A 126,150-nucleotide genomic window follows, 5' to 3' on the forward strand; every position below is an offset into this window, starting at 1 on the left:
CAAAGTGTAACTTTCACCACAAAAATACCCGGTACAGGTCAAAAGACAACTTCCTCTGGTAAATTGACAAGTGCTTTATAACAGAACTCTCAGAACTTTGACTTGTGCAAATAGTTTCAGGGGTTAAGAGTATAAGACAACATTATTATTACAATTCTTGAAATCAGGCCACACTGTTCAACAACAAACTGTGACATAATTAACAATTGCTATTGTTTCTGCTTTGACCTGATGAAGCACAAGTGTGTTAAAGCTTGTCAACATTAAAATAAAATTTGTAATTAAACAATGCCATATGATTTTTAAAGGTAGAAATAGACAAATACGGCCATCAACAATGATCACACAACGTCCTGCTTAGCCTACATTTATACAAATCATCTGTTTTGACTTTTAATATTAAATGTCAATCCTTAACTCTTTACTTTAAGATGTGGGTGCAAAGCAGGAAAACATATTTAAAATTTTATAAAGTTTTCATAAATGTCTGTTAAATTATCAATAAATTAGGTTTTTTATTTTGATTTTACTGAGAACAAATAACTTACTATTTCAGAAGGCCAAACCGGTGTAATTGTCGGATCAATCGGTTCTGCAATCCTTATCCTGTTGCTTGTTTCTGCTGTGATCTTTCTTTATAGAAGGTAGGCAACTTAAATACAAGCACAGAGTGTAACAAACTAACATAAAACTTACTACAAATGAGCATGGTCAGTTAGGGATGCCTTGAGAGCTACTTATGTGCTTGTGATTTATTCAATACATAGGAATATAACTTTTATCTTAACTAGCAACTACATTGAAGCCTTATAAAATGAAACTTAAGTTTATTCAATTAAAACATAGCAATTTTGAAATGTTGATTTGCTTGGGTCGTTTAAAATATACGGCCTACTGTATGGCCTGTAAAATGTAAAATAACTACATTTTTAAGATTATTGGTAGCATTACTTATAAACAATATTTAATATCTGCCCTGGATTACAGATTATGTTTATAATTTTTTATCGAAAAATATAGTATGGCGTTATGTAAGGATTTCTTAGCCATTAAACAGTTAACTTATCAGCCCTATAAACCAATGCGATGCATCATATTACAGGAAGCGGCGTAGTGCCAAGAATTCTGTTCTCACAGGACTTAATCTTGCAGGTTTGCTACTAAGTGTAAAAGTTGGAAGTGTTGATTTAACAATCTTATAATGCTTTAGCTTTAAAGTTTGCTTTTTATATACCTAATATACTCATATAAATGTATAGCAAAGCAAATTTACAGTTTAAAGTATCAATTTTTGGTTTTAAAACTTGGCTTATTTCTTGTAACTTCTGAAGCAATGTAGGCTAAAATTTGTGGCAAAAGCTTTAGAGAGTTTATAACATTTTTATCCATAATTGTTTTTTTTGGGGAGGATGCCTATTCCTTCATTATGTTTGTAATGTTGTCAATAGAAAATATCACAAAATCTTGAAAGATTTGTATTAAGTTATTATTCGGTGACCACAGATTGAACGAAGGTGCTTGTTTAACCTTTTTTGCTTATACAAACTATAAATAGATAGTGGTTATCCATAGTCTATTTTATTGCAGCTGTTAATACATCAGCAGCAAATGAACCTGATCTATTAAGTATACAAGGTTGGTATAATAACTGTTTTTTCAAAAAATACCTAATTCCTAGGGTTTAATAGGAAATATGAAAAAAGTTTTTACAATTTTATATTTTGAAAATTTATTTTTTTAAAATGCTTTGGCTTTTGTATTTTCTTGAATTTTGAAATTTTGAAAATACTAATAAAGAATAAAAAGTAACTTGATGATGCAAATAGTTAAAAAGTTGAGTTATAGAATAAAAAATTTAGAGTGGTGAGATTTTTTTGTTTGATATTCTATTTGGTGGTAATGATAGGGTTTAAACGTTGCTTTTTATTGCAGATGATAATCTACCGATGCAAAGTGCACCACAGCCTTACATTGCACCAGGTCAGAACTTAACAGCATTTTTTTAGTTTTACTTGATTTTAATTAACGATACATGCATGGAATATTTGCCAGTGTAAAATTGACCAAAGACAATGAAATACATCCAAGTCACTGTTTTCATAAGAGATATATAATATGTATTCTGTTTTCCCTAAATAATATTTTGTAAACTCAGATTAATGACCTCATGTTTAGCGTGCACCGAAGGTTTCTTATCATAAATTATTGTATTCAGTTGTTTCCAGTGCTGTAATGACTTAAGTCAATGAATTGCCTTAGGTGCACTTAAGTCACTGTTTTGTCTGTTGCGAAATTAGTTGAAATGAACAGTTACTTTAAGCATTTTTTCATGTAATTATCTTATTTTTTAATTTTGCACATAAAACAATTTTGCTTTTACTTTTTTCTTGAGTTATGTGACTTGAGCAAAATGACTTGACATTGACCTTTACATTGGTATTTTCATTGACATTGGTATTTTTATGAAAACAATATTTTGTAAACTCAGAAAACAATTTGCTTGCTATATGTTGCGTATAGGTTACTTATTTCTGAGTTATTGCTCATAATAATCTGATGTTTACAAGGTTTAACGTTTTATTTTATAACAAAGATTTGACTTGGAACTGAATTGCTCTAATTATAAGTTATTTTACGAATGACTTGGCTGGGACTTCAGTCATTTCAAAATGAGTTGTTTACAACACTGGGTGTTTGATTGTCGAAATATTTTTCAAGATTTAACAAGTTTTTCAATTTTAATAGCTTAATGTTTTAGTTTGATGATTATAACTTGGAATGGGACTTGAACCTAAATTTATTTTTTTTCATAAATGTCATAAATTGATTTAAGTTATTTTACAAGTAACTTAACAGGGGCTTGTTTCCAACACTTGTTTACAGCTAGCCGCAATGCAATCTCACCAAACAGAAATCCTACTTTTGTAGAAAACATTACAAACCAAAGCAGACTGCAACCAACTGTAAGTGCCAACATATTTCTACATGTAAACTTTTTTCTTAATTTCTATATATTTTTTGCAGAATGCAGATGCTGCATATGAGAACTTTAACAGAGATGTAGTCTTCATCCAAAAGCCACAAAGTGAGTTGATTTTATTTTCAACACAATACAGTTTATTGGCAATCTTTTAAATGTTTAGCAATAACATACTATAGATAGACTGGTGATACCATGAGTTATTGCTATAATGTTTGGAAACCAAAAATATATATTAATTTTATTGAATAAAATAAATGTAAACCACGTCCATTTTTTAGAACAATGGAAATTCAAAACTGCATACGAACGTAAAGCAGCAAACAACATGAAGTTATTTAATGAAGAATTTCAAGTAAATATTGTGTTTATAAAAGAAATAGTTGTAGATATTACAGTAATAATTATATATTATGGTTCCTATCAGAATGCAAATTAAAACAAATTAACAGGAAAAAATATACTTAAAAAAATCAGGAAAAACATTATTGCTTGATTATCTTTTCCAAATATTCACTACAATGCATAAAAACCTCAGTGTCACATAACAGAACTCGGCAACCAATGTAAATCATCAAGCCTACCTTACAAAAGAGGCAATGCTCCATTAGCGTTTTTAACCGGGGTCGGCAACCTTTTTCTAGGCGCGGGACAGTCTCTACGGGCCGCACAAAATGACTTTTACGTAGCCAATGGTAAGAATATTTTTTAATTGCATAACAACCTTATATCAACCCCCAAAGACACACGTTGTTATAACAAATAATGTTGTCAACCCTATTGTTGAGGTTCTTGTAACATTAATGTTATAAACCCTAATTAGTTTTTCTAAGCGATATAGTCATTTTTATTGTTGAAAACATTTTGTACAGTTTTAACTTCTGCATTAAACTATGTCTGGAGACCAATGTTATGTTATTTTCCATTATATAATGCCGACTTATTGTTACAGGAAATAGTTAAAACTAGCCAAAGCAACATAAAAAAAAATCATTTCTCCCAACTGCTGCAAAATGCTGAAAAGAACAGATATAAGAACATACATTCTTGTAAGTTTCACATTATAATTGTTAATTTATGGGTTACTTCACTTAACTTTGAAACTCTAATTCTTTTGGGTTGCCATTCTTATTCTTTTAACTTGTGAATGTAATTGTTGTTGTAATTCTATTAAACAGCTTTACCTTTGCACTCTACAATAACTTTACACATAACATTTAGTGGTAATGTTTTTTTAAATAGAAGTGTAAGTGCTACAGAGCTAGAAATGACATACTTTTGTTATTATCACAGTTGACCATGCAAGAGTTGTACTCGGAGGGCAAGAACAGGACGATTACATAAACGCTTCTTTTATCGAGGTAAAGTTTGTCACTTTAAGTTAATTGTGGCAATTGTCGGACACCACAAAATTTATATTATAGTTGTTGCTATCATTTAATGTGAAAAATCCAGCAAACTACGATTGAAAATAATCGATTGCAGGACTTAAAAAACAATTTTTCTGCATAGTTTTTAAAATTCTTTATAAAAACAGCATTAAATATGTTTAACAATTTAAAGGAAACCACATTTCAACATTATAGAGCAGTATACAAACTACCAAAAAATTGTAATATATTATTTTTAATCAGGGATATTCAGAGAAGAATAAGTTCATAGCATCTCAAGGCCCCAAGCCAAACACTATGGGTGATTTCTGGCTGATGGTTTGGCAACAAAATGCTTCAATCATCGTAATGCTGACTGGAATAAAAGAAAGGAACAAGGTTTGGTGAAAACAACTTTGCTTTATTGATTTCATAGCTTTGTATATAAACATTTTATGTTATACTAGAACTAGATTGTGTTTTACAAAGAAGGCTACTTTGCTTTTCATAGAAGTGTGTGTTTAGGATTTTTCAAGGCGTCTTAGGGGATATAAACTAATTTGCAAAAAATGTATTCTTGTCTAACTAATAACAAACACCAAGAGATATTATAAACTTTTGGCATTCTTATAAATTTGCAGTTTTATAACTTATAGAAGGCTGTTTTTATTACTATGGCAATATATACCAAATGAAATGAATGTTAGACTTCCCATAGACCTTTAGAACAAAGTCAGACAATTAAAATACATATTTTGAAATGCCTCAAAATATAAGCTACTTGTATAACTACAGCAGTTTCAACTAGGGCTATTTTTAAATTGTTACAGTCTTTTGAAATTTCTTAAGAGGTCACTGAACAAAACTTTTACAATGAGCTTTAAAATTGTGTTTCAACAAACAGTGCTAAATAGAGCTAAAAATCAACAACATTACTTCAGTGGTTAATGCTTGGTAATAAATTCATATGAATTATAAAAAAATAAATAACAAAATATAACATTTCGGGTTAATAGCTGCCTAATTTATGTGTTTTTAGGCAAAATGTGCCAAATACTGGCCGGATCCTGGAACTAGTGTCCAACATGGAAAGATTAAAGTTACTTGTGATGAGGAAATTATTTTGGGAGGAATCATGAAAAGAAAACTAAGCATCAGCAATGACAAGGTTTTGACAAATTGAATATTGACTTAACTTATAAAAAAGTTAAAAAAAAATTGTTAAATGAAAATTTCAAGACACCAAAATTTTTCTTTTACCTCAGGACTTTCATTATATATAAAGTATGTACAAATTATTTGTTTTTTCAGAATGTTTATTTTTAATAACCTAAATGTTTGTTAGTAGTGTTTTTTATATATTTTGTTTTAATCTATGTAAAAAAACATATGAATCAGGTTGATTTTATTGATTTGTGTTTTTTTTATAAAATAGAGTAACCTATAGTCTTAAAACTAATATCTAAATTGTGTAGTTTATTGTTTTAATGGCAGGTATATATAAAAAGAAGTACTAAAAATATTTTGTTTACAAAAAAAAACTTATGCAAAAATTGTGTTATTCAAATTACTGCACCATGGCCAAACGAAACCACCTTAAAATATCATGTATTTTTAAATGAACCTAAATTGTTTTATACCAATGTAATGTTTATTATTGCAGAAAACACAAAAGGTTACTCAGTTTCTGCAAACAACATTGTGTGTTCTTAAATCAGTAATACCCTGCAATTTCATTCCCTGCTTAAGCCACAGTGTCTTATTACTTTCAGGAAACGCGTAACGTGACTCAGTTCCAATACACAACCTGGCCCGACCATGGAATTCCAACTACAACTTCAAACATGGTTTACTTGAGGAGAATGGTGGAAGAAAAACACGACAAACAAGCTTCTATTGTGGTCCATTGCAGGTAAAAATGTTTGAGATTTATTTAGAGAAATCTTGAAGGATTTCAATGAAAAAAATTAATTTCCTAAATATATAATAAAGTTTTCTTGGTTATTATAAATTTGTCCTAGCAAAACTTGTACAACCTTAAATTAATCATGTACAAAAAACTTAATATTTTGCCAAGGAAAGCTACTATAGTTCCAATATAATGTTCCTAGACTTTAACACTGTGTTTAGACAGCAAAGAAATAATATTATGAAGGTTTGACTAAGCTTGAAATAACAGAAGTGTTTTTTAAGCTTGCGTACAAAAACAACAAAGATTTCTATATTGGTTTGCGTTGCACCAAATATGTATCTCTAACCTTTTAAAGAAATCTTTTTTTAATCCACTCAACAGTATGATATTACCACTAGACATACCCTTTTTGCGTCGTGTTTCATTTACCATTCGTCCTGGAGTTTATATATTTGTAATACTCAAGGGTGCCAAAATATATGTGAGAATATTTAGGAATCTGATTTTTGCTCAACTCTTACATATTTTTTTTATAACGATTGGAGTAAAATAAATCCGAATATAACTTCTTATTCGTTGTGTAGAGTTGTTGTGTGTTGTTCCAGTTCCGTTTATATTTTCATTGCAGGTGAAAATGTTTCTGTGAATTATTTAGAGAAATCTGTAAAAATCTTAATGGTAAAACTGTAAGATGTCAAAAATAGTGCATTTTTGGGGCTTTGATGAAATTCAGTCCTAGTTAAACCTGTTCAAACTTAAATTAATCATGCACAGAGAAAACTTAATATTTTGCCAAAGAAAGAATATTTAGCATAACATTTTCCAATTATAACCTTTTCCAACAGCATTTTCTCTTGCAAATAATAATAATGCTACCTGCCGGTAAAGTGTGATAAGGGTAAATTGGGTCAGGCCTTATAACGGCAATGAAATGCCCACCGGCTTGTTTTATTTTTGCAGAGTTGGAGATCAAACAGTTTTAACAGTTTCCATATTTTTCATTTTCGACTTGTTAATTTTCAGTAATTGACTTTAAGAATTAAAAATAATGATCCTAATTTAATGGAAAATATTTTAGTATGACACATTTATTGCAATTTTAGGAATTAAAAAAACAATTGTTTCATTTATTAGCTGATTTTTAATAAATATTCCTTAAAGCTTAACAAACCAACCCTCTGACACTCATTGCACCAACCCTTATACGTGCACTTACACTTTGCTGGATTGTATTAGGTCAATTTTTCAAATCCTAAATTTGTACAATATTTACGATCACGGATACAAAGAAGTTGTATATAAAAAATAAATCTTTTTATGATTTGCAGAAAATATCAATGACAAAAATTACTTTAAATGTTATTTTTGACAATTATAGAAAATGTTTAAACTGATTCCAATATATTTTTAGCAGGCTTTTCAAAAATGATCCTAATTTAATGTTTCATTGAATTTCAAAAGTTAAGTTTGAAACAAACTTGTTTAAAACCCTAAAACAAGACACAGGTCCCAAAACTTTTTTGTTAAATGTTGGACTTCGCGTGAACCCTCACTTAATATTTTTAAACTACACAAAACAAAACATGTGTGATCTTTCAAACACCGTGCATAACATGTTCACAAACTCTGTCAAAACATTTACAATGCAAAGAATAATATGTAATTCCTAAAATAACATTATGAAAGTTTGGCCAAGCTTAGACACATAACTAGTTTGCACTTTGGTTTGTGTTGTGCAAAAAATATATATTTGCCATTTTTAATAAATCTGCTTTCTTAATTCACTAATCAGTGTTATAATGCAGCTAGTCTTGCTTATCAGTTTTTTGTTCTGTGGTGTAATTAGTGCTAGTGCCGGGTTTGGCTGTACAGGAATTATCACATTTCATTGTTTGTTTATTGTCATTAATTAATATTTAATGTTTTTCTACTGGCATTAGTATTGGTACTAATGTTAAAACACCGCTAGTGATAGAGCCGGTTATATTATCTAGGTATTTATCACATTTTATTGATTTGTTTTCTTAATATTTTTAACTGTTTTGTGCTATAATTAATAATAGTAAACATTGTTACATACCTCTAGTTCTGTAGTTGGTTGTATTTATAGGTATTTATCACATTTTAATGTTTTTTGGTATAATTCATATCGTTTAACTTTGTCAAATACCATTGTTGGTTGTAACTGTCACAGTACTTTCAATATTCTGTTTTAATTATTATTGTTCAACATTGTCATATACGTCTAGTGCTGGAGTGAGTTATGTAATAGTATATACAAATTTATCACATTTTATTGTTTTTTACTGTTATTAACATTGCCATATACCTCTAGTGCTGGAGTGGGTCGTACTGGAACTTACATCGCGATGGACGTTTCATTTGATCAACTCGACGCAGAAGAAAATGTTGAAATTGCCCGAACTGTAATCAAGATGAGGGAAAACAGGACGGAAATGGTTCAGACTCTGGTAAGATTATACTTTTTGTGGCACTAACAGAACATATAGAGACAAAGGATGTGCGATACTTGACACTTTTTCGACACTAGTACCAGATAATTTAGATAAAACAGGGCAAGGAAACAGGCAAAAGTTTCAATTTTTCTATTAGAGACAATTATTATTTTTCTATTACACAACTTTATGCATTAAATCTTAAACACTGTTATCATTTTTTTTTATTGTTTGGCTTCAATCATTTGGCTACTAAAAATATTCTTATTTTAGTATAGCAATAAAATATATAGATTGGTTCAAAATTATTTAAGGTTTTTAATTTTTCTTCAAAATTTTTTCAATTTAAATCAGCACTTAGATAAAAAGTTGCAATCCCTTGGATTTCGAAGTGGAAAATCAAAGCAAAAACTTCCTTTTTTTATTATTCCAGCAACAATATGTCTTCATCCACAAGCTTATAATGGAACATGAAATGTTTCCGGCAAGTGATCGGACAACAACCGAACTATCGGATCTCACTGAAGATGATTTGTAAGTGATTCATATAATAACTCCAATGCGTTAATAGCAGTTTTGCCAGCAAGGCAATTTGAAATGAGTTAAGTCTCAGTCGAGTCATTTGAAAAATGACTTAAGTCCAAGTCAAGTGATACATCTAATAACTCCTAAGTGTGTACTTAGGTAGTTGTTTCTACACAAATATCTGTTCAATGGTTAGACAACAACCAAATTATCAGATCTCACTAAAAGCTGTGTTGTAAATTAAGCTTCCATTTTAAATACAGAATTTAAAGCTGGTTTAAAATGCAACATTTAAAAGTAACTAATCCATGACGTTTAAACATATTTTTGCTGCCAGGCTTTGTATGAGGGTTTTTTAGACAAAAACTATAGATCGATGGTCAAAATGTAGTTAAATATCACTGGAATAAAAAAAGTAATTTATTTTATATTTCAGACCCAAAATTAGCATTGAAGAGTTTAACTTACTTCAACAGATTCAGTCACAATCAAAAGGTAATTATTGTAGTTAGTAAATACCAGTTGTTAAATTGGCAAATTTAAAATTTATCTTACAGTAATTTCTCATTTATGCTTCTAGATAAAGCAACAAACTTGCCTGAAAGGAGCACAATGATACAGGTAAGGTACAAATGTATTCCTTATAACTACAGTGCATTTATGCTGAATATTAACCCAGCTACTACTAGGCTGGTGTCAGTGGCAATTACGTACCAAATTAAGTATGACAATAACTTCATAGGATATTTTTAGACTGTTTTACTTTTTTGTATTTTTTACCTGTGTTTCTATTACAAATAACAACATTATTGCCTGTAGTTATTATTAATATGGTGTATTTTTGCTGAATATTAACCTAGGCAATGCTAGGCTGGTTTTAGTGCTAATTCAAAACCAAAATGACTATGATAATGTTGTCATTCGGTATGGTATTAGACTGTTATACTTTTTGTAATTATTTTTGTTAATTAAAGTGGTATTGTTCTTTAGTTTCTATCCAACTACAAACTGCTGTACTCTAAATCGTCCATTTTTGCTAAAAACTACCAATAATGGACTAGTGTAATGCTGCGTATGTCTATTAAAAAAATTAACATACAGATGCCAAGTGGTGGTATCGTTAACGTCCAAAACTAGGGTGGTATTGGTGCCGGTCTGATATAATTGACTATTATAATGACGTCATTCGGTATTGCTACAGGTGTTTATACTTTTTGCTAAAAATATTAGGTACCGGTATGTATATAGAAGTATAATATTAAGCCTGTTTTGTCACAATAAAAATGCTTTAGTTTTAAGCAAATAAGCATTAAGTTAGAATATTCCCAGCCTACATTTTTTTAGCTTAGATTACATGCAAGTGGGTATAAACTTAAAAATTTAATTATAACTATTTTTGGCTGGGTAATTAACAAGGGTTGTTTATATTGATTTATGATAATGAAAGTATATGATGTTAGGTTTCTGAAGTTTTTGATGTTAGGTTTCTGAATTTCCAGAGCTTGTTTATTTTAGTTTTTTTACTTATATCACCATGGGTATACCCTTTAAATCTTACCTATCAGTGTTTTAGACTTGTGTTTCAATTATCAGCTGTTGTTGATGTTGATATATACATTTCTTATGGTAAAAGTGTATGATGTTAGGTTTCTGAATTTTAAAGTATCATTAACAAATTACATGAAGTAATATCAGTGACAAAATGCTTTATGGCTTTAAAATTTTGTGTTTTTTTTGTATTTTAATTCCCAGGGCGACAGCTGTTCTACAACCTTTATTGCATCACAATCACCTTCTAGTGACAGACAAGCAGAGTTCTGGAAGTCAATGATTTATCAGCGAGTCAACACTGTTGTGTGTTTGGAGGTTAGTTGTTGTGGGTAAAAATAAAGACAAAGTTGTTTTTATAATATAATGTACAAAGCGAATGGTAAAATATTTTTATTTCTTATTTTTTTACATATTTATTTTGTCAAGTTCTTACAATTTTGTTTAATGTCCTTGGTAATCAAGCTTGAAGGTATAAGTACAAAAAATAGTTTATTCTATTTTTTTTTTCTTTATGAATTTGGTGCTAAGAAATGTTATTTTGCATGGACTTGGTGTTTGTTTTAATTGCAATAAATTATTAGTCAATAAAACTTGGCTTTCAAACAAATAGTTTGGTTATGGAATGTTTTGTATTTTTTAATTTTGACACTTTTGTTTACATTTTGTTTTTCTCACAACTTTACTTCATGCTTTTGGTAATCAAGGATTTATTTAATTGCAAAAGATTGGTCAATGAACCACGCCTTAAATAATTGGTTTGTTGATTGACAGTTTAATATAATATTAAAAAAGAATTGCTTGGTGGCTTGTAGAGCATGGGTTAATTTTGAAAGGTAAGAATTCATAACTTAAGAAATGATTAGCGGAAAAACATTAAATTATCTAACACATAGTTTCACATGCATTCAAACTAATATAGACAAACCACTGACTCATAAATTCAATGGCATTAAGTTTTCCTTTTATATCTTACCATGCGGTTGTGAATAATGGTCTTGGGTCAAACCCTGGGTATCAATCGTTCACTATTTCACTTTCCAATGAAACTTTCAGAGATACAAATAACTATTATGGCATAAAGTATTTCCGAATCGTTTTAAAAATAGATAAATATCTTGAATTAATCAACTGTTATAGCTTTGATACTTTCATTGAAATGACAAATCAATGATTGTAAAATATTTTATATAACAATACATATTTGTGTGATTTTTTAAGACAATAAAGAAAAGTATTTGTTGTCTTTTTTACTTGATAAAGTTTAATCTGCAAAGTTGTTAAAATTTCTGTAAAAAATCTTTCTCTCTGTACAGCTTTACCCAGCTGACCTAATTCTGACGGGAGAAATATTCTGTCTAACCATAATTTATTGTGCAACTTTTTTGAGCCAATAAGGCAAAGTTTTTATTGACTTGTTATACTTTAATAATCCAAATGTTTTAAATATTTATTTCTGTACAGCCTTATGAAGCTGACATTATTACTACAAGTGGAGGTGAAATGGTGGATTTTGGAGATGTGAAACTCACAATTAATTCAACGAATGATCGAGGAAGTTTTGTTGAGAGAACTGTGAAAGTGGAGATGACGTCACCACTTAAGGTGGAGCTTTGCGACAATCTAAATATAACAATAAAATCCATGGAGTTGTTATTCAAGCTTTAACATTGGTCATATAACCTAAACCATGCTGAATATAATTGAATGAATACTGAGAAACATTTTCAGCATTTTTAAACAATGTTGCTTTAAAACCTTGTTTTTTAAAACTTGATTTAAATTTTTATAGTTCAAAATTACCACAGCATGTAATGTTGTCTGCCTATAGTTCCGCATGCTTTAAAACATGATTTTTTCAAACTTAAATTAAACTTTCATAGTTAATAATTGTATAGTCCATTATGCCTTAAAATTGGAAACTATTGTTCATGTTTCTGTAATTTCTTTGATTGCAAATTCTGTCTTTTTTTCTCTGGAATTAGTTACTTCTTTGCAACACAATACACCGTTTTTTTTAGTAATTTTAATAAAAATATTAAAGCCATAATATTGGATAGTTACTTCTGTTTTAAAGTGTTTTATGTGATAATGTGTACTTAAACTATTGAACAACCATAACATCCAAAATGCTGCTATTTAAATCACATGTTATTTTAGCCGGTGTGTTTTCACCAACAGGACAAAATTGATGTGAAGTACCTGGTTCTGAACACCTGGAAAAATGTCAACGTCCCTCCAAGGTCAAAGTTGATGTTGGAGCTGATGGATGAGGTTCAAAGGTCGCAAGGGGGTCCACAAGGTGGCAGTAAAGTGATGGTTCAATGCAGGTAAATACACAAGGTGGCAGTAAAGTGATGGTTCAATGCAGGTAAATACACAAGGTGGCAGTATAGTCGGGTTCTGGACTCAACAAAGCTAATTTTAATTTTATTTGACCTGAGTCGGACTCTGAACTTGTGGAATAAGTTGTAAAGGTTGAATAACATATTGTGGAAAATTTTTCAACCAAGTATTGCTGTGGATGAATTATATGACACCTCTTTGAGGAGGGGATTGCTGTACACTTTGATTAAGTAAATGCTAGGAATGTAGGCTGCAGATTCATAACCCGACTCAGGACTTAAAATTGTACATTTACCGGAGCCGGTCTCTGTTTGTTATTACCCGACTCGCCGATTTAAACAAAGGCCAGTTGTTGGTAAATCTCTACATTTAAATACGACTCTAAACAGCGACAAAAACCAGGATGCTGTATATGCCTGACACACAGTATTGCAAACAAGTCATTTTGAAATGACTCAAGTCCCAGTCAAGTCATTTCCAAAAACGTAATTTGCAAAATTTAAAAAAATAGAACCTGCCAATTTAAAAAAACTGCTTACATGAAATAAACTAGAAATTGTAGTCCCTCAATGCCTTAAAACTACAATGTTATTTGTTTACTTCACCTGTTGTTCAAAATATCAATGTTTTCAGCGATGGACCGGCACCTTCATTGCTCTGATAAACATTCTGGAAAGATTGAAATCTCAGAATAAAGTCGATGTTTTAAGAACCGTGAAAGATCTGAGGGACCTGAGACCAAACATGGCGGACAACCTGGTTAGTTAGACAATTGGTAATCCAGTGTTTCTCAACCTTTTTCACGGCAGCCCAAGTTTTAAACGTTAAGCACAAAAGTCTTGAAGATCTGATTCTTTCCACTAAACTCTTAAGCGAAAAAAACATAAGACGTAATGAAGTTAAAATTTAATTAAAATAAACACTTCTTCATGTTGTTTATGTAATTTATTTCAAATTTGGAAAAATCTTTTTTAGAACCAAACTTAATAAATCTGAGAAACCTTGGATTAACACCTTGGAACAGTTTATTGTCACTTAAATATGTTTCCTTGTTGTACGATACCATTCCAAAGAGCCATTTGAACTTATGTTAGTTGCTATATTATTATAGATAACCTGTTAAGATAAATAAAATAGCATGCATATATTTATCGTTATTTAAAAAAATTGTTCAACAAAAAAGTTCAATCTGGTTTATACCTTTAAACCTAGTTTATTCTGATATAGCAACAACAAATATTTTGTGTGAATATGCCTAAGACCCAATAACTTGTGTTTTTCACCAGGAATGCTACAAGTTCATATACTTGGTGATCATGGAGTATCTTTCTTCGTTCAACACTTATGCAAACTACAAATAGGAACCAGAACAATTGCACTTCAAACTATTACTTTTAATTTTTTATCCTTGTTTTTTCACTGAACTTTTTATATTTCTTATTTATCAACTGAGCTTTTGGTTGCTTTGGTTTTTATTTTTTGATGAAGAGATGAATTAACAGAACACACAGTGCTTAATATTTTTGCAGGGTCTTTAACGGGCTGAATATTTATTACGACTTCTCAGCAATATGTTGAAATTAATGTAAAATCACTATGCACATAAACAGGTTAAAAAATTAAAAACAAGGTTTTTCTAAAACTACCAGTTTACAGTTTTTGTTTAAAAGAATTTAAGAAAATGACAAAATTATGTAAGCGCAACATTGCCACCAAACGTCACAGTCACAAAAAACAAATAGAAAGATATGTTTGGTTTGCGCATGCACAGAACATCACCAACAATAACAACGGCAAAATTTAAATCTCCGAAAAAACTCAATGGTTATTATCTCGGCTGGGTTGGTCAGTGTTTTGTTTTCGTTTATTGTATGCATTGTTGCCCAAAGATTTTTTCCCACTCCATAATGTAATAAGTAACAACAAGAAGGCATATTCATTAAACAAACAAAAAATACAATGAACAGCCAACTGTTTTTCATTTCAGAAAAATACAGTTTAGGTTTAAGATAAGTTGGTTATGTTTCCTATGATATACAATATAATGGTAATACTCTTATCCAAAGAAAATTTCTGCCCTAAATAAACCTAAATAAAAGCCTTTTAAAACTGCAGTGTTTTTTGATTGTTTTAAAAGTCATCCAATTGAATGCCTTTTCCTGAATAAACACTAATCTAGAAAGTTTTGATTTAAAATTTCAACCAAATTTTGTTTCACGGACAAAATTATTTTATTTAAAAGAAATAAAATGTTGAATAAAGAGTCTTTATAATTTAAAAATCATTCCTGCTAAAACTTTATTTATCATTTGCTTTGGGCCCCCCAATGGCATAAATTAGGAAGCATATAATATGAAATAATACAGCATTTAAAATACACTAATAAACTTTAAAAACATAATGTTGAAAATCCACATTAGCTTTTAACATTCCAAAATACCCTGATATTTTTGCAATTACAGCAAAAAAATTAAAAACTTAGGAGACGTTGTTTTTGTTTAGAACTTTGCAGTAAAACTTTTTGTTAAATACTTTTGATTTCTATGCATTCATGTATGGATCCTCCATTTCCAATGCATTCGGTTTAGCTCTTTGTGGAAACTCTGCAAATATAAAGAAACATGCATTTGATAACAAACAATATTTTAATGGCTGTTTTACTTGTAAGTAAATAGTTGCGCAACTTTTATTGTTTTGTAATAAAAACAACAGCTACATCAGGGGTTCTTAACCTTTTTAACACGGACCCCTAAAGAAATTTCCGCTGTGTCAAAAACAAATTTTTAGAGTTGACGTCATAAATTTAAGCCACAATGCAAATAGACAGAAATCTTCTGTTTTCGAAAAGTGTGAAACGAACCTTAACTATATAGATTACTTTTTAAATAAAGCATTAAAACTTTAATTAGGCTTTCATGGACCCCTAAAGCTATTTCACGGACCCCAAAGGGATCTATGGACCCCAGTTTATGAATCCTTAGACTACAGCAACTGACAATAAAGTCATTATTACCAAGATGTTTTGTCTAATGTTGGATGTTATTGCCAGTTCATGGTAGTTGTATGATTTAGGTGATACTTTTAAACTCAATTTGCATTTCTTTAATCTGAAACATTCACAAATAATTTGTGATTCAACCTAAAAAAGGCCATTTTTAAAAAGCTTGCCAATTTTATCAATAAATTTTGAATGGCGCTTTATACCAGGGTTGTGTAGTCGGTTAAAAATAATCAGAGTCCGACTCTGGCCAAATGTCCTGAGTCCGGCTGCGAGCCTGTATTTCTCCCATTTACGTAACTAAAATAAGGTGGATATTCGGCAATCCTCTCATACGGTTGTCATATAGCACATTCCCCCATAATATGTGGTTGGAAAAGATTCCACCATATGCTGTTTCACCTTTGCAATTTACAGTTGGCGGCAATATCAGCTTTGTAGTATGGTACTGACATGCACAATCTGGGTCAATTTAAAGAGCTTTTACATCTTATCATATTGTTTAGCATTTTGTAATAAGATGTGTAATCCCCATGATGCTGCCATTTCTGTTTGTAACATACTTTATTGTAGACAATTTGTGTTTAGGTTGTGTCAGGTATGAAGTTATTTACCATTTCTTTGGACGTTAACAGATGGTGAAGATGATGCCATGGAAACCGTTTTCCTGTGAATTAAAGGTTTGTAGCTTTCAGTACTTTGAAACTTCTATTGACCAAACATTATAAAGTCAACACACACTAGTTGGTAACATTTTAATATTATAGCGCAACTTACTTTTTTAAAGAATATATGATTCCTAGAAGTGCAATAATGATTGCCACGGAAATGGCAGATATACTTCCAACAGCTGCATATAATGAGTCGGAATCTGTGTTTGGATAATAAAGTACAATATTAACTATGCTACACTGAATGTATTTGAAATCACCTTGCCAGAGGTGGGCAATGGTTCGCTAGTCAGATCCCACCAACGCAAATCATCCGTCCCTCGACCTATTTTACTCAGAACGAGGCCATTTCTCATATTTTTTGGGTTATTTTAACTATATAAAAGCAATTTTTTTTCGTTTTACGCAAATCTTGTTCTTGTAGAATGTGTTAACTCAGATATACTGACAATGTCTATATTTCTTTTTAACATGTTTATAAAGTGTCTGGCCTAAACACTAGCAGTGGTGATCCATTTTGCAGTTACAATTCTAACAATTGGTATTTGTTTTTACTATATATTGCAGTAATTATGTCAAGACTGAGTAGGAAAATGGTTCCAAAACAGTGTTACATTAAAGATTGTTAAGTGTTGCACGAAACTTTATAACTTAAAAATATTGTGTTACATTAAAGATTGTTAAGTGTTGCAAAAAAAAATATTTCTATAACAAACAAATCAGGCCAGTATGTGAAACTTGATATTACAAGCATCAAACTTAAGTAGATATAGTACTGAGAATAAAACACAGTAAAAAAAATCAAAAAGTACTTTACACAGTTGATGAAACCCTTAGTTATGTGTGTTTTATTATTAGATTTCACTTGACAACTTGTTAAAAGGAAAATATTTATTGTAATTTTTTATATATATTGCTACATACTCTAGTGACATAAACAATTTTTCTAAAAATAGATGTATAAAGTATCTTAAAATATATTCATACTGTTAACAAAAAAATTTTTCGATTTACTTTTGTCATCTTATTTTTGCTGTTTGTTTCTTTTCCAAAAATAAAATACATCTTAATTCTTACTTTTCACGCAGATGCTTTTGTTTGTGTAGCTTGGCGCAAGGCAGGATCCATTCACAGAAACAAACTCATTCTTGTCGTTGCATGAAACATCAGTTAAATCTTTGATCTACAATACAAGGAACAATATCAACCAGGTATGTCTGATACATTTTATTCCAAAATCAATTCCTAATATTCTGGACAAAAAGTGTCACAATCTTATTGGATGCCCTATGAAGTTATTACTATGCCCTAACAAGCAAAATAGATAATATTAAATGATTAAAGGGCAATTTTATCCAGTTTATTGAGCCAAATGTACATTTTAGTCTGATCCCAATGCCTGTTATTTTTGACAAAAAGTGTCACAATCTTATTACACCAAATTACCTTATTACTATGCTTAATTTAAATATTTATTTATTGAGCCAAATGTCGCTTTTAAGAAGTTTAGTTTCATGGGTGTTCTAGTATTTTTGTATAAATTTACCTTTTAAGGTAAAAATCGTTGCCGTAAATTATTATATTAAATTTGACACTGATACCACCATAATCTCAGACAGGTATCGATACTAATACTTGTTATCGGGAATTGGCTCCGATCCGATATTGTTGAAAATACTTAGTGGTAACACAAATTAAGATGAATCAAGGAAACATAACGTTTTTCAATTAAAAAGTAATTTTACATATATTCTTACTGTAAAAACAACTTTTCCTCCACCCATATGATCTTTAAGGTCAATTGTAATCTTTCCATCCACTTTTGTTGCTTGGATATGAGTTGTACGGTTCACGGAGCTTTGTCCGACAATCTAAGTTCAATTATAAAATATATTTGCTGTATTATTGTTGAAAGTTAAGAAAATACAAAGTAAAACAGATCGCTGTTTTTGTCTGTCAACTTGCTTTAGGCGAGAATAACAAAAACAAACTAGATATGAGGTTTGAACCCACAACCTTATACCTGCTCTACCAACTGAACTAGGAAGGCTAAGAGGGGAGAAAAGCCCATATAAACGTAGGTCTTATTTTAAACGTTTCGGATAAATTTTATCTATTTTACCCGAAATGTTTAAAATGATGCCTACTTCAGTGTGGGCTTTGATGTTTTTACTAATTCTAAACCGTAGCTTTTTTGCTTGCCGTTTCTTGACAAACTCACAACCTCAGTTATACGGGATTGTCAATATACCAGCTTTACAGTGGCTTCAAAAAACAGTTTCAGCTCCTTATCTCTTATAACAGTAACCAAAAACCCCACTGAGTTATGTTATTGAAGTGTTGGTAAATACCATAAGCCTTACACATATGTTTATACAGTTCAGGTCATTATACTGTTTAGTTTAAGTTTTTATTGTGACTAAAAAACAAGTAGAGTAAAATAATAATGCTTACAATGTATGAAGTATTTTCACTGCTGTTGTTATTGTAATGAACTTGTATAACACAATGCATTGGCGTAACAACTTTTGCTCCAACTACTCTTGTTGATATTTTTGTGGCTGTTGTAAACTCCAAAGTTGATTCAATTGTAAAGTTTGAACATCCAGTAAATATTGCCGAGGCCTGTTTAAAGTTTATAAAAAGTGAATGCTTTAAGTATAGGACTTTTGTTTCTTACTCTACCTTAATTCAGTAATCAGCTGCGTTTTGAAGTAAATTGAAATTGATTTGTAAATTATATGGATGACGTTGGCTCACAGATTCCCAATTTTTGGTCTTGATTTTAGTCTGGAAATAAAAACACGGGGTTGATGATTGTAGTAAGAAAGATTAATGTGGTGGGCAAGAGTTTATAGAAAACGATGCTGGTCTAGAATCTTACCACATTCCCAGGGTTTAGATTGCTAACATTATTTGGGTTTGGGTGCAATATAGCGTTTGGGTTTGCGTGGGTCAAGTATTAATTATATTTATTCTCTCATATTTATTTATTTCTTGCGATTTCCATTATAACAGCTCGTTTTGTTACTTTAAATAAGTGGTAGGATTCTAGACCAGCGCCCAGAAAACCTTTGCCATATTAAACTCTAATCTGTGTAAATAAACTTTATGGCCTTTGGTTCTTTATATAGCAGAAAAGGTAATGTAATAATACAAAATTTTAAATTTATTTTTGATAACTTAAATTGTGAATGAAAATAATCTCTCCTACCTCAATTTCAACTTTGTAGCCCTCAGTTTGTGCTAAGTTGGCAAAAGTCTGTGGCCATTTGATTGTTCCAGATGTCATGTTGCATTTTGGTTTGTGGACTTCTGGTTTAACTTTCCACAAAGCAAAAAAGTTTTGAATATACCGTTGCTGCCAGGCATTGTATCAATTATAAAGGGGGTTCTTCTGACAAATATGTATTGAGTGCCGAAGTTTTGATTAGGTAATCTTCTTTAGGGAAATAAACTTGTAACTTTATTTTGTTCAGAAGCGGCAATTAGAAAGCTGCAGTTGGTTATCGCGTTCTCCCTTTATTCATGCCTTGTTTCTTTTTTTCGCCTCGTTTTGCCACCTTGGTTTTTCGTTTTTTGGCTCATTGTATATATACTCTTCTGTAAAGTTACAAGTTTATTTCCCTGAAGAAGATTACCCAAATCCCCCTTTATAATTAAAAAAAATGGTATGTTTTTCAACAACAGAATCTTGCCCACGAAATAGAACACATAATGCCGATGATAAAAAACTGATGGTGACATTTAACCGGCGAAATGCATATTTTATATTTTAAATTTGTAATACCTTGTTGGCTGATTTTTATTCAAAGCAATTTTAAAACTTGTTGTTGTTAAAATTATGTTTTTTCACTTGACTAGCCAATCTAAATATTTGTTGTGGTACAAGTTTACTTACAAGTGATTTGACAAGCGTAATATGCTTTTGTTGTACATTCAACGTTAACTGTTTTCCATCCATTAACCTCATATGACAAAACTTTTTGTTGGCAAGAGTTAAGAGGTTTAAAATTAGCAATTGTTCCATCACTCCAAAGCCATTGATTGGAATTCCATTTGGCTCCAAGTAACACCTTGATGTCTGAGATTGTTTATGTTATTGTGAAGTAACTTAATGATATCAATTTGATTTGATAAACATGCAACTCAATTTTTCCTAGATAGATACGGTTTTGTAGATCCCCGTCAATGTAAAGTTGCTTGTTTTAACAAAATATGGCAAGCATTGGCTTATGATTGTTTCTCGGCTCGCTTCTCTCTAAGCTTGTGTAGCTCAGTTGGTAGAGCGACTGTGCCAGTGTATTGACGATGTTGTGAGTTTGAACCTCACCACAGGCTTGTTTTACGAACAGGATGCAAGAGGCAACAGTGCTATGGTTGTTTCTTGACTTGCTCCACTCTGAATCTGTGTAGCTCAGTTGGTAGAGCAACGGTGCCATGGCCTAGGTCATGAGTTTAAATCTCACTCAAGGCTAGTTGTTTTTCTAGTCTGCCCTGCTTGCATCATAGATCAACAGATTCAGTGAGTCTGCCATGGCTTTCAGTGTACAAATAAAAAAATTAATCAAAAAACAGCTCATTTAGTTATTAAATTTATTGTTATGGTGACCTTTTTAAGTTACCTTTATTAGGGTGAATGAAATATACATTTAAAACGTCAACTTTCTGGTCTTACTCAACATTTCACACAAAGTAAACTGTTATTTCTATGAATTTTAATAATTTACCTTGACATCATTCCTTTCTACAGCTTTAGAAGATGTTTATTAGGGTGAATTAAATATAATTTAAAAAAAAATTTAAATATTATTTTTATATATATTATATATTACAATTCAAGTATATTTTTTGGTGGTCTAAAAGTTTTATTCTGTTGGTTGTAAATTCAGCAACTCAAATAAATAAACAAAATAATTGTGAGAAATATTATTTTACCTGGTGCATAAAAGGTTCCATTTTGCTCAGTGTGGTTCTTGAATGTACCAATGGTGTCTGTCAGTCGGTATGAATACATGTGAAGAATTTTTCGCGCATAAATATAAATAAGCTTATGTCCAGGGTTTGCAAGTTCACTTCCGTACAATTTAAAGTCAAGATCCCAACCTAAATTTATTTAAATTGTGAAACTTAAATGTTTTGTTTAACTTTTATTCAATACTAGTTATTCAAGATTACAGTAAATCTTTGAAGTATAATGGCTGGAGATTGTAGTTAGGCAAAGAATGATATCAATGCCCATACAGAAGTAGGTAGCATTTTGTAAATGTTTTCAATAAATCTTAAGATAATATCTGGAGGTTGTATTCAGACATACAGAAGTATGATTTCCACAGTAAACATCATTTAATATATGCTTTTTATTACCCATGAAAGAGTAGTCTGTTTCATAATATCCTATATTTTTCTTACCCTCTCCAGCACATGTTCTATCGGTTGTTACTGCCCATTTATATATCATACCTTTAAGGGCATAACAAAAGTATATTGCCATCCGACCGGGGGCCATTCTAAAAAACAGGACAACATTAACCTTGATCATAATTTTAAATATAGCATTTGAAGACCTGAGTTTTAAAACTACTTAAAGTTATTTTATTATTTGTTGCTATAATTCAAAACTAAGTTTTATAGCCAAATTTTATGACATGACTCAATGACCATAAAACATTGACCGTGTTAAGTAACACGGAGATGTTGTTTACCTCCCGTTAACGCACCTCTGATAAATGATTCTATGGCCAAGCGAGGTGTACAAAAAGATTGAACCTGAACTGGGAAATAAGTGAGCAAAAGGAAGATTACAAATATATCAGCGCAGTTTGCAGTACTCAAGTCAACAATAAAGAAGTTTACTTTTCAAGTGGATTGCTTATCTTAACCACACGAGCCCAAGCACTCACAACAGAGGAAATGGCATGCAACGCTCGCCTGATATTAACATTGCTTCGACATAGTGTGCGAATAACAAATTAATCTGGCACAGCACGCCACTTGCAAAATAACACAGACATCTTAGCACGTAAGTGCAAAATCAATTTGGCTAGTTGGTAATACACAGCACTCTACAACTTGTATGTTTGGTAGAAGTGTTTTTTTATAATCAATTTTTAGCTGTGTAATAGCGAGTTCCCTTTAGTACATCGATATTAACAAGCAAAGAAATTATCAAACCCTTCTCGTTACAAACATAATTTGGAGCAGATTAACAAGTTTTAAACAGCGAATTAACTAAAGTATTGTATTTTGGAACTTCAGTGGTTTTTTAACATGTCTTTAATTACTTTATAATTCATATTTTGTTGAACTTAAACAAAGTTTGCACATTCTTTAAAATATACTGACACTGCTTTTACTAGCGAAATTTATATATATATAGTATATTCAACATTTATACAGGGTCGCGTTTACACCACTGAGCTTGTATCACTAAGTTGGTGCGAGTTAGTAATCGCTGTTTATATGTTTGGTTGGTTGAAATTAGTCGCTTTATAAGGAATCTGTCTTGCATGATATGACATTATCCTGATGAAGGCGTCTAAACATTGATTGTTTATATAAAACTGCTGGATGAGCAACACTCGGTTATATTGATTAATAGTGCCTGAATTTCTAGCTTTACCTCATTATTCTGCTGTTAATGACTGCTTTAACTTACTTTGAGTAAAGGTCTATGTAAGACAGATGCCCCAATTCACTTGCACTTTTCCAACTATCATTCAAAAGTGGTGAAGTTGAGTATTTGTAATACATTCCATAAAGCGTTGGATGGAATGGATGACTAACATTTAATTTGTAGAAAATGTAAACTCTTGTGAGACCTTAACATATTTGTTTTTAATTAAATAATACTCAAAAAAATATCAAAATAACAACCCCAATAATCAGAGGCTTGAGAGTTGTTTTTTGAAACACACAAATCTAAAATAACAATATGAGGCAAGATTTGATGTCCACAGTGCCAGAAATTAAGGAATTAAACATTTTGCTATAATAGGGGTAGCTGACTTATTTCACATAGTTTCATTACATGCTATAACCATAATGTTTCAGATAAAATGTCACCAGTGTGTGGAGTTGTTGGATATTAGTCTATTAGAAATATTATCTAATTTGCCCGATAGCTATTAGTAGTTATCGCATAACATTTAGTTTAATTTTGATAAAAAGGCATTTTATTGTTTAGATCCTGCATTGTCGGTTATAATATACTGTTTTTTCACAATAATAATGCAATATATTGGTGGTGTGGAATTATTGTTTTTTTCCTTTTTAATTTATTTTTGTAATTATTTCAACCTGTTCTTAATGTGTCCGCCAAATTTATTAAACTTTTATTGACTTTTCCATTATTGTTCACCACTAGATGTCCTCCCAACAATGAACAATTGTTCTCGGCTTCATTTGCGTCTTGAAGATCTTCTGATAATTTCAACACTTTGTCTCCAATGCCAATTAATGACGAACTGCAATTTTCTGTTTACATAAACTCAATTTTACATCACTTTGTTTACAGCCCCTTTTTATATAATATATTGATTTAACTTAATAATAAATTGCAAAGACAAAAAGGTCGAGTAGATCGACATCATCTTGATTAAGACGTTTCAATACGAGCTTCTATCATCTTCAGTTAGTGTGACTGAGAAGCAATTCAAGCATCACTTATAAGAGATGGGATGCAATTGTTAGCAATCTGAGTTTCGAGAGTTGGGGCATAATTCAGCACCTTCAGTTGTTGAACAGGTACAGCGGTGTTGATAAGGTGTCATTTACTCAACCTTTTTGGCTTTGAAATTTATTATCAAGCCACATTACAGATCCGTGCATAGTGTACCCAACCAAGTATATTGATTTAATCTTAACTATATTACAATTTATTGAAATTATTCTATTATAAGCCAAAATTATGGTTTGGCCTTGTTATTGTTGTTATAATTTTAGTGATATTAGAATTATTTAAGTTGCCTACCTGAGCTTGAAATAACAAACAGAACTGAACCTACAGCCAACAATCCCAGAATATTCATGTTTCTTTTATTTGACATTGAACCGTTTTAGAGACTTGATTTTTTTAAAAGCAATACATCAACCAGACCCCAACACAGTGACTGTTAAACTGTGCTCGTGTGGTTTAAAAAGAGGAAGGAGTTGTTATGTGTTTTTGTTTTAACTGAAGCCATAATAAGGAACTGTGTAAACTTTATGTGTGGGTCTACATAAATATCTTCACCTCCTAATACAGCTTGTTTAAAAAACAACACATGTTAAGTAAACAATGAACTAAATCAACTTATTACTATGGGGCAAAAATCAAAACTATTTCATGAAAAGCCAAGCATGAAATTTTATGGGCATATTATTTCTTAACAGCTTTCTGGTCTAAGACCTGTTTAAAGTTTATAAAAAGTGAATGCTTTAAGTATATGACTTTTGTTTCTTACTCTACCTTAATTGAGTAATCAGCTGCGTTTTGAAGTAAATTGAAATTGATTTGTAAATTATATGGGTGACATTGGATCACAGATTCCCAATTTTCGGTCTTAATTTTTACCTGGAAAAAAAACAACACGGTGTTGATGATAAATGTGGTGGGCAAGAGTTTATAGAAAACGGCGCTAGTTTAGAATCCTACCACATTCCCAGGGCTTATATTGCTAACATTATTTGGGTTTGGGTGCAATATAGTATTTGGGGTTTTTGGGGTTAAGCATGAAATTTTATGGGCATATTATTTCTTAACAGCTTTCTGGTCTAAAACTAGCATACAGTCCATGACAGTGGCATAATCATGCTCACATGGGCGGCATTTGTTTCGAGTAGGGTGCAGCGATTAGCACAAACCTTGCAATCCACTTATTCTTGTCTGACATACTGAGTATCTAATAATATTTTTACCACACAAGACTATGCTGCAAACATCGCACCTAATAACAACTGAACAAAAAACTAAAAAGTTGATAAAAAAAAAACACCTTTAAAAAAAATAAAAGCAAAATAAGCTTAATTACAAAAAAAAAATCAATATTCTGGAAAAAAATACTTCGATAGTTCAGAAGTTAAGTATATATTCGCAGTTTGTCCTAACATTTATTATTATAAGTTTTAGGAAAATATGTAAAAAAAAAATGAAAAGGCCAATCAAATTGTGTCTTTCAACCTATTATTGTTTTATATTGTTGTTAAAATGTAACTTGTACATCTATTTTCACTCCCTGGAAACCTCAAAGTTTGCTTTGTTTAAAATAAGGAAAGGAGTCTTTGTGTTTTAGTTGAAGCCTTAAATAAATCTGATCTTATGTTAATTTCTCCACCTCTTAACACTGCTTGTTTTCTATCTGGCATGAACTGTAGCTTGGTTTTGTTTTCAACTAAACCTAGGTCTACAAATATCCATACCAGTGCTTCATAATTGTTTATTAACATGATTTCAGTTTCATTTGTAGGCTGCGAATAACCCATTACAAAAATTTAAACACAAATTAATTCCAAAAAGATATTCAATTTAACTAGAAAAACAAATTAGATAATGTTCTTCTCCACACAAAATAAAACTGTTTATTTCTGATATATAAATCAGGGAGTCGAACCGGAACTTTATTAACCAGTTTTGGGTTAATTTTATCTGAACCGGAACTAAACCCGAACCATCTTTTGTAAGATTTTTAGGAGCCAAACCGCAACTGAACTGAATAATTTGAAAGAACCTGAACCTTAACTGAACCCGAACCTGTAAACAAAAGCGGTTTACTCCAGCATGGCGTCACAACTTCTAATTTAAAAAACAAAAACAAAAAAAAAACTTTTTTTACAGATTTAAGTTTCCACATGTTCGAAATTTTATGACAAAATTTATAAATATTGATTAAAACAACGTTGATATTTTTATTTTTCAGATATTTCAATAATGAGTTGCTATTTTTTAAGATGTCACGTAACTTACAATTCAAAAGATTAGTCTCTACATTTATTGACCCACATTTTATAGATTTAACGCAACTTATATTTTATCCAAACCGGAACTTTTTGAACCGTTTTTGAAATAACGATGGTCGGACTGGAGCTGAACCGGAACTTTTAAATTGCTCTAAACCGAAACCGGAACTGAACCGGATTTCGAAAAAATGCTTGAACCCGAACCGAACCTGAACCGGAAAAGTCAAACGGTTCGACTCCCTGATATAAACAATAATCTAGAAAAAATTACAAAAAAAAGGTTTAACATAATAAATTAACTTGGAACTTGTTCAAAATCTCATATAAAAAGCAATATTCTTAAAATTATTACAGCATACAGGTATGATAATTTTTTTAATCATTTACAATATCATAAATATGAGGAGTCAAATGTTGTTTGCTCACCACCTTGTAGATTTACTTGTAACTTTCCTGAAAAAAATGTATATCTTTAAAAATATTCTTATTGCTTATACTTTCTACATACCACCTAAAAGTCTAGCAATCTACAGTGTTTAAAACAATACCCACTGTGGTAAATGGCGACTCTGTAAAGTTTATTGTGTCTTTGCTGATAACGTTTCACTGTGAAATTTAGTCCTACATCAAATATACAATATTTGTGATAAAAATGCTTTTAAGATATTAGGTACATTTGAAACTATATAGGTCTTTTCAGTATAAATACCTAATAAAGTTGTAGGTAAAATGATTGCTCAAATAATACGCAGATAAATATATTTCAGCAAGAACATAATTCCCCTCTGAGCTTGTGCAGCTCAGTTGGTAGAGCGACGGTCCCGGTTTGACCGAGGTTGTAAGTTCGCACCTCACCACAGGCTAGTTTTACGAATAGGATGCATCAAGCAATGGTGTCATGGTTGTTTTTCAACTTGTTCCCCTCTTAGCCTATTTAGCTCAGTTGGTAAAGTCATAAGTTCGAACCTCATCGCAGGTTAAAAAATCATGGCTTAATGAACCATTTTACAATGTAGAATGAAAGATCATTGTGGTGAGCAAGAGTTTACAGGAAACCTGTTTGATATTGAACTCTGTAATCTGTCGAATTCAACTTTGTAGCCATTGGTTTTTATTTAGCCGAAAATTTACTGTCATAAAACAATTATTTAAATGTATTTTTGATAAAGGCAGAAATTTATTAAAAAACTGGAGTGAAATTGATCTCTCACATTTCAACTTTGTAACCCTCAGTTTGTGCTAAGTTGGCAAAAGTTTGTGGCCATTTGATTGTTCCTGATGTTTTGTTGCATTTTGTTTGACACTGTGGACTTTTGATTTAACTATGCACAAAACAAAAAAAACTTTTATAAGAGTGTTGTTATTAAAAGCTTGGTATGTTTATCATCAAGAGAATCTTGCCCTCCAATAAAACATAATGCTTATGTTTTTATGTTGTGATGCAAGTTTACTTACAAGTGATTTGACAAGCGTAATATGCTTTTGTTGTGGATGTGTGTAGATATGATAAAGATAAAATAAGTCCATTACAAATCTCATTTAAGTTAGGAAAAGTTGCTATAATAACTGACATATTTCACATGGTTTCATTACATGATATAACAACAATGTTCCAGATAAAATGTCACCAGTGTGTAGAATTGTGTAGATATAGGTTCATTACAAATCTCATTTAAGTTGCCTGATAGCTTGGCTATTATAGTAGTTATTGCACAACATTTAGTTTAATTTTGATAAAAAAAGCATTTTATTGCCTGGTTGCTGCATTGTTGGTTGTAATGAACTGTTTTTTTAATAGTAATACAATAAAATGGTAGTGTTGTATTTTTGTTTTTCTTCTTTTTAAGTTATTTTTGTAATTGTTTTGACCTGTTCTTAATGTGTCCGCCAACTTTAATAAACTTTTATTGACTTCTTCATAAATATTCATTTCAAGAAAAAATTTAAATAATTATTTGACAAACAAACCTTGCATACATCTAAGTTAAACACAGCATCAATCAATCCAAACAAATGCAGATATTTCCAGACAGGAATGCCCACACAAATGACAAATGCCTACACAAATCTAAGTGTTGTGATTGATAAAAGTAAAACAACAAAGAGATTCATGTTGCCTTTATCTATTCTTACCATTAGGTTACACTTAGTTACAGCAGATAACAAGGTATTGATGAAGTTGTTCTCTCAAATAACATAGTTTATGTTTATGGCTGTTATTATTTTTAAAGCTGCTAATTTCTGCAAATCAATACAAGTGTAAATTGCTATAAGATTGGTATGGATAAAATAAAAAATATGTTAAAACTGTTAACTCTCACTATTAGGTTACACTTAGTCAAAGTAGTTAAATCGAGAAATTCAGCATCTTGATTATTGTAAAAGTTTTATGCTTGTAGTTTTATTAAATAGAACAACTTTTAGCAAATATGCTTGTTATTACTTTTATCATTACATTTTTTGCAAGTCAAAGTGCAGGTAAGTTCAGAAAATGTTTTAAATAACTATTTGTTAGTTATGCCTCCAACTTGATTTCTTGTTCAATTTTAATTCTATTTATACAAAGTATTTAAATAACTAAAGTATCATTATGATGAATTTAGTGCATATGTCCTCCTTTGATGCATCAAAATGTTTTCAGTTGTAATTTAAGCAGGAGTTTTGTCTCTTCAATGTATAAGTAAACATTATGTGCATTTAACTATATTTTTGTTTATTTCAGCAATTTGCAATCCAGTTGTAAATGGAGTTGGGTCAAAAGTGTTAAAGTTGTCAAATGATCTTTTGAATTCAAATGATGCTGAAAACAATTGTGCATTGTTGGGAGGACATCTAGTGGTTAATAATGATGTGAAAACAAATCAAATAATAATGTCGATGGCTGACACTTTACGGATAGGTTGAATAATTGTATATTAATAGGTTAATTTAAATAAAAGCTTTTTTATTCTGAACTGTTGTTGTAAGTTAAAAGAAAATTACCATTGACATCAAAATTTCAAGAGGCAAAATTAAATTTAAGCATATTAAATTTTTTTTTGTGCAATATGTTATTGTGTGTTTCGCACACAATTAAACGGTCACGCTGACCGCAAAACCGCCACTTGTAACAGGAGGGCAGTTAGAGGTTACAAGGTCATAGGCCAAAACATCTCCACTTTTTCGACCCACTTGAACTAACAGCAACATATACAGACAACTAAAGTACATTTTTAGAGCCAAATGAAAATTTATGATCAAGGATCGACAAGCTTAGACATTAAGTTAGAATAACATCATGAAATATTACATTAAGTTGCAAAGACCTCTTTGCATTTCTATTTTTAAAGAAAATATGCGCAGATTACGCAAGAATTACACTTCACAATCGGCACTTTGGCAAATTATATATAAGGGTGTTAAAACAGCGTTATACGAAACACAATCTTAAACAGTTAGGTAACTTAGAGTAAAAAATATTCTGATATGGATAGCATTTTTGAATTTATTTTTTCACAGATCTTACAAGAGTTTGGATTTTCTACAACCCCTACGATTATTATCATAAAGCATTGTTTTACAAATACTCGAAATCACCTGATGAAGTTGGTGATTGGAAAAGCACTTCTAGGTTGGGACACTTGTCATACGTCGACCTTTACAACACGTAAGTCATCTGGATTACATCATATTCTAACATTATTCATCACATGAGTTTCATGCAACTTAACACTTACACAGAAATGCGACTGGAAGAAATGCCATTTACTTCTGTTCTGCTGATAAATGGCATAAATGGGCTGTTAAAAAGGGTGCATCATGTCCTGGTGAAGGTAAGAAATAGTTGGTTGCTTGGATTCAAACACATAAATACAATAATTTAGTTATCATAAATTTCTTCACCACCTGTAATGGAAACAACAGTTGCAATAATTGTTCAAGGCGTATAAACAGTTTTTTGTTGATTCTTTCAATTCCCTATTGTCTAATGTAACAACATGTGTTAGGTTAACAGGCCTTACCTAGCATATGTAAGAATGTCAACTAATTCTCAACAAAACGGTTGATTGTATAAGTCAACTGCAAAACATATTTCACTGACACTTTTAAATAAAGCGTTGTTTTACAGGTTGGTACTTTAATTTTACGTTGTATGCAAATACATCACCGACCCCTGGACATAAGGCAATATATATTTACCAACGAAGGATAAAAGGCATTTACTCGTTTCGTTTGACAGACGTCAGTGGTGAGGTTTATCACAATCACAACACTTCAGTTGGAACATTCTATGTACCAGGTAAAAGTTTTATTAAAGTAAATTTTAGAAGTAACATAATCCGAAACAAGAAAATAGGTCAAATAAATAGTAAAATTTACAATTATTTGCTGCCTTAAAGATGACAGAATAACCTTTAAAAGCATTTATTCAATTTACTTCTTTTGCTGGACGTTTACATTAATTATATTATTTTTTTTTCTAATTGTATATTTTAAAAAAAATTTATTATCTGACCTTGGTAAGGTTGTTCTATAAATGTTTTTCTTAATAGTTATTAAAAAAATTCTGGTCATTGCTATGATATCCACCTGCCGTAAAACTATTTGTTTTTATTGTAGACAATAAAGTATTACTTGGAGCCAAATGGAAATCAAAGCAATGGTTGTGGAGCGATGGAACAACAGCAAACTTCACTTCACTAAATAAAACAACTTGTCAGCAAAAAGCACTTTCTTATGGACATAATGGATGGGAGACGGTTAATGTCAACTGTTCAACTAAAGCTTACTACATATGCCAAATCAAATGTAAGTTTTTGAATTTAATAAGCTTCGCAATACCCACTTGAAACTTAATCTGAATTAAAATGCAATGTTATTGTTACAGTTTTCCCAACTTTAAAAGGAACAACAACTAAATGCAATTCGTCAAACGCTACTATAATGTGGAACGATCAGTTTGGTAAAATAACAAACCAAACTGGACTCACAATCAACAAGGTAAGCTTCGAATTTCACAATAAATAATCTAATTTTTAACACAAGTTCAACAAAACAAGTTTGAACGTTTTAGGTTGATTTATCAACACAAAATAATGGAACTGTTATTTCAATGAAGACATTTCAGTACAATGACTTCCAAGCAACTTTAAATGCACTGAAGCCAATGACTGAATATTCAATTAAGGTGAAATTACATTTACATAACTAATCACTTTTACAGTATTTGTCACAAACTACTATTTTTTTTCAGGTCACAGTTGAATTTATTGGCTGCAGCAACTTTTCAGTTGAAAGCAGGTTAAACTTGACAACAAGAGCAGTAATACTTCCAGATGCAGTTACAAGTGCGTCGGTGATCTCAAGCAATCCTTGTCTGTTGCAAGTAAACACAAACCACACAAACATTATCTCCTATAATGTGAGTGTTTTAATATTTAGAATACAACTCACATGCAATGTTTTTTTATATTTTTGCTTTTATTTTAGGATTCTTGTTTTAACATGTAAAATCTTATTTGCTATAGAGGTTCAATAAAGATTCCTAGATTTTTACTGAAAATCATTTTCTGTTTGGAATACATAATAAACAATAGAGATGTTTTATATGGCATAAAAATGATGATTTCTAAAAAGCATGAGATTAAAAATGAATTTATATTTTTAATTCCTATCCATATATATATATATATATATATATATCATTTACCAAAAACTCATATCTGATAAGCCAATCACATTCCATAACTTATTTTGTTTTCAGGTTTCAGCATCTAGTAAAACAATAACAACACATAAACAATTTAAAGTGGACAAAAAATCACCACTACTGATAAACACATCTAAGCATCTGGATGTAAACAATATTGATCTAAAAGTGAGCTACATTCATGACTAGTATCTTAAAATCATGGTCCTTAAAAGTTTACAGAAGTCTTGCAATTAAATTTTAAAATATATAGATAAACAGAAAATTAAATTTTATTAAAAATACTATTTTAGAAAATTAATCTTTATTAAAAATACTATTTTGGGTTAACATTTTTTTGTATTTTTCTTAGACTGTAAACAACATTTAGTAAACAACATTTATTGACATTTATTGATTACAAATGAATTTAAAAAAAATTAAGCTATTTAAAATTTTATGACTAATCTTTCAAATATATTTTTTCAGATCCAAACCGTTTTCTGTGAAGGGTCAAGTGTTTGGAGTGAGGTCAAGGGTCAATGTCGCAAACCAAACATTGAAGTTCAAACCACACAAAGTGTAACTTTCACCCCAAAAATACCCGGTACAGGTCAAAAGACAACTTCCTCTGATAAATTGACAAGTGCTTTATAACAGAACTCTCAGAACTTGGACTTGTGCAAATAGTTTCAGGGGTTAAGAGTATAAGACAACATTATTATTACAATTCTTGAAATCAGGCCGCACTGTTCAACAACAAACTGTGACATAATTAACAATTGCTATTGTTTCTGCTTTGACCTGATGAAGCACAAGTGTCTTAAAGCTTGTTTAAAATAAACATTAAAATAAAATTTGCAATTAAACAATGCCATATGATTTTTAAAGGTAGAAATAGACAAATACGGCCATCAACAATGATCACACAACGTCCTGCTTAGCCTACATTTATACAAATCATCTTTTTTGACTTTTAATATTAAATGTCAAAAATAGGACAATACGCAATCCTTAACTCTTTACTTTAAGATGTGGGTGCAAAGCAGGAAAACATATTTAAAATTTTATAAAGTTTTCATCAATGTCTGTTAAATTATCAATAAATTAGGTTTTTTATTGTGATTTTACTGACAACAAATAACTTACTATTTCAGAAGGCCAAACCGGTGTAATTGTCGGATCAATCGGTTCTGCAATCCTTATCCTGTTGCTTGTTTCTGCTGTGATCTTTCTTTATAGAAGGTAGGCAACTTAAATACAAGCACACAGTGTAACAAACTAACATAAAACTTACTACAAATGAGCATGGTCGGTTAGGGATGCCTTGAGAGCTACTTATGTGCTTGTGATTTATTGAATACATAGGAATATAACTTTTATCTTAACTAGCAACTACATTGAAGCCTTATAAAATAAAACTTAAGTTTATTCAATTAAAACATAGCAATTTTGAAATTTTGATTTGCTTGGGTCGTTTAAAATATATGGCCTATTGTATGGACTGTAAAATGTACAATAACTACTTTTTAAGATTATTGGTAGCATTACTTATAAACAATATTTAATATCTGCACTGAATTACAGATTATGTTTATAATTTTTTATCGAAAAATATAGTATGGCGTTATATAAGGCTTTCTTTGCCAGTAAACAGTTAACTTATCAGCCCTATAAACCAATGTGATGCATCATATTACAGGAAGCGGCGTAGTGCCTAGAATTCTGTGCCCACAGGACTTAATCTTGCAGGTTTGTTGTTTGGTCTAGAAGTTTGAAGTGTTGATTAAACGATCTTATAATGCTTTAGCTTTAAAATATGCTTTTTATATACCTAATATACTCATATAAATGTATAACAAAGCAAATTTACAGTTTAAAGTATCATTTTTTGGTTTTAAAACTAGGCTTATTTCTTGTAACTTCTGAAGCAATGTAGGCTAAAATTTGTGGCAAAAGCTTTAGAGAGTTTATAACATTTTTATCCATAATTGTTTTTTTTTGGGGGGGATGCTTATTCCTTCATTATGTTTGTAATAGAAAATATCACAAAATCTTGAAAGATTTGTATTAAGTTATTATTCGGTGACCACAGATTGAACGAAGGTGCTTGTTTAACTTTTTTGCTACTACAAACTATAAATAGATAGTGATTATCCATAGTCTATTTTATTGCAGCTGTTAATACATCAGCAGCAAATGAACCTGATCTATTAAGTATACAAGGTTGGTATAATAACTGTTTTGTTAAAAAATACCTAATTCCTAGGGTTTAATAGGAAATATGAAAAAAGTTTTTAAATTTTATATTTTGAAAATTAAATTTTTTAAAATGCTTTGGCTTTTGTATTTTCTTGAATTTTGAAATTTTGAAAATACTAATAAAGAATAAAAAGTAACTTGATGATGCAAATAGTTAAAAAGTTGAGTTATAGAGTAAAAAATTTAGAGTGGTGAGATTTTTTTGTTTGATATGCTATTTGGTGGTAATGATATGGTTTAAATGTTGCTTTTTATTGCAGATGATAATCTACTGATGCATAGTGCACCACAGCCATCCATTGCACCAGGTCAGAACTTAACAGCATTTTTTTAGTTTTACTTGATTTTAATTAACAATACTTGCATGGAATATTTGTCAATGCAAGAATGACCAAAGACATGAAATACATCCAAATCACTGTTTTCATAAGAGATATATAATATGTATTCTGTTATCCCTAAATAATATTTTGTAAACCTAGATTACTAACCTCATGTTTAGCGTGCACCGAAGGTTTCTTATCATATATTATTGCATTCAGTTGTTTCCAGTGCTGTAATGACTTAAGTCACTGTTTTGCCTTAGGTGCACTTAAGTCACTGTTTTGTCTGTTGCGAAATGACTTGACTTAAGTCTTTTAGATAAATTACTTTAGTTGAAATGAATAGTTACTTTAAGCATTTTTTCAAAAAATTATCTTATTTTTTAATTTTTGCACATAAAACAATTTGCTTGCTATATGTTGCGTATAGGTTACTTTTTTCTTGAGTTATTGCTCATAATAGTCTGATATTTACCAGGTTTAACGTTTTATTTTATAACAAAGATTTGACTTGGAATTGACTTGCTCTAATTATGGCTTTAACAAATGACTTGGCTGGGGCTTCAGTCATTTCAAAATGACTTGTTTACAACACTGGGTGTTTATTGTCGAAATATTTCTCAGGGTTGAACGAGTTTTTCAATTTTAATAGCTTAATGTTTTAGTTTGATGATTATAACTTGGAATGGGACTTGAACTTGTCCTAAATTTTTTTTTTTTCATAAATGTCATTAATTGATTCAAGTTATTTTACAAGTAACTTCACAGGGGCTTGTTTTCAACACTTGTTTACAGAAAGCCGCAATGCAATCTCACCAAACAGAAATCCTACTTTTGTAGAAAACATTACAAACCAAAGCAGACTGCAACCAAATGTAAGTGCCAACATATTTCTACATTGAACTTTTTTTCTTAATTTCTATATATTTTTTGCAGAATGCAGATGCTGCATATGAGAACTTTAACAGAGATGGAGTCTCCATTCAAAAGCCACAAAGTGAGTTGATTTTATTTTCAACACAATACAGTTTATTGGCAATTTCAATAAAAATCCATATAAATCCATAACAGTTGAATATTTAACATTGTCTTTGCTTTTAAATGTTTAGCAATAACATACTAAAGATAGACTGGTGATACCATGAGTTATTGCTATAAAGTTTGGAAACCAAAAATATATATTAATTTGATTGAATAAAATAAATATAAACCACGTCCATTTTTTAGAACAATGGAAATTCAAAACTGCATACGAACGTAAAGCAGCAAACAACATGAAGTTATTTAATGAAGAATTTCAAGTAAATATTGTGTTTATAAAATAAATAGTGGTAGATATTACAGTAATAATTATATATTATGGTTCCTATCAGAATGCAAATTAAAACAAATTAACAGGAAAAAATATACTTAAAAAAATCAGGAAAAACATTGTTGCTTGATTATCTTTTCCAAATATTCACTACAATGCATAAAAACCTCAGTGTCACATAACAGAACTCGGCAACCAATGTAAATCATCAAGCCTACCTTACAAAAGAGGCAATGCTCCATTAGCGTTTTTTAACCGGGGTCGGCAACCTTTTTCTAGGCGCGGGACAGTCTCTACGGGCCGCACAAAATGACTTTTAAGTAGCCAATGGTAAGAATATTTTTCAATTGCATAACAACCTTATATCAACCCCCAAAGACACACGTTGTTATAACAAATAATGTTGCCAACCCTATTGTTGAGGTTCAGGTAACATTAATGTTATAAACCCTAATTAGTTTTTCTAAGCAATATAGTCATTTTTATTGTTGAAAACATTTTGTATAGTTTTAACTTCTGCATTAAACCATGCCTGGAGACCAATGTTATGTTATTTTCCATTATATAATGATATTGTTACAGGAAATAGTTAAAACTAGCCAAAGCAACATCAAGAAAAATCATTTCTCCCAACTGCCGCAAAATGCTGAAAAGAACAGATACAAGAACATACATTCTTGTAAGTTTCACATTATAATTCTAAATTTAGTTATGGGTTACTACTTCACTTAACTTTGAAACTCTAATTCTTTTGGGTTGCCATTCTAATTCTTTTAACTTGTTGTAATTCTATTAAACAGCTTTACCTTTATACTCTACAATGACTTTACACATAACATTTAGTGGCAATGTTTTTTTAAATAGAAGTGTAAGTGCTACAGAGCTAGAAATGACATACTTTTGTTATTATCACAGTTGACCATGCAAGAGTTGTACTTGGAGGGCAGGAACAAGACGATTACATTAACGCTTCTTTTATGGAGGTAAAGTTTGTCACTTTAAGTTAATTGTGACAATTGTCGGACACCACAAAATTTATTTTATAGTTGTTGCTATCATTTAATGTGAAAAATCCAGCAAACTACAATTGAAAATAATTGATTGCAGGACTTAAAAAACAATTTTTCTGCATAGTTTTTAAAATTCCTTATAAAAACAGCATTAAATGTATTTAACAATTTAAAGGAAACCACATTTCAACATTATAGAGCAGTATATAAATTATTAAAAAATTGTAATATATTTTTTTTCACAGGGATATTCAGAGAAGAATAAGTTCATAGCATCTCAAGGCCCCAAGCCAAACACTATGGGAGATTTCTGGCTGATGGTTTGGCAACAAAATGCTTCAATCATCGTCATGCTCACTGGAATAAAGGAAAGGAACAAGGTTTGGTGAAAACAACTTTGCTTTATTGATTTCATAGCTTTGTGTGTAAATATTTTATGTTATACTAGAACTAGATTGTGTTTTACAAAGAAGGCTACTTTGCTTTTTGGAAAAATGTGTGTTCAGGATTTTTTATGACGTCTTAGGGGATATAAACTAATTTGCAAAAAACTGTATTCTTGTCTAATTGATGACCAACACCAAGAGATATTATAAACTTTTGGCATTCTTATAAATTTGCATTTTTATAACTTATATAAGGCTGTTTTTATTACTATGGCGATATATACCAAATAAACTAAATGTTACACTTCCCATAGACCTGTAGAACAAAGTCGGGAAATAAAATACATATTTTGAAATGCCTCAAAATATAACCTACGTGTATAACTACAGAAGTTTCAACTAGGGCTATTTTTAAATTGTTACAGTCTTTTGAAAATTCTTAAGGGGTCGCTGAACAAAACTTTCACATGAGCTTTCTAATTGCATTTTAACAAACAGTGCTAAATAAAGCTAAAAATCAACAACATTACTTTAGTGTTTAATGCTTGGTAATAAATACATATGAATTGTGAAAAAATAAATAACAAAATATTACATTTTGGGTTGATAAGTCATCTAATTTATGTGTTTTTAGGCAAAATGTGCGAAATATTGGCCGGATCCTGGAACTAGTGTTCAACATGGAAAGATTATAGTTACTTGTGATGAGGAAATTATTTTGGGAGGAATCATGAAAAGAAAACTCAGCATCAGCAAAGACAAGGTTTTGTCTAATTGAATATTGACTTAGCTTATAGAAAAAATTAAAAAAAAATTGTTAAATGAAAATTTCAAGACACCAAAATTTTTCTTTTACCTCAGGACTTTACAAATTATTTGTTTTTTCAAGATGTTTATTTTAATGACCTAATTGTTTGTTAGTAGTGTCTCTATTTTATGAAATAGAGTAACCTATAGTCTTAAAACTAATATCTAAATTGTGTAGTTTATTGTTTTAATGGCAGGTATATATAAAAAGAAGTACTAAAAATATTTTATTTACAAAAAAACTTATGCAAAAATTGTGTTTGGCCAAACGAAACCACCTTAAGATATTATGTATTTTTTAATCAACCTAAATTGTTTTATACCAATGTAATGTTTGTTATTGCAGAAAACACAAAAGGTTACTCAGTTTCTTAAGACAGTGTTGTGTGTTCTTAAATCAGTTATACCCCGCAATTTCATTCCCTGCTCAAACCACAGTGTCTTATTACTTTCAGGAAACGCGTAACGTGACTCAGTTCCAATACACAACCTGGCCCGACCATGGAATTCCAACGACAACTTCAGACATGGTTTACTTGAGGAGAATGGTGGAAGAAAAACACGATAAACAAGCTCCTGTTGTCGTCCATTGCAGGTGGAAATGTTTGTGTGATTTATTAAAATAAAATCTTAAAGGATTTTAATGAAAAAAAAAAGATATCATAATTAGTACAGCTTTCTGGGCTTTGATAAAATTCAGTCCTAGTTAAACCTGTACAATATTAAATTAATCGTGCACAAAGAAAACTTAATATTAAGAAAGCTAATACAGTTTTAATATACTGTTCCTAGACTTTAACACTGTGTTTAGACAGCAAAGAAATAATATTATGAAGGTTTGACTAATCTTGAAATAACAGAAGTGTTGTTTAAGCTTGTGTACAAAACCAAAAATAAGTTTGGAATATTAGTTGCCTTGTACCAGACATCTCTAACCCTTTAAAAAATATGCGTTTTAATCCACTAAATATATTGCAGGTAAAAACTAAGATATGATTCATTTAGAGAAAGCTGTAAGACTTTTAATGGAAAAAAGTATAAAATTTGAAATTCTTTATGCTAATGCCGATTTTTTGTTCGCTTAAAAGAAGCTATAGTTTTTATTTCGCTTACAAAAAAAACAATTGGGTCGCCAAAGCTTAGTCGTCATGCTTACGCTTCATATTTGGGTCGTCGCGAAAAAAGGTTGAGAAGCACTGCTATAGCCCAAATAATGTGCGTTAATTTAATAATTATTACGCTTCAGGTCCCAATACCTAAATTTGTGACGAAACAATCCTTTATACAATGGACAATAAACTGTCTTATGCTCACTGAGTTTGCACTTTTTTTTTCCAGCGTTTAAATAATTTTTAAATTAACGCATACTATTTTTTGGGTTTGGGATTAATTTTATCTCACATTTTTTGTCATCTTTTGTGAATTTTCAGCTAATATTTTTAATTTATCTACGCCGGGAGTTTACCTAAAGATCCAAATTATTGCTTTGCCGCGACCTTAAAGTTTAAAAGTCGGACTTTTTGATCCTTTGGATGCCCTAATTGTTGTAGACCTTTTTGCTTAGAACTGCACTAATTTCTAATGAATCGGGTGGTTCGAGTTTGGGTGGGTCAAGTGTTAATATTATATTAATTCTCCCATATTTTTGCCTTGCAATTTCAACTTTGAAAACTCGTTTCGTTTAGGTTAAAATAAATGTACCAGGATTCTAGACCAGTCACACGTGTTGTTAAAATTGAAATTAAAAAGGAAGAATAAATAATCGGGAGAATTAATATGATAATACTTGACAAACACTAACTAGCATCCTAACCCAAATAATGTTTGCTATATAAACCCTAGGACAAAAATGTTGTAGGATTCTAGACCAGTGTAACCATCCTCCTTATCAGTTGCCCCAAATAATACAACAATTGTTAAAAATTATTCCTTTTTCAAAAGTTAGTAAACTACCCGCTGCTTTTTTGATTGCAAGCATGTATGTCATACTTAAAACCAGGTTTGGACTTCGTCTTTCTCTGAGTCCTGATACTCAGCAGCAGGGCGGGCAACCTTTTTAACACAAGGGTCAGTTACGAAATGTAATGCTTACAGGAGGGCCGCACATCAAATAAACACTAATTCATATTTTCAGCTTTTATTAGAAAAACACAAGTACAAGCGGATATGAAATGTCATAGCAGACACACATGTGGGAAATAACTTTTCCTACAATTCAAATGACTCCTTTTTCGTACGAATCGGATCAGTACAATTTAATTAAAAGCCTTAATTCAGTAAAAGTCTGTTACACCTTGACCATACCAGACAAGTGTAATTGTTGCAAAACAATTCTTTATCATAACAACGTGATACAAGTAAAACTTTATGAATGAAGATTGTTTTTGTAATAGATGCTTCCCATTCGAGTTCAACTGCATTAGTGTAGCGGTGTAGTGTATGGGTTACATCGCACTTCAAGCAGGAAAATGATTGAGCAAAAGTTTCAACATGGTACACACTCAGATAGCCTTCAAATTTTGAGACTGTTAAGGCGGCAGAATGTAAGTTGTAAAAGTGTAATAGCAAATGTAAAATATTTTTAAACCATGTGATGCGGGGGGCTCAATAATGACATCAATATGAGTGGATTCCAAAAAATCCCTTAATTTAGTTGCGTAAATGGGTAAATACAAACTCAGAGCTGGACTCGGGACTCGGGTGTATTTTTTTGGCCGGAGTCGGACTCGGGTTGACTCCGCAGCCCTGCTGTGTATGCATGTTGGACTCAGGAGTGGCATAGTTTTACATAGCAATACTGATTGTCTGACTTTATCTTGAAACATCCCGACTCCGTTGAGTCCAGAGTCCGACTCTGTAGCTTTGCATTAAACATCTACAAAGATAAAAACATATATTTATATGTAGATTTGAACTTATATGTAGATTTGAACTACTTTGGTGTCCCGAGTAAATAGCCCCTTCCAAAGGAAAAACAATGTGAATAAAACAAACTGTAAAACTCGTTTCTCAACATTTTGAATATTATTTTCTTCTTACACCATAAACAGGTTTAATGACAGCGCTTTGCGTCTACAAACAAATCTAAATATTAGGATGTGAAAACAATATAACAAATATAAAGAAATTAAAACAAATGCAAGTAATATTGTATATTTCAACAAGGGGACATTGACTACACTAAATCGAAACTGTACCAAACAGCCATTGCATTTAAAAGTGCATATTGGCAGGTCGATTATAGGTTTATTGTACATTCAAAAATTCAGCATCATCTCGCTTTCAATTAAACAGCTTACTTCGCAGTAAAACGCATCTCGCAAGTATGGTGCTCATATCGTTGTGTGTCACAGTAGAAATTAAATAAACTTTCATTGCAGGAAAAGGGAATGCGTTAGGATTAACTGGTCAGTTAACGACCTCGGTAGGCCCGATGCAAACGGTATAGGAAATATGCCGGAACATTTTTTAACAGACACATTTTGATCTTGTGTCTTTACTGGCGTAAAGTAATTGGGTCGCTGGCCAAATTGGAAGAAATACTGCTTTAAGTTAAACAATATGGCTCCTAATCAGGTGTGCGGATTGCAGATCAGCATTCAAATTTACTTTCAAGTCTTCCTCGAAAGCTTTGCTTTGATATCCATTGATTTTTTTCGTTTTTTTGCTAATAAAAATCAGAATTAAAAAGTGAGAAATCCACATGATGAGAAATATCACCAGTAAAATTGGCAGTGTTGTAAACAAGTCATTTTGAAATGACTTAAGTCCTGGTCAAGTCATTCGTAAAATAACTTATGTACAAGTCAAGTCTTTTTGAATAAATAACAAGTCAAGTCCCAGTCAAGTCATAATTAGAGCAAGTCAACTTCAAGTCCAGCCATGTAAAAAATAAAACTTTGAATTATAAAATCCGGCAAACTCCTCCGATTATTACGAGCAACTCGAGTCAAAAATAACATAAAAGCAGCATATTACATTACAAGCAAATTCTTTTATGTGCAAAGATTGGGTTAAATAACGCAATTTTATAATTAATTGCTTAATTAAAACAATTTATTTTAACCCAAGTCATTTGCCCTAAAGACTTAAGTCAAGTCAAGTCATTTAAAAACAGTGACTTAAGTGCACTTAAGTCAAGTCATTGACTTAAGTCATTACAACACTGAAAATCGGAGGCACAAGATGTAGAGCAAGCCCCGCAACCTTTTCCACTTGCAGCAGAACAATAGAGCTAAAATAATTTTGCGGCACCCCTACAAAATATATGACGATCGCCAATAGACAACTTAAGCAAATTTCTAAGTAAGTGAATAGAAAAAGGAACGATTTGAATTGAAACGAAAATTCTATGTTTAGCAATAGCCTACATTTCTTTCTCTTCTGATTTTAATGCTTTGCAGAGTTCCTAAAATTTCTGAAGCCGGTCAAAGTCTTTAAAATTGTACCCCTTGCAATAGAACTTTCAATAGCATTTAAATAATAATACCTGACCTAAAAGCGTTGTACGGTTTTGCTTAATTAGTTTAATTTAGCTTTTTTAGCCTTCCAGGACAATTTGAGGCCATAGAAGCATTTACATTTGCCTCTAGCATTCATGTAAGCTGCTTACTTTGTATTATTTATTTTAAGGGATAGCCAGACTAAACAACTACATTGTCAACAAGCCATCAACAATTTTTTTAAATTTGTTGTTGCATTTTATATTTTGTAAATATTCACAAAATTTCAACTATACCAATGCTTGCTCGCTGTAATATCTTTATCTAAGGTGTTCTATTTAAGGCTCTTGACCAAGTGTGTCAAAGGTCACTGTATAACAAGTACACTAGAAATACCAGACAACATTTTAAACTATATGTTTTGGTTAAAACACATTTATAATTTTTTGCTAATACATCAAGCATATATTACAAAGGGTGTACATTAGATATGCTGGCATTATGAAAAGTAGTTTAATATATGTTCCAATTACAATAATTCACCAAAGGTGTGAGTATGTTAAGTTATGTTTAAAGACCTAGGTCAGGGGTTCTTAAACTGGGATATGTTGACCCCTTAGTTGGCTAGTTTTTTGGGGTTCATGAAGCCCTAATTGTAATATTGGTGTATAGATTGAAGAACAGAAAATAATTTAAAAAAAATAAAGTTTAATAGAAAAAAAAACGGCACCTTCTTCTTGAATATGACTAGACTCATTTTAATTTCACATTTGTTGAACCGAAAACAGCAGGTTTATTAGGTTTAATTGTTTTATGACTCCACAATAACGGCTCCAAAATAACATGTTGCAATTGCACTCTTTCTTCATCTAAAATGTTTTTTAGTTCAGTCAAAAAATATTTATTTTATTTCTGGTGGCTACTTTATCGTATTTTTTGTCAGAATCTATAACAAATAATAAAAACTTCTTTTTCAAACATAAGCAAATATTTTATATTTTGAGGAATTGTCGCTAACAGACAGTCAAATCAACAAATACAACAGGGTTAAAAAACACATATATTGTTTCAGATGGGATTATGTTGATGTGATGATTGCATCTGTTGGAGCATTCATGATTGCATTATTCACAACAACTACTATTTGAAGAAAGGTGGTAGTTGGTTATTTTCTATGCATAAATTTTGTGCAAGCCATTTTGTCATGAATATTGGGAAAGTAACAACAACATAAATTGTATTGCCACAAAATAAAAGTGTTTTATTTCTAATTAAATTCTTTAGGTTAAGATCAAATTGATTACGAAAACTTTATGCTTGAAAAAAAAATTAACTTTTAATATTTAACCAGAATCTGTGCAATTTGCATTTAGATAAATATTTTTTATCACTGAATGTTTTTAGGCTTAATTTTAGCTCATTTTCTTTACATAAAAACGCCTGAAAACCCTGGTAATATTATCATTTATGCATTAATACCTAAAGCCCTTTTTTTAAAGCTCACATTTTCTAAGTGAAATGTACTCAGCCAAACGAACTGTAATTTTCAAACAAACTATTTATTTGGGAAACATTAATTTCTGAGGCCAAACTAAGGTGGGTTTAAATCTGTTAGTTTGTTGTTAGAATTGAAAGTCTATGAACCAGGAACTGTTAATTGTGTCAGCTGAGTATTTAAGTAATCACCACATACTTCAAGGAAACAATTATAAAAACTATGACGCACACTTTTGTCTTTAACTTGCTTCCTTGTTTAGTTTATTTTCATTTATAAGTTATAGTGAAGCAGTGAACTGTCATTATGAATACTTTGGTGTAGTTTTACATTAAATGCTTGTAGCGAAATGATGTATGTTTTCATTCTTGTAGGCGTTTTGTCTTATAAATGTTCAGGTAAAAAAAATAAAATATATACAATTATAAAGTATCTTATTTTAGCAATAATTGCCAACAATAGCTTATTTAATTTAATTATAATGGTACTTAAAATAGCTTTTAAGGTGTTAGTAACAAAGAAAGTTTGATGCTGAAAATGAATGTCAAGCCAAATGTTTCGCATATATTTACATCATCTTAAAAAAGAAGTTGCAATATGCTCTTGTTTCATCATCAATTATTGTCACAGAAATCTACAGATTGAAATATATTTTTTACGATGATTTCAATTACGCGACCAATTTGGCTTTGACCTTCATTTTCAAGCTACTTGACAGATTAAAGCTAAGTTTAAATTTGTTTTTGTTTATTTCAGCAATTTGCAATCCAGCTATAAATGGAGTTGGGTCAAAGGTGTTAAAGTTGTCAAATAATGTTTTGAATTCAAATGATGCTGAAAACAATTGTGCATTGTTGGGAGGACATCTAGTGGTGAATAATGATGTGAAAACAAATCAAATAATAACGTCGATTGCTGACACCTTACAGACAGGTTAAACAAAAACATTATATATTGCTAGGTTAATTTAAACAAAAGCTTTTTTATCCTGACTGTTATTGTAAGTTAAAAGAAAATTACCATTGACATCAAATTTCAAGAGGCAAAATTAAATTTAAGCATATTTGAATTTTTTTTTGTGCATTGTTTTTCGCATGCAATTGAAAAGTTACGCTGGACGCAAAAACGCCACTTGGAACTCGTTAGCAGTTAGAGCAGTGGTTCCCAAATTTTTTTGGCTCGTGGCACAAAAATCTTAATTATTTTGAGGCACACTTTTAAACAGAACAACAGTAGAGTCATTTTACAATCGCCTTTAACACGACAAATGATATGTAAATGACTCAAACTTATAATTTTTAATAAATAGTGCATTTTTAAGTTTAAATTGCTTGCGTGCATGCCAAGGTAATACAAATACCTTGTTTTCTGAAATGACAAAAAGTTCCGCGGCACACTTGACAATCTATCAAGGCACGCAGTTTGGGATTACAAGGTCATATCGTTGGTACACCGGGAACTACTCAAACACCAACATCATTATATAGATTATGATGTACATAAAGAATACATTTTTAGAGCCAAATGATCAGCTCAGAAATTTACGTTCAAAAATCATCTCGAACAACAGGTTAAAATTGAAATATTACATAATGTTACTCACAATAGAAAAACATATAGAAAAACATATCATAAAAAATATTTCTTTTAAATCAAAAATATAAGCGAGTTCCCTTTAGTACATCAGTATTAGCAATCAAAATCGTTATCAAATCAATCTCGGTAAAAACATAATTTGGAGCAGCTTTACAAATTTTAAACAGCGATTCAACTCAAATATTGTGTTTTGTGACTTCATTAGTTTTTAACATATCTACTTAGTTGAACTTGAACAAAGTTTGCACATTCTTTGAAATTAAAATATACTGATGGTGCTTATACTGGCGAAATATATATATATATATATATATATATATATATAGTATATTTAACATTTATACAGGGTCGCTTTTGCATCACTGAGCTTGTTGTATCACCAAGTTGGCACGATTTGTTATCGCTGTTTATATGTGTGGTAAAAAATAGAAACAAGGTCAAGCTGTGAAATTAGTCGCTTTATAAGGAATCTCTTTTGCATGATATGCCATTATCCTGATGAAGACGTCAAAACATTGATTGTTTATATACAACTGCTGGATGAGCAACACTCGGTTATAACTTAAAACAAAATATTCGTTTCAAGAATTGAAAATTTAAATAGTTATTTCTTTTTTACTAAGGTGCAGTAAGCCTTGCATACAGCTAAGTTAAACACAGCATCAATCAATCCAAACAAATGCAGATATTTCCAGACAGGAATGCCCACACAAATGACAAATGCCTACACAAATCTAAGTGTTACACTCAGTTACAGCAGTTAACTCTGTATTGATGAAGTTGTTCTCTCCAATAACATAGTTTATGTTTATGCCCTGTTATTATTTTTATAACTATTAATTTTGGCAAATCAATACAAGTGTACATTGCTATAAATCTGGTGTGGATGACATAACAATATGTTTAAACAATTAACTTCCGCTATTAGGTTACACTTAGTCAAATTAGTTAAATCGAGAGATTCAGCATCTTAATTATTGTAATAGTTTTATTAAATGGAACAACTTTTAACAAGTATGCTTGTTATTACTTTTATGATTGTATTTTTTGCAAGTCAATGTACAGGTGAGTTCACAAAATGTTTTAAATAACTATTTGTTAATTCTGCTTCTAATTTGTTTTCTTGTTCAATTTTTTTCCATTTACAAGTTACAGTGAAACGCTAAAGTATCATTATGATGAATTTAGTGCATATGTCCTCCTTAGATGCATCAAAATGTTTTCAGTTGTAATGTAAGAAGGCATTTTGTCTCATCAATGTTCAAGTAAACATTAAGTGCATTTAACTATTATGAAAGGTTAATACTTATTAGTGAAGTTTGTGTTGTGAGTGTGTCAGTTAAATCACAATTGGTGATAAGGTTTTTATAAATTAAAAAAGTTTTCAGTTTATTTTTCTGAAGTCACTTTTTACATCACTAATCATAACATATTTTTGTTGTTTTTCAGCAATTTGCAATCCAGTTGTAAATGGAGTTGGGTCAAAAATGTTAAAGTTGTCAAATGATCTTTTGAATTCAAATGATGCTGAAAACAATTGTGCATTGTTGGGAGGACATCTAGTGGTGAATAATGATGTGAAAACAAATCAAATAATAACGTCGATTGCTGACACCTTACGGACAGGTTAAACAAAAACATTATATATTGCTAGGTTAATTTAAACAAAAGCTTTTTTATCCTGACTGATGTTGTAAGTTAAAAGAAAATTACCATTGACATCAAAATTTCAAGAGGCAAACTTTAATTTAAGCATATTTGAATTTTTTTTTGTGCATTTTTTTTCGCATGCAATTGAAAAGTTACGCTGGACTCAAAAACGCCACTTGGAACTCGTTAGCAGTTAGAGCAGTGGTTCCCAAATTTTTTTGGCTCGTGGCACAAAAATCTTAATTATTTTGCGGCACACTTTTAAACAGAACAACAGTAGAGTCATTTTACAATCGCCCTTAAAACACGACAAACTGTATGTAAATGACTCAAACTTATTAATTTTTAATAAATAGTGCATTTTTAAGTTTAAATTGCTTTCGTGCATGCCAAGGTAATACAAATATCTTGTTTTCTGAAATGACAAAAAGTTACGCGGCACACTTGACAATCTATCAAGGCACGCAGTTTGGGATTACAAGGTCATATCGTTGGTACACCGGGAACTACTCAAACACCAACATCATTATATAGATTATGATGTACATAAAGGGTACATTTTTAGAGCCAAATGATCAGCTCAGAAATTTACGTTCAAAAATCATCTCGAACAACAAGTTAAAATTACAATATTACATAATGTTACTCACAATAGAAAAACATAGTCGCATTCCTAAACCAGATTTTAAAAGAAAATAAGTGGGAATATATAAATTACAACTCACAATTGGCTTTTGGCAAATGATATATGATATGTAAGTGAGTTAAAACAGCGGTGCTAGATGTAACTCAATATAAAGCTTATAAAGTTAAGTACCATAAAATAAAAAAATATTCTGATATGGATAGCATTTTTGAATTTATTTTTCAGATCTTACAAGAGTTTGGATTTTCTACAAACCAGATGACAGTGTTTTTCATAATAAATTGTTTTACAAATACTCGAAATCACCTGATGAAGTTGGTGATTGGAAAAGCACTTCTAGGTTGGGACACTTGTCATACGTCGACCTTTACAACACGTAAGTCATCTGGATTACTTCATATTCTCACATTATTTATCACATGAGTTTCATGCAATCGAACATTTACACAGAAATTCAACTTGTAAAACTGCCATTTACTTCTGTTTTGCTTCTGAAACAAGGAAACATAAATGGGCTGTTAAAATTAGAACAACATGTCGTGGTGCAGGTAAGAATTAATTTACTCAAATGTTTTTAAATTAATTTGCAATATACATAAATATAATAATTTAGTTATCACAATTTTTTGGTCTACCATCTGAAACAACAGCTCCGGCATGTCTAAACAGTATGTCACAAATTGTCCCATGTCAACTGCTTATGCAATAAAGTGTGTCAGATAGTTTTCCAAACATATTTAAGTAAATAAGTTCTTCACATAACTGATAATTATATAACAAAACTGCAAAACATCTTTCACTGACACTTTTAAATAAAGTATTGTTTTACAGGTTGGTACGATGATTTTATGTTGTACGCAAATACATCACCAACCCCTGGACATAAGGCAATATATATTTACCAACGTAAGCTGGGAATTTACTCGTATCGTTTGACAGACGTCAGTGGTGAGGTTTATCACAATCACACCAATTTAGTTGGAACATTCTATGTACCAGGTAAAAATATTTGTTTAAGTAAGTTTTGGAAGTAATTTAATCCAAAATAAGATAAAGGTCAACAAAACATTAAAAGTTACAATTATTGACTGCCTTGAAGATGACATAAGAACCTTTGAGAAAAAAATGCAATTTTCTTCTTTGCTGGAAGTTTTCATTTTTTTAAGTTTATGAACAGATCTTTGTTAGGTTGTTCTACAAGTGTTTTTTCTTAATCAGTTTTTAAAAGTGTATTGGTCATTTCCATAATCTGCTGTTACAAAGAAAGTTTTGACTTAAGAGTTTATTTGTTTTTATTGTAGACAATAAAGTGTTACTTGGAGCCAAATGGAAATCCAAGCAATGGTTGTGGAGCGATGGAACAACAGCAAACTTCACTTCACTAAATAAAACAACTTATCAGCAAAAAGCACTTTCTTATGGAACTAATGGATGGGAGACGTTTAATGTCAACTGTACAACTAAAGCTTACTACATATGCCAAGTCAAATGTAAGTTTTTAATTTGTTAAAGGTCAAAAATACTCAATAAAAAATAAATCTTTAAATGCAATAACAATTGCTTTGCTTTTATTATTATTGATTTTACAGTTACCCCAACTTTAAAAGGAACAACAACTAAATGCAATTTGTCAAACGCTACTATAATGTGGACCGATCAGTTTGGTAAAATAACAAACCAAACTGGACTCACAATCAACAAGGTAAGCTTCTAATTTCACAATAATTAATCTATTTTTAACACAAGTTCAACAATTCCAGGTTGATCTATCAACACAAAGTAATGGAAATGTTATTTCAATGAAGACATTTCAGTACAATGACTTCCAAGCAACTTTAAATGCACTGAAGCCAATGACTGAATATTCAATTAAGGTGAGATCACATTTACATTACTAATCACTTTTATAGTATTTGTCACAAAACCTTTATATAAAAATAGTATGTTTCAGATGACAGTTGAATTTATTGGCTGCAGCAACTTTTCAGTTGAAAGCAGGTTAAACTTGACAACAAGAGCAGTAATACTTCCAGATGCAGTTACAAGTGCATCGGTGATCTCAAGCAATCCTTGTCTGTTGCAAGTAAACACAAACCACGCAAACATCATCTACTATAATGTGAGTGATTTCAAATTTAAAATACAACTCAATGTGCTATGATATGTTGTTTTTTTGCTTTTATCTTCAAATTCTTATCTTAAACTTTGTGAAATTTATTTATTTATATGTATACACATATAATTTACCCATAACTTATATTTTAAAACAGCCAATCACATAATATTTCTTGTTTCCAGGTTTCAGCGTCTAGTAAAACACTAACAACACTTGAACAATTCAAAGAGAGCGAAAACCCACAACTACGAATAAATACATCGAAGCATCAAGAAGAAAGCGAAATTACTCTAAAAGTAAGATCTACATTTGTGACTAGTATATTAAAACCATGGTACAACTGCATTTAAATATATATAACTACCTGATAGGCAGAAAATTTAGCTTTTTTATATTGTTTTATCAAAAAACAAATACTTTATTTTATTATTTCTTTTTTAAGAAGGGTTAATCTATATTAAACAGTAGGTTACATTTATAGTTCTTCATGATTTTGCCCTTAAAACGTTTACAGCAGTCTTACAAATAAACTTACAACTTTTATACCATTTAAAGTTTTATGGCTCGGAAAACATAAAAAAAATATATTTTTTTCAGATCCAAACCGTTTTCTGCGAAGGGTTAAGTGTTTGGAGTGAGGTCAAGGGTCAATGTCGCAAACCAAACATTGAACTTCAAACCACACAAAGTACAACTTTCGCCACAAAAATACCCGGTACAGGTCAAAAGACAACTGCATCTGGTAAATTGACAAGTGCTTTATAACAGAACTCTCAAAATTTGGGTTTGTACAAATAGTTTCAGGGTTTAAGAGTAGGCTGACTTTATTAATACAAATCTGAAAATCCAGCTGAACTGTTTAAGGACAATCTGTATAGTATGGAATATCAATAAAATGATGATTTTTATAAATGTAGACTAAGCAGTACGTTGTGTGGCAATATTTTTTGTCGATAGCTGTATTTTTCTAATTCTAAATTTTGTAATCAAATGGCATTGTTTAATGACAAAATTGTTTTTTAATTTTACCAACTTTGCTTCATCAGGTCAAAGTAATTAAAATTTAAAGTAAAAGGCTTTTGTGGATATATTCGACGTGATGCGGCACAACTTACTTAAGTTTAGGTGTAAAGCAGACACACAGGAAATGTTATTTTTACCACTTTTAAGTTTTGCTATGAAACTGAAAGGGCTGCAGAGTGAAGAGTTTGGTAAACAATCCTTTATAATTCAATTCTCAGTCATGCACTAATATACTTCAAAAGAATATCCACTGTCACAAACTTTAAAAAATAAATGCTTCAATGTATGACAACACTATTTACAGTAAAAAAAGTAACAGTTTCATAAATGTCTGCTATATATTTTTTTAAATTAGGCCGTTTATTGCGTTAATAGCATTTACAACAAAACACTTCTTTATTTTTTACTCCAGAAAGCAAATCTGGTGCAATTGTTGGATCAATCTGTTCTGCAATCCTTGTTGCGTTGCTTGTTTCTGCTGCTGTTTTTCTTTATAGAAGGTAGGCGACTTACAAGCACACAGTGTAATAAATTAACATGGTCGGTTAGGGATGCCTTGAGAGCTACTTATGTGCTTGTGATTTATTCAATACATAGGAATATAACTTTTATCTTAACTAGCAACTACATTTAAGCCTTATAAAATAAAACTTAAGTTTATTCAATTAAAACATATCAATTTTGAAATTTTGATTTGCTTGGGTCGTTTAAAATATACGGCCTATTGTATCGACTGTAAAATAACTACATTTTTTAGATTATTGGTAGCATTTCTTATAAACAGTATTTAATGTCTGCACTGAATTACAGATTATGTTTATAATTTTTTATAGATAATTATAGTATGGCGTTATGTAAGGCTTTCTTAGCCATTAAACAGTTAACTTATCAGCCCTATAAACCAATGCGATGCATCATATTACAGGAAGCGGCGTAGTGCCAAGAATGCTGTGCCCACAGGACTTAATTTCGCAGGTTTGTTGTTAGGTCTAGAAGTTTGAAGTGTTGATTAAACGATCTTATTATGATTTAGCTATAAAATATGCTATTGTGATTTTATATACTTAATAAACTCATAAATGTATAGCAAAGCAGATTTACAGTTAAAAGTACCATTTTTTGGTCGTAGGATTATGCTGATGCCTGTAACTTGCTTTAACCTATTCTGTTTATGGACCTATACATAGATAGTTAATCACAGTCAATTTTATTGCAGCTGTTAATACATCAGCTGAATCTAATTTCTTAAGCATACAAGGTTGGTGTGACAATTGTTTTGTTAAAAAATACATAATCTCAAGGAGTTTAAGAGGACAAAAAGTGTTTTTTAAATCTCATGTTTAAAAAATTTAATTTTTTAATTCTTCGTCTTTTGTATTTTTCTTAAATTTTTTTCAATTTGAAAATACTAAAAGCAACTTGATGATGCAAATGGTTAAAAGTTGAATTATAAACATTTAGTGTTGTTGAGGGTTTTTTTGTTTAACATGCTAAAATAGTAGGACCCGGTTTCAATGTTGTTTTTATATTTCAGATGATAATGTACCAATGCGAAGTGCACCGCAGCCTTACATTGCACCAGGTCACAACTTAACAGTATTTTTAGTTTTACTTGGTTTTAATTAACCATACATGCATAGAATATTTGCCAGTGTAAGAATGACCAAAGTCAATAAAATACATTTAAGTCCTTTTTTTTAAATAACTTAAGTTGATTTTTGTCGTTTTGGCAAAATGACTTGACATTGACCTTTACATTGGTATTTTCATTGACATTAGTATTTTTATGAAAACAATATTTTGTAAACTCAGAAAACAAGTTGCTTGCTATATGTTGCGTATAGGTTACTTATTTCTTGAGTTATTGCTCATAATAATCTGATGTTTACAAGGTTTAACATTTATTTTATAACAAAGATTTGACTTGGAACTGACTTTCTCTAATTATGGCTTTAACAAATGACTTGGCTGGGACTTCAGTCATTTCAAAATGACTTGTTTACAACACTGGGTGTTTATTGTCGAAATATTTCTCAGGGTTGAACGAGTTTTTCAATTTTAATAGCCCAATATTTTAGTTGGATTATAATGACTTGGAATTTAAAAATTACTTTAGGACTTAAACTTTTTTGCAAATTAATAACTTGAATTTTTTTTTCATGAATTGATTCAAGTTATTTTATAAGTAACTTGTCAAGGGGCTTGTTTTCAACACTTGTTTACAGAAAGCCACAATGCAATCTCACCAAACAGGAATCCTACTTTTGCAGAAAGCATTACAAAACAAAGCAGACTGCCACCAAATGTGAGTGCCAACATATTTCTATAGTTTGGACTTTTCCTGTATTCCATATTTTTTGCAGAATGCAGATGCTGCATATGAGAATTTTAACAGAGATGGAGTCTCCATTCAAAAGCCACAAAGTGAGTTGATTTTATTTTCAATACAATACAATTTATTGGCAATTTCAATAAAAATATATATAAATCCATAACAGTTGAATATTTAACATTGTCTTTGCTTTTAAATGTTTGGCAATAACATACTAAAGATAGACTGGTAATACCATGAGTTATTGCTATAATGTTTGGAAACCAAAAATATATATTAATTTTATTGAATAAAATAAATGTAAACTGCTTCGATATTTTAGAACAATGGAAATTCAAAATTGCATACGAATGTAAAGCAGCAAACAACATGAAGTTATTTAACGAAGAGTTTCAAGTAAATATTGTGTTTATCAAGAAATAGTGGTAGATATTACAGTAATAATTATATATTATGGTTCCTATCAGAATGCAAATCAAAACAAAATGACAGGAAAAAATATACTTAAAAAAATCAGGAAAAACATTGTTGCTTGTTTATCTATTCCAAATATTCATTACAATGCATAAACCTCAGTATTGTATAACAGAACTCGGCAACCAATGTAAATCATCAAGCCTACCTTACAAAAGAGGCAATGCTCCATTAGCGTTTTTTAACCGGGGTCGGCAACCTTTTTCTAGGCGCGGGACAGTCTCTACGGGCCGCACAAAATGACTTTTAAGTAGCCAATGGTAAGAATATTTTTCAATTGCATAACAACCTTATATCCACCCCCAAAGACACACGTTGTTATAACAAATAATGTTGCCAACCCTATTGTTGAGGTTCAGGTAACATTAATGTTATAAACCCTAATTCGTTTTTCTAAGCGATATAGTGTTTTTAATGTTGAAAACATTTTGTACAGTTTTAACTTCTACATTAAACCATGCCTGGAGACCAATGTTATGTTATTTTCCATTATATAATGCCGACATATTGTTACAGGAAATAGTTAAAACTAGCCAAAGCAACACCAAGAAAAATCATTTCTCCCAACTGCCACAAAATGCTGAAAAGAACAGATACAAGAACATACATTCTTGTAAGTTTCACATTATAATTCTAAATTTAGTTATGGGTTACTACTTCACTTAACTTTGAAACTCTAATTCTTTTAACTTGTGAATGTAATTCTATTAAACAGCTTTACCTTTATACTCTACAATAACTTTACACATAACATTTAGTGGCAATGTTTTTTTAAATAGAAGTGCAAGTGCTACAGAGCTAGAAATGACATACTTTTGTTATTATCACAGTTGACCATGCGAGAGTTGTACTCAGAGGGCAAGAACAGGACGATTACATAAACGCTTCTTTTATGGAGGTAAGTTTGTCACTTTAAGTTAATTGTGACAATTGTCGGACACCACAAAATTTATATTATAGTTGTTGTTATCATTTAATGTGAAAAATCCAGCAAACTACAATTGAAAATAATCGATTGCAGGACTTAAAAAACAATTTTTCTGCATAGTTTTCAAAATTCCTTATAAAAACAGCATTAAATATATTTAACAATTTAAAGGAAACCACATTTCAACATTATAGAGCAGTATATAAATTACCCAAAAATTGTAATATCTTATTTTTCACAGGGATATTCAGAGAAGAATAAGTTCATAGCATCTCAAGGCCCCAAGCCAAACACTATGGGGGATTTCTGGCTGATGGTTTGGCAACAAAATGCTTCAATCATCGTCATGCTGACTGGAATAAAAGAAAGGAACAAGGTTTGGTGAAAACAACTTTGCTTTATTGATTTCATAGCTTTGTATATAAACATTTTATGTTATACTAGAACTAGATTGTGTTTTACAAAGAATGCCACTTTGCTTTTCATAGAAATGTGTGTTCAGGATTTTTCATGGCGTCTTAGGGGATATAAACTAATTTGCAAAAAATGTATTCTTGTCTAATTGATGACAAACACCCAGAAATATTATAAACTTTTGGCATTCTTATAAATTTGCAGTTATATAACTTATATAAGGCTGTTTTTATTACTATGGCAATATATACCAAATGAAATGAATGTTAGACTTCCCATAGAACTTTAGAACAAAGTCGGACAATTAAAATACATATTTTGAAATGCCTCAAAATATAACCTACTTGTTTAACTACAGCAGTTTCAACTAGGGCTATTTTCAAATTGCTACAGTCTTTTGAAATTTTTTAAGAGGTCACTGAACAAAACTTTTACAATGAGCTTTAAAATTGTGTTTCAACAAACAGTGCTAAATAGAGCTAAAAATCAACAACATTACTTCAGTGGTTAATGCTTGGTAATAAATACATATGAATTATGAAAAAATAAATAACAAAATATTACATTTCGGGTTGATAGCTGCCTAATTTATGTGTTTTCAGGCAAAATGTGCCAAATACTGGCCGGATCCTGGAACTAATGTTCAACATGGAAAAATTAAAGTTACTTGTGATGAGGAAATTATTTTGGGAGGAATCATGAAAAGAAAACTAAACATCAGCAAAGACAAGGTTTTGACAAATTGAATATTGACTTAACTTATAAAAAAAGTTAAAAAAAAATTGTTAAATGAAAATTTCAAGACACCAAAATTTTTCTTTTACCTCCGGACTTTCATTATATATAAAGTATATACAAATTATTTGTTTTTTCAGAATGTTTATTTTTAATAACCTAAATGTTTGTTAGTAGTGTTTTTTATATATTTTGTTTTAATCTATGTAAAAAAACATATGAATCAGGTTGATTTTATTGATTTGTGTTTTTTTTATAAAATAGAGTAACCTATAGTCTTAAAACTAATATCTAAATTGTGAAGTTTATTGTTTTAATGGCAGGTATATATAAAAAGAAGTACTAAAAATATTTTATTTACAAAAAAAAACTTATGCAAAAATTGTGGTATTCAAATTACTGCACCATGGCCAAACGAAACCACCTTAAAATATCATGTATTTTTTAATTAACCTAAATTGTTTTATACCAATGTAATGTTTATTATTCCAGGAAACACAAAAGGTTACTCAGTTTTTGCAAACAACGTTGTGTGTTCTTAAATCAGCAATACCCCGCAATTTCATTCCCTGCTTAAGCCACAGCGTCTTATTACTTTCAGGAAACGCGTAACGTGACTCAGTTCCAATACACAACCTGGCCCGACCATGGAATTCCAACTACAACTTCAAACATGGTTTACTTGAGGAGAATGGTGGAAGAAAAACACGACAAACAAGCTCCTATTGTGGTCCATTGCAGGTAAAAATGTTTGAGATTTATTTAGAGAAATCTTGAAGGATTTCAATGAAAAAAATTAATTTCCTAAATATATAATAAAGTTTTCTTGGTTATTATAAATTTGTCCTAGCAAAACTTGTACAACCTTAAATTAATCATGTACAAAAAACTTAATATTTTGTCAAGGAAAGCTACTATAGTTCCAGTATAATGTTCCTATACTTTAACACTGTGTTTAGACAGCAAAGAAATAATATTACGAAGGTTTGAATAAGCTTGAAATAACAGAAGTGTTGTTTAAGCTTGCGTACAAAAACAACAAAGATTTCTATATTGGTTTGCGTTGCACCAAATATGTATCTCTAACCTTTTAAAGAAATCTGTTTTTTTAATCCACTCAACAGTATGATATTACCACTAGACATACCCTTTTTGTGTCGTGTTTCATTTCCCATTCGTCCTGGAGTTTATATATTTCTAATACTCAAGGGTGCCAAAATATATGTGAGAATATTTAGGGATCTGATTTTTGCTCAACTCTTACATATTTTTTTTATAACGATTGGAGTAAAATAAATCCGAATATAACTTCTTATTCGTTGTGTAGAGTTGTTGTGTGTTGTTCCAGTTCCGTTTATATTTTCATTGCAGGTGAAAATGTTTCTGTGAATTATTTAGAGAAATCTGTAAAAATCTTAATGGTAAAACTGTAAGATGTCAAAAATAGTACATTTTTGGGGCTTTGATGAAATTCAGTCCTAGTTAAACCTGTTCAAACTTAAATGAATCATGCACAGAGAAAACTTAATATTTTGCCAAAGAAAGAATATTTAGCATAACATTTTCCAATTATAACCTTTTCCAACAGCATTTTCTCTTGCAAATAATAATAATGCTACCTGCCGGTAAAGTGTGTTAAAGGTAAATTGGGTCAGGCCTTATAACGGCAATGAAATGCCCACCGGCTTGTTTTATTTTTGCAGAGTTGGAGATCAAACAGTTTTTAACAGTTTCCATATTTTTCATTTTCGACTTGTAAATTTTCAGTAATTGACTTTAAGAATTAAAAATAATGATCCTAATTTAATGGAAAATATTTTAGTATGACGCATTTATTGCAATTTTAGGAATTAAAAAAACAATTGTTTCATTTATTAGCTGATTTTTAATAAATATTCCTTAAAGCTTAACAAACCAACCCTCTGACACTCATTGCACCAACCCTTATACGTGCACTTACACTTTGCTGGATTGTATTAGGTCAATTTTTCAAATCCTAAATTTGTACAATATTTACGATCACGGATACAAAGAAGTTGTATATAAAAAATAAATCTTTTTATGATTTGCAGAAAATATCAATGACAAAATTTACTTTAAATGTTATTTTTGACAATTATAGAAAATGTTTAAACTGATTCCAATATATTTTTAGCAGGCTTTTCAAAAATGATCCTAATTTAATGTTTTATTGAATTTCAAAAGTTAAGTTTGAAACAAACTTGTTTAAAACCCTAAAACAAGACACAGGTCCCAAAACTTTTTTGTTAAATGTTGGACTTCGCGTGAACCCTCACTTAATTTTTTTAAACTACACAAAACAAAAACATGTGTGATCTTTCAAACACTGTGCATAACATGTTCACAAACTCTGTCAAAACATTTACAATGCAAAGAATAATATGTAATTCCTAAAATAACATTATGAAAGTTTGGCCAAGCTTAGACACATAACTAGTTTGCACTTTGGTTTGTGTTGTGCAAAAAATATATATTTGCCATTTTTAATAAATCTGCTTTCTTAATTCACTAATCAGTGTTATAATGCAGCTAGTCTTGCTTATCAGTTTTTTGTTCTGTGGTGTAATTAGTGCTAGTGCCGGGTTTGGCTGTACAGGAATTATCACATTTCATTGTTTGTTTATTGTCATTAATTAATATTTAATGTTTTTCTACTGGCATTAGTATTGGTACTAATGTTAAAACACCGCTAGTGATAGAGCCGGCTATATTATCTAGGTATTTATCACATTTTATTGATTTGTTTTCTTAATATTTTTAACTGTTTTGTGCTATAATTAATAATAGTAAACATTGTTACATACCTCTAGCGCTGTAGTTGGTTGTATTTATAGGTATTTATCACATTTTAATGTTTTTTGGTATAATTCATATCGTTTAACTTTGTCAAATACCATTGTTGGTTGTAACTGTCACAGTACTTTCAATATTCTGTTTTAATTATTATTGTTCAACATTGTCATATACGTCTAGTGCTGGAGTGAGTTATGTAATAGTATATACAAATTTATCACATTTTATTGTTTTTTACTGTTATTAACATTGCCATATACCTCTAGTGCTGGAGTGGGTCGTACTGGAACTTACATCGCGATGGACGTTTCGTTTGATCAACTCGACGCAGAAGAAAATGTTGAAATTGCCCGAACTGTAATCAAGATGAGGGAAAACAGGACGGAAATGGTTCAGACTCTGGTAAGATTATACTTTTTGTGGCACTAACAGAACATATAGAGACAAAGGATGTGCGATACTTGACACTTTTTCGACACTAGTACCAGATAATTTAGATAAAACAGGGCAAGGAAACAGGCAAAAGTTTCAATTTCTCTATTAGAGACAATTAATATTTTTCTATTACATAACTAACTGCAGATAAAACATGAAATCCTAAACACTGTTATCATTATTTTTTATTGTTTGGCTTCAATCATTTGGCTGCTAAAATTATTCTTATTTTAGTATAGCAATAAAATATATAGATTGGTTCAAAATTATTTAAGGTTTTTAATTTTTCTTCAAAATTTTGTCAATTTAAATCAGCACTTAGATAAAAAGTTGCAATCCCTTGGATTTCTAAGTGGAAAATCAAAGCAAAAACTTCCTTTTTTTATTATTCCAGCAACAATATGTCTTCATCCACAAGCTTATAATGGAACATGAAATGTTTCCGGCAAGTGATCGGACAACAACCGAACTATCGGATCTCACTGAAGATGACTTGTAAGTGATTCATATAATAACTCCAATGCGTTAATAGCAGTTTTGCCAGCAAGTCATTTTGAAATGAGTTAAGTCTCAGTCGAGTCATTTGAAAAATGACTTAAGTCCAAGTCAAGTGATACATCTAATAACTCCTAAGTGTGTACTTAGGTAGTTGTTTCTACACAAATATCTGTTCAATGGTTAGACAACAACCAAATTATCAGATCTCACTGAAAGCTGTGTTGTAAATTAAGCTTCCATTTTAAATACAGAATTTAAAGCTGGTTTAAAATGCAACATTTAAAAGTAACTAATCCATGACGTTTAAACATATTTTTGCTGCCAGGCTTTGTATGAGGGTTTTTTAGACAAAAACTATAGATCGATGGTCAAAATGTAGTTAAATATCACTGGAATAAAAAAAGTAATTTATTTTATATTTCAGACCCAAAATTAGCATTGAAGAGTTTAACTTACTTCAACAGATTCAGTCACAATCAAAAGGTAATTATTGTAGTTAGTAAATACCAGTTGTTAAATTGGCAAATTTAAAATTTATCTTACAGTAATTTCTCATTTATGCTTCTAGATAAAGCAACAAACTTGCCTGAAAGGAGCACAATGATACAGGTAAGGTACAAATGTATTCCTTATAACTACAGTGCATTTATGCTGAATATTAACCCAGCTACTACTAGGCTGGTTTCAGTGGCAATTAGCACCAAATTAAGTATGACAATAACTTCATAGGATATTTTTAGACTGTTTTACTTTTTTGTATTTTTTACCTGTGTTTCTATTACAAATAACAACATTATTGCCTGTAGTTATTATTAATATGGTGTATTTTTGCTGAATATTAACCTAGGCAATGCTAGGCTGGTTTTAGTGCTAATTCAAAACCAAAATGACTATGATAATGTTGTCATTGGGTATGGTATTAGACTGTTATACTTTTTGTAATTATTTTTGTTAATTAAAGTGGTATTGTTCTTTAGTTTCTATCCAACTAGAAACTGCCGTACTCTAAATCGTCCATTTTTGCTAAAAACTACCAATAATGGACTAGTGTAATGCTGCGTATGTCTATTAAAAAAATTAACATACAGATGCCAAGTGGTGGTATCGTTAACGTCCAAAACTAGGGTGGTATTGGTGCCGGTCTGATATAATTGACTATTATAATGACGTCATTCGGTATTGCTACAGGTGTTTATACTTTTTGCTAAAAATATTAGGTACCGGTATGTATATAGAAGTATAATATTAAGCCTGTTTTGTCACAATAAAAATGCTTTAGTTTTAAGCAAATATGCATTAAGGTAGAATATTCCCATCCTAATTTTTTTAGCTTAGATTACACTCAAGTGGGTATAAACTTAAAAATTTAACTATAACTATTTTCGGCTGGGTAATTAACAAGGGTTGTTTATATTGATTTATGATAATGAAAGTATATGATGTTAGGTTTCTGAATTTCCAGAGCTGGTTTATTTTAGTTTTTTTACTTATATCACCATGGGTATACCCTTTAAATCTTACCTATCAGTGTTTTAGACTTGTGTTTCAATTATCAGCTGTTGTTGATGTTGATATATATGCTTCTTATGGTAAAAGTATATGATGTTAGGTTTCTGAATTTTAAAGTATCAATAACAAATTACATGAAGTAATATCAGTGACAAAATGCTTTATGGCTTTGAAATTTTGTGTTTTTTTTGTATTTTAATTCCCAGGGCGACAGCTGTTCTACAACCTTTATTGCATCACAATCACCTTCTAGTGACAGACAAGCAGAGTTCTGGAAGTCAATGATTTATCAGCGAGTCAACACTGTTGTGTGTTTGGAGGTTAGTTGTTGTGAGTAAAAATAAAGACAAAGTTGTTTTTATAATATAACAAAGCGAATGGTAAAATATTTTTATTTCTTATTTTTTTACATATTTATTTTATCAAGTTCTTACAATTTTGTTTAATGTCCTTGTTAATCAATTATTGAAGCTTGAAGGTATAAGTGAAGGTATAAGTACAAAAAATACTTTATTCTATTTTTTTTTGTGAATTTGGTTGTAAGAAATATGTTGTTTTTCAATATATGGCCTTGTTAATCAATGTTTGTTTTAATTGCAATAAATTATTAGTCAATAAAACTTGGCTTTCGAACAAATAGTTTGGTTATTGAATGTTTTGTATTTTTTAATTTTGACACTTTTGTTTACATTTTGTTTTTCTCACAACTTTACTTCATGCTTTTGGTAATCAAGGATTTATTTAATTGCAAAAGATTAGTCAATGAACCACGCCTTAAACAATTGGTTTGTTGATTGACAGTTTAATATAATATTAAAAAGGAATTGCTTGGTGGCTTGTAGAGCATGGGTTAATTTTGAAAGGTAAGAGTTCATAACTTTAAAAATGATTAGCGGAAAATCATTAAATTGTCTAACACATAGTTTCACATGCATACCCAGCTGACCTAATTCTGGCGGGAGAAATATTCTGTCTAACCATAATTTATTGTGCAATTTTTTATGCCAATAAGGCAAAATTTGTATTGACTTGTTAAACTTTAATAATCCAAATGTTTTAAATATTTCTTTCTGTACAGCCTTATGAAGCTGACATTATTATTACAAGTGGAGGTGAAATGGTGAATTTTGGAGATGTGAAACTCACAATTAATTCAACGAATGATCGAGGAAGTTTTGTTGAGAGAACTGTGAAAGTGGAGATGACGTCACCACTTAAGGTGGAGCTTTGCGACAATCTAAATATAACAATGAAATCCATGGAGTTGTTATTCAAGCTTTAACATTGGTCATATAACCTAAACCAAGCTGAATATAATTGAATGAATACTGAGAAACATTTTCAGCATTTTTAAACAATGTTGCTTTAAAACCTTGTTTTTTAAAACTTGATTTAAATTTTTATAGTTCAAAATTACCACAGCATGTAATGTTGTCTGCCTATAGTTCCGCATGCTTTAAAACATGATTTTTTCAAACTTAAATTAAACTTTCATAGTTAATAATTGTATAGTCCATTATGCCTTAAAATTGGAAACTAATGTTCATGTTTCTGTAATTTCTTTGATTGCAAATTCTGTCTTTTTTTCTCTGGAATTAGTTACTTCTTCGCAACACAATACACCGTTTTTTTTTAGTAATTTTAATAAAAATATTAAAGCCATAATATTGGATAGTTACTTCTGTTTTAAAATAATTTTTCTGAATAATAAAGTGTTTATGTGATAATGTGTACTTCAACTATTGACCAACCAACCATAACATACAAAATGCTGCTATTTAAATGATTTGTTATTTTAGCCAGTGTGTTTTCACCAACAGGAAAAAATTGATGTGAAGTACCTGGTTCTGAACACCTGGAAAAATGTCAACGTCCCTCCAAGGTCAAAGTTGATGTTGGAGCTGATGGATGAGGTTCAAAGGTCGCAAGGGGGTCCACAAGGTGGCAGTAAAGTGATGGTTCAATGCAGGTGAATACACAAGGTGGCAGTATAGTCGGGTTCTGGACTCAACAAAGCTAATTTTAATTTTATTTGACCTGAGTCGGACTCTGAACTTGTGGAATAAGTTGTAAAGGTTGAATAACATATTGTGGAAAATGTTTCAACCAAGTATTGCTGTGGATGAATTATGTGACACCTCTTTGAGGAGGGGATTGCTGTACCCTTTGATTAAGTAAATGCTAGGAATGTAGGCTGCAGATTCATAACCCGACTCAGGATTTAAAATTGTACATTTACCGGAGCCGGTCTCTGGTTGTTATTACCCGACTCGCCGATTTAAACATAGGCCAGTTGTTGGTAAATCTCTACGTTTAAATACGACTCTAAACAGTGACAAAAACCAGGATGCTGTATATGTCTGACACACAGTATTGCAAACAAGTCATTTTGAAATGACTTAAGTCCCAGTCAAGTCATTTCCGAAAAAGTCATTTGCAAAATAAATAAAAAATAGAACCTGCCAATTTAAAAAAACTGCTTACATGAAATAAACTAGAAATTGTAGTCCCTCAATGCCTTAAAACTACAATGTTATTTGCTTACTTCACCTGTTGTTCAAAATAACATTGTTTTCAGCGACGGAACTGTGAGGACCGGCACCTTCATCGCTCTGATGAACATTCTGGAAAGATTGAAATCTCAGAATAAAGTCGATGTTTTAAGAACCGTGAAAGATCTGAGGGACCTGAGACCAAACATGGTGGACAATCTGGTTAGTTAGACAATTGGTTGTCCAGTGTTTCTCAACCTTTTTCTCGGCAGCCCAAGTTTTAAATGTTAAGTAAAACAACGAAGCCTTGAAGATCTGATTCTTTCCACTAAACTCTTAAGCGAAAAAAACATAAGACATAATGAAGTTAAAATGTAATTAAAATAAACACTTCTTCATGTTGTTTATGTAATTTATTTCAAATTTGGAAAAATCTTTTTTAGAACCAAACTTAATAAATCTGAGAAACCTTGGATTAACACCTTGGAACAGTTTATTGTCACTTAAATATGTTTCCTTGTTGTACAATACCTTTCCAAAGAGCCATTTAAACTTATGTATACTAGTTGCTATATTATTATAGATAACCTGTTAAGATAAATAAAATAGCATGCATATATTTATCGTTATTTTAAAAAATTGTTCAACAAAAAAGTTCAATCTGGTTTATACCTTTAAACCTAGTTTATTGTGATATTGCAACAACAAATATATTGTGTGAATATGCCTAAGACCCAATAACTTGTGTTTTTTCACCAGGAATGCTACAAGTTCATATACTTGGTGATCATGGAGTATCTTTCTTCGTTCAACACTTATGCAAACTACAAATAGGAACCAGAACAATTGCACTTCAAACCATTCCTTTTTAATTTTTTATCCGTGTTTTTTCACTGAACTTTTTATAATTCTTATTTATCAACTGAGCTTTTGGTTGCTTTGGTTTTTATTTTTTGATGAAGAGATGAATTAACAGAACACACAGAAACACTTGAAATATATTTATTTTCTTGACTTCACTTACCAGTATATATTTTCACACTTTTTATTTTTTGTTTTTTTCCTCTATATGTGTGTGTGTTTTACACCTTTCGAAAGGATTACCAAAACCAGTTGGCCTAATCAGGATTATTATATTTATTTAGATCTGTACCATAATGTCTTGGTTTATTTTTTTTCTGGTTCAAAATACAATGTTTTCCTTTTAGATGACTACGCACGCACGCATGCACACACACTGATATATATATATATATATAAGTAGATTAGTTAGGCACATTTGCAAATAAGAATCCATTTATTTTTTTTTAAATATACATTTTTTAAATTTTTATCCTATGTATTTCTCTATAGAATAAATGGACGTTTTATGAGGCTCGTTAATTTATATTTTGTATGTTTTTCTTGAGGTGTCTCTCGTGCGCAATAGGAGTGTAGATGTAAATGTAATTATAGCATTTGTTAATTTGAGGCAGAATATGTTTCATTAAAAGTGCCACCAATTATTAAACTACTGAAAATAACTTTTAATATTGTATTCCGATAAATACATTACAATGTTTTGCAACTACTAAAATAAAATGTTGCATTTCTAACTGAACTTTCCAAATGTTTAAAGAGCAACTTTAAATTTGTTTTATAAATGTGGCACCAAAGATGTTCCTTTATATTTCCTTTTTCTTTTTACAAGAACAGCCCAGGAATAATACGTCTAAAAAATGCCAAATAAACAAAATGCCAAAATAAACTAACTACTGCTTCATGAGATTTAATAGTTAAGAAACGTTGAACTTGCAATGATGGTGGAAATATGATTCATGTATATTTTTAGATGTCTTATTATCTAACGGCAACGTTTTTGTTAAACTATTTACAATCATCTTTTTATATTTTTATTATTGCTTACAAGCAAACTGTGTTTCTCCTGTAGGGTTTTCCATATATCTTATTTTTCTCAGTGTTTTTGTGCTTTTTTGTATTTTATTCGAGTGTGAAATCTTGTTGTTGTGTACATAAGCAAATCACTGTCAGTTATTAAGGATTGTTTTTTACCAGGTGTATTATTTTTATTCAACATACTTTTATTGGTGTGGCAAGCACAACTGTATATTTTGTTAATTCTTGCACAATAAGTGTTGCCTGGCTCACTATAAACCTTCACGTTTTTGCAAACTAATCAACATAAGCTCAAAATGCAACATTTGGTAAAATCATGAAAGCTTACCGGTTAAGCAAAAATCAGATTCTGAACATTCTCAAATACCTATCGGCACCCTTGAGCTACGGTCCCGGCTGGACCGGAGGTCGTGAGTTCGAACCTCACTGCAGGCTACTTGTTTTTCTAGTCTGCCCTGCTTGCATCATAGATCAACAGACTCGGTGAGTCTGCGATGGCTTTCGGTGTACTAATTATACGTTAGCCGTAATCGTTGGTCTAAAAGCAGCTGCGAAGGGCTAAATCTCAGATATTAACACACATATGTGTGATCGCAGGTCAGTTACTTGATAAAACTGCTGTCCTTGTCATTCCGATTAGTTCCTATAGGAAATATTCGATTTAAAATATCCCGAAAATTGCGATGTCAGTTGGCTATAGGAGACCAGAAATACCGAGGAAAGATTTATTGCTTAACACATATAACATATAGGTTAGATTGGGTTAAGATTCCACGATACCTATCGGCACCCTTGATTGATAGTTTACCGATATCGAGATATAGAAAGGGCACACCATAAAATATGCATCAATATTATTTTGGAATGTCAGTATTTTCAATCATTGAAATAATTATTCCAAAAAATGACAATAAAGAATGTGATACAATATACATCAAATAAAGAAACTATTTTGTAATGAATTTTATTGTTCTAACCATAAACAAACAAAATATTAAGACCGAAAAATATAGTTAATACTAAGTGACGTTCTGGAAAATATTTTTTGAAGCTTAATATTTTTTTGCAAAAACTTTTAAGGGTTAAATATTTATTACAACTTCTGAACATCATGCCAAAATTAATGTTAAATCACTATGCACACTAAATAATTAAACACATCAAGAGATCACAAACAGATAAAACATAAAAAAAAAAGTTTATAGTTTTTTTTAAATAAATTTAAAAAATGGCAATAGTTTAAAATATTTGTTTGTGCACAATGATTTTTTCCCAATCCATAATGCAATAAGTAAACACAAGAAGGCATATTCATAAAAAAAAATAATACAATGAACAGTCAACTGTTTTTAATTTCAGCAAAATACAGTTTAGGTTTATATCAGTTAGTTATTTTTCCAATGACCTACAAAATATGGCAATATCCTATCCCAAGCAAAAACCCTAATAAAAACAAGCAGTCTTTCTTAACTATATTAACAGCCATCCAATTGAATGCCTTTCCCTCAGTAAACAGTAAAAACCGATATAGAAAGTTTGAATTTAAAATAAAAAATTTAGACCAAATTTTGTAAACATTTCATGAAAGAAAATATTAAATAAAGAATTGTTAAAACTCATTCTCCTTACAGCATTTTTAATCATTGTCTTTGTGTGGGACCCGAATGCATTAAGTAGGCATATCGGTGGAATTAACCAAGCGTTTAACATACACTAATAGCGTTCATAAACATAATAAGTTGAAAATTCAAAATGTTTTTTAACATTCCAAAATACCCTGCTATGTTTTTTTTTAATATATGTTTTGATTTCTATGCATTCATGTATGGATCCTCCATTTCCAATGCATTCGGTTTAGCTCTTTGTGCAAACTCTGCAAATATAAAGAAAAATGCATTTGATAACAAAAAACATTTTAAAGGCTGTTTTACTTATAAGTAAATAGTTGCGCAACTTTTATTGTTTTGCAATAAAAACAACAGCTACATCAGGGGTTCTTAACCTTTTTAGCACGGACCCCTAAAGAAATTTGCGCTGTGTCAAAAACAAATTTTTAGAGATGACGTCATAAATTTAAGCCACAATACAAATAGACAAAAATCTTCTGTTTCCGAAAAATTTGAAACGAACCTTAACTAGATTTCGTGTAGAAACGTTTTACTTTTAAAACACCTTTTTTTGAAAATGTGATTACTTTTTTAAATAAAACACTAAAACTTCAATTAGGCTTTCATGGACCCCTAAATCTATTTCACGGACCCCAAAGGGATCCATGGACCCCAGTTTATGAACCCCTAAGCTACAGCAACTGACAATAAAGTCATTATTACCAAGTTGTTTTGTCTAATGTTGGATGTTATTGCCAGTTCATGGTAGTTGTCTGATTTGGTTGATGCTACTAAAAGTAACAAATCATTTGCATTTCAACTTTAAAAAGCGCCAATTCTAAAAAGCTTTCCAATTTTATAAATAAATTTTGAATGACACTTTCTACCAGGGTTGTGGAACCGGTTAAAAATAACCAGAGTCTAACTCTGGCCAATTAAATAAAACTGAGTCGTTGAGTCCCGAGTCCGGCTGCCACTCTACAGCCTATGTAACTTGCCATTTTATGTATGGTAACTAAATCCAGGTGGATATTCAGCAATCAATTCAAATTTATTTATTCAAAAATACTTAAACTTTGACTTGTTATTTTACAAATGACTTGACTCTGACATTTGTCATTTCAAAATGACTTGTTTACAACACTGGTGGACATTTGTGTACGCACCTAAACTTTTTTGGGTTGTGGTAAGATTCTATGCTAGGTGTGCAAAAAATATGATTTTCGCATCCACGTTCCACCCTCTATACAATTTTTATGATTGTCAAATATCCACCATATGCTATTCCACCTTTACAATTCGCCGTGGCTATATCAGCTTTGAAATTTGGTAATGTGCATGCTCAATTGGGGTCAAGTTAAAGAGCTTTTGGATTTTATTATACTGTTAAGCATTTGTAATAAGATGTATAATCCCCATGATGCTGCCATTTCTGTTTGTACTTTAAACATACTTATTATAGACCTCAATTTGTGTTTAGGTTGCGTCAGGTATGAAGTTATTTACCATTTCTTTGGACGTTAACAGCCGTTGGGGAAGGTTCCATGGAAACCGTTTTCCTGTAAATTAAAGGTTTGTAGATTTTAGTACTTTGAAACTTTTATTGACTAAACATTACAAAGTCAACACACACTAGTTGGTAAAATTTTAATGAAAATGTCACAACTTACTTTTTTAAAGAATATATGATTCCTAGAAGGGAAATAATGATTGCCACAGAAATGGCAGATATACTTCCAACAGCTGCATATAATGAGTCGGAATCTGTGTTTGGATAATAAAGTACAATATTAACTATGTTACACTGAATGTATTTGAAATCACCTCGCCAGGGGTGGGCAATGGTTCGCTAGTAAGATCTCGCAAACGCAAATCAACCGGCCCGCGACCTGTTTTACTGAGAACGAGGCCATTTCTCATTTTTTTTTGGTTATTTTAACTACGTAAAAGCAAATTTTTTTTGTGTTTTATGCAAATCTTGTTCCTGTATCGAGTGTAACATGTAGTTCGGCAAAATATGTTACTTTTATCCCTGATTAACAGTTGTTGCGGTTGTTATTATAAAATGCGTAAAGTTTACCGTTAACATTTAATGACACGTAGGGCCGTAGATACTTTTCTGAGTTTGGTTTTGGCCCAGGACTAGAAAAAGGCTGTCCACACCGTCATTGTAAAATGTAAGACTGAGTAGGAAAATGGTTCCAAAACAGTGTTACATTAAAGATTGTTTAGTGTTGCATCAAACTTTGCAACTTTTGAAAAACAAATATTTCTATAACAAACAAATCAGGCAAGTATGTGAGACTTGATATTACAACTAAACTTAAGTATATATATTACTGAGAAAGAACACAGTAAAACAATCTTTTAGTTATGTGTGTTTTATTATTAGATTTTACTTGACAACTTGTTAAAAGGAAAATATTTATTCTAATTTTTTATATATATTGCTACATACTCTAGTGACATAAACAATTTTTCTAAAAATAGATGTATAAAGTATCTTAAAATATATTCATACTTTTAACAACAAATTTTGCGATTTACTTTTGCCATCTTATTTTTGCTATTTGTTTCTTTTCCAAAAATAAAATACATCTTAATTCTTACTTTTCACGCAGATGCTTTTGTTTGTGTAGCTTGGCGCAAGGCAGGATCCATTCACAGAAACAAACTCATTCTTGTCGTTGCATGAAACATCAGTTAAATCTTTGATCTACAATACAAGGAACAACATCAACCAGGTATGTCCGACACATTTTATTCCAAAATCAATTCCTAATATTCTGGACAAAAAGTGTCACAATCTTATTGGATGCCCTATGACATTATCACTATGCCCTAACAAGCAAAATAGATAATATTAAATGATTAAAGGGCAATTTTATTCATTTTATTGAGCCAAATGTACATTTTAGTCTGATCCCAATGCCTGTTATTTTTGACAAAAAGTGTCACAATCTTATTACACCAAATTACCTTATCACTATGCTTAAACAATTAGATGAAATTTAAATATTTAAAAGGTAATTTTATCCAGTTTATTGAGCCAAATGTCGCTTTTAAGAAGTTTAGTTTCATGGGTGTTCTAGTATTTTTGTATAAATTTACCTTTTAAGGTAAAAATCGTTGCAGTAAATTATTATATTAAATTTGACACTGATACCACCCTAATCTCAGACAGGTATCGATACTAATACTTGTTATCGGTTATTGGCTCCGATCCGATATTGTTGAAAATACTTTGTGGTAACATGAATTAAGATGAATCGAGGAAACATAACGTTTTTCAATTAAAAAGTAATTTTACATATATTCTTACTGTAAAAACAACTTTTCCTCCACCCATATGATCTTTAAGGTCAATGGCTATCTTTCCATCCACTTTTGTTGCTTGGATATGATTTGTACTGTTCACAGAGCTTTGTCCGACAATCTAAGTTCAATTATAAAATTTATTATTGTTGAAAGCTTAGAAAATACAAAGTAAAACAGGCCACTGTTTGTTTCTGGCATTCTGCTTTAGGTGAGAATAACAAAAAAATGGATGTGAGCTTGGAACTCACAACCTTATTCCTGCTCTACCAACTGAGCTAGGCAGGCTAAGAGGGGAGAAACTTGAGAAACAACTGTAGCATTTTGGAGCATTATGGTTGAAGGTTGTAGTAAGATATTGTAACAATATCAAAGCCCATACAGAAGTAGGTCTTATTTTAAACGTTTCGGATGAATTTTATCTATTTTACTCGAAATGTTCAAAATGATGCCTACTTCAGTGTGGGCTTTGATGTTTTTATTAGCTTTTTTGCTTGCTGTATCTTGACAAACTCACAATCTCAGTTATACGGGATTGTCAATGTTCAAACTTTACAGTGGCTTTAAAAAACAATTTGAGCACCTTACCTCTTCTTATAACAGTCACCAAAATCGTCACTGAGTTATGTTATTGGAGTGTTGGTGAATACCATAAGCCTTACACATATGTTTATACAGTTCAGGTAATTATACTGTTTAGTTTAAGTTTTTATTGTGACTAAAAAACAAGTAGAGTAAAATAATGCTTACAATGTATGAAGTATTTTCACTGCTGTTGTTATTGTAAGGAACTTGTATAACACAATGCATTGACGAAACAACTTTTGCTCCAACTACTCTTGTTGATATTTTTGTGGCTGTTGTAAAATCCAAAGTTGATTCAATTGTAAAGTTTGAACATCCAGTGAATATTGCCGAGACCTGTTTAAAGTTTATAAAAAGTGAATGCTTTAAGTATAGGACTTTTGTTACTTACTCTACCTTAATTGAGTAATCAGCTGCATTTTGAAGTAAATTGAAATTGATTTGTAAATTATATGGATGACGTTGGCTCACAGATTCCCAATTTTTGGTCTTGATTTTTATCTGGAAAGAAAACAACACAGGGGTTGATGATAAAGATTAATGTGGTGGGCAAGAGTTTATAGAAAACGACGCTGGTCTAGAATCCTACCAGATTCCCAGGGTTTAGATTGCTAACATTATTTGGGTTTGGGTGCAATATAGCGTTTGGGTTTGCGTGGGTCAAGTATTAATTATATTTATTCTCTCATATTTATTTATTTCTTGCAATTTCCATTTTGACATCTTGTTTTGTTACTTTAAATAAGTGATAGGATTCTAGACCAGCGCCCATAAAACCTGTGCCATATTAAACTCTAGCCTGTGTAAATAAACTTTATGGCCTTTGGTTTTTTATATAGCAGAAAAGGTAATGTAATAATACAAATATTTTAAATTTATTTTTGATAACTAAAATTTTGAGTGAAGATAATCTCTCCTACCTCAATTTCAACTTTGTAGCCCTCAGTTTGTGCTATGTTGGCAAAAGTCTGTGGCCATTTAATTGTTCCTGAAGTCATGTTGCATTTTGGTTTGTGGACTTCTGGTTTAACTATGCACAAGCAAAGAACTTTTGAATATACTGCTGCTGCCAGGCATTGTATCAATTATAAAGGGGGTTCTTCTGACAAATATGTATTCAGTGCCGACGTTTCGATTACCTGTAGCTATACGGGTAATCTTCTTCAGGGCAATAAGATTTTTTTTTCAGAAGCGGCCAATAGAAAGCTTCGGTCGGTTATCACGTTCTCCCGTTATTGTTTCCTTTTTTCGCCTCGTTTGCCACCTTGTTTTTTCGTATTTTGACTCACTGTATATATACCTTTTGTGTAAAGTTAAGTTTATTTCCCTGAAGAAGATTACCCGTATAGGTAATTGAAACGTCGGCGCTGTACATATTTGTCAGAAGAACCCCCTTTATAATTAAAAAACTTTTGGTATGTTTTTCAACAACAGAATCTTGCCCTCAAAATAGAACAAATAATTCCGACGATAAAAAACTGATGATGAAATTTACCTGCATATTTTATATTTTAAGTTTTCAATAACTTGTTAACTGATTTTTATTCAAAGCACTTTTAAAAAAAACTTGTTAAATTATATTTTTTATGTAGTTTTCACTCGACTAGCCAATCTAAATATTAGTTGTGTTTTACTTACAAGTGATTTGACAAGCGTAATATGCTTTTGTTGTACATTCAACGTTAACTGTTTTCCATCCATTAACCTCATATGACAAAGCTTTTTGTTGGCAAGAGTTAAGAGGTTTAAAATTAGCAATTGTTCCATCACTCCAAAGCCATTGATTGGAATTCCATTTGGCTCCAAGTAAAACCTTGATATCTAAACATTTTTTATGGTATTGTGAAATAATAATATCAATTTAAATTGATCAACAAATAATACAATGAAATATACACACACATATGTGTTCAACAACTCTTTCGGAAAAGGCTAGATTAAAGTTGTTGAATACATATGTTTTTGTATATTTTATTTAATGATACGGTACTGTAGATCCCTGTCAATGTAAAGTTGCTTGTACTAACACAATGTGGCAAGCATTGTTGTTTCTTAGACTCACTCCCCTCTGAGCCTGTGTAGCTCAGTTGGTAGAGCGACAGTCCCGGTATGACCAAGGTCGTAAGTTCGAACCTCACCACAGGCTAGTTTAACGAACAGCAGGCAACGGTGCTATGGTTGTTTCTTGACTTGCTCCTGTCTGAGATTGTGTAGCTCCGTTGGTAGAGCGACGGTCCCGGTATGACCGAGGTCATGTTTTGGCCTCCTAATAGGCCACTTGCAGCTTGCGGTCACGTGACTAGTTACCGCATAGCAACGCGTTACTGGAGAGCAAGCTAATCCAGTAGCTACTGCTAGCAGATACGCGTTACCGACAGTTAGCGTTGATGTTGTTCTGGAATGGAAATCCTATTTATAATTCTGTAAAGCGGGGGCGGTCTATCCTACAGTTCGATCTTACTGCAGATAATCACCATAATCAACCCTTTCCAACTATTTATGCTCTAGTTATCTAAACCTTCAAGTTTTACGGCGTCCTAGCGGCAAAATAGAACAAAAAATATATACGAAATCGATTGTATTTTCATGAGCAAAACCATATTATTAATAGTACTCTTCCTTCCAACTTTAAATGTTAGGAACATTACCAAACAGATTTATAATACAAACTGATTTTTGGATTCTGATTGGTGAAGTTTTCGAAGAAAGAACTTTGCAGTAAAATGAGTTCTAATGGTAAGATTATTTTTTCCTTTCTTTTCGTATGACAAATTTAGAGCAATATATATATAAAATGTGTATGTTCCAGCTGTTGGGAGGACAGACTTGACCTTGTTTCCGCCAATTACATTCGCAGAAGTGGAACAATATGCACAGGTCAAGTCGGGGTGCGAGAACACCCATAAGGCATATAAATTTTTTGCTGAGCCAGGGTATCTACATGATATGAAGTGTAAGTGGACCGAATGTTATATACGCAAACCATATTTTATTGCTTTACTACAAAACCTTTCACAGAATGGTTAGTTTATATTTTAAAGTAGGTTGCTTTTATAATTTGTTTAACATACAGGTTATAAGAACAGAAACATTTTAAATTATAAGTTGCTAATCACGTCCTACGAAATTGAAGTAGCCTAACAAGAAAATGATTTAATATGTTTATGTGTATGTTGCAGTGAGCTACACAGAAGAGGAGGCAACTGTATTTGCAAAATGTTACAGGTCAATGAAAAAAAATGAGCCACCGCATAACCTACAAGCGTCTGTAACACTTGTAACCAAATCGATGTCTGGAAAATGTTCATGTGTTGCTGGAATGAGTGGCTTTTGCAACCATGTTGTAGGTTTATTTTTTTACATGGCTCACTGTAAACAACTGAACTTAAACCATATGCCCGACAACCTTTCTTGTACCAGTTTGCAACAACAATGGAGTATTCCCAGGGGTAAAAAAGTCAAAAATAAGGAAGTACAAGACTTGCTTGTTAAGAAGCCACAAGCTGGAGCCAATTATTTAAAATTTATAAGCAGCACATTGTATTCACCATCATGTTCATATGGTACTTTCACCAAAGAACATTTCTGTGGTCTGCAGCCTGAACCACTCATAGCTTCCTTAGTTCCAGGGGTTAATGAGCTGTGTCAGATGCAGTTTGTTGCAACTAAGTTTGGAGCTGTTCCAAAAGGAAGCGTGCTCTCTTATCAGCAAAGTCTTTCCCAGGAGTATCTTATAACTGATTTCTCCTGCACTGGCTTTCCTCAACTTCCAATAGAATCTTCAGGGCAACGGTTCAGCAATAATTTTGTTTCGTGCTTGGACAAAGACAAGCATCAGTCATTTCAGTCACTTTATGTCAGCACAGAAGAAAGCCTAAAAATTCAGGATGATACGATTACTCAGGGAGACAGTTTCCTATGGCATTTGCAAAGAAAAAAAAGAATTACAGCCAGTAAATTTGGCCTTGTGGCAAAAAGGTTAAGTAATTTTGACAGCCTAAAAAAGCAACTAAATCCAGAAAAAAACATTTTAACTGCTGCAATGAAAAGAGGTATTGAATATGAAGTGAAAGCTGCTATGACATATGCTAAAAAATGTAAAAATGAAAAGGTAAACCTGTTTCCATCTGGTCTCATCATCCATCCAAAGGCTTGCTGGCTAGGCTGCAGCCCAGATAGGAAAGTTTATGACTTAGAAGCCATTCACACAGGAAATAATCCTTTTGGATTACTTGAAGTTAAGGTAGTTCAAGAAGGTAAAAGTAATTTTGAAAAAGTCAACTATTTAGAAAAGGTCACTGGTATGGATGCATTCCACCTAAAAAGAAACCATGTTTATTACTACCAGGTCCAATGTCAACTTGGCCTTACCGGTTTGGACTGGTGTGATTTTTTTACTTATATTAGTGAAGATGTGTATGTATGCGACCGAATTACTTTTGACCCAGAGTTCTTTCAACTTGCCAAAGATAAAGTCGATATGTTTTTCTTTGATTATTATTTGCAATAAATGTGTATGTTTTATTGCCATTGGTAATTAGTAAAATTCACAAACAGGTATAACAAATGTAATAGAAAAGAAAGAACAACCTGTGACAGATAAAACCAAAATAATAAATTTAACAACAACACAAACACATAAATATGTACAAAATAAAATTTATTTATTTTTTTATAATTAGGGGCCCTTGGAAATTTGTTAGAAGACATGCAACTGTATACATTTGATTAATAGAACCTAGCATAGAAAGGGGTACATCTGAATCAAAAAAATGATTTTCTTTTACTCTTCTGATTGCTCTTTCCACATGAATTCTTAGTTTAGCAATTGACTTTGTCACAAGGACATCCTGTGGTAAGAACTGAGATTTTCTCTCAAGAAATGGAGGAATATTAAGGGACACCCCTTTTTCACTTAATAAATCTGCAATTATGAACCCTTTGTCTGCCATTACTGAATCACCAGGTTCTAACAAATCTAAAACTCCACTGCATCTGGTAATTTCTTTGTCTGATATAGATCCTGTATATAAAGAGGACACAAATGAAATTGCTCCGTGCGGTGCAATTCCAATCAGGCCTTTCAAGGTGGTGGTTGACTTATATGATGAATACATTTGTGATTGCAATACTAATGATGATGGGGTCTGCACAAATATTTCAGTACAATCTAAAATTACTCTAGTGGATGGGTATAACCTACAAAACTCATCAGGCATTTTGCTTTTAACATATTTCCTTGAGGGCCAAATGGGCTGACTTCCTAAAAGAAAGTATAGGTAATTTGCCCAGGTTGTAATTTTTCTACTCACAGTCGACATATGTATCTGAAAGCGGTCAGCCAGATCTTGCTCGAGTAACCCCAGCCTTAAACGAATAATAAACATAAAAAATTCATCTATTAATTGCATATGTCTGGACCCTGGTCTACTTTCCCTCTCACCGGAAGCATAACAGTACCTCATGTATTCTGCACTGGGTCTTGCAATCTCAAACAAAGATTTTATATGCAAATAACTTGGAAAACCAGTGTAAAACTTAATGCTGTCATTATCTGTGGAAAATCTTTCCAAACCAAATTTATGTAATGCTAATTGCTCAGCAGCAGACCTTTTAAGTTGATTGATTTCTTCAATTAACATTGCCCTAATTTTTTCAGATTCTAACTCAACATCCAATTTTTCTTTTCTATATTTTTCCAATTCATTTTTTGCTGCATTTAATTTTTCCTCCAAACTTTCAATTTTATCTGACAGCTGACTTTGGCTTTTATCTTCCTCTGGGCATTTAATATCCTCGTACTCATGTACATCATCACTATAAAAAGTAAAAAAGCCTTAAATTTTACTATATCTTTCTCCTGATGTTTTCTAAATTTAAGTAATAAGCATATAAAATATATAGATATGCTTGATAGAACTGCAAAATGCAATAAGGAAATCTTAGTATTTATAATTTTCTGTTACAAAAATAAGTTTCATATATATATATAATATAGGCCTACCTGTTATTCGTTCGCAAAATTTTTCTTCGAGCTTTATGCTCTTGAGACCAATCAAACACTGATGGCACAGCACCTTTCTTTAGAATTTGGCGGCCAGCCTTATCAGGCGGCCTATAATCTTCCAAAGTAAAATGCTGAGAGCAGACCCGAGTGCTTGTTGTTATCTACACAAAAATCCAAAAATAAGTAGGCTTATTAAGAAGATACAAGAATTAGTTCAATCAACTAAACATACCTTAAACAATGGACCTTCATCTCTTCTGATTTTTACAACCCATTGCGCTCTCAATTTTTTTTCGCTTTCCCTCCCAGGTAAACGATGAAAGTGCAATGAGGAATTATATCGAGAATCCCCATTGCATCTTGGGACACAGCAATGGTAGCAGCTAGAATGATGTTGCTTATTTGAAGAGCCTTCTTGGAGCCCTTCACTTTGACTTAGAGCTAGAATTTTGTAAATAAGACAACATTAATCAAACACTACAAATAGCATAATTTTCTTAAAAAAGCAAGGGCTATATATAAATATACAATCACGTACATAATATGTTTAACTGAACAATTTTTTTTATAAGCTCTTACATTCAAAAACAAAGAAAATATATACCAAACTTACCACTGAAATTCGCCATTACAATTGGATGTTGTAGTTTCTTCTAAAATCCTATATATTTACTACTCATAAAAACAAACAAACAACTTCTGAAAACTAAAAGGAATGATGTACCTGTGAAAGGTAAATAAATCACCATCTTCGTTTGAAAAACTGTTTTAACCATCAACTGAATGCTAACTGTCGGTAACGCGTATCTGCTAGCAGTAGCTACTGGATTAGCTTGCTCTCCAGTAACGCGTTGCTATGCGGTAACTAGTCACGTGACCGCAAGCTGCAAGTGGCCTATTAAGTCGCCTTTTAACATAAATGACACCGAACGGTTGTAATTGTTGAACAAGAAATATAACTATAAGGGTATCTGTTTTTGATTACAATTATGCATGGTTGGAACAGTTCAAATAAAAATAGAATGCTAATGCGTTATCAATGTGAATTAAATTACACTAATAAAGAAACAAACTAATAGTGAAGAGAAATATATATTTTACCTGGTGCATAGAAGGTTCCTTTTTGCTCAGTGTGGTTCTTGAATGTACCAATAATGTCTGTCAGTCGGTGTGAATACATGTGACGAGTTTCTCGCGCATAAATATAAATAAGCTTATGTCCAGGGTTTGCAAGTTCACTTCCGTACAATTTAAAGTCAAGATGCCAACCTAAGTTTATTTAAATTGTGAAACTTAAAGTTTTGTTTAACTTTTATTCAAGATTACAGTAAATCTTTGAAGTATAATGACTTGAGGTTGTAGTTAGACATAGCATGGCTTTTTAAGCCCATGCATCATTAGGTAACATTTTGTCAACATTTCAAAATAATCTTCAGTTAATGGCTGGAGGTCGTAGTTAGGTGAAGAATAATAGCAAAGCCCATACAGAAGTAGGCTTTCTACAGTAAAAATTATTCAATATATATATTTTTATTACCCATTAAAGAGTAGTCTATGTGATAATATCGTCTATTTTTCTTACCCTGTCCAGCACATGTTTCATTGATTGTTACTGTCCATTTATATATAATATTTTGGGAAGCATAACAAAAGTATATCGCCATCCGACCTGGGGCCATTCTAAAAAACAGGACAACATTAACCTTGATCATAATTTTAAATATAGCATTTGAAGACCTGAGTTTTAAAACTACTTAAAGTTAGATTTCGTGAAAATTGAGTTTTTTTAACAAAAATGATTTTGTAGTGGACATTTTATTATTTGTTGCTATAATTCAAAACTAAGTTTTATAGCCAAATTATATGTTTTATAGCCAAATTATATAAATATTGTATTTTGTGACTATGGTAGTTTTTTATCATGTCTTTAATTACTTCATAATTCATACTTTGTTCAACTTAAACAAAGTCTGCACATTCTTTAAAATTAAAATATACTTACATTGCTTTTGCTGGCGAAATATATATATATATAGTATATTTAACATTTATACAGGGTCGCTTTTACACCACTGAGCTTGTATCACTAAGTTGGTGCGATTTGTCATCATTGCTGTTTATATGTTTGGTTGGTTGAAATTTGCCGCTTTATAAGGAATCTGTCTTGCATGATATGCCATTATCCTGATGAAGGCGTCTCGTATAGGACATCAAAACATTGATTGTTTATATAAAACTGCTGGATGAGCAACACTCGGTTATATCTATTAATAGTGTATGAATTGCTAGCTTTACCTCATTATTCTGCTGTTAATAACTACTTTAACTTACTTTGAGTAAAGGTCTATGTAGGACAGATGCCCCAATTCACTTGCACTTTTCCAACTATCATTCAAAAGTGGTGAAGTTGAATATTTGTAATACATTCCATAAAGCGTTGGATGGAATGGATGACTAACATTTAATTTGTAGAAAATGTAAACTCTTGTGAGACCTTAACATATTGTTTTTAATTAAATAATACTCAAAAAAATATCAAAATAACCACCCCAATAATCAGAGGCTTGAGAGTTGTTTTTTGAAACACCCAAATCTAAAATAACAATGTGAGGCAAGATTTGATGTCCACGGTGCCAGAAATTAAGGAATTAAACATTTTGCTATAATAGGGGTAGCTGACTTATTTCACATGGTTTCATTACATGCTATAACCATAATGTTTCAGATAAAATGTCACCAGTGTGTGGAGTAGTTATCGCATAACATTTAGTTTAATTTTGATAAAAAGGCATTTTATTGTTTAGATCCTGCATTGTCGGTTGTAACATACTGTTTTTTCACAATAATAATGCAATATATTGGTGGTGTGGTATTATTGTTTTTTTCCTTTTTAATTTATTTTTGTAATTATTTCAACCTGTTCTTAATGTGTCCGCCAACTTTATTAAACTTTTGTTGACTTTTCCATTATTGTCCACCACTAGATGTCCTCCCAACAATGAACAATTGTTCTCGGCTTCATTTGCATTTTGAAGATCTTCTGATAATTTAAACACTTTGTCTCCAACGCCAATTAATGACGAACTGCAATTTTCTGTTTAAATAAACTCATTTTTACATCACTTTGTTTACAGCCCCTTTTTATATAATATACTGATTTAACTTAATCATAAATTGCAAAGACAAAAAGGTCGAGTAGATCGACATCATCTTGATTAAGACGTTTCGATACGAGCTTGTAGCATATTCAGTTAATGTGACTGAGAAGCAATTCAAGCATTACTTATAAAAGATGGGATGCAATTGTTTCAGTCTGAGTTGCGAAAGTTGGGGCATAAGTCAGCACCTTCAGTTGTTGAACAGGTACAGCGGTGTTGATAAGGTGTCATTTACTCAACCTTTTTGGCTTTGAAATTTATTATCAAGCCACATTACAGATCCATGCATAGTGTACCCAACCAAGTATATTGGTTTAATCTTAACTATATTACAATTTATTGAAATTATTCTATTATAAGCCAAAAATTATGGTTTGGCTTTGTTATTGTTGTTATAATTTTAGCAATATTAGAATTATTTAAGTTGCCTACCTGAGCTTGAAATAACAAACAGAACTGAACCTACAGCCAACAATCCCAGAATATTCATGTTTCTTTTATTTGACATTGAACCGTTTTAGAGACTTGATTTTTTTAAAAGAAAAACATCAACCACAACCCAGTGGCTGTTAAACTGTGCTTGTGTGGTTTAAAAAGAGAAAGGAGTTGTTATGTGTTTCTGATTTAGCGGAAGCCATAAGTTAATCTGTGGGTGTAACATCCTATGTTAATTTCCCCACTTCTTAAAGCAGCTTTTAACCAAACATAGGTCTACAAATATCCATACCAGTGCTTTATAACTGTTTATTAACATGATTTTAGTTTCACTTGTAGGCTGCGAATAACCCATTACAAAAATATAAGAAAAATTTCCAGAAAAATATTAACTTTAACTACAAGAGCAAATTAAATAATATTCTTCGCAATCTCCGCACAAAATACAACAGTTTATTTCTGATAAATAAATTATGATAATCAGAACAAATTACAAAAATAAGGTTTAACACAATAAATTAATTTGGAACTTAATCAAAATCTCATACAAAAGCAATAAAAATAAACACCCTATAATGTAGAAACAACTACTAACATTCTTAAAATTATTACAGCATATTAGTAATTATGATTTTTTTTATTGATTTATAATTTCATAAATGTTGGGAGATGAGAGTTGTTCTTTCACCACTTTGTAAATGTACTTGTAACATTCCTGGAAAAAATAGATGTTTAGAAATCTTCTTTTTTACTTTCTATATACCACCTAAGCAATATACAGTGATACAGTGTTTAAAACATTAACCATTATGGTAAAAGGCAATTTTGTAAAAGTTTATTGTGTATTTTGAAGCTCTTACAGTACATTTGCCTTGGCAGTTTAAGCCAGTGTTTCTTAAACTGTGTGTCTCGAAAGGCTCTCAAGTGAGCCAAAAAACTTTTTGTTATTGGGAAAAGAGCCTATTTGTATTAGAAATTGGCAAGCATGAAAGACTGAATGCACACTATTCACAAGATAACTGTAGATATGATTGTAATACCCATTGTCTTCCCTTGTAGTTTAAGTACATTTTTGTGTAAAGTGTGCTGCTAATTGTTTACATTTTTAATTGTGCAGCTGGCTGAAAACATTTGAGAACGACTGGTTTAATCGCTTTGTGTAAAATTATTTACTCTTGAAAGCAAAACGTAGAAGACCATTCTTGTCACAGTAAACTTATTGTTTAACTAACCAGGTTGTCCACCATGTTTGGTCTCCTGTCCCTCAGATCTTTCACAGTTCTTAAAACATTGACTTTGTTCTGAGGTTTCAATCTTTCCAGAATGTTCATCAGAGCAATGAAGGTGCCGGTCCTCACAGTTCCGTCGCTGAAAACAATGATATTTTGAACAACAGGTAAATAAAACAAATAACATTGTAGTTTTAAGGCATTAAGCGACAGCAATCTCTAGTTTATTTTATAAGCAGTTTTGTAAATTGGCAGGTTCCAGTGATAACAAACATTTTAGTTGTTATATTCATGTATATTTTCTGTTGTAATGTATATCGTTCATTTTATGCCAGACATTCTAGAAAATGGCAATTTGACCGGATCGCTCTTTTACACATGCACCAATGAAGGAATACCTATTGATTTAAGTTTGGATGGGGTTAGTGTTTGGGTTGGGTGGTAGTATTAAATTTAATTTTCCGAGTTTTATATTTATTTGTTAGCCTGGTAAATAGCCCCAGAAAGTGCTGATAGGCCGAATCGCTCTTTTGCGCTTTACACCTGTAAGGTGATTTACTACTTTGGTGTCTGAGTCAATATCCTTTTACAACATTCTATGGTAATGGCAAACAAATTTCTGTTGACCAAAAATGACAATATAATAAAAAACCCTGCATTAATTTCAAGCTTGTAATGTTGTGGATATCCTTTACCATTCTATCTTATTACTAGTAAAACTATGATTTTATAAGGCAATGTGGTAATGTCACTCCTGAAATAGCGAGAATTTTGAAATTTTGAGTGCAAACTATAAATAAACCTACCACCTATCATAATCGTTGGTGAAAAAGCAGCTTCAGAAGGACTATATCACACTTTTAAACACATTTGTATGTGCGATTGTGCATCTTCCATTGAACCACCGCCTAACATATCATTTCATTCACAGTATTTATCACATTGCTGCTACCTTGGATTTACCTGCATTGAACCAGAACTCTGCTGCCCTCTTGTGGGCTTTCTTGTGACCTTTGAACCTCATCGATCAGCTCCAACATGAACTTTGAACTCGGAGGGATGTTGACATTTTTCCAGGTGTTCAAAACCAGGTATTTCACCACAATTGAATCCTTATTGTTGGATAACGATAAAGAAAAATAATTTTAAACTTCCAATTGCAATAATATTTTTTTCAAGTTACTTTGCATATCTCATTGCAATTCATTTATTTAATACATGAAAATGGTTAAATATTGATGTCTGTACAAAACTTCCCTTAATAAAGGAAATTTACAGCATGTTTTTGCAGTCATGCATAATAATAAGTATATATATTATTAGTCCAACATATATTTCATATTACTCCACCTTAACTGGTGACGTCATCTCCACTTTAACAGTTCTCTCAACAAAACTTTCTCGATCATTGGTTGACTCAATTGTGAGTTTCACATCTCCAAAGTCCACCATTTCTTCTCCACTTGTAGTAATCATGTCAGCTTCATAAGGCTAAAATTGTGAAGATGTGTTGTATTAACAACAATACATTGTCTTGTTAGGCATAAATAATCAGTCAGGCATTGGGATTTGTTTAAAAGTAATGACCAGATTCTTTCGATCAATGATGCAAGCAAGGCAGGCTAGAAAAAATAGTTAGCTGGTGGTGTGTAGAACTGCATTAACAATACATATCATATTGCACTGGGGCTAACTGATGTCTGTTGAGCAATTATATTGTTTGTACAAGCAAAGTTAGGCTTGAAAATACATTGTTTGTGGTGAGGTTTAAGCTCATGGACTGGCCATAACAGGACTATTATGCTGGCTACTGAGGTTAAGTGGTGAAATAAGTTCATCAAACGACACGATAAATACAAATGTTTATAAACACGTAACAAAGTTTTTCTTGATACTTTTCACCCACACCAACTTACCTCCAAACACACAACAGTGTTGACTTGCTGATAAATAATGGACTTCCAGAACTCTGCTTGTTTGTCACTAGAAGAGGATTGTGATGCAATAAAGGTGGTAGAACAGTTGTATCCCTGATAAAGGAAATTCATAAATAGGTTCAAGTATGAAAAACACTATGGTTGAAACAACTAAATAGTTGCTGTAAAACAATATTAGCCAAGGTTCTTATTGTTTCTCTAGATTTGCTGGCAGTAAAATAAGTTGCCATGAAAGTTAGGATTAAAAATCAAAGCTTAGCTTGTATTTTGTTAACCTAGCATTATTAAGTACATGTACGAGACAAGATATTTTTGTCAAGTTCACCTTTACCTGTACGACTGTGATTTCTTCTTCTGTTTGTGATTGCACTTGACCTAAATATGTTAAGAATTTAAGTTGGAAGATAAAAATCAATAGTTCTAAAATATTTCCAGAATTTCCAGAATTCCAGAATTTTTTTTTATTCATTTTCTGAAAGTGAATCGTGATGAAATGATTCTGCTTGCACATTATTTGATAAAATATCCACTGGTTTGTTATTTCAAATAAAACCAGAAAAATATACTAATAATATATTTATTATAAAACGTTGGTATGTCTTTGTTTCATAATTTTATTTTATAAACAATACTTTTTGTTAAAAACTGTTTTGGTTGCATTTATAAATATTTATTTATATTATTTTATATATAAATTATTTTTACAAATATTTATTTATTAACTTACCCATCGCCTGGATTTGAGAAAGAAGATTGAATTCTTCATTTATGACTTCAGCTCTAAAACGTATAAAATTAAGCGACCCCACTGTTGTGTAAGATAAGCATGTCACAAAATGAACATGAATGCTTAACTCAAACACGTATTAAGTATTTTGTAATATATCTTGGGTTAAAATTAAGTGTTTGAATAAATATTTTTGAATAAAATTGGGGAATTTATCTCAATTTTTGTAGGTAAAAAATTTTAAAGCTGTATATTGTGTTTTTGTTAGTTTTAATTAAGTTATTGCTCATATTCAGCCGAGTTTACCAATTGTGTTAGTTTTATGTCAATGACTTAACTTTAAATTAACTTGTTGAATTATAATAACTTGACTGGAACCAATGAATTGGCAACTAAGACTTGGTTATTTTTGCAAAAGACTTGACTTGACTTAAGTTATTTTTCAAAATGATTTATAGGCATCACTGCTATTGACACACATTGGAGTTATTAGATGAATCACTTACAAATCATCTTCAGTAAGATCCAATAGTTCAGTTGTTGTCCGATCACTTGCCGGAAACATCTCATGTTCCATTATAAGCTTGTGGATGAAGACATATTGTTGCTGAAATAAATAAAATTATTGTTGGACAAAATTTACCAAATTAAATGTGTTTAAATAGCAGTTCTGATAAAATGACATAAAACTGAATTTAGGCAGAAAAATCCCTCATAGGGGGACAATTTAAATAAAAACCTCTGCAAATAAGTTTGTGTTTGTTCAGATCAGAAAAGTTTTTCTATTTTTTATCTTTTAGGTTTCAGTCAGAACCAAACATATTTATATTTGGAAGATACAAAAACAATTTTCCCGATTGTATAAAATTTAACTTGTTGTTATTGGTGATACTATACTTTCACTTAAAGAACGAAATTAGAGGTTGTTTTCATTTTTTTGTCTACCCATTTGCACTAATAAAAGTGGTTTAAATGATGATAAAGGTAAGCAACTATTTTTTATCATCTGTTAGTGCCATCAAACTGGATAATTGATTTTTCATGTTTAGGCATAATAATGAAGTCATTCGGTAGCAGATAGGATTACATTTTATCTAAATTATCTGGTACTAGTGTCGAAAAAGTGCCAAGTACAGCACATACCTTGTCATTATATATACTTCTAGATCCACAAAAAGTATAATCTTACCAGAGTCTGAACCATTTCCTTCCTGTTCTCCCTCATCTTGATCACAGTTCGAGCAACTTCAACATTTTCTTCTGCGTCGAGTTGATCGAATGAAACGTCCATCGCGATGTAAGTTCCAGTACGACCCACTCCAGCACTAGAGGTAAATGACAAGTATAATAATGACCTTACAAAACAATAAAATGTGATAAATGCTTATATAATATAAACTCCAGGACAAGTGGTAAATAAAACACAACACAAAAAATGTTATATGTATGTCTAGTTGTAATATCATACTGTTGAGTGGATTAAAAAAGCTTATTTATTTGAGGTTAGAGATACATATTTGGTGCAATGCAAACCAATATTGCAAACTTTGTTGCTTTTGTACGCAAGCTTAAACAACACTTCTGTTATTTCAAGCTTAGTCAAACCTTCGTAATATTGTTTCTTTGCTGTCTAAACACAGTGTTAACGTCTAGAAACAGTATATTAAAACTGTACTAGCTTTCTTTGGCAAATCTTTTTTTGTACATAATTAATTTAAGGTTGTACAAGTTTTGCTAGGACAGAATTATCATAGCCCAGAAAATATTATATATTTAGGAAATTATTTTTTTTTCCATTAAAATCCTTCAAGATTTCTCTAATTAAATCAAAAAACATTTTTACCTGCAATGGACCACAATAGGAGCTTGTTTGTTGTGTTTTTCTTCCACCATTTTCCTCAAGTAAACCATGTCTGAAGTTGTAGTTGGAATTCCATGGTCGGGCCAGGTTGTGTATTGGAACTGAGTGACGTTACGCGTTTCCTGAAAGTAATAAGACACTGTGGCTTAAGCAGGGAATGAAATTGCGGGGTATTGCTGATTTAAGAACACACAACACTGTCTTTATTAAGAAACCTTACGCGTTTCCCATAAGTAATATGATAGCGTGGTTAAGCGTAGAGTGTAACTGTTTGGATATGACTGGTTTAAAAACACACAATACTGCTTTCAGAATGATTCTTAAACCAAAAACAATAATTCCATAGCATATGTATAAAGAAAAACACTTTGCAGAATAAAGTTTAGGAAAAGTTGTTTTTGTCTAAATAAAAACTTTTTGTAACTTTTAGTCAAAATCACAATAAATGTTTATACTTTTTTATCCAATGTAAAGACAAATATATGCTTCTTGAATTTCCAATGCGCTTAAATTAGTGGATTTAAATTGACAAGTTTATTTTGTATCAAATTTTTATCTAGATCCAAGCTTTACACACAAATGACTCTAAAAGACACTTCTATTAATTGTTTAAATTGACAACTTTTTATTTTATCTAAAATGCATTTTTATCTATAACTAAAACCCATTATATATACCTCTATAAAGCAGATTGCAAACTGTCTTCTGATAATTCCACCAAGTTTTATTTCTTCTTCACAATTGATAGAGATCTTTCCATGTTGAACACTTGTCCCAAGTTCAGGCCAATATTTGGCACATTTAGCCTGGAAAGCATTCACTTTTGTAATATTATCAACCAGCTTATTTCATCAAAAATTGCATTATAATTCAGATATAATTAATTTATAAAAACCATTGAATAAGGACATGGTGTTGTATAGTTGGGAAGTTAATACCATTTATGAAAGTTCACACCCTTTTTTAGTTGGTTAAGAAATATGTTTTTTAAGAAGTTGACTTTTGTGATATATACTATAAACTAGGTTACACTCTATGGGAACCTGAAGCTTTATGTTCTTACCAATGTTGACTCTAAATTCCTGACCGGAAAAACAGGATATCTAGCAAAGCTAGTACTGAGATCAGATACTTTTTAAGATGTTTAAAAAGGTATATATTTTGCCTTAAAAGACATTGTCAGTATATCTTTGACTTAAAATATACTGACGACAATGTCTGTTTATGCTCGCTTTAAAAAAGGCACTACTAAGCCTGGCAATTTTAACCAGGTAGAATAATTGACATTTTAGTTCCCAAACCTTGTTCCTTTCCTTTATTCCAGTGAGCATGACGATGATTGAAGCATTTTGTTGCCAAACCATCAGCCAGAAATCCCCCATAGTGTTTGGCTTGGGGCCTTGAGATGCTATGAACTTATTCTTCTTGGAATATCCCTTTATAAAAAATGGATTTAATTTTTTTGGTTGGCTGTTAAAACACACTATAAGATATTAATGGCAAATGTTGAAAGAATTCATCCAAATTATTCAATTCTAAAGCACAGCGTGAAACAAGCTACAAATAAATGTTATGCCATTTTTGGCAATTTATATACTGCTACAGTATGTTGGAATTGTGATCTAGTTTAAACTGTACACTAAAAGCCACTGTAGACTCACTGATTCTGTGGATCAATGATGCAAGCAGAGCAGGCTAGAAAAGCAACTAGCCTGCAGTGAGGTTCGAACTCACGACCTCCGGTCAAGCCGGGGTGCTAGATTTCAGTTGGAACACACATATGTGTGTGTGTGTTTCATTAAACAAACTGTTAATATCTTTAACGCTGTTTTATATAGAAGTATTTATTGAAGGATTAAGGTGTCAAACTTAAATGTCTTTGAATACAGAAACGAAATAAATGTTACACCAAATCTTCGTTCCAACTTAACAGCGTGTCGCAGACCTCGTGTAAGCAGACAACTTTTAAACAAGACTTTATTCTAAAAAGGCCACAACACAGATAAAGCCAACAATAATTAACTTAACATCAAACGATGCATACTGAGTTATTTATTTAAAAACAGATGGAAACAAGTTTGTTTACCTCCATAAAAGAAGCGTTTATGTAATCATCCTGTCCTTGTCCTCCAAGTACAACTCTAGCATGGTCAACTGTGGGAGAATTTGTTACACTTTTGTTTAACAAAAATTTTGTACAGGCAATAACTGTAAAACTTTAAATGTGTATAATGTTTAATTGATTCATAAGAATTAAGATACTGATGGTTTATGTGTTTATACGGCGAACTATATATTTCTGTAAATTTTATTAAATTATTTATGCTTTGCACCTATCTTATATTAAACAGTCTAAAAAAAGAAGATTCATATATTTATTATTTACCCTAACAATGTCAATTACAAACACATTGAACTTTAAGATATTTGGTTACAATAATAAAACTAAAAAAATACATACTTCCAATGAGGAGTTGTTGTTTTTATGTTATTTAATACACAACTTGGTAATGTTTAATTAGTACAACTTACAAGAATGTATGTTTCTGTATCTGTTTTTCTCAGCATTTTGTGGAAGTTGGGAGAAATGATTTTCCTTTATGTTGACTTTGCTCGTATTGACAATTTCCTGAAAAATATATTAGCAATTCAGCTCAGTAAGTCATTGTTACTATTTATTACCTTTACTTGAATGTTTTCTATAAAACTCCAGTATTAATTACAATAAACAGCATGAATTTGAATATGTTTATTTTAGTAGGTATCCATGACTTAAAGACAGCAACTGATTTCAAATTCAAAGAAATCATTTAATTATTATTAATAGTTGCTCTAAAAGCTTTTTGCATTGTCTAACAGACAACAATAAACTTACCTGAAATTCTATGGTGAATAGCATCATGTTATTTCCAGCCTTTTCTTCAAACAACGTTTTCATTTTCCAAGTTTCTAAAAGCGTTTTATAGTTTGATTCCTTGATTTTGTCTTTAGTTATTCACTCATACTTATAAGTAACAGTGAAATAACATTAAGAACTTACTTTGTGGCTTTGTAGAACTGCCATCTCCATTAAAGTTCTCATAGTGGCATACTTCAGTCTATAAAAGTGCAAATGATTTAATTAAGTAGTGCTGTATTATGCATATTTCTACATACCTTTGGCTCTTCAATGTTTAGTCTTGGCAAGATTTCAGGAGCTCCAGTATTGCTGGCAGCTGTAGAAAATAGGTTTTTAATTTATCCAAAACCACTTTTTTCCATGGTTTAGTGTAAATGATACCAGCTACATACAATTTAATGACCCTAATAACTAAACCATTAAAACTGTATAAGCTATAATTTTTCTACAATGATTTTCTAAATAGTGTGAGAGAGCATTAATTTGATAAAAGCAAATCCCTTGAATGCTTATTTCTGTCTTTTAAATCTGTGCCTAAACACAAATGTGATTAATTAACTTCCTTCCTATATTAACTTACCTTGAAGACTTATTTGATCCAGTTTATTTCCAATTGGTCCATCTGGGAATAGTATAAATGTTTTAATAATATAGTCTTATATAAATTTTAGAAAATTTTTGAAAGCCTTAAACTGAATAGTAATTAAAATTACTAGACAAACTTTATAGGTTAGTTGTATGCTGACCGTCCTTATCTTAACAAACTCCAAAAACAAACCTGTAACATCAAGACTAGGCGGCAAACTTTTCTTGGCAGTTCGGCGTTTCCTGTAATATGATGCAAGGATTTGCTAGACCAAGGCATTATTAAGCTTAATAATGAATTGCAAAGCCAAAAAGGTTGAGTAGATCGACATCAGCTTGATTAAGCTGTTTTCAGTAATTTCAAATGTCTTAATCAAGAGGATGTCAATCTATATCAATCTCAACCAGTTTGGCTTTGCAATGTATTATATCAAGCTACATTATAGATCTATGTATACTGCATAGTGTACCCAAGGGTTTTATTGTAATAAAACCTTTTATGCATAAACTTTTTAAGGTTAAAAACATTATTTGTAATAAATGTACGCTACACACTATTTACAATTATACATACTTCAAAGAAATTTTAGAATACATATTATATTGTATTTAACAAGTATATAGATAGATTAGAAGCCATTATCTATGTAACATATTTATTTAAAAAAAGTAATGAACGACTGATTTGCAAATATAATAACCAACAATATGGTGAAGCTGTGATAATTTACCTCACAATAAAGAATAAACTTGCCGTTGCAGCCAAAGCCAGTATTATTGCTCCAACTATTCCAACAATCGGGCCTACTGAGAGGTAAAAAAAATATTTATCTATTTTTGGAACACAATACACATATTTGTAATTGTGATAAATATACTATAGTCACAACATTCGATTAAATCGTCATTTTATTGTTTACAACCTTTCAAGCAGCTTGGGTTATCAAATTTTGATGTAATACATAACCAACTGTTTTCACTAAATAATGATTATGAAAATAGAAAGTACTATATTAATAGAATATAACACAATACATAATAACTAAAATAAAATACATAATAACTAAAATAAAATACATAATAACTAGATTTCTGTGCAATATATTTTAAATAAATGTGATGATTATACTATGTTCAACAAAATATTATTTACCTGTGATCGTTTTTTGTATATTTACTTCAGTTACTTCATTTTCTTTATTTGCTTTTCCACATTGACCTTTGACCTCACTTTGTTCACTTGACCCTTCGCATGTGAGAGTTTGGATCTGGGAACGACATTAAGTTAAATTTGAATAATTCAATATTTTTTGCTAATTTTGAAGTTTGAAATTTAAATGATTTTAACAACGATATTACCTTCTCTAAATAAAAATAGATTTTTGAATAAAAAAGCATAAACAGTAAACATATTTGGTTTTTTATCAGACGGAAAATCGATACAGCATAACAAATCACATTACTTTACTTTGATTGATTTGTACACATTAACAAGCAGCTTACTTTTAGAGTAATATTTCTTCCATTTGGATGCATTGTTGTGTTTATTTTCAATGAATTGTTGATTTTGGCTTTAAAAAGTTGATGTGTTGTCAAAATGTCACTTGAAGCCGAAACCTGAACAGTGAAATTTAAAAAATAGGAACCAATGGAATAAGCTTTAGGTCAATATTTGTTTGTGCTGACGTGAGAAAGAAACATCAAGTTTCATGTTTTCTTGTTAAAATAAATAGAAATATTTTCGGAAAATTTGAAATCACTTACATTATAGTAGATAATATTTGTGTGGTTTGTGTTTACTTGCAACAGACAAGGATTGCTTGAGATCACCGATGCACTTGTAACTGCATCTGGAAGTATTACTGCTCTTGTTGTCAAGTTTAACCTGCTTTCAACTGAAAAGTTGCTGCAGCCAATAAATTCAACTCTGATCTGAAAAAACAAAGTTAAAATTGTTAATTTTCAAATTTTGTTTGGAACTCATAATTGCAACTAGAAAAACTATCTAGTCTGCTCTGCTTGCATCATAGATCAACAGATTCGGTGAGTCTGTGATGGCTTTTGATGTACTAACTACATGTAAGCCGTAATCGTTTCGAAGGGCTAGATCTCAGTTATTAACACACATATACGTGAATGTTTCATTGAAAATTCTGTTTGTAAATCATAATGAGAACATACCTTTATTGCATATTTTGTCATTGGTCTGAGTGTATTTATTGTAGCTTGCAACTCAATATACTGAATACTTTTTGATTGAATAATTAAATCGTTTTCCTGCGTTGACACATCAACCTAATATATAAAGTTATATTGTACCAAGAACTAGTTATTATCAAGGCTAGAAAGCTTATTGAAATCAAAAGTTCCATTACTTTGTGTTGATAGATCAACCTGGAACTGGTAAACTTTTATTAAATCCATATTTTATTGTGAAATTAGAAGCTTACCTTGTTGATTGTGAGTCCAGTTTGGTTTGTTATTTTACCAAACTGATCGGTCCACATTATAGTAGCGTTTGACAAATTGCATTTAGTTGTTGTTCCTTTTAAAGTTGGGGTAACTGCAACAATAATAATATTCAAAAACTTTGCCTTTTCAGATTTAAATTTTAATGGGTTTCATATTTAAATTTTAATGGGATTTTTTAAGCCTAATTAATTCAAAAACTTACATTTGACTTGGCATATGTAGTAAGCTTCAGTTGTACAGTTGACATTAACCGTCTCCCATCCATTAGTTCCATAAGAAAGTGCTTTTTGCTGACAAGTTGTTTTATTTATTGAAGTGAAGTTTGCTGTTGTTCCATCGCTCCACAACCATTGCTTGGATTTCCATTTGGCTCCAAGTAATACTTTTTTGTCTACTATTAAAACAAATAAACTCTTCAGTCAAAACTTTGTTTCTAAGAGCAATCATGACAATGACCAATATACTTTTAAACAAAATCAGTTAATAAACCTAAAATATATCACAAATATCTAAAAAAATTAGCTTAACTATTGATAAAAACTTTCAGAAAAAGATGTATATTATGTTCTTAAAGGGTATTTGTCATCTTCAAGGCAGCAAATAATTGTAACTTTTAAATTTTATTAAATATTTATATTTTATTTTGGACTAGATTACTAATTTCATAAACATTTTTACCTGGTACATAGAATGTTCCAACTGTAAACTCGTGATTGAAATAAACTTCACCACTGACGTCTGTCAAACGATTCGAATAAATGGGCACCATCCTTCGTTGGTAAATATATATCGCTTTATGTCCAGGGGTTGGTGATGTATTTGCGTACAACATAAAATCAAAAAACCAACCTGTAAAGTAATGCTTTATTAAAAATGTCAGCAAAGTGTGTTTGGCAGTTCAATTATATAATTAATAGTTTCCGTTGAGAAATTAGTTTACCAACAAAATCCCGGATTAAATGAATCTGTTAAGTTGGAAGTGGGACAGTCTACAAAAGACTGTTTCGACACCCTGTACAGATTTGTGTAAGTAATCTAGTGTTTCCAATGCAGATAATTGATAGATTGATAATAACTAATTATTGTATTGATGTGCTTGACAAATTCAAACAACCAATGTGGGTAAACTATTTCTTACCATCACGAGCACATGTTGTTCCGTTTTGAACAGACCATTTATACCTTCTTTCATTAGCATAACAGAAGTATATGCCAGTTCTTCCAGTTGCATTTCTGTGTAAGTATTAAATTGCATGAAACTCATGTGATGAATAATGTGAGAATATGATGTAATCCAGATGACTTACGTGTTGTAAAGGTCAACGTATGACAAGTTTCCCAACCTAGAAGTGCTTTTCCAATCACCAACTTCATCAGGTGATTTCGAGTATTTGTAAAACAATGCGTTTAGATGAATACTGTCATTTCGCTTGTAGAAAATCCAAACTCTTGTAAGATCTGCAAAATAAAATCAAAAATGTTTTTTTGGTTAAGATTATTTTTTTAGTCTTAAGTTATTTAACTGGTCTAGATTACCATTGCACAAACCAAAATTTTTAAAAAATCAACTTAACCACTTTACTTCTTTGACATTGTAATGTCACTATTTATTTCTGTGGATTAACAACAATAGTACGGGATAAAAACTTAACCTAACAATATATAATGTTTTTGTTTAACCTGCCCGTAAAGTGTCAGCCACCGATGTTGTTATTTGATTTGTTTTCACATCATTATTCACCACTAGATGTCCTCCCAACAATGCACAATTGTTTTCAGCATCATTTGAATTCAAAATATCATTTGACAACTTCAACACCTTTGACCCAACTCCATTTATAGCTGAATTGCAAATTGCTGAGAATCAACAAAAATATGTTACAACTCAGAAAATTTAACTGAAAACTGTTCTATTTTATTAAAAAATTCACACCATTTATGATTTCATTACTTTAGTATCAACCTTTCATATTAATTACATGCGTATTTAACATTTACTTGAACATTGATGAGACAAAATACCTGCCAAAATTACAACTAAAACATTTTGATAGTTTAAGAGGAACTATACACTAAAGTAATCATAATAACACTTCACTGCTTCACTATAACTTATAATAGAACGAAACTGAACAAGGGATCAAGTTATAGACAAAACTAACAAATAGTTATTTTTATTTCAAATTATGTTTGTAATAATAAAACATTTTCTGAACTTACCTGTACATTGATTTGCAAAAAATGCAAAGATAAAAGTAATAATAATAAGCATATTTGCTAAAAGTTATTCTATTTAATTTAACTACAAGTATAAAAACATAATAATTAAGATGCTTAATCTAGCTACTTTAACTAAGCGTAACCATACATAATATAGTGTGAGTTATTAGTTTTTTTCCATACAAATTTTATTTAAAACTATTTACACTAGTATTGATTTGCTGAAATTGGCACCTTTAAAAATAATAACATTGCATAAACATAAAATATTTGAGAGAACAACTTCATCAATACCTTGTTATCTGCTGTAACTGAGTGTAACCTAATGGTAAGAATAGATAAAGGAAATGTAGGTCTGTTTGTTGTTTTACTTTTAGTCAATCACAACATTTAGATTTGTGTGGGCATTTGTGTGTGGGGATATCTACCGTTGTTTGGATTGAATGTTGTGTTTAAGCTGTATGCAAGGCTTTTTTATCTTTTTCAATTCTTGCAATTAATATTTGATTTAATTTAGGGTTAGGTTTTTCTGCTTTTATTGCCAACAATATAAAGTATTTATTTAGTCAGTATCTGAATAAGCCTAAATGTCACATTACTTACATTAACTTTATTAAAAAAAAAATAAATTGTTAATACATTTATTGTTTTGATTTATTGTAAAATACATTTATTGTTTTGATATGATTATTACAATAATAAAAAATACCAGAATTTTTTTCCCAGATTTATACATCAGCTTTCTCAAAAACGTAATAATTGTAGTTATTGAAAATTCTTCACACATTGTTAACTGATTTGACTTCAACTTATTATAAGAAAGATAAATATAGACAAACCACAGTGAAAGCCATTGCAGACTCTTCACCGAATCTGTCAATCAATGATGCAAGCAGAGCAGACTAGAAAAACAATTAGCATGCAGTGAGGTTTGAACTCACGACCTCCGGTCAAGCCGGGACCGTCGCTCTACCAATTCTACCAACTGAGCTATGCAGGCTCAAAAGGAAGCGAGTTGAGAAACAACCATATGCCAATGCTTGCCACATTCTGTTAGTACAAGCAATTTCACGTTGAAAATGTATGTTTATTTGTTGTATAACTTTGCTCTATTGACCAAGCATTTATATTTGTTTTGGACAATAAGAGGTATCATCCTGCTGTTAACAAAGTGGATTTACCTTATTTAATATTCCCTTGAGGAATGTATTTCCTGTAAGACTAGCTAGTTTGTCATTTTTAAGAAGGTTGAAATGTGAAGTAATTTTTAATCTATAACTATATCTTAAGACAAATGTGTGTATTTTATGATTTATTTTCTCTTCTTTTAAAAGCTGAATAAGAAATGACTGGCATTGTGCTGTTTGCTCAAAAAAAAAAAAAAAAAAATTTTTAACAGATTTCGTTAAATTAATAATTTCATGTCTAACTTTACATAAGTGAAATGTAAAATCACACACTCTGACAATACTGTAATGCTACACAAGAATATGTTTCTTTATTATCATCATATTCCTAAACAACAACTTAACAATAACATGTTCATGTATATATACAAGTGATTATCCCTATATTTACTATTTTAGAAGTTAGTTTCAATTTGAACAACTAATTATTTGTATAGGTAATAATGAACATTGTTTCATAAATTCATTACAATATTATTATAAACTTTTATAAAATTAGTACAATATTTCGGAAACTGCATTAACAAAACTATAAAATACATGAGCATGAATCAAAAAATATAATTTAAAATACACTCAAACGCAAAAAACAATTTACAACTAAATATGGATATTTTAGCTACCAGTATAAGCTGAGAAATATATTTTTGCAATATGATATGTAATTATAGAAAAATACATTGATATTAACCAAATAGTAGTATTTTCTAATCTGTTGTTTTCTGACAACTTTTGTGTTTTTTAATGTGTGTTTTATCTTAGGCCAGTTTAACTACAGAGAGGCTTATTTTAGCTGCAGTAGCATGTTTAATTATCCAATCAAAAGTGTGATTTTGCAAAATTTTAGAAAGAACTCGTAGTCTGTTATTTTTGGGCCGTGAGTTCAAACCTCACCACAGACTAGTCTGGCCTTGCTTATAAATTCGGTTAGTCTGTGGAAGAATTATGGTGTAATATTTTCATTGACATATTTTTCCAATACAACATCTGTGAACCCATTAAGAAATTATGTTCTAATTTTTTAGGTAAATCAAGTTAGTTTTCATAAGGATTGTCCGGTTGTTCGTAGATAGGATCTTGCATGGAATCTAGAAGTTAAATATAATATAGTTTTTGTAAATGTAAAGTGCAAAAAAGGCATGAAATGTAAACAAAATACTAACAAAAATGTTTCATAAGTTTCAAATATTTTTTTCTAATCTTAATTTTTAATTAAATGTGCTCATAAGGTTGTTTATTTAGCAAATTTCATTCATAAATAAGAAAACAATTGCTTTTTTCAACTTACTCATTTGTATTGCATTCTGGTTTCCAGTTCTTACATTCTCATATTGTCTGCTATTCTCCTGTGTAGAAAACAACATTAAATTAAGTGAAACAAGTATAAAACTGCTTAAGAGCTGAAAAACAATATTTACCATGTTTATTTCGGCATGCTCATTGGATGCTACATCTGTAAAATATAAATAATAAAATTAAAATTTATGAAGCAAATAACAAGGTTTTAAAAAGGTTGACACTGGCACCATACAAAAAATTACAAATAAAGATATCCGTTATATCAAATACTTATGTGGTGTTTGCATAAACATAATTTGTTTTTCTGAGTGTAGTTTGATATCAGTATATTTTACCGTAACGATTTTATCTTGTTGGTTTGTCGGTTTAATATTTAAACAGATTGGAATGTGTAGCATAAATTGCCACAATATTGGATTTAATTCATTACATATTTTAAATTCTACTTGCTTTAAGTTATCAATATGTTTAACATTTGAAGAAATAATCATGATAACAGTTAATTAGTTAAATTTACCTGCACTAGAATTGTCGGGTGAACTTTTCATGCAACTGAAAGATTTCCTGAAAGTGATAATTAAGAATATATTAAGGCACTTGGAAGATTACCTAATGGTTTAATAAAAGCATCTGCATTTGAATCATTTGTTTAATTTGCTTTAATTTTGTTACAAGAAAAAATGTGTGACGCCACTAATATAATTATCAGCTTTAATAAGCAACAATAACATTTTATGTTTTCACAATTACTTACCTCATATAAATGATCATAAGCATAATGGAAATGAAAACAATTGCTCCAATAACCCCTCCTATTATTCCAACAACATTACTGCTCTCTGCAACAACATAAAATTATTCAGGTTTATTGATTACACACAAGTTTTATTATCACACGTAAATTCTCAATATACTGTACATAATAATGTATTTTTTACCACTAATGTGATTCAGTAGATTGTGCTTCATTGCATTCAGTTATAAATTTAAAAGTTGCATATTTTTTGTATAAAGTTACCTGCTGTGTTGGTTACCAAAGTTGTATGTTGTGTTGTTTCTATCTTGACCTTTGGTCGTAAGCAATGACCTTTGACCTTAAGTGGTTCACTTTGACCTTCACAGAATACAGCATGGATCTGTAAAAAAGAGTTGTCAGAAATTGTAATATGTTGAATAAATAGATCTTTGAAGTTTGCGTATATTTTCACTTAAGCAATATACAATCAAATATTTGCTGTTGTAAGAAGAAAAAATTCAAGTAACTAAAAAATTGATTACCCCATAAAGGCCCAGACCAACATTTATGATACTTACAGTAATGCTGATGTTAGTTATCATACTTCTGTTAGAGATAATTAGCATTTTAATTTCCACTGAAGTTTTATTGAATTATGTTCACCAAGTTATACTCACAGTAAAGCTAATATTAGTTCCCTCCATAAACTGGGATGTGTTTATTTGAAGTTGTGAAGTGTTGCTGACGTCAAACTTTTTATAGGTTGTTAGAATTCCATCAGTTGCTGAAATCTAGTTTTTAAAAGTTTCATTGTTAAACGTTTTGTTGTAGGTTTCGTTACCGTACTTTACTTAAACTGAACAACAATTAAAGTTTTGCATTAACAAAGATATTTTGTGAAAAATTTAGCAGGATATTTATTGTAATGTATATTCTGTTAAACGTTTTGTTTGAACTTAATTTCAAATTCTTGGAAAATATGTTGTTTCAGATAAAAATTAAACATTCTTTGCATGAATACACATATATTTTCAAATTGCTATAAATCAAGAAGGTATTTTAAATATTGAAACACTCACATTATAGTAGATAATGTTTGTGTGGTTTGTGTTTACTTGCAACAGACAAGGATTGCTTGAGATCACCGATGCACTTGTAACTGCATCTGGAAGTATTACTGCTCTTGTTGTCAAGTTTAACCTGCTTTCAACTGAAAAGTTGCTGCAGCCAATAAATTCAACTCTGATCTGAAAAAAAAAAATAGAATATATAAAATAGTTTGTGACAAATACTGTAAAAGTAATTTGTTGTGCAAATGTGATCTCACCTTAATTGAATATTCAGTCATTGGCTTCAGTGCATTTAAAGTTGCTTGGAAGTCATTGTACTGAAATGTCTTCATTGAAATAACAGTTCCATTATTTTGTGTTGATAAATCAACCTGGAACTGTTAAAGTTGTGTTAAAAATCGATTATTTATTGTGAACTTAGAAGCTTACCTTGTTGTTTGTGAGTCCAGTTTGTTTTGTTATTTTACCAAACTGATCGTTCCACATTATAGTAGCGTTTGACGAATTGCATTTAATTGTTGTTCCTTTTAAAGTTGGCGTAACTGCAACAACAATAATAATAAAAATAAAAACAAAGCATTTTTCATTACATTCAAAGATTTTGAGTTTTTTTACCTTTAACAGATGAAGAACTTACATTTGACTTGGCATATGTAATAAGCTTTAGTTGTACAGTTGACATTAACCACCTCCCATCCATTAGTTCCATAAGAAAGTGCTTTTTGCTGACAAGTTGTTTTATTTAGTGAAGTGAAGTTTGCTGTTGTTCCATCGCTCCACAACCATTGCTTGGATTTCCATTTGGCTCCAAGTAAGACTTTATTGTCTACAATAAAAAGAAAAAATTTACAGCAGGTTAGATAGCATAACAATGTCCAGTATGCTTTGAAATATTGGAAAAAATTTGCTTTAATTAAATATGCAACAAACATAAACATTTTTACCTGGTACATAGAATGTTCCAACTGAAATGTTGTGATTTTCATAAGAGTCACAAATGACCTCTGTCAAACGAAACGAGTAAAGTCTAGCTATTTTCCGTTCGTAAATAAATATTGCTTTATGTCCAGGGGTTGGTGATGTATTTGCATACAACATAAAATCAAAATACCAACCTGTAAAATAGTGCTTCATTATGTTTTTGCAGTTCTATTAAACAATCAACATTTTTGTTGTGAAATTAATTAATACTTTATATGTTGGATTAGGTGAATAAACCTGACACCATCAGTTTGATAAGTATTTAGGAATGGAACAGTTTGTGAAAGACTGTTTAGACATGCTGAACAAATTATTGAACTTGGTAAATCTAAAAACCAAACTATTTCTTACCATCACCAGCACACGATGTTCCAATTTTAACAGACCATTTATGCAGTTTATCAGCAAAACAGAAGTATATCCCAGTTCTTCCGGTTGCATTTCTGTGTAAGTGTTAAATTGCTTGAAACTCATGTGAATACTAATGTGAGAATATGATGTACTCTAGATGACTGACGTGTTGTAAAGGTCGACGTATGACAAGTGTCCCAACCTAGAAGTGCTTTTCCAATCACCCACTTCATCAGGTGATTTTGAGTATTTGTAAAACAATGCATTGTAAAAAACACTGTCGTTTGGGTTGTAGAAAATCCAAACTCTTGTAACATCTGCAATATAAGTTCAAAAATGTTGTTCATATTACAAGATATTATTAATATATTCAACTGTCCAAGATTAATATTGCAGAAAAAAAAATAAATGAAAATGTATCCTAAAAAAATATGTCTTTTGAAATTTTATAATAAAAATTTTATATTTTTAAAAACAAAAGTACAGGATGATTAACTAAACTTAACCGATCAATATAAAATGTTTGAAGCATAATGGTTGGAGCTTGTAGTAAGGTTTAATAAGAATATAAAACCCATACAGAAGTAGGTAGCATCATAATATTAAACAATGAGTTATTCCAAACGCTCAAGATGATACCTACTTCTGTATGGGCTTTAATATAAAATGTCATTTATTCAACCTGTCCGTAAGGTTTCAGCCATCGATGTTGTTATTTGATTTTTTTTTACATCATTATTCACCACTAGATGTCCTCCTAACAATGAACAACTTTTTTCAGCATCATTTGAATTCAAAAGATAATTTGACAACTTTAACACCTTTGACCCAACTCCATTTACAACTGGATTGCAAATTGCTAAAAAAATCATCAAAAATTTGGTACAACTTTTGATGTATAAAAAGTTGCTTTAGAACATTTAACTGAAATTTTTTATTTTATAAAACTTTTAAAACCATTTTTGATTTAACTGACATCAACAACATAACGTTTACTACTTTATTATTAAATGCCCATAAAAACGATTACTTGAACATTGGTGAGACAAAAAGCCTGCTTAAATTACAACTGAAAACATTCTAATACATTTAAGGAGGAACTATACACTAAATGAATTGTAAAGAAAGTTCTGTGCTTCACTATAAATAAAAGAAAGCTGAACTTAGAAACAGTTACTTTATTTTAAATATGTGTAATGTTACTAAACTTACCTGTACATTGACTTACTAAAATGTTTGCAATGATAAACGCAGTAACTAGCATATTTTGCTAAAAGTTGTTCTAAGATGCTGGGTCTCTCGATTTAACTGCTGTAACAAGTGTAACCTAATGGTAAGAAAAGATAAAGGAAATGTAGGTCTGTTTGTTGTTTTACTTTTAGTTAATCACAACATTTAGATTTGTGTGGGCACGTGTTTTCCAATATTGTGTCTAAGCTGTATGCAAGAGTTATGTTTTTATTTTTTTAATTCTTGCACTTAGGAGTTTCTGCTTTTATTGACAACAATATAAAGTGTTTATTTGGTCAGTATCTAAATAAGCTTATATTATCACATTTCTTACATTTAACTTTAACTACATATTCAAAATACATGTGATAAGAATTTTACAATAATAAACTAATATCAGGCTTATTTTCCCAATTTTAAATCTCAAAATTTGCAAAAACATAAAAATTGCCCACCCCTGTTCTAAAAACTACAACTGCAGGTTAAGAGCTAAACTGACAACATGTTTTGTTATTTGCTAAAAGCTTCTTAAACTAGGAGAAATAATTTATTTAACTTACTTAACAATCTACTAGCAACAAATCATCATATTAAATTTCTACTCTATATGCGTATAGAGTAATATTACCATTTTATACTGTACTTGCTTTTTTTCTAAATGCGCTTGGTGATAGATTGCTATATTTTTTTGTAAAACTTTATTATTATGTTTAATTGTAAGTATATTGTTTAAAATACAACTTCTAAGAAAAAAAAATACAACTTCTAAAAATTGACTTTAAGAAAATAAGTAAAAGTGTTATTATAACGTTTGTTTTGGAATACGATTGACATAATTGTGCATTACAGTATTTTTAGAGGTGTTTCCTGTATTTTATGTTATATTGAAATTTTTCATAATTTCGCAATTCTCTTTATAATTTTTAAATCTAAAATTTATTAGAATAAGCCTGGTTTAACTATTTAAATTTTTTGGCAAATCAAACCGCAGTACATTGGAAAAAAGCGTAAATATTACATGAAATAAAAATTCAATGTAGAGAGACAAACTTTGGGGGTGTAGAGTAAAGTACATCATTATGATGTCATAACACATATTTTACAATTTTTACCCCTATTTAAAAGTCTCCACTGCAGTTGCTTATTTTCTGTCTAAAATAGACTTTAGCTTTATTTGGTTTCACCCGATCATAGATCTACCACTCCAGTGTTTTTATTTATTGACAATGATAGGCCACACACAGTAACATATTAACCCAAATATACAAAAAGAACAAATCTTTCACGGTTCTTAAAACATCGACTTTATTCTGAGCTTTCAATCTTTCCAGAATGTTCATCAGAGCAATGAAGGTGCCGGTCCTCGCAGTTCCATCGCTGAAAACAAGTTATTTTGAACAACAGGTGAAGTAATGAAATAACATTGAAGTTATAAGGCATTGAGTGACAGCAATCTCTAGTTTATTTTATAAGCAGTTTTGTAAATTGGCAGGTTCCAGTGATGACAAACATTTTAGTTGTTATATTCATGTATATTTTGTGTTGTAATGTATATCTTTCATTTTATGCCAGACATTCTAGAAAATGGCTATTTGACCCGATCGCTCTTTTACACATGCACCAATGGAAGAATATATATTGATTTGAGTTTGGATGGGGTTAGTGTTTGGGTGGTAGCATTAAATTTAATTTTCCGAGTTTTAGATATACTTTGTTAGCCAGGTAAATAGCCTCATGAAGTGCTGATAGGCCGAATCGCTCTTTTGCGCTTTACACCTGTAAGGGTATTTACTACTTTGGTGTCTGAGTCAATATCCCCTTACAACATTCTATGGTTATAACAAATTTCTGGTGACCAAAAAGTTTGTAATGTCGTGGATATCCTTTCAAGTTTGTAATGTCGTGGATATCCTTTACCATTCTATCTTATTACTACAGAGGACTTATGAAACCATGAGATTATATAAGGCAATGTGGTAATGTCACTCCTGAAATCAGTGCTTCTTAAGCTTTTTTAGTTTCTTTCACCCCCAGCATCTATCCCCGGATTTAATTCACCCTTGTCTCATAATATGATAAAACTATCTCGTCTATATATAACAGCACAAAATGACTTAAGTTGTTTCGACTTTTGTTAAGATCAACTCAAGCTAAGTTATACCATTGCAAATCTACAATTTCTCGAGTCCAGATATATAAAGCAACAAAAGCACAAAACAAAGTCACCAAATTGTTTTACTAGGGCTACCATATTTTTAGCACCCAAAAAGAGGACATTTTTTGCCTGCAAGTAAAACGAAAATAGAATTGTTACGTTTGAGAAATACGTGCCATATTCACACCTGTTTTCAGCAGCGGCACCCTTTGTAATTTTTCTATGACTTGCACCCCTACGAAAAGCAATTCGGAATTTTTAATTAAATATCACTGAGACAACTTGAAAATAGAAAAGTTTGTTGTTGGTCGCGTGAAGCTAAAAAAAATTGGATTTAATTGGTTGAATTGGCGCTAAATTGTAAAATCAGGAGGCTTTTCGCAAAACATTTCGTTCCCCTGTTGCTAGCCTGTTATCCAATTATATAAAATATGGATAAAAAATATTTCAAACGGTGGATGAATTTTATCGTTTATCTATAAGTTAGAAAAATTATAAATAAATAGGGCTGTTGTACCTTCGATGATATGAAAACATGGCACTCAAAGAGACTTTGTGCTTTGTGCAACAAGTAAATAAAATTAGATAACAGAAGATTTGCAAATTTTTTTGGCAGTTTTAATGTTAAATTGGGCAAAAACAGAGTTTGTACAGCACTGTAGGAGTGGTGTACAACCAAAACGAAAATGATACCATTAGAATTATTGCAAAAAATTTAAATATTAACTTAGAGCTCGCCTTCCCCTTACAAATTGCTTGGAGCCCCCCTAGAAACCCTTTTTAAACCAGCAATTTCAGCAGCAATTCTGGCTTAAGTATTTTCTGGAAGTAAATACAATGTATCTAAAAGTCTTGTTAAAAGTATAAGCAACTTACTCGAAATGCGAAAAAAGAGGACATTTGGACATTTTTCAGCGTCCTCGGAGAACCATTCAGTTTTCTAAAAAGGAGACAAATCCTCCTAAAAGAGGACATAAGGTAGGCCTAACTTATACACTCAGTGTGCAAACCAACTTAACTATTACAATAAGCAAAAAACACCAAAAATCAACAGTTCAGTAGTCGATTTACTTCAGAAAGTTGTTTACTAGTGACTATAGGATGCTCCTGAACTTTCGATCACCCTTATTCACCCTTTTGGTTGGTTCACCCCTGCAAAAATTTTATTCACCCTGGGGTGAACCATTAACCACTTTAAGAAACACTGCCTGAAATAGCTATAATTTCAAAATTTTGATTGCAAACTACAAATAATCCTACCACTTATCATAATCGTTGGTGAAAAAGCAGCTTTAGAAGGACTAGATCACACTTTTAAACACATTTGTATGTGCATCTTCCATTAAACCGCCTAACATATAATTTCATTCACAGTGTTTTTCACATTGCTGCCACCTTGTGGATTTACCTGCATTTAACCAGAACTCTGCTGCCCTCTTGTGGGCTTTTTGGTGACCTTTGAACCTCATCGATCAGCTCCAACATGAACTTTGAACTCGGAGGGACGTTAACATTTTTCCAGGTGTTCAGAACCAGGTATTTCACCACAATTGAATCCTTATTGTTGGATAACGGTAAAGAAAAATAATTTTAAACTTCTAATTGTAATAATAATATTTTCAAGTTACTTTGCATATCTCATTGCAATTCATTTATTTAATATATGAAAATGGTTAAATATTAATGTGCTTACCAAACTTCCCTTAATAAAGGAAATTTACAGCATGTTTTTGTAGCCATGCGTAATAATAAGTATATATATTATTAGTCCAACATATATTTCATATTACTCCACCTTAACTGGTGACGTCATCTCCACTTTCACAGTTCTCTCAACAAAACTTGCTCGGTCATTCGTTGACTCAATTGTGAGTTTCACATCTCCAAAGTCCACCATTTCTCCTCCACTTCTAGTAATCATGTCAGCTTCATAAGGCTAAAAAGTGTGAAAATGTGTTACATTAACAACAAATGCATTGTCTTGTTAGGCACAAACAATCAGTCAGGCATTGGGTTTAAAAGTAATGTCCATGACACTAAAATAATGAAACATTCATACGCAAGTATGTATTCTGCAATTTAGCTCTTGTCGCACTGACCAACGATTACGGCTTTTGTATTATAGTACACTGAAAGCCATCGCGACTGACCGAATCTGTCGATCAATAATGCAAGCAGGGCAGGCTAAAAAACAACTAGTGTGCAGTGAGGTTTAAACTCACTACACCGGCCAAACTGGAAATCACTTGATCATTCATAGACTAGTGCGTCCAGAAATCATACTGATAATAAAGGCACACATATCATAGTACATAGGAACCTTTAGAGTGGTTAACCGACTTCAATTAATCACTTGAAACAAGCAAGGTCAGGCTTGAAAATGCTATGTCTGTGGTGAGGTTCGAACTCACGACCTCAGTCATACTGGGACCGTCGCTCTACCAGCTGAGCTACACAGGCTCAGAGGGAAGCAAGTCAAAAAGCAACCATAGCCCAGTTGTCTGCTGCATCCCACGACCTCAACCATGACAGGACTTTCATAATAGTATATGAGGCTCAGTGGTGAATTATATTTATCAAAAGACAGGATGAAGATAAATGTTCATAACCACATAATTTTTACCAAAGCAAACTTGTGTTATTGTTTCTTTGGATTGTAAATTAACAAACAAGTCATAATTTTCACTCACAACAACTTACCTCCAAACACACAACAGAGTTGACTCGCTGATAAATCATTGACTTCCAGAACTCTGCTTGTCTGTCACTAGAAGGTGATTGTGATGCAATAAAGATTGTAGAACAGTTATATCCCTGATAAATAAAGGAAATTTATAAATAGGTTCAAGCGTCAAAAATACAATAGTTGAAAACATATAAATAGTTGCTTTTAAATAAAAAATATTAGCCAAGATTCTTACTGTTTCTCTACAATGGCCAGCAATAAAACAGTAGCCATAAATGTTATGATATAAAGTAAAAAATGAAGCTTATCTGTGTATTTTGTTAACTATTGTGTTCCAATTACTTATGTGTTCACTATGTACATGTACAAGACCAGATATTTTTGTAAGTTTCACCTTTACCTGTATGACTGTGATCTCTCCGTCTGTTCTTGATTGCATTTGGCCTAAATATGTGAGGAATTTTATTTAGGAGTTAAAATTCAACAGTTTTGTAATATTTTTAGAATTTTTTTTGAGAAATTTTCTGAAAACGATTGGTGAAAAAAGGATTCCGTTTTTAAATTATTCAATAAAAAATCAACTAAGGATTCTTAAAATCAAAAACAATTAAATTAATAAAAATATGTTTCACTCCTACGGTAACATCAGTAAGTTATTTCAAATAGAATCAGAATAAGCAACTGATGATGCTCATAAAAGCAAAATATATTTATCATAAAACAATAAAACAAGCTCATTTAGGTTTTCTAAGTTTCTTTCTTAGTTTGTTTTTCTTACTTTTTCTTTTTTTTATCAACGCTACTTTTTGGTAAATCTGTTTGGTTGCATTTATAAATGTTTATTTATTAACTTACCTATTGCCTGGATTTCAGAAAGAAGATTAAATTCTTCATTTATGACTTCAGCTCTAAAACTTATAAAATTAAGCGACCACACTGTTGTGTAAGATAAGCACGACACAAAATTAACATGAATACTTAACTCAAACACTTATTAAGTATTTTGTAATATACCTTGGGTTAAAATTAGGTGTTTGAATAAATATTTTTGAATAAAATTTGGTAATTTATCTCAATTTTTGTAGGTAAAACATTTTTCATGCTGTATATTGTTTTTTGTTAGTTTTAATTAAGTTATTGCTCATATTCGGCCGAGTTTACCTATTGTATTATTTTTATGTCAATGACTTAACTTTAAATTACCTTGCTTGAATAATAATAACTTGACTGGAACCAATGAATTGGCAACTAAGACTTGGTTATTTTTGCAAATGACTTGACTTGACTTAAGTTATTTCAAAATGACTTGTTGGCATCACTGCTATTAACACATTGAGTTATTATATGAATCACTTACAAGTCATCTTCAGTGAGATCCGATAGTTCGGTTATTGTCCGATCACTTGTCGGAAACATCTCATGTTCCATTATAAGCTTGTGGATGAAGACATATTGTTGCTGGAATAATAAATTTACCAAATTAAATGTGTTTAAAAAGCAGTTCTGATATAATGACATAAAACTGAATTTAGGCAGAAAAATACCTCATAAGGTGACAATTTAGATAAAAACCTCTGCAAATAAGTTTGTTCAGATGAAAGAAGTTTTTCTATTTTTTACCAAACATATTTATATTTGGAAGATACAAAAACAATTTTCCCCATTGTATAAAATTTAACTTGTTGTTATTGGTGATACTATACTTTCACTTAAAGAATGAAATTAGGGGTTGTTTTCATTTTTTTGTCTACCCATTTGCACAGGAGTTTAGTATGGTTTAAATGATCATAAAGGTTCTGCTTAAGTAAGCAACTATTTTTTATCATCTGTTAGTGTCATCAAACTGAATAATTGATTTTTCATGTTTAGGCATAATAATGAAGTCATTCGGTAGCAGATCGCCATACGTTTTATTTAAAATATCTGGTCTCAGTGTCGAAAAAAAATGCCAAGTACAGCACATCCCTTGTTATTATATAAACTTCTAGAGCCACAAAAAGTACAATCTTACCACAGTCTGAACCATTTCCGTCCTGTTCTCCCTCATCTTGATCACAGTTCGACTAACTTCAACGTTTTCTTCTGCGTCGAGTTGATCAAACGAAACGTCCATCGCGATGTAAGTTCCAGTACGACCCACTCCAGCACTAGAGGTATATCACAATGTAGATGATAATAATGACCTTACAAAACAAAGAAATATTATAAATACTTCTATAATATAAACTCCAGGATGAGTGGTAAATAAACACAACACAAAAAATGTTATAGGTATGTCTAGTTGTATTATCATACTGTTGAGTGGATTAAAAAAGCAGATTTATTTAAGGTTAGAGATACATATTTGGTACAATGCAAACCAATATAAAAATCTTTGTTGCTTTTGTACGCAAGCTTAAACAACACTTCTGTTATTTCAAGCTTAGTCAAACCTTCATAATATTATTTCTTTGATGTCTAAACACTGTGTTAAAGTCTAGGAACAGTATATTCCAACTGTATTAGCTTTCCTTGGCAAATATTTTTTTGTACATGATTAATTTAAGGTTGTAAGTTTTGCAAGGGCAGAATTATCATATCCCAGAAAATATTATATATTTAGGAAATTATTTTTTTTCCATTAAAATCCTTCAAGATTTCTCTAATTAAATCAAAAAACATTTTCACCTGCAATGTACCACAATAGGAGCTTGTTTGTCGTGTTTTTCTTCCACCATTCTCCTCAAGTAAATCATGTTTGAAGTTGTCGTTGGAATTCCATGGTCGGGCCAGGTTGTGTATTGGAACTGAGTCACGTTACGCGTTTCCTGAAAGTAATAAGACACTGTGGTTTTAGCAGGGAATGAAATTGCGGGGTGTTCCTGTTTAAGAAACACACAACACTGTCTTTATTAAGAAACCTTACGCGTTTCCTGAAAGCAATATGATAGCGTGGTTAAGCGTAGAGTGTAACTGTTTGGATAGGACTGATTTAAAAACACACAATAACTCTTTCAGAATGAGTCTTAAATCAAAAACAACACTTCCATCTGGCGCTTGTATGAACAAACACACTTTGCAAAATAAAGTTTAGGAAACATTATTATTGTCTATATAAAAGCTTTTTATAACTGTTAGACAAAATCACAATAATTATTTATTCTTTTTTTATCCAATGTAAAGACAAATATATGCTTCTTGAATTTTTTACGCCTTTAAATTAGTGGATTTTAATTGATAACTTTTATTTATCTAAAATACATTAGGTTAGTTTTAAAAAGACCTCTCTAAGGCAGATTGCAAACATCCTTCTGATGATTCCACCAAGCCTTGTTTCTTCTTCACAAGTGATAGAGATCTTTCCATGTTGAACATTTGTCCCAAGTGCAGGCCAATATTTAGCACATTTAGCCTGGAAAGCATTTACTTTTGTAATATTATCAACCAACTTATTTCTTTAAACATTTTATAATTGAGATGTCCATTAATTTATGAAAACCATTCAGTAAGGACATGGTGTTGTGTAATTGTGAAGTTAAATACCATTTATAAAATTTCACATTCCCCTTTTCTACTTCAAGAAACAGGGTTTTTGATCAAGAAACAGGGTTTTTAAGAAGTTAAGTTTTGTGACATATACTAAAAACTAGGTTACACTCTATGGGAACTTGAAGCTTTATGTTCTTGCCAATGTTGACTCTAAATTCCTGACCGGAAAAGCAGGATATCTGGCAAAGCTAGTACTGAGATTAGATACTTTTTAAGAGTTTAAAAAGGTATATATTTTGCCTTAAAAGACATTGTCAGTATATCTTTGGCTTGAAATATACTGACAACAATTTCTGTTAATGCTACACTTTTAAAAAGGCACTACTAAGCCTGGCAATTTTACCCAGGTAGAACTATTGACATTTTAGTTCCCAAACCTTGTTCCTTTCCTTTATTCCAGTGAGCATGACGATAATTGAAGCGTTTTGTTGCCAAACCATGAGCCAGAAATCACCCATAGTGTTTGGCTTGGGGCCTTGAGACGCTATGAACTTATTCTTCTCTGAATATCCCTGATTAAAAATAATGAAATTATTTGCCATTTTTTTCTGTATTTATATACTGATACATAATGTTGAAGCTGTGATCTAGTTTAACTGGTGAATATACTCAATGTTGTTTTATTAAGAAATAGTGACAAACTTAAATTTCATAAAATACCGGAACGAAACAAATGTTATGCCACATCTTTGTTTCTGCTTAACGGGCTGTCGCGGGTACAAAACTTTGTTATGGGAAAGGCCACTCTATTAATATAAACCTACAATGAATTAACGACACATACTGAGATATTTAGTTAATAACAAAAAACAAACTTACTTCCATAAAAGAAGCATTTATGTAATCATCCTGTCCTTGGCCTCCAAGCATAACTCTAGCATGGTCAACTGGTGGAGTAATTTATTAGATAAAAATAAATTAAACACCTTTGTTCAACAAAAATCTTGCGCAGACAGCATTTGTTAAACTTTAAATATTTATGCTGTTTAATTTGATTCAATTAGGATACTAGGATGTCTGTTTTTACATGGCGAACTATAAATTTCTTGTAATTTTAAATAATGATTTATGCTTGTAACATTTTTTATCAAACAGTTTAAACTGTTGATGGAAATATTCATTTATTATTATTTAACTCTCTGTGGCATTGAACTTTAACATAATTTTAATATTATTTGTAATTAATTGATTTTATACACAACTTGGTAATGTTTAATTAGTACAACTTACAAGAATGTATGTTTCTGTATCTGTTCTTCTCAGCATTTTGTGGAAGTTGAGAGAAATGGTTTTCCTTTGTGTTGACTTTGCTCGTATTGACAATTTCCTGGAAATTACAATTCTGCCCAGTAAGTCATTGTTGCTATTTAATTACTTTTCCTAAATATTTTCAAACAAACTCCACTATTTATTACAATAAACAGCATGAATTTAAGTACATTTATTTTAATCCATGACTTAATAGACATCAACTAATTTTGAATTCGAAGAAATCATTTAATTTAATAGTTGTACCAAACACCTTTTGCATTAACTAACAGACAACAACAAACTTGCCTGAAATTCTTTGGTGAATAACTTCATGTTATTTCCAGCCTTTTCTTCAAACAACATTTTCATTTTCCAAGTTTCTAAAAGCGTTTTATAGTTTGATTCCTTGTTTTTGTCTTACGTTATTCACTCATACTTATAAGTAACAGCAAAAAAACAAAAAATAACTCACTTTGTGGTTTTGTGCCATCTCCTTTATTGAAGTTCTCATAGTGGCATACTTCTATAGAAGTCTATAGAAGTGTAAATGTTTTTAATTAAGTTGAAATGCTGCACTATGCACATTTCTACATACCTTTGGCTCTTCAATGTTTAGTCTTGGCAAGATTTCAGGTGCTTCAGTATTGCTGGCAGCTGTAGAAAATAGGTTTTTAATTTATCCAAAAACACTTTTTTCCAGGGTTTAGTGTAAATTATACCATCTATATACAGTTTAATGACCCTAATATTTAAACCATAATATCTGCATGTTTTTATCCACATTAATTATTAGTTTGATAAAAGCAAATTCCTTGAATGCTGCATTATTTCTGTCTTTCCAATCTGTGCCTAAACACAAACGTGATTAATTGACTTTCTTCCTATAATAACTTACCTTGAAGACTTATTTGATCCAGTTCATTTCCAATTGGTCCATCTGGAACTAGTGTAAATGTTTTAATAATATAGCCTTATATAAATTTTAGAAAAAAATTGGCCTTAAACTGAATAATATTAAAATTACTAGACAAAGTTTTATAGGTTAGTAAGTTAGTAGTAGGCTGCCACTGCTTATAACAACAGACTCACAAACTCCAAACCAAAAACAAACCTGTAACATTAAGACTAGGCAGCGAACTTTTCTTGGCAGTTTGGCGTTTCCTGTAATATGATGCAAGGATTTTCTACCACAAGGCATTTATTAAGCTTAATAATGAATTGCAAAGCCAAAAAGGTTGGCTAGATCGACATCAGCTTGATTAAGCTGTTTTTAGATGATTTAAACATCTAAACCAAGATGGTGTCAATCTAATCAACCTTTTTGGCTTTGCAATTGCATATTGTATCCAAGCCTTTTATTTTTACAAAACGTTTTATGCATCAACTTTCGGAGGTCCATAATAGTTATGTGCATTGAAGGTACTTGTTATTTACAATTATATATACTCTTCAAATAAGATATCTCAGAATATTTAACCTATATAGATAGATTAGAAGCCATTTATTATCATATTTATCTGAACATTAAGTATTATTATGAACAGATTTAAAATGTAATAAATAACCCACAATATGGTGAAGCTGTGACAATTTACCTCACAATAAAGAATAAAGTTGCCATTGCAACCAAAGCCAGTATTATTGCTCCAACTGTTCCAACAATCAGGCCTACTGAGAGGTAAAAACAATATTTATCTATTTTCGGAACACAATACACACTTTTTGGTAGCTTCAATAAATATTCTAAAGCCATTATATTCAACAAAATAGTCATTTCGCTATTTCCAAATGTTTTAGCAATTCCTCATAACAAAAAGTGAAGACAGAAATGTTAACACATTTTTTTTTCTTTGTCTATGTGTTATCATTTTTATCTTCATCTTATATTTAATGGGATAAGGTCTTGCCGAAATATTTGAAAACAACAAAATAACAATTTTATCTAAATAATGGTTTTTCATATATTTTTTGAAATATTTATATACTTTATTTAAAAAACAGATGTATTAATTTTTTTGTTTTACCTAAAATTTCTGTAAATTTGAGTAATAAGTTTTACTTTTTTTTGTCAAGCAGTTTGGTTTACCCAATCAAATTTTGATATAATACCTAACCAATTGTTTTTACTGAACAATGACTATGTAAAAGAGAAAGTATTATATTAATGAATATAACACAATACATAATAGCTAAATTTCTGTGCAATTTATTTTCAATAAAATGTAAATCCTTTAATTTCTGACAAAATATTATTTACCTGTGTTTGTTTCTTGTTTCTTAACTTCAGTTTCTTCATTTTCTTTATTTGCTTTTTCACAATGACCTTTGGCCTCAATTTGTTCACTTGACCCTTTGCATGTGAGAGTTTGAATCTGGGAACGATATTGAGTTAAATTTTGGTATTTTTTTTATTTTTTACCAATTTTAAAAAGTTTTGAAATTTTGGTAATTTTGTTATATTGTGAACACTTCTTGCTGTTTTTTTAGTCAGACTGAAAATCAAAATACTTAAAAAATTACTTTCTTTGAATGAAAAAAGCTTAAATATGGAATTAAAAAAAATTTAAACTTTAAACAAATCTGATGTTTTTAACACTTTATTGGTTTTACCCTAAATTTGTACACATTAATATGCAGCTTACTTTTAGAGTAATATGGCTTCCATTTGGATGCATTGTTGTGTTTATTTTCAATGAATTGTTGCTTTTGGCTTCAAAAAGTTGATGTGTTGTTAAAATGTCACTGGAAGCCGAAACCTGAACCGTGAAATTTAAAACATAGAAACCGATGGTGTAAGCTGTAGATTAATATTTGTTTGTGCTGACATGAGAAATAAATTATTACAAGGATGTTTACTTATTCAAGCTTCTTGTTTCCTTGTTAAAATAAATAGAAAAATTTGGAAAATTAAAAAACACTTACATTATAGTAGATGATGTTTGTGTGGTTTGTGTTTACTTGCAACAGACAAGGATTGCTTGAGATCACCGATGCACTTGTAACTGCATCTGGAAGTATTACTGCTTTTGTTGTCAAGTTTAACCTGCTTTCAACTGAAAAGTTGCTGCAGCCGATAAATTCAACTCTGATCTGAAATGAATATAAGTTGAAATTGTTAATTTTCAAATTTCATTTGGAACCCATAATGAGAACACACCTTCATCGCATATTTTGTCATTGGTCTGAGTGCATTTATTGTAGCTTGTAAGTCAATATACTGAATATGTTTCGATTGAATTTTCAAATTGGTTTCCTGTGTTGACACATCAACCTGAAATAAAAAGTTATATTGCACCAAGAACTAGTTAACATGAAGTCTAGAAAGCTTACCTTGACAGTAATTGTATGCCCAGTGTGATTTGCTAACTTGCCTAACTCATCAACCCAATTGATGATTGCGTTTGAAGAATTGCATTTGGTTGTAGTTTTGTTGATACTTGGGGTAACTGGAAATCAGCAGTAAACAATACGATTTTGTTATTAAATACTTAAACATAATGTAAATTGAGCAAAAAGCTAATGCCCAATAAGCTATTCTGTCCATAAGTAATTGATTTTAAATTTAAAACTTACATTTGATTTGGCATATGTAATAAGCTTTAGTTGTACAGTTGACATTAACCGTCTCCCATCCATTAGTTCCATAAGAAAGTGCTTTTTGCTGACAAGTTGTTTTATTTAGTGAAGTGAAGTTTGCTGTTGTTCCATCGCTCCACAACCATTGCTTGGATTTCCATTTGGCTCCAAGTAATACTTTATTGTCTATAACAAAAACAAATAGATTCAAAAGTTTGTTTGTAACAGCAGATTATGGAAATGACCAATATACTTTTAAAACGATTAAGAAAAACACTCGTAAAACATCCTTACCAAGATCAGTTTATAAACTTGCACAATTATTAACAATAATAACATAATTATTATTAAAAACTTCCAGCAAAAGAAGTAAACTGCATATCTGTTCTGAAAGTTCATTTTGTCATCTCCAAGGCAGCAAATAATTCTGACTTTTAATATTTATTTAGCCTATTATCTTATTTTGGATTAATTAAATTTTATTTATTTTTTTTACCTGGTAGATAGAATGTTCCAAATGAAATGTTGTGATTGTGATAAACCTCACCACTGACGTCTGTCAAACGATACGAGTAAATTCCCAGCTTACGTTGGTAAATATATATTGATTTATGTCCAGGGGTTGGTGATGTATTTGCAAACAACATAAAATCAAAAGTCCAACCTGGAAAGTATTGTATTGTTTAATGTGTCACTGGAAATATGTTTGCAGTTCTAAAGTTTCAACAGCATTTAGAAATGGGACAGTCTGCGAAAAGTGTTTAGAGACCCTGTACAAATTTAATTAATCTAGTGTTTCCAATGCAAAGAATGATGATAACTAAATTCTTGTATGTGTTTGGCAAATAAAAAAAAACAGTGTGCATAAATAATTTCTTACCTTCACCGGGACATGATGTACCTAATGTTACAGCCCATTTATGTGATCTTTCTTGAGCAACACAGAAGTATATGGCAGTTCTTCCGACTGCATTTCTGTGTAAATGTTTGATTGCATGACTCTCATGTGATGAATAATGTGAGAATATGATGTAATCCAGATGACTTACGTGTTGTAAAGGTCGACGTATGACAAGTGTCCCAACCTAGAAGTGCTTTTCCAATCACCAACTTCATCAGGTGATTTCGAGTATTTGTAAAACAATGCTTTATATTTCCAATCATAGGGGTTGTAGAAAATCCAAACTCTTGTAAGATCTGCAAAAAAATTTTTTTTAAAAGTTGATTATATCGGAATATGTATTTAATCCTAATTACTTAACTGGCCAAGATTAAGATTGCCCAAAATATTATATTTGTCCTAAAAGCATTTTACTTCTTTGACATTGTAATCTTTTTGTTTAACCTGTGCGTAAAGTGTCAGCCATCGATGTTGTCATTTGGTTTGTTTTCACATTATTATCCACCACTAGATGTCCTCCCAACAATGCACAATTGTTTTCAGCATCATTTGAATTCAAAACATCATTTGACAACTTTAACACCTTTGACCCAACTCCATTTACAACTGGATTGCAAATTGCTGAATTAAACAAAAAACATGTTACAACTCAGAAAATTCAACTGAATTAAACATTCAGATCATTTATAATTTAACTGACACATTAAAAACATATATTTCATTACTTTAGTATCAACCTTTCATATTAATTAAATGCACATTTAACATTTACTTGAACATTGATGAGACAAAATACCTGCCTAAATTACAACTGAAACATTTTTATACATTTAAATAGAAATCATTGTAATCATGACAGCACTTCAGTGCTTCCCTATTAAAAACTATTAATTGAAAATGGAAGAAAACTGAACAAGAAATCAAGTTAGAGACAGAACTAATAAATAGCTATTTTTCTTTCAAAATTTGTTTGTAATATTAAAACATTTCCTGAACTTACCTGTGCATCGACTTGCAAAAAATGCAATGATGAAAGCAATAACAAGCATATTTGCTATAAAAGTTGTTCTATTTAATATAAAACTATTATGATAATTAAGATGTCTCTTGATCTAACTGCTTTGACTAAATATAACCTTATGTTAAGAATAGATAAAGACAATGTAGATCAGTTTGTTGTTTTAACTCAGTTCAGTTGCCAATACATTAAGATTTGTGTGGGCATTAAGTCTTTAGATAGATTTGTTTATCGCGATTATTTGATTTTGTGTTTTAAAAAGCGATACAATTGCTTAATATATGGACTGAAAAAATTTGAGTAGTGTTAGGTCTTCCAACATGGTATCTATAGTGGGGGTAAAAATTGTAAAATAAGTGTTAAGACGTCATAATGGTGTATTTAATTCTACACCCCTATCAAGTTTGTTCATATTATAATCATACTTCTTTCAGTCTCTACATTAAATAGTTTATTTTATGTTATGTTTACGCTTTTTACAATGTACTGGTGTTTGGTTTGCCAAGAGAATTTAAGCTTAATAAGGTTTTAGCATTAAAAGTTATGAAGAGAAAATTTTTACCCCGTTTGTCTAAATGTAACTAAATAAAATAGGCTTGGTAAATTTGTTTATTGTTTTGTTGTTGTATAGTTGTCATATATTTTGTTTTTTGTGAGCATAAAGAAGTAACACTCGCCACTTATATGGGGATCATTGTAAAACTAATTATGGCATTTGTTATGAATTTTATGAAAACTATACTTAAGTTAAATCTTTGTGTGGTTGATTATAAAAAAATCAACATTCATAAAACACAAAACTCATGAAACACCTCTCACAATACTGTAATACACAAGACTAATTTTCTTTATTATATCAATAATATTCCAAAACAAACGTTATAATAACACATTCACTAAAAGTGATTATCTCTATATTAGTTATTTTATTATTTTTTTTAAGTCAATTTTAATTTGGACAACTTAGAATTTGTATGGCAAATCATATACTTACAATTAAACATAATAATACAATTTTACAAAAATTATAGCAATATATCACGAATGCATTTACAAAAAAAAACGCAAGTACAGTACAAAATGCTAAGATTACTCTAAACTGCAATTACAATAGAAATTTGATATCATGATTTGTTGCTAGAAGATTGGCAAGCAAGTTAAATAAATCATTTCTCCTAGTTTGAAAAGCTTTAAGTAAATGACAAAATTTATTGTTAGTTTACCTCTAGTTTCTAGAACAATCAATTACAAATCAAAACACAATTTAGAAACAAATACGATAAATCAGTTGCAAATATTAATAACTACAAAAGTTGAGAATATCAACACTACAAAGTTTGTGGCACTGAGCATTACCTTTACTTAAACTTGGATATAATTCTAACAAAATATCAGTCTTTTCTAGACAGATTTATTCTTCATTTATGTGTGGCATTCACGTGTAAGCCTTTATTATTTCCTTCTAACAAATGTACTGCAATCAAAAGTGTAATTTTGCAAAAATTTAGGAATTACATTATATAAGACTTATAAATCCCATGAAGGTTAATTGAGTTTATATTAAATCTTTGTGTAGTTGATTATAAAAAACAATACAATTAAAATAGAATAGTACACCTATCTAACAATGTAATGGTACACAAGAATATTTTCTTTGTTATCATCTATATTTTAAAACAAACGTTATAAAACACATTCACTAAAAGTGTTTATCTCTATAATATTGACAATTTAAAAGTTGTATTGCAAATTATATACTTACAACTAAACATAATAATACAATTTTACAAAATTTATAGCAATTTTTAATAAAGTGCATTTACAAAAAAAAGCAAATACTGTATAAAATGCTAATATTATTCTAAACTGCAAATTAAATAGAAATTCAATTTGTGATTTGTTGCTGGTAGATTGGCAAGCAAGTTAAATTAATCATTTCTCTGAGTTTGAAAAGCTTTAAGTATATGTCGAAATATGTTGTCAGTTTAGCTATTAACCTGCAGTTGTAGTTTGTAGAATAATCAATTACAAAGCAAACCACAATTTAGAAACAGATATGGTAATTCAGTTGCAAATATCAACTCTACACAGTTTGCTGCACAGGGCATTACCTTTACTTGAACTTGGATATAATTCTAACAAAATATCAGTCTTTTCTAGACAGATTTATCTTTCATTTATTTCTGCCATTCATGTGTATGCCTTTATTATTTGTTTCTAACAGATCTAAGTGTGAGTAAATGTACTGCAATCAAAAGTATAGCATAGAAAACATTGCATAGAATTCATAGTCGGTTACTCATATTTCCAATTGCCATAATTTTTTATTCTTTTTTATTTTAAAACCATCAAGTAATTTAGTTCTATGCAAATCTTGTTAATTTTCATAAAGATTGTCCGGTTGTTCATAGATATGATCTTGCATGGAATCTAGAAGGTAAATATAATTTAGTTTTTCTAAATTTAATTGTACAAAAGAGATAAAATGCAGGAATACGAATACAAAGGTATCATAAGTTAAAAATTAGGACATTTATATAAAAAAAAATTAATGTCATTTTTGAATTAAATGTGTTCATATAGTTTTTATCTCGGCAAATTTGATTCGGAAATAAGAAAACAGTTGCGTTTTTCAACTTACTTATTTGTATTGCATTCTGGTTTCCAGTTTTTACATTCTCATATTGTCTGCTATTCTCCTGTGTAGAAAACAACATTAAATTGAGTAAAAAAACTATGAAACTGCTTAAGAGCTGAAAAACAATAATTACCATGTTTATTTCTGCAGGTTCATTGGATGCTACATCTGTAAAGTGTAAGTGATAAAATTGAAAATTTACAGATGTTTTCTATCAGTTATATCAATTACCTATAGCAGGGTTTCCTAAACTTTTTTGGACCACGGACCACTATTTGTGAAACAGTTTTTTCGCGGAACGCAATACAAAGTAAAAAATTAACAAAAATCGAATTTTATTTATTTACAAAACTGACAACAACAAGGAGACGTATGTGTTTGCTTCTTTCGGCATAAATCATAAATTCTAGGAGTTATTTGTGAAAGGCAAACTTATAAGTCAGAATCCACGGAAAGCCTGGACCTGAATTTTATGTTGATAAGAGCTGAAAATGCTCTTTCACACAATAATATATTATTACGTCATAAATGAGAAATACAAGAATTTTTCATAAACAACTTTTTGACTACAACGAAGGTGCAACAAGTAAGATTTACGATACTGGATAGGGAAAGCTTTTGAAATTGTTATGTTGTGAGAAACTGCTGCAATTTATTTAAAAGGGTACGTACTGTACAACGTATCTGTGTGGCTTTTTAATTTCATATCGCTACGGATCATTATTCACCGCTAGATGTCCTCCTAACAATGCACAATGGTTTTCAGCATCATTTAAATTCAAAAGATCATTTGACAACTTTAACACCTTTGATCCAACTCCTTTGATAGCTGGATTGCAAATTGCTAAAAAAATCATCAAAAATATTTTACGACTTTTGACGTATAGAAATTTACTTTAAATAATTTAAATAAAAAATTTTTATTTTATAAAAATTTTAAAACCATTTTTGATTTAACTGACATACACAACATATTTGCTTTTGAAAATGTTAAATGACATTGACACATAAAAAACATAAATTTCACTACTTTATCAGCCTTTCTTAATAATAATTAAATGCCAAATGTTAACTGGAACTTTGATGTCACAAAATGCTTATAAATTATAACTGAAAACATTTTGTAACATCTAAATAGGAATTATTCACTAAACAAATAGTTGCTTTATTTTTAAATAAGGTAGAATAATAAATCATTGCTAAACATACCTGTGCATTGATTTGCAAAAAATACAATGATAAAAGTAACGGCAAGCATATTTGCTAAAAGTTGTTCTATTTTAATATAACTACAAGTATAAAACAATAATTAAGATGCTGAGTCTCTCGGTCTAACTGCTTTGACTAAATGTAACCTAATGGTAAGAATATACAAAGTCTGTTTGTTGTTTTAACTTTGTTCACATCTGTTTGTTGTTTTAACTTTGTTCAGTTGCCACTACGCTCAGATTTGTGTGGGCATTAATATACTTGTTGAGAAACACCTTTTACATAAGGCTTAATATAATTTGACATATCTTGTTTTATTGTTTTTCTTATTTTCTTATTTTATGTTTTTGTTTGGGTTTAGCAGGTTTCAGACCAAATTCATTCCACAGCTTTATAGAAATGAAATTATACAAATTACAGATTTTCACAAATGTCATAGGGTTGTTTCGTTTGGACCTTCCAACGTGGGACCTTTTTGAGTGGGGTTAAAATTTGTAAAACACGTGTTTATTACATCTCAATGGTGTATTTAACTCTTTACACTTTTTAAGTTTGTTTATAATATAATCATACTTCTTACAGCCTCTACACTAAATATTTTATTTTTGTTATTTTAACCCTTTTTCCAATATGCTGGTGTTTGGTATTTCAAGAGAATTTTAATAGTTAAACAAACGCCAGGCTTATTGTAGTAAATTTTAGTATTAAAAATTATGAAGAGAAAAGCTTTACCTACTTAACTAATTGTAACTGAATAAAAGAAGGACAAAAGGCATTGTAGATTTGTTTATTGTTTTGTTCTTGTACAGTTGCAATATATTTTGTTTTTTGTGAGCATTAAAATGTATCACTCATTGGTTAAACGCGGATTGTTCGATCATTATAAAACCACTTAGAGTATTTTTATCTTATATATTCCATGAAGTTTAATTTATGTTTATACTTAAATCTTTGTGTAGTTGATTATAAATAATGACATAATCAAAATAGAATACTACACTTATCTAACAATGTAATGGTACACAAGAAAATCTTTCTTTATTATCATTTATATTTCAAAACAAACGTTTCAATAAAACATTCACTAAAAGTGGTTATCTCTATAATTTAGACAACTTAGAATTTGTATTGCAAATGATATACTTCAATTAAACATAATGATACAATTTTACAAAAATTACAGCAAATTAAAACAAGGTACATTTACTAAAAAACACAGGTACAGTATAAAATGGTAATATTACGCTAAACTGCAATTTTAATAGAAATTTAATTTGTCAAGTGTTGCTAGTAGATTGGCAAGTAAGTTAAATAAATCATTTTGCCTAGTTTAAAAGCTTTTAGTAGTTAACAAAATATGTTGTCAGTTTACTATAACAATCAATTACAAAGCAAACATCAATTTAGAAACAAATTCGATAATTAAGTTGCAAATATCAATATATACAAAAGTGTGAATATCAACACTACAAAGTTTCTGGCACTGGGTATAAACTATACTTGAACTTGGATATAATTCTAACAAAATATCAGCCTTTTCTAGACAGATTTATCTTTCATTTATTTCTGCCATTCATGTGTATGCCTTTATTATTTGCTTCTAACAACTTCAAGTGTGTGTAAATGCACTGCAATCAAAAGTGTAATTTTGCAAAATTTTAGGAATAAATCGTAGTCTGTTACTCATTGTATAATTTTATTCTTTTTCTATTTTAAAACCACCAAGTAATTCTATGTAAATCGTGTTAGTTTTCATAAGGATTGTCCGGTTGTTCATAGATATGATCTTGCATGGAATCTAGAAGTTAAATATAATATAGTTTTGTAAATGAGAAGAACATATTTACACATATATATATTTCGCCAACAAATGCATCATCAGACACTTATTTTTATACTGTTGCGTTTGTTTATCTAGATATACTGTTGATACCTTTGTTGGCGAAATATTGATATATATTTTAAGATCTTTTAATTGTGTCTGACCTGAATTCCTAGATTGGTTAAAGTATTCTGCTGTTACTGATCAATAATTAAGGTTGACATTTTTCTTGCAAGGGTCAGGTGATTTTATTAACACATATTCAGTGCAAACTTATAAATGTAAAGTATAACAGAGCCAAAAACGAAATCAAAATTGAGTCATTTATTTAATTTTTACTTTAATCTTATTTTAAAATGAAATGTGTTCATATCGTTTTTATCTCAGCGAATTTCGTTCTGAAATAAGAAAACAATTGTGTTTCTCAACTTACTTATTTGTATTGCATTGTGGTTTCCAGCTCTTACATTCTCACATTGTCTGCTATTCTCCTGTGTAGAAAACAACATTAAATTTTGTGTAAAAAGCATAAAACTGCTTAAGAGCTGAAAACAATAATTACCATGTTTATTTCTTCAGGTTCATTGTATGCTGCATCTGTAAAACATGTGTGTAGCAATAAGTTAAAAATTATGAAAGGAAAAAACAAATGTTGAACTAAGGTTGACTTTAGCACCATTAAACACATAAACTAAAAATATAAATAAATATATACATATTAATGAGTAATTTATGTTATGTTTGCATAAATGATTTTTAAGTATATTTTAGCTGAACTAGTTTATCTTGTTTGTATGCCAGGATAGTATATATTTTTGACTTTAAGGGTTAACATGATAACAGTTTATTACATAAAATTACCTGCATTACAATTAGTAGATGAACTTTTCATGCAAACAAAAGACTTTCTGTAAATAATAATGAGGAATATAATTAGGCATTTGGAAGATTGCCTAATATTTGAATAAAAGCATCTGATTTCACATTATGTGTTAAATCTGCTGCCATTTTGTTTCAAACAAAAAAGTGTGATGTCACTTCTATTATTATCAGTGTTAATAAGCAACAATAAAATATTATGTTTTCACAATTACTTACTTTACATAAATGATGACAAACATAATGGAAATGAAAACAATTGCACCAATAACACCTCCTATTATTCCAATAACATTACTGTTATCTGCAACAACACAAAAAGTTGTTAAATTTTATTGATTACTCGCCGTGTAAAATATGGCAAGTGCAAGTGTTTTTCTGGACAAACAAAACAGGTATCCTTCGAAATCAAAACTGCGCTGGACACAAACGTCATCTCCAACCATTTTAACCTGTGCACTCGCAAGATCTCATTAAGATCCGCCATAATTTTTTACCAGGGGTCTATACAGCAAAATTTTTAATACCACACATGAATTGTCATTTTTTGCAATGAATTTTTTTAAAGGATTTTTAAATTAATATTTGACTATTTACCCCACATCTGGTTGCATAGAGTTGCATATTTGTTTGTGTATATGAAATACCTGCAGGTGTATGTGGTGTTGTTTCTATGTTGACCTTTGGTCGTAAGCATTGACCTTTGACCTTAAGTGGTTCACTTTGACCTTCACATGATACAGCAAGGATCTGTGAAATGTTTGTTGTCGGACAATGCCATCACAAGTTTGCGATTGTAAGAACAAAAAATTGAGTAACAAACAAATTGATTACTCTATAAAGTTATACCAACTTTTCTGACGCTTATAAATATAATGTTGGTTATTATGATTCTGTTAAGTATATATATATATATATGTAGAGTTCATCAGCATTTTAATCTCCACTGAATGTAAGTTTTATTGAATTATGTTCACCAAGTTATACTCACAGTAAAGCTAATATTAGTTCCCTCCATAAACTGGGATGTGTTTATTTGAAGTTGTGAAGTTTTGCTGACGTCAAACTTTGTTGTTAGAATTCCATCAGTTGCCGAAATCTAGGTTTTAAAAGTTCCATTGTTAAACGTTTTGTTATGTTATGTTTTTTGTAACTTTACTTAAACTGAACAAAAATGGAGTTTTACAGTAACAAAGATGTTTTATAAATATTGTGGCAAAATATCAATGCAATGTGCATTTTGTTAAAATTTTGTTGGTAAATTAAAACTCAAATTCTTGGAAAATCAGTCACACCAGATCAAATTTAAAAAAACCTTCTTTGCATTTGTGTTATGTCGAAATGGTTAAACCTAAGAGATATTCTTAAAACACAAAGACTCACATTATAGTAGATGATGTTTGTGTGGTTTGTGTTTACTTGCAACAGACAAGGATTGCTTGATATCACCGATGCACTTGGAACTGCATCTGGAAGTATTACTGCTCTTGTTGTCAAGTTTAACCTGCTTTCAACTGAAAAGTTGCTGCAGCCAATAAATTCAACTCTGATCTGAAACATAATATTTTCATATAAAAAGTTTGGTGACAATTACTGTAAAAGTGATTTGTTAGGTAAATGTAATCTCACCTTAATTGAATATTTAGTTTTTGGCTTCAGTGCATTTAAAGTTGCTTGGAAGTCATTGTACTGAAATGTCTTCATTGAAGTAACAGTTCCATTATTTTGTGTTGATAAATCAACCTGGAATTGTTAAACTTGTGTTAAAAATTAGATTATTTATTGTGAAATTAAAAGCTTACCTTGTTGATTGTGAGTCCAGTTTGGTTTGTTATTTTACCAAACTGATCGGTCCACATTATAGTAGCGTTTGACGAATTGCATTTAGTTGTTGTTCCTTTTAAAGTTAGGGTAACTGTAACAACAACATATTCAAAAACATCATTTAAAATTGCCTTTAAATTTAAATTCAGATTTAAATTTTAATAGGACTTTTTTAAGCCTAATCAATTTGAAAACCTACATTTGACTTGGCATATGTAGTAAGCTTTAGTTGTACAGTTGACATTAACCGTCTCCCATCCATTAGTTCCATAAGAAAGTGCTTTTTGCTGACAAGTTGTTTTATTTAGTGAAGTGAAGTTTGCTGTTGTTCCATCGCTCCACAACCATTGCTTGGATTTCCATTTGGCTCCAAGTAATACTTTATTCTCTACAATAAAACGAATCATATTTACTGCAGGTTAGATATCATGACAATGACCAGTATGCTTTTAAAACTATTGAAATATTGGAAAAAATTTACTTTAATTTACATAAATATGCAAAAACATTTTTACCTGGTGCATAGAATGTTCCAACGAAAATGTTGTGATTTTCATAAAAGTCACCACTGACGTCTGTCAAACGAAACGAGTAAAGTCCAGCTATCGTCCGTTCGTAAATATATATTGCTTTATGTCCAGGGGTTGGTGATGTATTTGCGTACAACATAAAATCAGAATACCAACCTGTAAAATTCATTAAATGTGTCTAGGTACTTATGTTTTGCATCTATTGAACAATCAACATTTTTGTTGTGAAATTAATTA

General features: G+C 30.7%; 3 protein-coding genes and 1 non-coding gene across 4 annotated transcripts; 1 reads left to right on the forward strand and 3 right to left on the reverse strand.

Moving 5' to 3' along the window:
* Positions 1 to 14,655: 14,655 nt before the first annotated feature.
* On the reverse strand, positions 14,656 to 20,098 carry LOC146141296 (uncharacterized). Its single transcript, XM_083392874.1, has 7 exons — positions 20,021 to 20,098; positions 19,261 to 19,431; positions 18,564 to 18,677; positions 17,884 to 17,989; positions 16,913 to 17,006; positions 16,750 to 16,802; positions 14,656 to 15,740 (listed from the first exon to the last, which is right to left on the reverse strand). Exons 1-7 carry the CDS (start codon positions 20,096 to 20,098, stop codon positions 15,679 to 15,681), a joined length of 678 nt encoding a protein of 225 aa, XP_083249000.1. The 3' UTR covers positions 14,656 to 15,678.
* Positions 20,099 to 62,751: 42,653 nt separating this feature from the next.
* LOC146141297 (receptor-type tyrosine-protein phosphatase epsilon-like) lies at positions 62,752 to 65,335 on the forward strand. Its single transcript, XM_083392981.1, has 4 exons — positions 62,752 to 62,836; positions 63,438 to 63,586; positions 64,196 to 64,331; positions 64,869 to 65,335. The coding sequence occupies exons 1-4, from the start codon at positions 62,819 to 62,821 to the stop codon at positions 64,941 to 64,943; spliced, it is 378 nt and encodes a 125-aa protein (XP_083249107.1). The 5' UTR covers positions 62,752 to 62,818; the 3' UTR covers positions 64,944 to 65,335.
* A 2,481-nt stretch (positions 65,336 to 67,816) lies between these two features.
* LOC146141298 (uncharacterized) lies at positions 67,817 to 78,650 on the reverse strand. The gene is made up of 10 exons (XM_083392875.1): positions 78,621 to 78,650; positions 73,151 to 73,333; positions 72,433 to 72,542; positions 71,909 to 72,013; positions 71,678 to 71,848; positions 70,935 to 71,048; positions 70,223 to 70,328; positions 69,283 to 69,376; positions 69,119 to 69,171; positions 67,817 to 67,878 (listed from the first exon to the last, which is right to left on the reverse strand). The coding sequence occupies exons 3-10, from the start codon at positions 72,508 to 72,510 to the stop codon at positions 67,817 to 67,819; spliced, it is 783 nt and encodes a 260-aa protein (XP_083249001.1). The 5' UTR covers positions 72,511 to 72,542; positions 73,151 to 73,333; positions 78,621 to 78,650.
* Positions 78,651 to 106,437: 27,787 nt separating this feature from the next.
* On the reverse strand, positions 106,438 to 106,511 carry Trnat-agu (transfer RNA threonine (anticodon AGU)). The gene has a single exon. It is a non-coding gene; the product is annotated as a tRNA-Thr (tRNA).
* Positions 106,512 to 126,150: the final 19,639 nt, after the last annotated feature.

Source organism: Ascidiella aspersa, chromosome 6, assembly GCF_963924565.1.
Source record: "Ascidiella aspersa chromosome 6, kaAscAspe10.2, whole genome shotgun sequence".
Classification (NCBI taxonomy): Eukaryota; Metazoa; Chordata; class Ascidiacea; order Phlebobranchia; family Ascidiidae; genus Ascidiella; species Ascidiella aspersa.

Excerpts from the sequence above, each read along its gene's own strand:
- LOC146141296 (XM_083392874.1), bottom strand. The coding sequence starts at position 20,098 with ATGACATCTGGAACAATCAAATGGCCACAGACTTTTGCCAACTTAGCA. Across the intron at positions 18,678-19,260 it reads GTGAAAATACTTCATACATT|ATTGTCGGACAAAGCTCCGT; the intron begins GTAAGCATTATT and ends AATTGAACTTAG. Across the intron at positions 15,741-16,749 it reads TGTTAACGTCCAAAGAAATG|AGTTTCCACAAAGAGCTAAA; the intron begins GTAAATAACTTC and ends TTATATTTGCAG.
- LOC146141297 (XM_083392981.1), top strand. Across the intron at positions 63,587-64,195 it reads AAAGTGATGGTTCAATGCAG|CGACGGAACTGTGAGGACCG; the intron begins GTGAATACACAA and ends CATTGTTTTCAG. Across the intron at positions 64,332-64,868 it reads CAAACATGGTGGACAATCTG|GAATGCTACAAGTTCATATA; the intron begins GTTAGTTAGACA and ends TTTTTTCACCAG.
- LOC146141298 (XM_083392875.1), bottom strand. The coding sequence starts at position 72,510 with ATGACTTCAGGAACAATTAAATGGCCACAGACTTTTGCCAACATAGCA. Across the intron at positions 72,014-72,432 it reads GCTACAAAGTTGAAATTGAG|ATAAAAATCAAGACCAAAAA; the intron begins GTAGGAGAGATT and ends TTTTCTTTCCAG. Across the intron at positions 69,172-69,282 it reads ATCATATATTCTTTAAAAAA|GAAAACGGTTTCCATGGAAC; the intron begins GTAAGTTGTGAC and ends TTTAATTTACAG.